This window comes from Helianthus annuus, chromosome 10 (genome assembly GCF_002127325.2).
Source record: "Helianthus annuus cultivar XRQ/B chromosome 10, HanXRQr2.0-SUNRISE, whole genome shotgun sequence".
Classification (NCBI taxonomy): Eukaryota; Viridiplantae; Streptophyta; class Magnoliopsida; order Asterales; family Asteraceae; genus Helianthus; species Helianthus annuus.
In genome coordinates, this window is record NC_035442.2 from 21,267,023 (window position 1) to 21,411,201 (window position 144,179).

General features: G+C 35.8%; 2 protein-coding genes and 2 long non-coding RNA genes across 5 annotated transcripts; 3 read left to right on the forward strand and 1 right to left on the reverse strand.

The window, feature by feature from the left end:
• The first annotated feature begins 11,255 nt into the window (after positions 1-11,255).
• On the forward strand, positions 11,256-25,371 carry LOC110884156 (serine/threonine-protein phosphatase BSL1). Of its 2 annotated transcripts, XM_022131838.2 has the most exons (21): positions 11,256-11,706; positions 11,798-11,858; positions 12,254-12,332; positions 12,448-12,527; positions 12,632-12,726; positions 13,635-13,734; positions 14,012-14,081; positions 14,807-14,908; positions 16,496-16,577; positions 16,675-16,842; positions 16,985-17,165; positions 18,627-18,822; positions 19,961-20,128; positions 20,625-20,863; positions 20,957-21,041; positions 21,153-21,251; positions 21,540-21,739; positions 21,842-21,917; positions 22,556-22,691; positions 23,609-23,748; positions 25,034-25,371. In XM_022131838.2, the coding sequence occupies exons 1-21, from the start codon at positions 11,502-11,504 to the stop codon at positions 25,112-25,114; spliced, it is 2,643 nt and encodes an 880-aa protein (XP_021987530.1). In that variant the 5' UTR covers positions 11,256-11,501; the 3' UTR covers positions 25,115-25,371. The 2 variants fall into 2 exon arrangements, 1 of the variants encoding a protein (XP_021987530.1); XR_004869495.1 differs by lacking the exons at positions 22,556-22,691; positions 23,609-23,748; positions 25,034-25,371 and having other exon boundaries at positions 21,649-21,739.
• A 1,374-nt stretch (positions 25,372-26,745) lies between these two features.
• On the reverse strand, positions 26,746-41,191 carry LOC110884155 (sister-chromatid cohesion protein 3). Its single transcript, XM_022131837.2, has 22 exons — positions 41,032-41,191; positions 40,715-40,895; positions 39,979-40,091; positions 39,756-39,848; positions 39,495-39,658; positions 39,145-39,381; positions 38,723-38,867; positions 38,080-38,258; positions 37,850-37,995; positions 37,640-37,767; positions 36,052-36,225; positions 35,029-35,190; positions 33,194-33,394; positions 32,513-32,650; positions 32,234-32,434; positions 31,054-31,198; positions 30,871-30,977; positions 30,408-30,545; positions 29,667-29,932; positions 29,466-29,581; positions 28,624-28,896; positions 26,746-27,030 (listed from the first exon to the last, which is right to left on the reverse strand). Exons 1-22 carry the CDS (start codon positions 41,071-41,073, stop codon positions 27,017-27,019), a joined length of 3,363 nt encoding a protein of 1,120 aa, XP_021987529.1. The 5' UTR covers positions 41,074-41,191; the 3' UTR covers positions 26,746-27,016.
• Positions 41,192-42,545: 1,354 nt separating this feature from the next.
• On the forward strand, positions 42,546-43,980 carry LOC118483039. The gene is made up of 3 exons (XR_004869497.1): positions 42,546-42,758; positions 42,845-42,924; positions 43,181-43,980. It is a non-coding gene; the product is annotated as an uncharacterized LOC118483039 (long non-coding RNA).
• Positions 43,981-53,195: 9,215 nt separating this feature from the next.
• LOC110880902 lies at positions 53,196-54,228 on the forward strand. Its single transcript, XR_002559501.2, has 2 exons — positions 53,196-53,959; positions 54,039-54,228. It is a non-coding gene; the product is annotated as an uncharacterized LOC110880902 (long non-coding RNA).
• Positions 54,229-144,179: the final 89,951 nt, after the last annotated feature.

Genomic DNA, 144,179 nt, shown 5'->3' on the forward strand with positions numbered 1-144,179 from the left:
TTCATACTTAACTTTAATGGAATGCGCTCATGGGTTCTTAGATATAAGAGCGTTAATGAGGATATAACAATTACTGATGGTTGGAAAACCATTCTTGATGACCTTGGTGTGAAGCATGGTTTTTTATTAGACTTTACACCGTTTGAGTCGTATGCTGAATTCATGTTAATTGCATTTAATGTTGATTTTGTTATTGTTTTCAAGTCACGGAAGAGGCATTTAATGTCTCAATTACTTCTTTTTAAATTTAGGGTCGGGTTCTTACGGTAGCCAGGATTACTATAGCTCTCTGCGCTGCACCATTTACTGCCTTCTTGAATTAAATCGCAATTGCTGTTTGGCTTACTTATGTAGCAATCACTATCTCAGAGATCGTTCGGAGGGTTTGTTTATCTATTTCCTTGAAGCTATAGATTTGTTTCCTTAACTTAATTTCTCAATATCGTTTCACAGGTGGTAACATATGTTGTAATTAGGCCAGGAAGAGAATTACTATTTACTGTCGTCTCACAGGATGAGACCGTTCGGAAGGTTATTTTATCTATTTCCTTGAAGCTCATACGATTCCTTCATATGTTGTTTTTTTACATAAATCGATCTATGATTATGCAAAGTCTGTTTGATTATAAGTTGTTATGGATCTTTGTTGCGTTGTCTATGATTTATTTTCATAATTTTACCAAAAAAGCTAATTTTTCATGCTTTCGGTTTAAATAGATATCATGTTTTCTTTTTAATAATTCATTATATATGGGTGTGACCAACATGGTTGTTTTGATATTCAAGTTAACGAGTTCTTTTATTGAATTAACCATCTGTTTTGATATTCATGTTATCTATTTCCTTGAAGATATAGATTCGTTTCCTTAACTTAATTTCTCGATATCGTTTCGCAGGTGGTAACATATGTTGTAACTAGGCCAGGAAGAGAATTACTATTTACTGTCGTCTCACAGGATTAGACCGTTCGGAAGGTTATTTTATATATTTCCTTGAAGCTCATATGGACTATTCCGTGTATTGGTTAACATTGTGGTCTAAACATTGCAGGTTTGCAAGGTTTGGAGATTCTTTAATGGATTATAACATCAAAAAATGCCTATAGTTCCAAAGGGACATACATGAAGCTCAAGTGCAATTTGCGCTGGAAAGAGGTCTTCTTGCCATGATTGGTGTTGTTGGCACATAGAGATTGCTCTACTTTTCAAGAAAATTCTACACGGCTATTTGCTCGCGTTTCCTTTTGCCATGGACAGAAAATAAAAAAGTGCAGAAGAAAGTAGCAGACTTGCAGCCGACTTATGGAGCGAGAGAGATTTCTTCGATAAAATAAAAGGTGAACATTTTGTTGACCATACCACGTTCATTTGGGATGAATTGAAATCTATTATGAAGCTGGAAAGGGTTTCTCCATTCGATATTAAGACTTTTGTCCACAATGCTTGCTTTGACAATTTAACTAAATCTGATTAATCTATTATGCAGGATCAGGCTTGCTATACGTGTCCAGGACTATATCGACATTGTCACTCTGATGAGGAAGCCGTCAATGTCGAACTATCCGATTCCAATCGTAATGTTTATTGTCCCGTTAAGGTTTACTATCAATTTAGTTAATATATGATTTAAGTTTTATTCATGATTTGTTAAATGTATATTTATAACTCATTCTTTTTTAATATTTTTTTAGGCTTCTATATCCAAAACGAGAGACGACGTAACCCCCTGATGTAATGTTTTTAAAATTTGCTTTACAACATCGTTTGATCAGAAGGATACTAATTCGGATACGATGTGCGAAGGTGACTTGAAGCGCAATTTTGGGTACCGTTTATGATGTTGATGACGTTTCTTTCCAGTCGTCATAAAAAATGCTTAAAGGCGATATTGGGCAAGAGGACAATGATGCTGTCGATGCATTGCTTCTAATTCCAAAGATCGAAGAGTAGTTCAACTTTACTACAAACTTTTGATATCATCGAATATTTTTTCCGTCTTTGGATATTTGTGTCTTTATTTTTAATTGACAATTGTTTTGACGTGTGTGGTTGCTTTATCCGAACATCTAGATTTTGTGTTTCAGTTTTTTATTCGGATAACAATTGTTATTTGCTATTTTGTTTTGTTTATTGAATTTTTGTTTCAAATATATATGTTATCATTCTTCTTTTTGTTAATTTTCACTTTTAAAATATATAATTTTATTATTTAAAATGTTACTAAAACTATAAGACATAATCTAACTTTGGAAACTCAAAATCATATAAAAATTAGTAACTAAAACACAATTTTTAGTTGATTTAAAAAATACAATTTAATTATAGATGTAATCGGTTTTACTATAATTATTGTTATGGAAATTATGTAATACATAATCAAATTTTATTTTATATATTTACTAACATTGTTTATAAATCTATCTATATATATATATATATATATATATATATATATATATATATATATATCAATCTATAACAAATATTAAATAGTATTTTTAAATAATTTTTAGCGTTTTCATTTTTAAAAAAATCATAAAAAAACACATTCCGTTTTTATTCTAACTTTAAATATACTCTTTTAATTTTGTCAATAAATGTCTTTATATTTTAAAACGTTAATAAAACTATAAGACATAATCTAACTTTGGAAACTCAAAATCATATAAAAATTAGTAACTAAAACACAATTTTTAGTTGATTTAAAAAACACAATTTAATTATAGATGTAATCGGTTTATTATAATTATTGTTATGGATATTATGAATACATAATCAAATTTTATTTTATATATTTACTAAGATTGTTTATAAATATATATATATATATATATATATATCAATCTATAGCAAATATTAAATAGTATTTTTAAATAATTATTAACGTTTTCATTTAAAAAAATAGAAAAAATAACACATTCTGTTTTTTTTTATTTCTAACTTTAAATATACTCTTTTAATTTTGTTAATAAATGTCTTTATATTTTAAAACGTTACTAAAAGTATAAGACATAATCTAACTTTGGAAACTCAAAATCATATAAAAATTAGTAACTAAAACACAAATTTTAGTTGATTTAAAAAACACAATTTAATTATAGATGTAATCGGTTTTACTATAATTATTGTTATGGAAATTATGTAATACATAATCAAATTTTATTGAATATATTTATTAAGATTGTTTATATATATATATATATATATATATATATATATATATATATATATATATATCAATCTAAAGCAAATATTAAATAGTATTTTTAAATAATTATTAACGTTTTCATTTTAAAAAAAATAGAAAAAATAACACATTTCGTTTTTTTTTATTTCTAACTTTAAATATACTCTTTTAATTTTGTCAATAAATAGACTATTACTATAATCTTAAATAACCTTATCTTATAAATATACATAATACATAATCATCTTCATCCTCTTCAAATTTCATATATCAATGGAGTTGCTAAATTGTTTTTTAGTTTATTTATCAGACAACAAGATGAAGTCTCGGGTAAGTTCATGTTATCTTCAAGTTTATTTTTTATAATATGTTGTTTTTATTTTTTAGTTTGTATACAGAGTTTACCAAGGAATTACCACAATTGGGTAGCTGATTTCAAGTTAGCTCCTGATGGCATGGTTAAAATCATTAACACTGGTCGAATAGTTTATACTGTCAGAGTTAGGAAAGCAGGCTCTTCATATTTTTTTCACGACGGATGGTTCAACATGATACAATCACTGCTATTACCAAATAAGTCATTGCTTTTATTTCAGTACGAAGGTCGTCTTAGTTTTCGCCTGATATACTTCTATCAAGATTTGGCACTTGCTCAAAATGATTTCTTATATTGCCAAACATCACAGTTATCTGAACATAAAGATCATTTGGTAATTCATTTTTTTATGTTTGTATTATATTAGTGTTTACTAAGTTTATAAAACTTTTTTTAAGATAATTTTTTTTACTTGCAGCTTATCGATAGAGTTTTTGTTCATCATAAGTTGAAGAACATAATACCTACCAACCATGTTACTATAACTGCTTATCCTAACCGTACATGGTTGGCTTTTATGGAGAAACATGGTCAAAATTTGTATATGACTACTGGATGGAATCAAATTAAAGAAGACATGAAAATTCAAGACGAACACTATATTATATTTGACATGATTTCGGAGTTAAAATTTGATATGATGGTTTTTAGAGGCACAGAAGATTTGACCCGTATTCCTGAAGGACGTCTTGCACGTGTTAAAGTAGAAGTTAAAGAAGAAGTTAATGAATAAGATGTTGCTTAAATTGTTTACCATTTTTTATCATATGATATAAAAAGAATAAAAAAAACTTTGTTTTTTCTTAGTATTACATTTTATCAATTTATACTCATACACACGTTCTTATCGTTTACTAATCCTCCTTATTCATCATGCAAAGTTAGATTATAAATATATATGTATATATTTTTTTCTATATAAAGATACATTAACAATCCCAAAGTATTCACGGTTGATAAGTTGGAAATCAGTTGAGATGTTACAGAAAACTTTGGGTTAATTAAAAAACATTTAACAGTTTACAACTTCTCTTAAATATGTATTTATAATTTCACACTTGGTTAAAATTATATAAAGATTTAGTAAATAGAATGGTGTTGTTGTAAGTGATGGTTAGATTATTCTCAATTTTGTGACATTTGAAATTAAAGGGGGTGTAGATGTAAAATTCTTAAATGACGGTTGATTCAATAGATTGTATTATTACATACATGCTATTATATCATATCATCTCTCAAATCATCATTCTAACTCTTCGAAGACAGTATCTAGGGCTCCAAAATTTCGCCGGAAGCTTTGTCGGAACAACAGTCGGCGCCGATTTTGTTGTTGGAATTGTCATTAACAGGTTTGCGATAGTCATCGTCCTTTACTTTTATCATGAATTTGGATTTAATCAGTTACAATCGTTGATGTTGAAATCCTTATTTGCAAGTAATAACAGTAATCTTCCTTTAGTTTTAACATTATATTTGAGTTAATCACTTCCAATCGTTGATTTAACACTACATTGATGTATTTGAGAGAGGATCCGGTTATACTAATGTGTTATTAATATTGACTGTTTAATGGTTAAAAATTTAGTCTTTTGAGTTTATTTTTCTTATGCTCTGTTCAACATGTGTGCATTTGCCGATCGTAATGTAGTCATAAACGGACAGTGACGATTTGATATTGAATGATTCAGTTAAAATTTGTTAAACACTGTTATAAGAACAATTAGATTCCGAACCATTAAAGTTAGTTATAATAACTGTACAATTATAGAAATTCTTGATTTCTGAACCATTTACGTTAGGTTTTTTCATGATGTCTCAAGACGAGATAGAAATAAGGTTGAGCAAGAAGGTTGAATCCGATGATGATGATGTGTTGGAGATCTCTAAGGCTGATTACTTGGAAACGCTTTTGAAGGTGCATATCTATTAACTATTACATTTTGTATCCATTTTACCCGTCTTTTATTTGTTTTCATAATGATGTTTTCCAGGACATAGAAGAGGATGATAACATTTATATTCCTGAAGAAAATCCATCTTTCAGTAAGGTAGTTAATTAATTATATCCAAACAATAGTGCTTTTTAAATTCCATTATTTTTTTTGATTTTTTAAATTCATGTTGTTAATGATTTTCTTACTTTGTATAAGAAATCAACAAGCCTACCAGCAGGAACAGTCCGGTCACCTACACCGAAGAAGGTTCATGTTCAAGAGACGTTGAAGAAAGGTGATGCTTCACATTTCAAGACAATGCAAGATGTAAGTTTGAAACCTGAGCTTGCATCTAGATCCTTAGTGTTATAGTCTCTTTTTGGTCGTTTGGTTCTACAAACACATTGTTAAATCAATGTGCTGGATACATAAGGTATATGAAATAGGTTCAATAATCACATTGGTTGTATTAGAGGTTTAACAACCAGACTGTTCATTTCGGAGGTTTACCAGTCAAATACTTTTTCAAGTACTGATGACATTATACAATAAATTTAATAAGTTTAGTATATTAGTTGTTTAAGTAAATATGCAGCTCGATAAGAACGTATTGAAAGTCGGTCTGGGTTGGTTTTTTGCCCTATGTTTCTTTGTGTTTTACTCTTGATTACTATTCCGATTATGTTCATTGCGATGTTTAAGTATGTAGTGGTTTTGTAACATCTTTGGTTTTTTGCTATTAATCTGAAAATATATGTGTTATTGATGAATAGATGCTACTTAATCGATTACCTTTTGTATATGAAATATAATGCGGTATTGTTTTATTTATAGATTTCTAAAAACATTTAAGATTAAAATAATGGATGTACTAATATTATTATTTCACAACAGGTTAAAGGAAAAGGAAAAGCTAAAGTTTTTGCTAACATATCCGAGACAGTCGAGAATTTGAAGAAAGAATGCCAAGGCCGACAATGTAGTAAAAAATCTGATTCGATTCCGTATCGTCCGTCTGCTGATTACGTCAAGGTATTAAATATTTAATATATTTTTATGAATGTCACTAATATTCGTTTTTTATTGTCATTGTCTGGTTAGTCATATTCATAAGGTTTGATGGAAATTTGATAATTCTTGGTGAATAACATGTTTAAAATTTAGAATCTTTCATAATTTATTTTTTGGTGGTCAAGTTGAATCTGTTGAGATTCATTTTCAAGTAGAATGAAACGAGTCTTAATTTAGTAAAAAGTGAATAGGTTTAGATTCAATGGTGTAAATTGTTTATAAGTCATACAAAGTCTAGATAGTATGCGTAAAATTCTTTAAGTGATTTTTTATTAAAGGATTTCATATTATTGATTATTAGTTAATATAAAATTGTTTCCCTAATATGATAGTCTATACATACATTAACATTAACAATAAAATTGAATTTAAGCCAAAGTAGTGTGTTAGTCAATTTCATAAATACTCTTTATACAAGAAAACTTTAATTGTACAGTATATACCATATTTGTTGTTAACCACCTCTATATATATTTTTTTCATAAACAAAGGAAAGAAACGGTTAAAGGATGTTCAAAAAGTGAAGCATTGCAAGAAGATTACAAGGAATGCACACAAAGTTTCTGGTGTTGGCATGGATCCTGAATTCTTCAACTTTAGTCGTAAAGGAGACTATAGGCTGGTATGTTTTTTACATGATTTACCATCATATTTATTTCATTTTTTCTATTGACTTATATTTGTTTTTCTTTAAACGCATTTAGCGTCTTCCTGTTGAAGTTGTAAACAGAGCAGGCCTGTCTGATAACTTGGAACCTTTATATGTTCAAAACATGACTGGGGATGTGGAGGTTTATGAAACGAAGACGAAGTTAAACGGTGGTACATTACGTTAACCAGTTGGAGTTTGGTCATATGTTACACTTCACTTATGTAACATCCCAAAAGAAGATTGTGTTGAATGATGTAACCTCGATCTAAACAAGACTGGTATGCATTTTGTTTATAACACCTATGGTTTGTTAAGTTGTTGGTTAGTATATTTGATATGTACATTTTGGATGTTGGGTTGATGGACATGAAAACTTTGCTTACTTTATTATGGTTTAGTTTATGTTGATGTTTTGTAATGGTACAAATAACTTAGTTAAATATGTGGTTGAATGGTGTTCCTATTTGATGTTATTATCATTGTCTTTATATATGTTTACAATACTTTATCAAGTACTTTTGTTTTTGTCATATGGCCATTTTTAACTTCCGGGTAGGTTAACGTTTTCTTATGTTTATAATGTTACATTCTTGATTTATACAATAGTTAGATGATATTCTTTTGTATAAATTAGGTATCGATTCTTCTAACCATTCACAATCTTCATATTTTCGCAATAAAATTTTGTTATTTTATTTGAAAGATGTGATCACTCTTAGGTAGTTTTGTAAGCATTGACAATCTTCATATGTAGTATACAAGGAAGTTTTTTCCGGGATTGAATAATTTTCTGTTTGTTTTTTCCAATGTATGCGTTTGTACAGAACATTTCATTTCAAACTAAATAATATTGTTTCGGTTGAAGCCCGCGTATTACGCGGGCATTAACCTAGTAACAAATAAAACAAAAGGATTATCTTTCTATATTTTGTTAAGTGAAATAATAAGGAAAAGTAAAATTAGTTGTAACCTCTCAACATTAAAAGTAAATTAAGAAGCATACTGACGGGTGGTTCGTTAGACAACCCTTAATCATGTTAAAAGACGAATTAATCATTCACTTAATCGCGTAATTATCTTGAATTAGATGACTACGGTTGCTTATGTTTCAGGTGCGATTCGGGAGCTAAAAAGGGACAAAACGCAGCTTTGGAAGGTTTAGAGATGAATGGGTCGTGCGTGGAAGGAACGAAGAAACAAAATACATGAATCAGGGCTTCACCGTAAATTACGGTGGCCACCGTAATTTACGGTGGCCCTGAATGCTGAATTGTTCCACCGTAACTTAGTCTCTTCTCACCGTAACACTTTGAAGACCACCGTAAGTTACGGTGGTACCGTAATTTACGGTGGATGCTGCGAGGAAATTCGTAACTGCCTCATTTAATCAGTTTTTGGGTGTCTTTTCACATTATCTCATGATTGGACGTTTCTCTGGCATCTTAGGGGCGATTTTGGCTGATTCTACTTGGTTGCAAACATTTCTAAACATTTGGTTGATGTTTTTGACTGGTATGAACATTAAACTTGTTGCTATGATGATTCACCAAGCTATGTGTGGCTAAACTTATGGTGATCATCCTAAATTGAAGGTTTGTCTATGACTTTTGTGTTTGGATTCGTATTTCTAGAATAATAGACTTGCAATGTTTGTTTGTTTATTATGGTGTGTGAATGTTTGTTTGTAAATTGTTGATTGATGTTATGATCATATTCTAAACCGTACGTTCTTGGTGTCGCTGACAATCGAGATATCACGGGAGGGATTAGGGTTGGATATTAGTCAATTGGTTATCGGGTAACAACCTCGCGTTTTCATAATCCGAGTACTTAGTTCCCTTTTATCACGAACAAACAATCATACATGAATCATGTCTATGTGATTCTTTCTAGTAAATTTAAACACAATTGTCAAAAGCAAACCGGAAGTTTAGGATGGTCGCTTTCTCCTAATCTGTTTTACAACCAACCTTTGATTTGAAATAATTTAGTTAATTTTAGTTTTAAAACCAAACAATCCAAATTATTGATCTTTACTTTCTGCAAATTAGTTTAATTTTAGTTAAAGTGCAAAGCTATAAAATCAACACATTTTCCACATACTCCTTGAGTTCGATACCCATTTACCACTATCTATAGTTGTTATTTGGATTAAATTTGCGTGTACCACGACAGCACGTCAAATGTCTTCCATTTTTGGGCCTCCGCAGCCTCGCTATTACTAGTCAGGTCGTGTTCCTTCCTTGTATATTTTGTGAATACTTGTTAGCTTGTTTTGTTTATGGTCGAGTGGTTGGGTGGTGTTATTGTGATGTTATGTTTGGGTTGGTGCGAGTTGGTGGTGTGATGTTGTTAAAAGAAAAAAAATATAAAAAAAACAAAAAAAAAATGAAAAAATCCAAAAACAAATTTGTGGTTTGAGTGTTGAGCTTTTGGGTGATGTGAAAGATGTTTAGTGATCAAGTCCTCCTAAAACCATACATTAGGGTCAATGTATCCCAAGTGTGGGGATGGGGGGAAATTTTTGAAGCTTTTGAAAAATTTTAAATCAAGCAAAACAATGTGAGAATTTGAACACCCTAGATTAACCCCAATTGATGCACCGGCAACCCTTGATACCCCTTTCATTCTTGGTGAGAGTTGAAGCCACACTTGTACATAAATAATGTTTGTCTTTGATGAGAGTGGCAACGGGTGAGGGTGCATTAGAACTTGTGCCTTGATACGGTTTGAGTCCTTAGTTGAATATGATTGCGAAAAGGATAAGGGCATCTAGGTAGCTTCGTCATTGGTGTGAGCGAGTGTGGGATTTGGGGGGTTGGACCTCATAAGTTATATATATGAGCATGGTAGTGAGAGGGGCGGGGGTTTGGACATTTAGTTGCCCAATTTTGTGCCTAAAAGACTATCGTTTGTTTCCCCCCTAGCTAGTTACCTAAAAGTTTACCCAATTTAACCTGGTCTTATAGTGTTAGTGGTTGTTTAGTAGTATGTAATTTTATTTAGTGTTATATAGTTTGTTGATAGCTTGTTAAAAAAAAAGAGAGAAAAAATTCAGAAAAAAGAAATGAAAAAAAAAAGCAATGAAAAAGAAAAAATTGATGTTGAGTTGGCTTGTATATAGAAGTTAAGTTTGGTAGTTGTTTGTTTGTTTCTTTGTGTAATAAAAGACCAGGTTAAATTTTCGCTACTTCATATATATTCCATTTCCTACCCGTACACCTAGCCACGTTACAACCTTAAAAGTCCCTTTGATTTGCATTCATGTTTGACACGCTTAAGGAGAAGGATCAATTTAGGTACAAGCTTATAATTGTTTGTAAGTGTCGTATTAGGGTGTAGATTGTCTATACGTGTCGTGTTATCGCGTATTATGGCGTAGTATGTCTCTACTTGTCGTATTGTTTCGTATTATGGCGTAGTATGTCTCTGATTGTTGTATTGTTCCGTATTATGGCGTATTATGTCTATACGGTGACGTATTTTGGCGTATATTGTCGGTTACTTTACGTGTTGTATCCATTAAAAAACACTTTAAATACATTATACAAACAAACTACTTTTAAAATTACAAATTAACTGATGCAATACATATACAAGACCTTTACTACACCTACATGTGCTCATACAACACCTATACCTCATCTATACTATACTACAATGTACATGATATTCATAAAAAAAATTAACGAAGTTTTTATTTAAAAAAATAAATATTTATTTAGAAAACTTTTTTTAACCATAAACAAATGTATAACAAATTGTAAAAAAACTTAACCAATACGACCCGTATAGACCATACGACCCGTATAGGTCCAGTCAAATAGCCAAAATCTGACACATGTTTTTATTGAAAATTGAAAAATTAATACGACCCGTATAGGTCTATCTATACGACCCTTATTAAGTGCCAATAATACGACTCGTTTTAAAAAAGTTATATTTTCTGGAAAGTCAAGACACCAAACCCCAATGAGGCCCAAACAAATTATTTAATAATAATAGTTCTTATATTCTTTCACTACTTTTTTTTGATGGCTTTCCAGATTGTTACCAACAGAAAGCAACTGCATCAGATACACCCACCCTCTCTCTCTCATACTGGCCCACCTTCTTCCCCCGTCTTTCTTTGATCTCCATTTTCAACATTCAATTCAACAAATCTCTCCTACAGTTCACGCATTCTACTCCTCCATCTCTCTCTCTATTCATTACAACTATCAACAACAACAACAACTTCTAACCGACTTTCTGATCGCCAAAACCTAGGGTTTAGGCTTTCATGGCTTCCAAGCCATGGCTACAACCAGCTCCAACTTACACCCCCTTCGACACGTTTTCCGACACTCAAGATGACGCTCCCGGCCCTCGCTGTGCTCACACACTAACCGCCGTTGCTCCCACCAAATCGCACGGTCCTCGCCTCATATTGTTCGGTGGCGCAACCGCTATCGAAGGCGGAGTCTCCTCCCCGGTCCCCGGGATCAGTAATTTGCCTATACTTGTCTTGCTTAATTGGATTGTTGCTTGATTGATGGTTTGTTGATTGATATTGTTTTGGTGTGTTTGTGGTTTTAGGGTTGGCTGGTGTGACTAATTCGGTTCATTCGTATGATGTTATAACCAGGAAATGGACCAGGTGAATTTAGTTTTTAAATTTATGATTTATATATAGTTTGTTGTTGTAGACTTGTAGTGAACTTTGTTGATTTGGTTAGAGATTAAATGCTGAGATTTAGTGTGAGGGTTTAATGATTAGTGACGACAAGTCACGCAAATTGGGCGTGAAACACGGGGCTTGATGGGCAATGGCGCGGGAGTATTTGCGGGCGGTGGGGATGTGAATGGAATTAATTTTTTAACTGATTAAAACGCTTCGACTCACCATTTAAATAAGTTAAAAGAAAGTGGAACTCTAGTGAAACCGTTACACGCTGTGAAAAGTGGAACCGCTTTGCCTACGTGTAGTGGATGTGACGTGGCACCACTTTTAGTGAACCTATTACGGATGGTCTAAATATTTTTTTTTTCTAGAATTCGACCGTCTGGAGAACCACCTTCACCCAGGGCTGCTCATGCGGCGGCTGCTGTTGGAACCATGGTTGTTTTTCAGGTAATTTAGGACTATATTTAATATTTATGAACTAGTCTAAAGTAGGAAAAAAATATGTTAGCTTTATATATTTGCTTATTTGTGATTTTTTGATAACTTGATGCTGCATCACTAGGGTGGCATAGGTCCAGCTGGGCATTCAACAGATGATCTTTATGTGCTTGACATGAGTAATGACAAATTTAAATGGCATAGGTAACATTTTGTTCAAGTTTCAATTTTGCTCTTTCACTTCGATCCTTGCTTTTTCCTCGAAGCGTCGACTTGATTGACGTCGACGTTCTGTTTCTGGAGTGCAGGCTTGTTGTCCAGGGACCGGGACCCGGCCCACGATATGGTCATGTTATGGACTTGGTTGCCCAACGATACCTTGTTACTGTTAGTGGCAATGACGGTAAGTGTGTTTCTAATATAGTTCATTATTTTGTCATTAGTAAAGATGAATAAAACACTAGTATATATTACTTTTTGTGGTTCGTTATATAAGATCATTCAATTAGGCTTGACTTGATTACTGATCTAGGGTTAAGACGCGACGAGAGAACCTAGCCTCTTGAAAGTAGGCAAATTCTGTATTTGGTTTGTATATCCTATGTTATCAATAAATATCATTCTCTGTGCTTGAAATCCATTATAATTAAGTTCCCGAGCAAAATGCCATTTCGTCCCTGAGGTTTGGCCAGTTTTGCGAATTTCGTCCAAAGGCTTGTTTTTTCGCATCCGGATCCAAAAGGTTTGAAATCATGCCATTTTCATCCGGCTCGTTAACTCCATTCATTTTTCTCCGTTAAGTCAGGGGTATTTTCGTACATAAAGTGAAAAATACCGAATTGCCCTTTAAGTGAATACTTGTACATTATGCTAAATGCTTGTACATAAAGTGAAAAAGACCGAATTGCCCTTTAAGTTAACAAAAAAAGACGGAAATACCCCTAAATTAACGGAGAAACATGGATGGAGTTAACGAGCCGGATGAAAAAGGCAAGCTTTCCAACCTTTTGGATCCAGTTGCAGAAAAACAAACCTTTGGACGAAACTCGCAAAACTAGCCAAACCTCAGGGACGAAAATGACATTTTACTCCTATATTTTTCTCATATTTTAGCAATGATTAGAACTACTTTTGATGTGGTAAAAATAGTTGATTTAACTAGTAGAGTATTAGAATAAAATCATTCATAAAAAGTGTTTTTCTATTACCTGAATCAATTATATTGAAAGTTGACTATTGGGGAACAATGTTTGTTTGACTATTTTTAGTTGTTACTGCTAGTGATAGCATCTGTGATTTCTTTTCCTACAGGAAAGAGAGTACTATCGGATGCTTGGGCTTTGGATACCGCTAAAAAACCGTATGCATGGCAGAAGCTGAATCCAGAAGGTGATAAACCTTCTGCTAGAATGTAAGTGAATTTTGCAACTGTGTGTGCATAATATATAGTTAATTACCTTCTAAATTTTATTGTATAGTTACTTACCTATTGTTAGATTACGCCAATCGTTTTATACCCTGTTACGTTAGGTCTTTTTGTTGTCTTCAGGAAATAGTTTTAACTTGTAATGTTAATACCATGAATAAAGTTTTCGGTTTAAATGACACTAGACCAGACCGAACTGAACTATGTGTGTTACCTTATATTTTATTAAGCGAGTTCTGTTTTTTTTTTTTTTTTTTTGCAGGTATGCAACAGCTAGTGCCCGATCGGATGGTATGTTTTTGCTTTGTGGTGGAAGAGACACCTCTGGCACGGTACGGGCTATCATAAAATATTCATACAACATAATAAACCAACAAAACCGAAGTACCCGATATGATCTCACTCATATAAGAGCTATTGGTATTGTCTGGTTCTAAGGATGAGATCGGACAGTACTGAACCGGTACGGGTATCGAAACCGAAAGAGTAAAAACTGAATACCGTACTGATTATGGCGATAAGTACTGCCATAAATGTAACATAATTTGTTCGTATTTTTGGTTTTGATCCATGTAAAGCATATCTCTTTCGGTTGGTATATCAGATGCTGGTATCGTTCGAAGCCGAACAGTTACCCCCCGAAAACCCGCTGTGGAGCGCGGGTAATCCCACTAGTATATATAATTAATATATTAAACAAAAATCGTTTAGGCTTGTGAGCCGGCTCGAGCTCGATATGTGAAGCCCAGGCTCGACCTCGTTTATTAAACGAGCCTCAATAAAAGCTCAGGCTCGAGCTTGTTTAAGCTCGGCTCGATTCAAAGATGTGGTTGCCACTTAATGTGCTGTAATTGATGTCTGCTGATTTACATAGTGCTTTTCTCTTTCATTTAATGACCTACACATGATATTTTCTGCATTTCATATTATATGTATCTATATATATGCAAGTATAGAAATAAAAGATCTGGGTAATGTAAGTGGTTGAAACAAAGACTATGAATTGTTCATGGTTACCAATATTGACAATTATTTCTGTGTTATATGTTAATTGCAGCCACTAGCAGACGCTTATGGACTGCTTATGCATAGGAATGGCCAATGGGAATGGACTCTTGCACCTGGAGTTGCCCCTTCATCTAGGTATCAACATGCCTCGGTAAGTATATACGATTATATTATTCTGTAATGTGCCTCACATCTTTTAAAACCAAGTTGGGTTGACTTAAGCTGTGTTTTATCTCAAATATGTTTTACGACTTGAGGCTGCCGCAAGATTATTATATACGTAATTGCATACAAGATCTTAAATCATTTTATTCAGCAGTGGCAGAGGATCCTGTAAAAAAGGCCTAAAGTGTGAGAAGGGTAAGAAAGAATCTCAGCCATTAGGTCTTTTGATCTAATGGTTGAGATCAATAGGGACCAAATTGTAAAATATTTTCATTAATTTGGACTGATTTGAAATATCTAGGGGCAATATAGTCTTTTAAACCCACTAGAAATTAGGTAATGCACATGTAACTTCCCCCCGTCTTTTTTAAACGTCAATAACTTTTTATACGTAACTTTTTTTTTAAAAAAAAATTACACCATAATAACGAGTGTTTTTTAATCTTTAATACGAGTACCATATTGCTATACTTATATAGAGAAAAAAATATGTTTCGATCAGATGTTTAGTCAATGAATGGTGTTATATACTTGCTGAATGGTGTTATATACTTGCTGAATGGTTTATATACTTACTGAATGGTGTTACATACTTGCTGAATGGTGTTATATACTTACTGAATGGTGTTATATACTTGCTGAATGCTGAATGGTGTTATATACTTGCTGAATTGTGTTATATACTTGTTGAATGGTGTTATATACTTACTGAATGGTGTTATATACTTGCTGAATGGTGTTATATACTTCCTATAATTAAGGTGGCGGTTATCGGAAGTTTTTAATTAATTGAATTAATGATAAAATTACTTTTTTACCCTTTTCAATTAATTTAGATCTAATGGCTGAGATTCTTTCTTACCTTTCTCACATTTTTGGTCTTTTTTACTATTGGGCCTAAATAAAAAACCCAAATCTGACCTGATTGGGCTGAAGCGTCGCTTCAAACCAATGGCGATTCGGGCTTAAAGCGCGCTTCAAAACGCTTCACGTGATTTGTCGCCTCAGAGCAAAAAAAGCGACATCCCTAGCGCTTCATCGCCTCACACTTTAAGCTAGCTTTTTTAAACCAAGTTAACATTGTTAGGCATAGATAAAAAATAATAATAATGTGTCGCAAGTTGCGGTGTAAAGTCGTAAAAATAATTTAAACAAGATGAAGTGTCAAGTTATCAAGTAGAAAAGTTTGGAGGGTCAAAGTTGTCAATTACCAAAAGCAAGAAGTGAACGTGTAACTTACTTAAAGAAGAGGGTTGTAGTTGTGAAAGTCTGAGGGTGGTTTGGTTCTATTGGGAAAGTTGGAGGTGTTTTGTTCCTATGTTGAAAGTTTGGGGGTGTATTTGGTCCTATGTTGAAAGGTTGGGGGGTGTTTTGGTCGGTGGCAAAAGCCACCGACCTTTTGTTTTAAGATAGAGTAAATTTTATTTGTTTTTTAACTAATATTAAACACATCAATTGTTTTAAGATAGAGTAAATATTATTTGTTTTTAACTAATAGTAAACACATCAACAATTTATATAAAACAGATAATGTTTGTGTTCCTACTTATCGGTTCATCTGCTGGTAATTCAGGTATTTGTTGGGGCACGATTGCATGTTACAGGAGGTGTTGTGAGGGGAGGTCGGGCAGTAGACGGTGAAGCAGCTGTTGCAGGTTAATTATACTTCATTTGGTAACTTTTTCACTATTAGTTATATTATATCTAACAGATAATAATATAATATTTACGTCTTACGATGTGAATATACAGTTTTGGACACTGCTGCTGGTGTTTGGTTAGATAGACATGGGTTAGTGACCGCACCACGTGGTAACAAGGGCCAAGCAGAAGATCCTTCTTTAGAGCTTATGCGTCGTTGTCGGCATGCTGCTGCATCTGTTGGTGTACGGTTATATGTCTATGGCGGTCTTAGGGGCGGTAAGGGTATTTTGGTAAATTATAATCCCTTTGTCCCAAAGTAGTTATCTGCTGTAATTTCATGAATTTATTCATCAGTTCTTTTTACTCAGGTGTGACTTAAGTTTTAAGAATAATATTTTGTTTATTATATGTGATGCAGAGGTATTGTTAGGTGATTTTCTTGTAGCGGAGAATTCACCCTTTCAGTCTGATGTCAATACTCCTGTACTAACAACCGAGAAGGGATCCAATGTAAGCAGTCCCAGGATAAGTAATTTGAACCCATTTGATCCTTTATCGTCAGATAACGGTCATCAAAGCCCCTCATCTACAGGCTTAAGGTTATCCTCCTTTTCCTTTCGATCCTACTAACTCTTCTTATCTGAAGCTAGAGGTGGCCTCTTGGACCCGTTTACTTATGAATGGGTCATTATAAGATATGTTTTATATAAATATTTAGGTTATTTTTGTTATCATAATAAGCACATTATTTGTTTATTGAAAGTGGACGAAAAGTGTTCGCAGGGCAACTTGAACCAGCCCCACTCGTTTCAACATGCTAAAAGTTAGGGGAAGCAATTCATGTACGGTTCGGGTTGGCGGATTTCTTGGTTCCTTTAACCCAACCGAACGTAACTTGATTAACTGATCAGGTCAACTAAACCCCGAAACTAATAACTAAAGTAGACCTGTTTATGACCTTGGTTTTAAAAAGCGCGCCTTAGGCGTGCCTAGGCGTGAGGCTCATCAAGGCTCAGGGTCCCTCGCTTTTTTGCTTAGCGCCTAGAGTAAACCCAAGAAGCGGGCTTGAGCGCTTTTTTTTGTTAGGCGATGAGGCACTGAAGCGTGCGCTTTAAGGACCTTATACGAAAATTACACGTTCTGTGTAGAAACAACCATACCTTTGAAGACGAATTAACGATTTGAAGTGCTTTTGAGAGAAGGAGATGTAAGAATGATGGCTAGATATCAAATAGAGAGTGACGGCTGAACTTTTTTAGGGTTTACACCCTTTTTTACTTTTTATCTTTTGTTTTCACAAAATTACAATTTTCTTCCTTAATGTTATACTATTTTAAATTTTTAACCCAAAACTTTTTCTAACTTGGTTTTTTTCCTTTTTTTTTTTTTGCTTTTTATGGAGTTTTATTGATTGTCATATAACTTCGTTAGTTGTATTTCGAGTGTATAGTAGAGATTTTGTGCTTCTTAGGTTGTATATATGGGTTATTTAAATATTAAAGCGTATATAGATGTTACTTGTGTCACAATTTTAGGTAAATGATACTAGAAACCTTTGGAAAATATATAAAAATATATATATATATAATTAGCTTGCGCCTCGGGTACGAAAAGCCCGTCGCTTTTGCGCTTTGCACTTCGCGCCTCGGTTTTAGACCTCGTCGCTTTTGTGTGCCTCTCGCTTTTTAAAACCAAGTTTATGACCCAAACCCGTTTAGCCCCAACCTTATATCATGTGGGATCGGAAATGTTTGCCCTTTGTAAAATTGACCTATTTTTAGTTTTTAACACGAACATGTTTTTGACTCCTAATATAATTGAAATCTAAACCGACCTAATTTCAATTCTGAAATAATTGAAGACTTACAGATGAAGCACGGGATTACTGGATAAGTGTCGAAGTTTTAGGAGTAGATATAATTGAAATTAATTAATTAAATTAGTTAATTGGTTTCTTTATTTGAGTCGTATTAGGAAGTTATTTGGATCATAATCTGAGTTCGTATCTGCTGGTTCTGAGTTTCCCAGTTTAACAGAAGTCGTTTATTTTTTGTTGCCAGTATGGACAAAGAGTCGATGGACAAGCTGGTTGAAGCTTCTGCTGCTGAAGCTGAAGCTGCAAACGCTGTCTGGCAAGCTGCACAGGCACAGGCTGCTAATGGTGATCCATCTGTAGCGGACGATAACTCACAGCCTGCAGAGAGCTGTTCAGATGGTAGTGATGGAGAGGGCGATGTTCGACTTCATCCAAGAGCTGTATGTTTTCTCATTTAGATTTTGTGTATTTAATTAAAATTAAAATTTATGCTTCTTTAGAGTTAACCAAAAGGAATAGTTAATATGTATAATAGGGTTACATCGGGCTCTGTATAGAGAGAGAATAATACTTCAATTGGATGCGTTTTAGATATCTTAACTTGTGTTTTTATGTTTGTTGACACTTATTTTGGGACCAGGAAGTACAATAATAATCTAATCTAAATTATTATATGTAACAAAAGAGGATGTCTTAGGAATAGTACCAAGACGCAACCTCTTTTATTTTATTGTTTTTCTTTGTTAAATTTACAAAAATGCCATCCAATGGTTTTCTTTTTTTTTTTGTGTATTCAACCCTTCAATTTTTAGTATTGCCACTTACATCCCCTCAGCTTTCTAAAAACTTTGTAAAATGTCATTTTGACCCCCTCAAGTTTTACGTGCTTATTCTTATGTACGTGGGTCAGATATAATATGTTTTCATGCTTATTTTTATGTACGTTTTTGGTTGGTCTATGTATTGTTCGGACACGAGTTGGGTCAAATATAATACGTTTTCACTAGGTGGTATAAATTTGAGTTACTTTATGTTTCGACCGCACCACAATGCGTGGTACCATTCTTTAACGTAAAAAACACTATTTTCTTATTTGCTTATTTTTAAGTACGTTTCGTTATAAATCCAAGTTGGTTTACGTTTCAACGTAAATTTTCTCAGTAATGAGTTTGAGCTATTTTAAATTTCAACATAGTTTGGAGACCATCACACTACATTTTCGTGCTTATTTTCATGTGCATTTTCAGTTGGCCTACGTTTTGACGCAAATTTTGTTCGAAAACGAGTTGGGTCAAATATTTGATGGTATAAGTTTGAGCTATTTTAAATTTCAACGCCACCACAACGCGTGGCGGGTCAAAATACTAGTTTGTGAATAAAGCGATAAAAGTGGTGGTATGCATTTTTAATCAAGTTTGGGAAAATTTAAACCTGCTTTATCCTTGGGTAATGGCTATAGTTTTTAATTAGACTGATATGTGATTAAACGTAATGCTAATAAATTTATTCATAAGTAAAAAGGTGTGCATATTGTCTTCTCTAAGCTGACGTTAGTATAATATAATATATACAATGCAGGTTGTGGTTGCCAAAGAGGCGGTAGGTAACCTTGGTGGATTGGTAAGACAGCTGTCATTGGATCAATTTGAAAACGAGAGTAGACGAATGATTCCATTGCAAAATGACACGTCGCCCTCTGCTAAAAAGTTTACAAGGCAAAAGTCACCACAAGGCTTGCATAAGAAGGTAAGATAAAATTTAGAGTACAATGCCATTTTCGTCCCCTGAGGTTTGGCCAGTTTTGCATCTTTCGTCCAAAGGTTTGTTTTTTCGCATCTGGATCATTAAGGTTTTAAATCTTGCCATTTTCATCCGGCTCGTTAACTCCATCCATTTTTGTCTGTTAACTCAGGGGTATTTTTGTCTTTTTTGTTAACTTAAAGGGCAATTTGGTCTTCTTCACTTTGTGTAAAAGCATTTCGCATAATGTACAAGTACTCAAAAGACTGAATTGCCATTTAAGTTAACAAAAAAGACGTTAATACCCCTGAGTTAACAGAGAAAAACGGATGGAGTTAACGAGCCAGATGAAAATGGCAAGATTTCAAACCTTTTGGATCCAGATGCGAAAAAACAAACTTTTGAAACCTCAGGGACAAAAATGACATTTTACTCTAAAATATATTATAGTGAAAGACAAGATTCTTGTGATGGTAGATAGTAATATTTGATCTATTTGCAGGTTATATCAACATTACTTAGGCCTAGAAACTGGAAACCTCCGGCTAACAGGCGGTTTTTTCTTGATTCTTATGAAGTTGGAGAGCTATGTTATGCTGCTGAACAGATATTTTTGCATGAGCCAACAGTACTTCAGTTAAAAGCTCCCATTAAAGTGTTTGGTGATCTACATGGTCAGTTCGGTGATTTGATGCGTTTGTTTGACGAATATGGATATCCTTCCACCGCTGGAGACATAACGTATGTCTTAAATCTCCATTATTAGTTTTGTTTTGCCGTTTCAATTGCTTTCTGAAAGATACATATATATAAAGCCCTTTTTTTGGCTTTTAGGTATATTGACTATTTATTCCTTGGAGATTATGTTGACCGAGGTCAACATAGTTTGGAGACCATCACTCTACTTCTTGCTCTAAAGGTGCCATTTTTTTCAGTCTTATTTTTTTTAAAGAAGTCTCATGAAGTCCGACTTTAGATGTAATGTAATATTAAAGCTACTCTTTTTTCTTTATTATATATTATTTATCAGATTCAGTACCCTGATAATATCCACTTGATACGTGGGAATCATGAGGCTGCTGATATAAACGCACTCTTTGGCTTCCGTCTTGAATGCATTGAAAGAATGGTACGCATCAACACTTCATTTCTTTTCTCTTATTTTTTTTTTGTAAATTTTTGTTAAGATGGCAATTTTGATCCATTTTACAAATGAGTCAATTCATCTTATATCTTTTTTAACGGGTAAAATTTAGAAAGTCAGCTTAAAAGGAAGCAGGTAAATGGTGTGTTAATAAGACCCCTCCTAAATCTTTTTATTCAAAAGTTTATTATTGAAATAACATGTTTGTATTCATATCCGAGACACCAATTATTAAATTAATTAGTGTTCAATAACTAACCATTATGGCATCAGGGAGAAAACGATGGGATCTGGGCGTGGACCCGGTTCAATCAACTGTTTAACCACCTTCCCCTCGCAGCACTCATCGAAAAAAAAATTATTTGCATGCATGGTGGCATAGGGCGGTCAATACATTTAGTCGAGCAAATAGAGAAAATAGAAAGACCCATAACTATGGATGCAGGATCTATCGTGTTGATGGATTTACTGTGGTAACTATAACTTCCGTTTGTTGTTACTTTTTTATTTACCAAGGTTTGATTTCTTTTCGAGACTTTCGACAGAAGTTTTATTTGGTTATTAATTTTTTGTAGGTCTGACCCCACGGAAAATGACAGCGTGGAAGGTTTGAGACCAAACGCTAGGGGACCTGGTCTTGTTACTTTTGGGGTATGCATGCGGTTTGTTTTATATAGCTATATGCAGAATTGATACTCCTTACGTCCCAAAATTATTATGTTTTTACTTAAGTGTGTTGTGAATTAGTTGTCCACTTTCAAAAATGGATATAATCTACTATTTTTTCCCATTTTACCCTTATTTCCTCTTTATCACTAAATCTTGCAAGTTGTCCAAAGCCAATTGTTTTAATAGTATAGTTTTAAACAATAATTTTATAAGTGATTACTGTGTTAAAACTAAATCTTGCAAGTTGTCCAAAGCCAATCGATTTAATAGTATAGTTTTAAAAAATTTTATAAGTAATTATTATGTTAAACATGATTACATAACTATATTATTGCAATAGTGATTAGCTTTTTGTTAATAAAGTGAACGTAAATTGTTAGTGTGAAATATGACTACAGAACTATTACTATAATAATGATCCGACTTCTAAAATAAATGTTTGTTTATAAGGTTTTGTGCATTTGAATACATCATATGACTAAAGCCATCTGACAAAATATTTCATTAGTTATTTTAGATTTACCATTTGTTAAATCGACCCATTTTGTATACAAACAGGTCATAGTTTTATCACTTTTAGATTTTACATTTCTTACTCATGAAATTTTAACTGCTTGCAGCCTGATAGGGTTTCAGATTTCTGTAAAAGGAATAAACTTCAGCTTATTATAAGAGCACATGAATGCGTAATGGATGGATTTGAAAGATTTGCTCAGGGACAATTAATTACCCTCTTTTCTGCAACCAACTATTGTGGTAAGGTTTTTAGCTTCACAATCTTTTTCTTTTAGGCAATTGTTGAGAAAAATCCTATGGACTTTTGGTGAATTTGCACGCAAGACCCTTGGCTTTATATCTGTTTGATTTATTTTTGGACTCTTTAAGACTTAACGGGAAAAAAAGTTACTTAAAGGGGGTCTATATAAAGTATAAATCGAAACCCCCCATTTTATTTGTGATTTGTTTATATTTTTCTTATAGGGTATCATGTTATATTGGATCGAGAAAGCTATCGGGCCATTAGTTACATGTATAAATTGAACCCTAAACAATTACTTTGCTCACTGTTGGGCGCTAGGGCCAAGAAACTGGTTAAAACATATTCTTTTGTGACAAATGACGGGATTATTCAAACTTAATTTAAAGCAATCATTATTTTTATATAGTCAATTTTATTTTGCTTTTAGGTTCAGTTTAGGGTCATAAATGACACAAAAAGGGTTTCCTTTTTTGTTTTCATCTTAAAAAGTAAAAGGTCAAGTACTTAATCGTCGTAGTGTTTAAAAGGTTATAGGATATAGTAATAGGGAGAGGATCATGAGAAAACTCTTTCTTCATGAGAAAACTCATCAAATGATTGATATTTGTGTTGAATTTTTTTCTAGGGTTTACGGTTTAAGGTTTATGACCTAATTTTTAGAGGTTAGGGTTCAGCTTTTAGCTTTTAGACGTTAGCCTTTAGGGTTTAGCTTTTAAGGTTTAGTTTTTGTGGGGTTTAGGGTTTATTTTTTTAGAGTTTAGGGTTTAGTAATGGTTAGATAGAGTTCTCTCACATATAGGAGTTTTTCATGATCCCGTAATACAAAAATAAAGTCCATAGGGTTTTTCCGACAACTGCCCTTCTGTTGTAGTATATTCTGTGGTCTAATTGTTGTGTAAAAACGTGAATTCAGGGACCGCCAACAATGCTGGTGCTATATTAGTGATTGGCAGAGGATTAATGATTGTTCCGAAACTAATTCATCCATTGCCGCCTCCACTCCAGTCACCAGAAACGTCTCCAGAACGTCCCCAAGATGACACCTGGATGCAGGTACCTTCCATTAGTGGTCATTTTCAGTACAGGTCGGGTGGGTTGGGTAACAGGTTAAAATGGGTTCTAGTTGAAACCGGTCGTGGTTTGGTATGTGGGTCAAAACAAGCTTGGTTGGGTTGACCAGCATAGACTTGTTCTTTTTTTAGTTGGTAACTAATGTGGATTGACAGTACAATATTCTTACTAAAAAAACCTTCAGAAAACCATTTTGAACCCGTTTTAGTTAATTTTTTTATTCAACCTGTTTGAGATCAACACAACCAGAACCGCCCATTCATAAGTAAATTTGATTGCAATTATCATCTCTATTATTTTTGAGTTCGTGAAATTTTACAATCCTGCCTTTCGAAAGTTTTAAATGCGTAAGGCTCGTTAGGACGCTAGATCGATTGTGAATCGAGTGATTCTGTAAAATGCATAATGATTGCTACATTATTCAAGAACTAGCAAACGTTTGGGTAAAATAAAATTATTTGTTGAGAATGGGTAAAAAAAGATATGAATTCTTTTCGTGATGTTTTTACTAATATGGTTTAAATTCTTGAAGTTTCACCATTTTTCTATTTAAACCTTGAACTTTTTCCCAAATGTTCTTATTTTAAAGTTCACTTTATAACAGATTTTTATATCACATTTTTTTATTACAATTTGTTTCTCTTTTCTTGTCTTTTTCCACATATCATCAACATGGATTGGTAGTGTTTATGTATTCCCACCAATAGCTAAGCTAAGGTAGGGTCTCAGGAGGGTAAGATGTAGATAGCCTTACCCCTACCCCGTAGGAATAGAGAGGCTGCTTCCAGTGAGACCCCGGCTCGATAGTAGTTTTGCATCAAGTCTTGGACATAAGGCACATAACACTTGGCAATTATCGGGACAAAGGCCGACTAGTGCATGTACCCCTTGTCTTTCGGCTATCAACGCTACCACATGATGCATGATTAACCATCCGCAGCTTTTAACGTTATTTTCACTAAATTAGTAAAATAACGTTTAAATTAGTTCAATCCCCCTCCCCCGGAGGGCCCACACATATACATTATATGTGCACACTGCAAGCGGGGCGAGAGTTTATAATTGGACTATGTTATTAGGTTTATCATTATGAGCCTACGGGCCCATTAGGTATCTAGGGTTTGCATTCGGTTATCTATATATTACATTATTCAAATAATATCAATTCAGTGTTTACCATCTTATACATTTATAACATATAGTCTAATATATTATTCTTAGTCTTTTTATTATTAGTAGTTATATTATTTTTAAATTTGTATCGTAGGAGCTTAATATTCAGAGACCGCCTACTCCCACAAGGGGCCGTCCGCAAGATCATGATAGGTCCTCGCTTGCATATATATGATCGATCGACCAGCTTTCAGCATTTTTTGCAGTTCAAAATTCAGAAACTTGCCAAATGGTAGCAGATTGATTTTGTAATTTATAGAGAATCTCATCATCACCGAGGAATTGTAATTTGATTTAGTGCAGAATGACAATGTCTTTGTACATGTAAATTCTTATGTCATATAGTATTTACATTGTTGGTCCAACAAGGAATTCAAACATTTTGCTCTTAGGTTAGAAGTGATCAACTTTTATAAACCAATTGTGATTGTAGTTTTGGTGTGTTGTGTCATGGTTAAAGCTTATTTGAGCCAGTCTCTAAAATCAAGTTTGATTTGAATTCTCTTTATTTGTGCATGGTTTCAAATCACTGTTATTGAGCGTTGCAATCTTTCCATGGTTGTCCTTGGTTAGGGTGAAAACCTCTTTTGGTCAGTTGGCTTGTCATGCAACAACGCTTTCTGACTCTCGTGCGGCAACTTAGATTTACTCGGTTAAGCCTTTTGCGGAGCGGGACAATGTGGACACATCCGCAAACATCTGTAGCTGAAGAGGTGGACCAAACCTCTCAGTCTGCAAAAAGAAAAAAAAGACTTTTTTAACTTCTTCAATCCATAACAAACACAAACTCTAATCAAACAATTTATCAAGATCAACAACAATTATAGTCAAACAAACAAAAACTCAGTTTGAAAAGTATACCAGAAAGTGTTGATGCAATTCATAAAATTAAACAAAAATAAACAACCACTAATTAACATAAATAAACAGCCCCAAACTATCAACAGTCAATTTAAAAAAAAAACAACAAAACTCAACAGGATGAAATCGAACAACTTGCAGTTTTTAATTAGCCTTTTGAAGTTGTTAAACCCTTAAAAAATACAAACATTTTGGTTCATAGGCAACCAAACATGCCTCTTGCAGACTTTCAAGAATTATAATACTTCTAAAATTCTTATAATCAATACATTATCAAACAATGGAAAGAAAAATTATGCCTTTAACACGCAACAACCGCACAATTAACATAACAAAGTGTACCAGGAGCAGCGGCGGCATGGCAGGGGAGGAGGGAAGCGACGGCAGAGGTTTCGACGGTGCATGAAGGGAAGGAGGGGAGCGACGCTGTGTGGAGGGGAGAAAGAGCTAGGGTTTTTTTGGGGGTGTTTATGTTTGTGGTATCTAGGCAAAAAGAAAGAATGGGGAAGATGTTTGAAGACTTGAGTCCACATCTGCCCCAAGAAGAGGACGCGCAAACCTTTTTAAATTAAAGGTCTTCGAGAAAACAGTCTCCAGACCCAAAGGTCTGTGCGTGATCTGCGCGACGCAGAAATAAGAGGTCTAGAAGCTATTCTTGAAAAAAACAAACAGCCCCTTAATAAAAGGATCGATACACAAGAAACGGATGTATAAAACCAAGGTTTATAACTTAGTAAACAATGCAAAGCAAACCAAACGTACCCCGCTAATAGCAGAGCTATTGGTACTTGGTAGGGCATATGAAGAGCGTGATCAGAACAAACGTCACTCCTATCACAAAAGATGGAAAGACTTCAAGACATAACGTACCTAACAAAGTGAATTGGCTTGAGCATAATTAATTGGCTTCTGAAGCGAAATTCAAACGAGCTTCAAGCAAATTACAAACCACAAGCGATTTGAACATCTTTAACTAAAAAACGATAATTTGTTCAACAAAGAGTTTATATGGAACAGTCGGTGATCAACATATGGTTCCTTCCTATTTAACAGGAAATAGATGATATTGTCTCTTGAAACCCACCACATTAGAGAGCAAATGTTAATACATGTTTGACCGAAACATTTAAAACCTAAAAACCTTAAGATATCATAATATTACAAGATGGACAACAAACTACATATCATTCTAATTCAACCCCTAACTTGACTGTCCTTAGCTTTCTACCCCTGCACAACCAAAATCCATCATTAAATTAAAATCATACAATTATTTTCATAATACATATCTGAAATCATATTTGATGCAAATAATTATGCGATAAAAATGACAACCCCGCACATCGCGACTCATCACCCATTCCGTCTGTACTGAATAATCCGGAAGTAATTTGTTATTATATGTATAACGTATGTACACCTATATGACACATTACTACCTAAGTATTTAAAAGTTTTCACTAAGGCCCCTCAAATATTAACAACTTTAGGGACCACCCGAGTATATGAAATATACCAGAATACTCCTAAATTTAATACTGCCATCTCCATAATTGTAGAATGACAGAAATACCCCTGAATCTACTCGAATATGTTTTCACAACCCATCTAGAATTGATTCTTACGAGTAGATAAATGGATGTTTTTGTCTTGTCATTTTTCTAGTTGTGTGGCCTAAATGAGAACTTTTGAGCGCATAAACACTACACACACACGTGTCTAGGCGTGGGTTCAAATAAGACCCACTAAATACTCGAGGAACTATTTGTGAAATCATAAGGAACTATGTACATGTATTTATGTACGTTTTATCAATATGTCTCTATCATAGTCATAGTTATCAAAAGCGTGCGCTTTTGGCGCCTAGGCGTTTTTTCTGGGCGATTCCCAGTAATTGCGCTTTTGCTTCCAAGCTAATTATAGCGCAGCCTAAATCCTATTGATATTTAATATTTTTCTTTATTAAGTCGTAATATCCCCTTTTTCTGCAGTATTTATAGGGATTTTACTAACAAATGATATCACTAAAGATCAAAATCTCGTTTAGTAATATTCAGTTTGTATTAATTCGTAAATTCCACTTTTTTCTGCAGTATTTATAGGGCTTTACTGCAGTATTTTTTTGCTTACTCTTTTATTACTTTAATGAACTATTTGTTTTCGAATATTAACATGTTGGTTTTGAGTATTTTGTTATCTAAGACTTTTTAAATGCGAGTATGAACATTTTTGTTTTGGTTTTGAGTACTTTATTGCTTTAATGAACTTTTTAATTTTTTTTTATTTAAGTGCGCTTTTTTTTTCTCAGGCCCACGCTTTTTTTGCGCCTATCGCCTAGGCCCTAAGCGGAGCCTAAGCGCCTTGAGTGCGCTTCGCGCCTTTGATAACTATGATCATAGTTGTTAATTGTGAAAAGCGACAAATAGCGATAAGGTATCTATTATCCTACATAGCGAATAGCGATAAATATAGGGCACTATTTTATCCACAGCGATACACTAGAAAAAAAATTAATTTTTTTTATATGTATATTATATCAAAATACCTAGTGTATATATGCTATTTTACATGTATATTTAACAAAAACCTAAAATCCAGCTATTTTATAAGCTATATTTAATCGCTATTTGTATTTAAAATAAAAAAATTAAAAAAATTAAAAAATAACGAAATTCCGCTATTTATGGCTATATACTCTGTAGCGACCTTCGACCTATACGCTACGCTTTTTGCTATAGCGACCGCTATTGACAACTATGGTCTCTATGTGAGCGTAAGCATGTGTGTGTGTATGCATATAAATAAATATGTATAAACACACACCTGGTGTCTTTGATGTCTGCTGTCTGTTCTCATCTCTTGAAACTCTTAGAGCCCTGAGTTTAGCAGAAGCTCGAATCGATTGTATTAAAGGCACCTGATCATCTTCATCCACTTGATTTTCTTCATCATCATCATGATCAGACGCGTTTATTTCATCCTCGTCTTCACTTGAACTTTTCTCATCAAACAATTTTTTCCCTTCAATCTTCGGATTCTTACGAGGCCGACCACGCCCCCTTTTAACCGTCGTCCCTTCTCTCACCTCCCTCTCATCTGGAAATCGTAAATAAAATAACAATTAACTCAAATCTTAAAATCAGAATTTGGTTGGGCAGGTTGACCAGTTATATAAAGGAGCAATTTCATATATACCCTTACAAACTTGCAAAATATCATATATACTATACCCCTGCACCATTATAAATATCATATATACACAATTCATCAAAAATAATTTAATAAAAGACAATTTTACCCTTATTTTTCTAAAACTTTGAAATATTATATTTACTCATTTCTAGCTTAAAATATTTAGCTTCAATATTATATATATGGAGAATACAATTGTTTATGGGTAAAAATAAATTTAAGCTTAAAAATGTGTTGTATAAAAATATGAAAGTAAAAGATGAGCATATATGAAAACTTTATAGATTGTTTTTAATAAATTGGGTATATTTGATATTTTAACTGTTTTGTAAAGGCATATATGATATTTTTAGTTTTGGTTGGGTATATATGAAAATTTTCAAGTTTGTAAGGGTATATATGAAATTAATCCTATAAACATAGCCAAAAATATCCACCTAAAGTCGAAAAGTGTTTAGAATAAACTAGCAAACCTTCATTTTTAGAATATTTCTCACGTAAGCTTTCTACAAAAGTTTTGTAGGGGCGCCAGCCACTTGGATCTTCATCCATGTTGACATTCCTTGTTACGCCTTGAAGATTTGTTAAACTGCTTATGAAAAAAATAATATTAGTACTTGAGCATAATGAATGCTTGAGAATATTGCCCCAAGATTAAAAGATACTGTACTTACATGCCATATATATCGTTCTTAGAAAGTTTGGATGCAAAAGTTATAACAGCGCATGTCAAAAAGGACAGACGAGCTGGTACATTCATGAAGGCGTAAGCAACTCCCTCGTTCACAATTTTTAAAATTATGTTTTGTGAATTTTGACGCGCAGCAATACTGACAAAGAAGCCAGAAAGCCGACTTGCCAAGTCTTTGCATTCCTTGAGTCTTCTGGCAGATAAGGATTCATCGTAAGTATCAAGTACGGTCAAGTAGCGTACATGTGCCTGGTCAAAAAACATTAACTAATTAGTATCAATAATGAAAAAACAACTAAATAAAAAATATAATAGTAATGAAAACTAACTGTGCCAATTTCAACCCGTGACTATTTTTCAATCCGAAACAAGTAAAAAATGAACTTACTTAAAAAAAGTAACAGGTCAAATGCAATAAATTTGTCTATTATTGTGAACTTTTATCTACAAATGGCCATTAAATAGAGAAGAACAAATGAAAAACATTAACTTAGCTTTTATTTAATCTAAAGGTAAAAAAGTACTTTAGTATTTACATTTTACATAGAACCTTTTTCTTTCCTTTTCTCCTCTTATAAAAAAAAAAAAAAAAAAAACTAAATCAAGCATTATATAATATCCTTGTGTCAGTGACGGACTCTAAAAGGCAATATTTACTAATAGTTAAGCTAATAAAAAATATAAAAGTATTATGTTTAGTAAGAGATGAGTGTTAGTGTGTTACATGTTTCAGTGCCTTCGAAAATATCTCAGAGACATCTTCGTCCTTTTTTCTAATGTTGACAATCAGAAATTTAACTACTTCAGCCACAGTTGGCCCATGCATGGTATAATGAGAAATAATCTCTGGGGCAAGATGCTCCTGCATTATAAGCCATAAAAAATGTCAGGAAAAAATTAAAAAAAAAATAGGGAGAGGATCGTGAGAAAACTCGAGAAAAAACGATCCATATGTGTATTGATTTTTTTTATGGGGTTTAGTTTTTAAGGTTTAATTTTTAGAGGTTAGGGTTTAGCTTTAGCATTTAGTTTTTAGAGTTTAGGGTTTAGCTTTTGGGGGTTTAGGGTTTAGGGATTAGAGTTTAGTAATGGTTAGATAGAGTTTTCTCACAAAGAGGAGTTTTCACATGATCCCTACCCTATATATATATATATATATATATAGATGTAGAAAACATGTCAGTAACCTTAGGAACAGCTCCAGTTGCAACTAATTTAGCAGCAGCAATCATTACGGCATCTCGATTTAACTCTTCTATGTATTCTTTATTAGCATCTTCATCTTCGGTCTCATCTGCAGGTTTGTTCAAGGATCCCTTCATACAAGTGGCAACTATAGTAACATAGAAAACTTCAAACGGTTATGTTACCTGAAATATCAAGTTGCTGCTCACAAAGCTTCCAAAATTTTTCAAGGGTAGAAATATCAGGACGGTATCCTAAGCTTGCCGCCTTTGTTGAATCGTAGTTTGATTTTCCAAACAAACACCACAACTCTGCAAGTATCACACAGACCTTGGAGAAATAAAAGATTTTAGAAAACCATTGTTGTTTTAAACGGTGCAAACAACCAATATTGATTAAGGGCAGTTTCACATATATCCTTGTAAAAATTCAGAATTTCATATATCCTGAAACTGCCTGCAAACGAACCGAACGTTCATGAACTGTTCGTGAACTTGTTCGGTGGGAAGTTTGTTTATTTAATAAACTAACGAACATGAACACAGTTTTATCTTCATTTATGTTCGTGAACGTCCGTTTATGTTCATTTATTTAAATGTGTTTACGTCTGTTCTTTTATGTCCGTTTCAATCTAAATACATAAGTAGTTATATTTATATAAATATTAAACATTAAAGGAACTTTCTAACTACTTAATAAATATAACTAATAGGTAAAATTAGGCTTTTTAGTCATAAAAATGGATTATCCAATGGAACTTATCGTAATTATATCACTAATTTATATAAAAAGATTACTTTATGTTCGTATGTTTAGTCATCTATGTTCACTTGTGTTCATTTATGTTTGATCAGTTACGTTCATTTGTGTTGTTTATTGTTTGTAAAATTATGTTTGTTATGTTCGTTTACGTTCGTGAACTGTTCGTTCAGGTTTTAAACAAACAAGCACGAACACGCCCATTTTCTTAATAAACGAACATGAAAAAAATGTGTTTGATTATATGTTCGTGTTCGTTCGGTTCATTTACAGGTCTAAAACTCATATATCATATTTACCTTGCAAAACACTAAATATATCGTATTTACCCCTACTCCAAACTTGATAAAACAAAACCAATGCTTATAACAACTTGTTTTATTGAACAAACGAATGGCCATTATGCACCAAGATGATTCGATGCAATAACACTGTTTTCCTATTTGTTTATTAAGCAAAACCAACTCTATAATGAGTAAATATGATATAATGAAATCTAGAAGAATATGTTGTAAATTTTCAACTATACAAGAATATATATTATATTATATTAATTAGTAAATCCTATAACTAATTTCAAATGATCTAAAACATATATATGCTTACCCTACACGCAAGGGTTCGAGAAATTCCCTTTCCTTGAGCTTCAAGTGGAATTTGTAAAAAGCGCTCGAGCTCTTCGAATAAAGCGTTCCGTTTGGATATAAGAGAAAATAAAGATGCCTCAGAGACAGTACTGCTGTTCATAATCGAGTCTAAGCCCCAGCTAACATGCAAATATATGTTGAGAAGCAGAAAACTAGCAACCTACAGAACAAGAAGATGAAGTATGGAACATAAATAAAAAAAAACGTCATTTTATCGTAAAACATATAAATTCCGCACCTCGTCATCTATGTTCTGGACATTTTTTAGAACCTTAATGATTTCATCATACAAGCTTTCAATTGGTACAGGCCTCGTTAACTGCAGCTCATACAGCCTTTTCATATTCACATGAAGTAAGTACTCATCACCACCGTCCTACAAAGAAAACCCATGCCAGATTAATTAAAGATATATAATTAAGAGTAAAATACCATTTTTGTCCCTGAGGTTTGGTCAATTTTGCGACTTTCGTCCAAAGGTTTCCGCATCTGGATCCAAAAGGTTTGAAATCTTGTCATTTTCATCCGGCTAGTTAACTCCATTTTTCTCCGTTAGTCGGGTATTTCCGTCTTTTTTTGTTAATTTAAAGGGCAATTCAGTCTTTTTCAGGGGTATTCTGTCTTTTTACATAAAGTGAAAAAGACCGAATTGCCTTGTAAGTTAATAAAAAAGACGGAAATACCCCTGACTTAAGGAGAAATATGGATGGAGTTAACTAGCCGGATGAAAATGACAAGATTTCAAACCTTTTGGATCCAGATGCGGAAACCTTTGGACGAAAGTCGCAAAAGCTGGCCAAATCTCAGGGACGAAAATGGCATTTTACTCTGTATTTAAACTAAAAAAGCCTCAAGCATTTAAGATATTGTGATAACAAAAACATGGATACTGTTACTTGAAGTTTTAATAATATCATACCTGTACTTCTTTTAAAGCAGTTTTCAGTTTACTAATAAGCTCGTCCTCAAGCTCCTTCAATTTATTTTGGGCATAATCTTGTAGCTCTCCCTGACTTCTAGTTGTACAATAATTAATCGCCTTAACACAGGATCTTAGAGCGTCTTTGTCACCGTGTTTAAAGAATGCCTCCTTCATCAGCTGAAGAAGCGTTTTAAATTTCTGAAAACAAAAATATACGTATTTAGATGTAAAGACTTTACAGATATACATATATAGTGAAAGTGTAATGTACAATGTGCCTTTTCGTACGAGCGTACGCGGTGTGAATTCCTCATGTTATAACCCCCATAACGAAACCCCGCATATTGTAAAATACAAAGTCCGCATGTTGAAAAAAAATCGCATGTTGTAAAAAAAACGCATGTTAAAAAAATCAGCATGTTATGAACAAAAAGCCGCATGTTGTAACTGCATCTCGTACGCATCGTAGGTTAAGACAAACTGTACGTTAACCAACCCCTATATCTATATATATATAGGGGTTGGTTAACGTACAATATTCCTTAACGTACGATGCGTACGAGATGAAATTGCGCACGTTATAAAGCTCAAAACCTTAATCACGCATGTACAAAATCAGAAATCACGCATGGGGTAAAAAGCTAATCACGCATGGGTTATAACATTAATTACGCACATTAAAATATCATCTCGTACGTATTGTACGTTAAGGGATATTGTATTTTACACTTTCACTATATATATATATTCTCCCCGTCGAAAAAATTATGGTCCACTATCTATCTTTTAGCCTGATCAATAAATGCAAGCTTTACAAGTCAATGGTGTCTTAAATGCAAGAGTAAAGTTGGCATGGGTGAGCATATGGAAACCGATAACCAAAAAAACCGAAAATAACCAAAACCGACTTCACCAATCGGTTACGGTTAAGATATGGCTAAAACCGTTGAAAAAATTATGGTCCACTATCTATCTTTTAGCCTGATCAATAAATGCAAGCTTTACATGTCAATGGTTTCTTAAATGCAAGAGTAAAGTTGGCATGGGTGAGCATACGGAAACCGATAACCAAAAAAACCGAAACCGACTTCACCAATCGGTTACGGTTAAGATATGGCCAAAACCGTCGAAAAAATTATGGTCCACTATCTATCTTTTAGCCTGATCAATAAATGCAAGCTTTACATGTCAATGGTGTCTTAAATGCAAGAGTAAAGTTGGCATGGGTGAGCATACGGAAACCGATAACCAAAAAAACCGAAAATAACCGAAACCGACTTCACCAATCGGTTAAGGTTAAGATATGGCCAAAACCGAATCGTTCGGTTACGATTACGGTTTCCCCTTCTTCCATACCAAAACCGAACCGATAGTATATTTATGTGTTTTTTAAGTATATCCATGTACTTGAAACATATTTCCATGTATTTCCTGGGTATTTCATGTATTTTTCATGTGTTTTCATGTATTTGTATGCTTGAAAATGGTTCAAAATACTTGACTAACCATTTTAAGTTTATAATTCTGCACAAGTTTTGTTTTTGGTAATTAACCGAACATAACCGAAAACTGACATATTAACCGAATTAACCGAACCGACTTAACCGATCGGTTTCGGTTATGGTTTTTCCTAAAACCGAACTTCGGTTATCGGTTTCAGTTATGTGTAAGAACCGAACCAAACCAACATTTGCTCACTCCTACATTATACTAACCAAAAACTGCATTAATTGCACACATCTTAAAATGAGTTGATATTGTTGTTTGTGGATAATAATTTTGGGACGCAGAGAATATGAATATATGATAGTTGAAATTCTAAACCTAAATACCTGTTCTTGACTCTTTAGGGAGTAGAGCTCTAGGTCCATGTGAGAAATAATTTCGAGAAGTGACGGGACTTTTGTTTTGTCAGCCATATATTTGCGCATAAGTTGTGGGTAATTCTTCATCATTGTAACAGTTATTTCCTTCCTGCTGTTTTGAATTACCTCCTGACAATTGAAAAAAAAAATGGTTGGCATCAGGATTGTTTTAATATCTAACTAGATTGTTTTATTATTTAATCATTTTAACAGCTTATCCATAAGTAATAACTCTTATACATATTAAATAAATATATAAATCATATTCAAACAGTACCCATTTAAAGGGCTCAAAGAGATTGTTTTAGTAATGTACTTTAAAAAAATAACTATTGTGTAATTGTTTTTATGTTGAGGGTCAAATTATTCTACAAAGGCTTCTAATTGTAAGAAGGATTTATAGAGTGACAAGTGTCCAATAACCTAAAATTAAACCCACTACATCACCACCCAAAACCTAAACACCCACCCCCACCCAAAAACCTACCCCCCCCAAAAAAAAAAAAAGAAAAAACTATATCTCACCAAAAAAAACCCCCAAAAAACCTACCCCCCCCCAAAACCTAAAAAAAAAACTAAATACCCACCGTCACCCAAAAACCTAAACCCCCACCCCCTTGGCAAAAAAAAAAAAAAAAAAAAAAAAAAAAAAAAAATTGGAGGGGGGGGGGGGGGGGTGATGGGGGAGGGGGGTGGGGGTTTAGCTTTTTGGTGGTGGTGGATGTTTAAGTTTTTTTTTTTGTGTTGTGGGTTTTTTTAGGTTATTGGACACTTGTCACTTTATAAATCCTTCTTACACTTCTTACAATTAGGATCCTTTGTATTTGATCCTAATCCTTTATGTTGAATATATCTATGAAAAATGTGTGTGACAAATATAGTTACACCATTATGATGTACACATTAAATATGGTCCGACAAACCAAACATAAGCATGCAACATGAAAACACATGTTCATTCAAATGTAACAATGAAAACAGCATAATTACCCGCTGAGCTTTAGTGTGGCTCTGCTTCCTGTGGTCGGCAGCAGGAACAATTTTCTCCCCAACAGCTTTTTTCACAGATGCACAAAACAATCGAGCCAAATTTGTAGCATCGTCGTCTGTAAGCTCAATTGAGGGGTTTTCATCCAGAAGCATAGAGGTTATACGCTTCCAGTCCTGAAAAACACAAATAAAATAGATCTTTTATTTCTGTAAATTAATTTTTGCTATATTTTATTAAACTAGGCATTAACTATAACCAAAACTAAAACAAACAATCAATATATTTGAATGGTCACTCCATTCCTTTGCAATGCCAATCACTTTTGAAAAATGTCATTTTTAACCTTTGCTATCCAACTATACTTTTGGAAAATATTACTTTTAACCCCTACTCTTCTTAACAAGTTTTTTTGCTACCCATCTACTTTGGAAAATGTCACTTCTAACCCCTACTCTATTTTATGCTCCCCACTCAACTTAGGCAAATGTCACTTTTAACCCCTACTCTATTTTACAAGTTTTACAAACTAACCCCACCAGCTTCTAATGTTTCTACTTTACTTCTACGTTTTTAACCTATTAAGTTTTTTAATTTCTTTTTAATAAACTAATTTGTCGTTGTGTTTAAAAACTATCGGGTTTTACGGGTAATTTCACCGTCGTGCCTACGGGCGGGTGGGTTACCGGGTTTTCCCCGGAATTGGTGGTGGACTCGGGTTACTCTCGGAGTACTCCGTTTGTCCAGTGGGTGCCCCGAGAGTGCTCGGGATTGAGTTTGTTGGCCGTTCAAATAAAATATCATCGTAACCCCTCTAGTTTCTAAAGTTTCGAGTTTACCCCTTTTGTTCCTTACTTTAAAAAGTAAGTTTTTATGTGCAAATCTAAGCAGTCAATAGCTGTGCTATAGCGGTTAGCGGTTAGCGGAGCTCACGGTGTGTAGCGGTCCAAATAGCGGTGGCCTATAGCGGTTCCGCTATTAGCGGCGCTAAATACCACTATAGCGGTACCATAGCGGTGCTATAGCGGTGGCCTATAGCGGTTGTAGCAGTAATGGTGTTTGATTGTGTTAATTCTTAAATTAAATACTTCAAAGTTACTATAAGTATTTGATTTGCAACAGGTTTTTGATAATGGAATGATATTACTATGAATTTTGATATTACTATTAATATTTTTCAAAGATATATTTATATATATATAAAAATACATAAATTATGCATGGTATAAAAATTACCGCTATATCACCGCTATACCACTGCTATAACCTATATATCATATAGCGGACTTTGACCGCTATTCGACTTTGGACCGCTTTAACTGCATAGGTGCAAATTTTATGTGCGTGAGGGTATATATTTGAGTTGGTGTCTACGTCTCGGCGTAGAGTTTTTTTGGGAAACGGGTCAGGTCAAATATAATACGTTTTTTCGTGCTTATTTTATGCATGTTTCCAGTTGGTCTACATTTCGACGTAAATTTTGCTCCGAATCGAGTGTGGTCAAATATAATAGATTTTCATTCAAATGTATAAATTAAGTTTCTAATTACACAGATCCTAAGAGAATTAAAGATGAGATATACAACTTACTTTCATGGCGTCCATAAACTCCCAAATGTCATCAATGACATACTGGCTCAGTACTTGATCCGTTGAGAACTCTCTTAGTATTTGCAGCATCCTAAGAAGATGAATCTGTGATGTATCTCCTTCATCGCCTGCAAGAATCAATCTCAAAAGTGTAAATCCAAATCCGCATTGTCAAAAAATAGAAATAAAAACTGCTGTCAACAGGTAGACCTGATGAACGAGGCTGTGAGCTATTAAACTTCTGAGCAATCACATGATCATACACAAGTGCCCCAATGGCACTTCTAATTTCGGGCGGATCGTCAATTAATAAATCATATAATGAGCCTAAGTCATCATCAGGAACCAACTGGTGTCTGCAATGGGCCATAAAATAAGACGTGTTGTTCACATTCAACTAATTAAGAATAATCAGAAAAAACTATGTGTGAAACAATTACCTTAATAGTTGTTTAACAAGACTGATGGCACATACTGCAACAGAGATGTCAACATCATCAGCAAGATCCAGCATCCTTTTATAAAATCTTTCAGTAAATAGTCCAAGAGATGGCACATTGTCATCCACATCATATAGATTTTGCAATGCAAGTACTGAAGCTTTTCTTACACCAGCATTCTATAAAAATAAATAAATATAAATATTAACATGCATACATACAAATATGTAGAGAAAGGATAATAAAAAAACCCACTTGAGTTGAGAAAACTCTAAAAACCCTACGTGACAAACTTTTTTCCTAAAAAATAACGTATTCAGCCAAAAAAAAAACGCCCACAAGATTTTTTTTAAAAGTTGAATATTTGTATGTTACACTTTTTTAGCATATGTAACATGTTACACAGAATTTTAAACAGGCGCTTTTTTGTTTTTTGACTCAAAACGTTCGAAAACATGTATATACATGCCCTAATTTTTTTATAAAGAAAGTTTGTTACATAAAGTTTTTACAAAGGTTTCCTAAGTTTTTTCAACTAAAGTGGTTTTCTCTCTATAATTGCTCTATATATATACATATATACATAAGAACCATCACAGCATCACTAACAAGTAACAATACTCACTGAATAGATAAAACTTACTTTGTCATTCAATGTCCATCCAAGATACTTCAAATACAGGTCTTGCAAGAATAGGGATGGATATGAAACAATCCAAGCCCCAAGTGATTGTATGCATGACATGCGAATGTCAGGATCTATGTCTCGATAACGATGCATAAACAACCTTGAAAAGAATGAGAGAAGCTATAAAGCATATGACAAACATTAAAGGTAATGTAAACGATATCTCTCCTCACACTACTAGCCAAAATCAAAACCACCAGTTGCACAAGCATAATTAAATCCTTGAACTTCAAAAATGTAAAGGAATGTAACTCTACAACAGTTATGGCATGAATGAATTCTTTAACTTGTTAGCTTAAGTATTGCACACCCCGTAATTTCTTAACAATGACTTTTCTTTAATTTTGGTAATGCAAAAACAAAGTTTAGGGACTTACCCTGTAAATATTTTTCGCATCATCTCCTCAATCATTGTGATCTTTTCATGAAACTCTGATAACCTTTTATTAAGTGATTCAACATGAGGCCCTTCAGCGTTTTTCTTCTTTTCCGCAGTTAACTGCCTTTGGGTAGTCTGCCTTTGGGCACCAAGGATCTTGGCAACTCCTATGAAGGAAGTGACCAGCTGGAGGCCAACCAAAGAAGCAACCTGTCGATAAACTCTCGGTGGTGTACTACAAAAAAGAAAGAGAAAAATACATGTATACTAAGTTGATTAGCAAAATTAAACCATCTTGAGCCCTATGCGTAGTTTGGAAAATGTGAGATAACACATAGGAGTACCCACCATGACAAAGCAATAACGTAGTCCATGCACTTGTCGAACAGGACTTGGTCAAACAAAGGTCCATTCTGGCACTCTGATACCAAATTGTCCCAAAAAGACACAAGGTTCTCCTTAAAACTTCTGAATTCCTTCTTTTTTGAACTTTGATAGTCTTCAATTTTACCCTAATTCACATCATGTTAAGTGAAAAGCATAGAAACGGACGACGTATAAACATGAAAATTGAAACAAACACAAAAATTAAACAACAGCAAAGGATACTTGTGCAGCCAGATTTACAAGAGCAACCACTACATCATCAACATTAGTTTCATCCAGAAATTCTCCTTGGATGCGATAAGTAGCTCCACACGCCTGTATAATTGCAAGGTTAATCACTAGTATGCTCAAGTTAATAGATGTTTCTTTTTACTACTAGAGCTTGAAAGCATATAAAAATGTACCTACGAAACTGGAAAGGAAAAAAGTACAGTTACTGAGTTACCTCAAACAGCATTGTTAAGAGTTCAACAATTGCGGGTTTCGGATCCTTCTCATATTGTTCAACCCACGCTTTCACTGCTTGTGGAATATGTTTCCCGTTCATTTTAACCACCTCTAAGGAAAACAACAAATAGAAAAATAAAATATATAAAAAACATCAGACGTGAGATAAAAAAACAATCAGTTTCCTTGCATCTGCTAATGCACTTCTAATGCCGGTAAATTGCACTTGTAAATGAATATCAGTACGAAACAATCTTAATATTACAAAGTCTAACAACTAAGTTACCGAAAAACATACTAAACAGTCATTAACGAACCCTTAATAACACTTACAAAAAATCAGGTCTACCTCTTTTCAAATTTACAAAGAAACTCTGCAACCTAAACCGTACAAAAAGAAACAGTCTTGGCATGAAACTTTGCACCACGAAACAACAAAAAGTGAAACAGATATAGTTCTTATGCAGTACAAACTAATGCATCACTGGACTGCAGCAACCAATAAGCCAATAACAACCCATAAACTAGTGACAACTGACTACCTTATAAACTCACACCAAATTAAAGGCTCAAAGTACGAAACTAAAGTATCATTAACCTAATTCACCAATCACCTCTTAAGTTATTCATCGTAAATCGAACGGTAAATCGAATAGTCCGAAAACTACAATAACTGATATACTAAACCTAATTCCAATTCCACAATCATGTTAACTAATAACAAAGCTACTCACCGATCAAATTCTCAAAACCTATCGGCACCGTAGCAGCCGGAACCGCTTCACCGGTCCGATTCTTATTAGGTTTCCGCCGCCGTACGTCAAATTCATCACCGGAATCCTCCTCCGACTCAAACACGTCTCTAATCCTACTCGGTTGACCATCATACGCCTTCGTCGGAACCCTAGCTCGTTTCTGTTAATCATATACACATCAATTACACATATACGTACACAATTATACGTAATCGTACAGAAAACGGAATTTCAAAACCCTAAGTATCAAATCTCGGTGAAAATAAAATAATTTATGAACGGATTTGGAGACTAACCGATCGACGAACTAGGTCTGGAACTTCAGGTTCGTCTTCCATGGAGTCGCTGTGTGTGTGTGTCGTGTGTGTCGTGTGTGAGTGAAGATTTGGGGTTCCCGCCAGTAACTGATTTGGGGATTTTTGGAGATGTGATATGATTATTATGTAGAAAGGGACCGAGTGTGTACACCCTATGTTTTTGTAAGGTATTATCTACAAATTTACACGCGTACGTCTAGGATTAGTTCGCACAATTCGAAATACACTAGTGTTACTCTTGAAGCTAATCCAATATGTTCAATGATTTTATTTATGAAGTTTATGGCAAGTGATTTATACCATAAAAGTGGAGTTGTTTATATCGCCTAGTGAGTAGTTTTTTCTTTTGAAGATTATAACGGTAGTGAATGTGGTTTTTTTAAGGTTATAACGAGAAAAAGTTTAAATGGTCGGTATTTATCAGGTAAGGCGGGACAAATGTATATTAGGAACAAGGTAAGGCGGGACGAGCGTAAATTAAAAATAGTGTGGCAGTTAACGTTTGCGGAGTTTGGTGTATTTAACTTTTTACAAGTTTACCTTGTCGTAGAACAATGAATTGAAGACCTGGCATGGTCACGAGTTAAATAATCTTTGAATTCAAATTTATCTATATTTATACTAGAGTAAATTACAAATTTTTCGATTTATGTTTATACTCAATTTCACTCCATTTACTTTGACGTTAAAATTGATAGGATTTGTACTTTATAAGAAAATTGTGTTAACGAAACTCCATATATTATTAAGCTTTCACACATCTACCATGCAAGGAAATGTAAAAAAGATCAAAGGCTCAAATTCGTTTTTCTGTAGAAAAAAAACCTATCAACACCGATACATTAAATTGTAAGTTGTTTATTATCCACGAGTTTAATTTTTAAAGTATAATGTAACACACTTAAAATAACAAAAATACAACATAATTAATTATTTGTAGGTGACAAGGAAAGAGCTTTTTATCTAACATTTCAGATGGTATGATATATATTACCTTATATATGTATAAATTATTAGTGTGTTTCCAGACAATGCTTATACCAACACGGTCGAGAGGCCTAAATTTAAAAAGTGGTTGTTAGATTATCATAGATACAATATCATACCTAAAACAACATATTCTAACAAGATATCGTCATCAAAATAGAACACGAATAACGCCATTTACCAATAAAACAACATTGACAAATTTATGAATTCTTTGTATATTTTCTTAATGCATTTATTCACTCAGTTTGTGTCTTAATTCTAGTAAATTTTATGTATATCAGTTATTTAAATTTTTGTGTAATCACAGTTACTTATATTTTGAAGTTATACAAGTTTGATTTGTTACACCCGTGTATTACACGGGAGATAACTAGTTTAAAAAATAAAACTAAGTATTTAAAAAAATATCTATTATATATAATAAATGAAAGTGATTTGGGCCACGTGTCAGTAAATTAGGGCATCGTTTTTCTCATTTTCCCGCCCAACAGTAACCACTGCCACTGCCCTTTATTCTCACATTTTCACAAACCCTATTTCATTCTTCTTCTTCACCTTTCCATACAAGATCCCCTTTCTCTCTGTTGTTCATCCTTCTCCTTCTTCACATTTTCATCTCATCAACAACGTCTGGAAGAGGTTACATCTATTGGATACATCTGCGTTTGAAACCCTAAATCATGTGCCGTCGAGTAGTTGAAGAACAGAATAATCATGTAAGATCTATTTTCTCATTCAGAAATTTTATTTGGTTTTATCTATTTTCTTATACTGAACACGATGATCCCTTTTGTACCTTCAGAAGAAGAAGAAGCTCTCCTAGAGTTTCTTATCGTATACAATGATCCCTTTTGTACAAGCTCCTGTTAATCGGTGACCCTGGTATGTTGTAATATTGTTTTTATTATTGTTTATATGAATAACTTTTTTGTAGCTTTTGATTTTTGTCTTTTATTTTTTATTGTTTATTCAGATGCTTGCTTTGTCGTATCATGTGATTACCAGTAGATTGATTTTGATATGTTTGTAGTTTTTGTTTTTCACAATATGTTTTGTTGATTTATTCACCCATGTTAGTAATGTTGGATGCACCTATGTTTCTTGATCCTCTGTTTTTCACGATCTGTTTGTTGATTAGAAGTAACCTCTGCCGGATGGTTGTTGAGGAGTTGGAAATGTGAAAGAGAAGGAGAATGACAGTAAATTCATTGTTGGATTGTTTATGTAGTTAACTAAATTGGTATTTGTAACATTTTGATTTACTATTTATTGATGCATTGATTCATTTGTAATCACTTGCAGATCACAAGTCATCTTAATTTGAGTAATTAAACGGAGTTTTCTTAAATAGCACGATAACTTTCGTTCATTAATCCATGCATTTGTTAATTCCTCATGTTTTTTTATTCTTAATTCTTGATTCTGTTTTAGGTACACTTTTTGTTGTTAGTTCCATGTGTTTATTTCAGATTAATTGTTGCTATATATATATATATATTGGTTTTGTTTTGATGAAAAGGGAAAACGTTCGAGCCGTTTCATCCAAGAACCGAAGAAAAGATATCGGATATTGCTAAAGGAGATTAAGATGATGTTGATCTGGCTGTTGAAGCCGCACGTTGATCCACAATAAGCACTGCCCATCTAAGTTTCCTCCAATGACAGTGGTTATAACAGGTTAATAAGGCAAAACACTGATCTGCCTAACAACTGTTGAATATAAAGACTGTTGTACACAAAGACTGATGAGGATTATCCACTGTTGAAGACCAAAGCACGCATGAAGACCAAAGCTCTGTTGAAGACAAGCACTGATGAACCAAAGGTCTGATCACCCAAAGGTGAACCACTGCCCAACAACAACAGTGGTTCAGCATCAACAATAGTTATTCTACCTTTGTTTATGTTAACAGTGTTTGTATGTAACAGTATTTATCACATCAGTGTTTTATCATCTGTTAGGTTGTTAGATGTCATCACCTCAGTGATTATATGTAACAGTATATATGACATCAGTGTTTATATGTAACAAGTGTTTATCACAACAATGTTTATATGTAACAGTATTTATCACATTACCTCGGTGGTTTGATCTATACTATAAATTGAACAATTGTCTGATCTTTATACTAATAAAAAAAATGATGTACACTTGGAAACTGATGTATTCTTTAGTATAGTATTCTTGAATTTTTTTTCTTTTGCAAACTGATGTTTATGGCCAAACATCTGTTTAAGGTCAAACTTCTGTTTAACTCCAGACAACTGATATATAAGGCCAAACATATTTTTAAGCCCCAACATCTGTTTTAGTCTAAAGAGTTGTTTAACCAGATCCACTGTCTTCTCATCTTTTAACACTATTCAAAATACTTAAAAATGATAGTTTTAATTAATCCTTAAAAGTATGTTATAACCACTGTGTTGGTTCAAACATTTGATTGTTGAAAGTTATCCACTGCTGAAAGACAACCTCTGTTTCTTCATTCTTCATGTTGACCACTGACTGACTAAACATCAGTGTTTCAATCACTGTTGGCTATCCACTGATAGTCAAAAAACAGTCACTGCTCACATTTTTATTGTTGACATCCACTTATATTGACCATCAGTGGTTTCCCTAAAGAACAACCACTGCTCACATTTCTTATTGATGTGGTTAATTAGTGATAGAATGAAATTATCAAGAGAATATTAGAATTACAATGAAATTACCATTTTACCTAATCGTTACATTCCAATGAGATAAGAGTTCCTCCAACATTGTTTTCATGATAAAAATTAAAGTTAAAATAAAAATAAATAAAATATTGTTGATGGCAATTTGTTGCAAATCAAATCAGTAATTAATGTTAATTTCTTGAGATTTGGACATTGAAAATTTGCAAAATGTGAATTTGAAATTGACGGTTATTATCTCTTAATTAAAATAAAAATTAGAAAAGTCATCATGACAATTGCTTTCAAATCAAATCAGTAATTACTGATAATATCAGTAATTTTGAAATTCAAAATATGCAAAATGGTAATTTAAAATTGATGTTCTCTCTCTTTTTTTTCCTACTTTGCATGTCATTTCTAATATTTAATTACTTTAATAAAGCAAGATATAAGGATATACACTACTTACGTTTCAAATTATATTTGCCACTGCATTCAATTAAAATTTTGAATGGAGAATCGGTAAGCTTGAATTCTAACCTTGATATTTTTGTTAAGAACATCCACGCTTATTGTATTTTCGTATTACTTTTAGCAATAGATATATTTTGCTTATTCTTTTTTTATCTACAGACTTCAAATGGAGGTTGCAAAGGTTAACATGCTTAATGATCTTAATACATTCTCAAACAACTATGCGATTAGAGTGAAGATTGTTAGCATGTCCAAGAAGATGAAGAATGAAAACAAAAATGAAATATATTGTCTTGATATGATCTTCATGGATGAGATGGTACCGTATATATTTGTCTTATAATTATTTTGGACATATGAATACCCAAATGTTATATAACACGTTTTTTATTTAATCGGATGTTTCATATTCTTAGGGAACTATGATACAAGCCAGCTGTCTGCATAAGATGCTAGGAAAATTCAAAGACTTCCTTCAGTTGGATGAATGTCTTCTTATTACCAAACCGTCTCTTGCTGCTAATAAGTCCTCTGCTAAGTATACCAAGAGAAATGACAAAATATCACTGTATTTCTATACTTCTGTTGACAAATGCCTTGACTGGTCTGGACCGAAATACCGTTTTAATTTCGTTAACCTCAAGGATGTTGTGCAAAATAAAACTGAATTTAATACAGTTATTGGTATGTAAATCACTATATAATATATATATGTACTGTTTTGTCTTATTGTTTTTTTTTCATGTTATCGCTTCTTAATGCTGTTTTCTTTTAACAATATTTTTGTTTATAGATTGGATTGGTTATGTGGAAGTTTGTTTCAATCTAGAGGATACATCAAAGAAGGATGGGAGCAAGGGCAAGAGACTTAATCTTAGAGTTGAAGACCTTGAGTGAGTTCTTTTTATTAAGTTGTTGCATTTTGACGTTTAAATCATTACAAGGTTGCTTGATGTTATTATTTTTTATGTTAATATTTTAGAGGGCAAAAGTGTACGGTTACTTTGTGGGATGCTTTTGCTATTGACATGTTTGTTTTCATGAATGATAAGAAACGAGAGAAATATGTTGTTATCCTTTTTCATTTTGGTATGGTCAACCTTTACAAAAGTACAATTTAAACTTAATTAGTTTAATTTTTTTTATTTAGTAATTTATATTTATATTTATATTTATTTATATGTTTTAAATTTGACATTGTTTATATTGATCTACATTTGGTTTTATTTTTTAATTCAGGCAAGCGTGGAGTTGCAAACGGGTTTGATCTTAACAGACTTTTTATCGACACTGACATTGAAAAGATATCCTCTTTTAGGAAGAGGTATAGTTAGTAATATGCATACAAACATTAAACAGTATTATTTTGTACCTACATTTACTTTTTATGTTTTAATCTAATCACATGAATCTGTTTAGGTATGTAGAGAAAATTTCTGCTTCATCTTCATCAAATGAGCATGTTGGTTCATATGTTATCTCAAGTGTTGAAGATGAGTTTCTTAATAACCCTGATTTCATGCTTATTGGTTTCCTTGGAACCATATCAACGATGTGTATTTTCTTATAAGTACTTTACATGCTGAGTTTATTTATAGTATTTTCTAAGTATTATTATTTTTATTTGATGTTGATAGACAAAGAAGGTTTTGGTTATTGGCACAATCACATCTATATGCACTGATAAACTTTGGTATTACAATGGTTGTAACCACTGTAAGTCGAGTGTGGAGGAAAGATTTGTAACGAAAGAAAATGTGTATGGTTCATTTGATGTTGATCATGCAAAATCTTTGGTGTGTACAAATGATAAACGTGTCAACACTTACTCTCATAAGTTACATATTTCACGTATAGTATTAATTATTTTTAATTTTATGCAGGTAATCGAAGATTGCTTCATTAAACAATTTTACGTAAACAGCCCACCAAGTGGCAAATTTCAAATCTGTTATAAGGGTTCCTATTGGAATGTTGAGGCGTCTAAGGTTGATACCAACTTTGTATTTGCTAGAGGATGGCCGGAAATGTGCAATGATGTTGGGATACTAGAGGATGATTTGCTTGTGTTTAGCAGAATTGATGATGTTGTTTTTGAGGTAGTAGTTTATAGAGATGAAACTGAGATTTGCTTTTTGAAGAAACCTGAATCTGACGATGATAGTGTACTTGAGATATCGAAGGCTGATTATGTTGAGAATGCATTCAAGGTACATAAGTATTTAGCATTAGCAGTAAAAGTTTTAACTTTTAGCATTATATTAATTATTTCATTAATGTTGATTAGGACATCTATGAGGATGAAGAAGTTGTGTCTGTAGGCGAAGGTAGAACCGTTACTCAGGTACTTACTAAATTATTAAAATTATTTATTTTTAATTTAACACGTATAAGAATTTAATGTTTTTACAACTATTAGTAATGCTGTTTACTGATGTTATATTTATCCAATAATGTATTATTTAGAAGAAATTACCAACCAATGCTGAATGCACGTCGAAGAGACGCATGTCTTCACGATTGAACAAAACCCAAGATGTAAGTTTACCATCTTAAAGATTGTTATATTACTATTGTTATTAAAGTTACTCTATGACAACAGGTTAAGAAGAAAGGTAAAGTTACTTCTGAGAGAAAGGAGATGGTCAAGAATAGGACTAAGGGAAATGTTGCGTTACCTGTCGACACAAGTGATCATATTGGATGTTCTTCATCTGCTCATAAAGTTAAGGTATCTATACTTGCCAGTTAATTAGTATATGTTATATAAACTGTTTTTTTTGGGTGCATATATTCAACATTCCTTTAATTCACATGTATATGTTTACTTTTTCATCAAGGGGAAGAGAGCCGCCAATGTTCATAAAAAGCTTAACCGTAGAAATAAGATTGCAAAGACTGCAAAAGAACATTCTGGACATCTTCTCGACCCTGAGTTCTTTCATTTTGATCGCAAAGGATACTATAGGCTGGTATACCATTTTTTATAACATACTAATGATTTATGTTTATTTGTCTTACTAGTATTTTTTTCCACACGATACATGTAGCGTCTTCCTGCTAAAGTTGCCAGGTGAGCAGGTCTTTCTCTTGATCTTCATCCTTTGAAAGTTCAAAACATGGTTGGAGTTGTGGAGGTTTATGATGTTAAGTCGGAGTTAAATGAATTGAACCCACATTATGCGTTGAATGGTTGGCGAAAGTTTATGACTGACAATAACTTGAAGTTTGGTGATATGTTGCACTTCACATACGTGTCTTCGCAACAGAAGATCGTATTAAATCAAGTTACGTCAGTTTAACAAAAACATTTAAGTATGTTCTGATATCGGATATTATAACTATGAATTTTTTGATGGTGATGTTGTATGTTTTTTTTTAAATTATTAACTTGATGGTTTGTTGCTATGTATCTCTAACATTATAAAACACTATTATTAGCACTTTTTGTTTTATATATAGATAATATGATATTTCTTTTTGCTAATAGTAACTGCAATTAGTAGAAACTTGGTTTATTAATTGCAAATGTGACATTCTTCTGCATTTATGGGTTTATGAATTCAGAATAATGGATGGATATATATGACTGTATTTGGCATGCTGATGTTGTGTTTCATATTGTAAAAACCACAGAATTGTCAGATAATAGATTGCTTTGGCCGATTAGATTATGTGTTAAATTATACTTCTTTAAGTCATTGTTCCATTTTCTTGAATTTTATGTAATTTTGTAAAGATGTACAATAACAAACATTGGTTTGAACATCTGTTTGTCTTTTAGTCAATAGTTAATGGAAACCCATGTTAGGTTGAACAGTGCTTTGAAGAGGAAAACAGTGTGAGAAGACAGTAAATCTTATTATATTAAACATCTATTCAGGATTAAACAGATGTTTGGCCTTAACAAATGTTTGGCCTTAACAGATGTTTGGCCTTTTATATCAGAGGTTTGGACTTAAACAGTTGTTTGACCTTAAAGAGATGTTTGGCCATAAACAGATGTTTGACCTTAAATAGATATTTCGCCTTCTATATCAGATATTTGGACTTAAACATATGTTTGACCTTAAACAGATGTTTGGCCATAAATAAATGTTTGGCCTTAAACCAAACATTTGTTTAAGGTCAACATCTGTTTGACTATTGGTCAACATCTGATTGACTTTTGGTCAACATCTGTTTGAATTTTGGTCAACATCTTATTTTGTAAAGAAGTACAAAAACAAACATTTTTACAAAATCCCAAATCACCCTATCATGTAAGTGCATTGAAGTAAAAGTGGAAATGATATTATTCATGTGGTCCTGCTGTGCTTTTGTTTTACCTTTAATATGGGTTCATGATCTAATCCGGTGATTTGAAGACATTGTTGTTGAATCCAATGAGATGGTTGATGTAATGTGTTCGTATTAATAACAAATAGTAATTAATATAACTAAGTTTCCCAAGTCCGGGAAGCAATCCCGGGTAAAACCTAGTTATCATTATATATAATCTCTATCTATAATAAAGCAAAGTTTGACAATCCCATTTGTCAAAAATCTAGCCCCTCCACGTTAGTATAATCTTATGTGTAATTTTGTGAGATTTTTCATTTTTTATGTTTAACTAAAGCTGAATTCTAAAAAAACGAAAGGTCAAAATTTGATAATAACTCTTTCAAACCTGTCTCACAGTAATATCTCTTTCTCTCTCTACTCTATAGTACACGAAATGTCAAAACCCTACACGCCCCCATACCATCTTTCCCTTTCACTTTCCCTTTCCTCTTCCTCCTTTTCTCCTCTCTGCTTCTTCTCTGTTCAATACCATTTCAAACCATGGTTGAAAACTGAAAACAACCCTCTGTATATTACTTTCTCTTTGAAACACATATCATACAGAACCCATATTTGCAAAAAAAATCCAAATCTTATTCAATAAACACAAATCCTACGGTGATGCTCAATTTCTAAACCTAATCTGACAGTATATAGAAGCATTCACACGGATCGCACTTTGAATTTGGCTTCCTCCCACCACCGTGAGGGAATACGCTACCTTCCGTCTTCGTTTGCATCGAGAAGCTATGGAACCGTTTTTTTCTCTCATATCTCTTTTCAAATATCCCCTCTATTTCTATATACTCCACCGCCTGAGGTAGAACACGTCTCCACCGTCTTACAAATTCCATCTATTGCAGGACTTTTTACTTGTATTGCAGTCATCACAACGACAAATAAACCACCATCACCCTTTCCTTTCTTTCTTTAAAAAACTCATACCCATTTCTTTGGATTCTGAGGTCGGCATCATCAGTTAGGGTTAATTGTCCAAATGAGACCAACCTAAAACGACAATCGGGAGCTTCCGTCTATCGTGGATAGCCAAAATTTAGGGCTCAATTGATCGATCCCTGGAGTTCCTATGCTTGCTTCTTCGCTGGTACGGTTTCTTCACTCCAATTCTAGGTACGGTTGATGTTTTTTGGCTAAGATTAGGTATGTTTACAATGTTTACCAAAAAGAATTTATGTTTTTCTCTGTTTAACCATTACTTGGTGACAATTGCAGACTGTTTAATGTTATTATACATACATGATTCAGTGAAAGGTGTGCAATGTGATGCATCATTGACTAGAAATATTTATCTTTCAGCCCAGCCTCTACGGCAAGCGGTCCCAGCCTTTTGATGGGGCTTCGAGCCATTCAAACTGCAAGCCGCATCAAACACATTCCAGCGACGCCTAGGGTCTCTCAGAATATGACCCAATTTCCTGGAGGTTAGGGTTTGTGACTTCATGTGGAGATTATGTTATGTGTTTAATCGGGTCATACAAAGTTAGTGCTTGATTTGTTGCTTGAATATGTTAACCATTATTGCAATTCATTTTTGTTTGGTATGGAAGAATTTGTTTTTCGATCTAGGTTCGCTTTGTTAGATTTAGCTATTAAATTTGCCTCTTATTACTGGACAACCGATTGCAAGGGATGGTTTTTGTAGGGCTTGGGGCGACCATCAGTTGCCATTCACTCCTCCTTGGTGTTCATCGTTTTGTCAGTAATGTCGACTACCTTTTGGAAGAGTAAAATCCAATTATATAAACATCATATCATCATACTTCACAACCTTCATTCATCAATATATTAAAGGTAAGAGTAAAAAATCTTACACAACATGTGTACTCCTTGATTATCAGTTATGTCGTTCACCTTAACATGATATATGTATTGGATTATTTTGCAGACCAGTCTTGCCAACTCGGAATTTACCTAAAAGACGAAAAAAGTGAGCTCTTGGTTTTGGTAGATAGATCCGTTGGTGGAACCAACATTGTTGATGGGCAATTGAAGTTAGTGCTCCATGTGTACATCTTTCTTTAATGATGTTAATAGTTTTCACAAGTTACATTTAAAAAAGTTTGAATTCGCCACAAGCTATATGCATAAAATACGAATAATCTTTTTTGAAGTAGATTGATTTATGATGATGGAAATGGTGTTGTAGAAGCTCTAGACGAAACAAGTTATGATGGTGATGACCATAGAGGATTAGTTGTAAGCGTTTTCTATATGTTTATTGATTTATTACTCGATTCTTATTATATTTTCTTGACCGTGGTGAGTGTAATTGTTCTTTGAACAGTTCCTGGCTGTCGGATCAAGTCAGGGTGTAAAACATGTTTCTTTATAGTTTTACTATCTTGAAGAAGCCAATGGATGAATGGGACATGGTGGATGAAGCTTTATGATGACCATGTAATCCATCAGTCACATCTTACATCTATAACATCAACATCATCGGTATTTATTGTCAATATTGTGTTTAAATTTGTATAATTTTCATATGTTGGATCTCATATTAAGTAGTTGTACTTCGTTTAATAAACGAGCTTTGATACGTGTTTAAGGATGTTAACTAAAATTTTTTGTTATGTTTCTAACAAATCCAATGCAAAGTGTTGCAATCTTCGCTATTTGTTTAAGAATTTGTTTGTTGGTGAAACCATAGTATGACAATCATGTGCCAGCTCGTCCAAAAGATCAAGTTATGTCATCTGTTCACCACTAAATTGAGCGTACAATCTTTGCTATTTTTGCTTCGTGGTGGATTTGTATTAAAGGAATATATATTACTTATACAATTATACGAGAATATTTTGTTTTTGTAAATGAAGCTTTAAATTTCTGTATCTTATACCTTCCTTATTTTTATGTTACAAGTTTAAATGTTATTATCCAGCTAAAGGTTAACAGATTTTTCATTACTTTAACTTTTGCAACTAGAAGATGGCGTTGAAAGATGACTTTTTGTTGGCAATATGATTTGGTATAGTGCTCACATTATGACGTGAACTACAACCTACCCATGCTTTTGCTTAGAGAGGTATATTTAGTGATGTATTTGGTTTATGATTTTGAGGTTCAATTTTTTATGCCGTATGATTTTGCATGTTCAGGATAAGCGTTAGCGGTTTATATCAAACTAACAGTTATAGCAAAACTTTATTTGAGCTTTGTGATCATTATAATAGTTACTTGCTCAGAAGCAATGTCTTCCTCTCAAGCTTTTGCTGGTCCTTCTCGAGTTGTTGCTTTAGCAGGCAAGTTTAAGGTGGTTTGTCATTTTTTACGTGCGGCAGGGTTTCATTTTGTTTTAAATATTGAAACACTTGCTTTTAGGTAGGAATTTGTCATCTTTATGTTTTTTAGTCAGAATTCCTAAATGTATAATATGTTAATTTGGTGTTTTTTCAATCATTAGCTTCTCAGGTAAAGGAAGTGGCACCAGAAGATAGAAGAAGAGATTCTTTGTTGTAATTTTCTTTTATATATCCTACTAAACTGGCCATTTTACTGTCCAAGAGGTAAGCTCCTTTTATTTTTTGTATACTTTGAATCAAGTTCTATGCTTGAAACTCATTTATATTTAAACAATCTGAAACACATGATGGATGCAACACTGCTAAATTGTACCTTAGTACAGTAAAGCATCCTTATAATATATCCTCAATTTTTGTTTTTGTAGGTTTGATAATTTCCACCAATAAATTATATACCATATTGACGCAAATGAGTCTAACCGTTTTTTTCGAAAGATCTCAGCCATTGAAAGTCCTCAAGATCAAAAATCATGGCCATATAAAGTCTATGATCTTTCTTTTTCATTTATACTTTCTATGGAGGTCAGCCATTGTGACACGATTTCAACCTGGATAAATTGAGCTCCTAATACCGGTACCGAAAATCCCCAAAAATGGGTACCGGTAATCGGTACCGATACCGAACATACTCGGTACGATATGGTTTGGTGCCGGTTCGGTATGGGTATGGTATTTGAGGGTAAAAACCGCTAAATACTGGTACCAAAATTGTCAAAAATCTGTATTGAATCGGTACCGGTACCATTTGCTCATCCCTAATTTGCAATGAAGGACTTTAATGGTGGGATCTGTATCATGTCAAGCCTTCCATCACTTACCAAAAGGGCTCATGTTCTATCCTGCCATGCCTTCTATTTCTGAATACATGTTATCTTAATGGTGAAGCATACTTATCACTTGAGAAATGGGTTTAATGTTACACAGTTCCATCATGATTTACATGATCTTTCAAGGCCTCTCTACATATTTACAGGGATTGTAACTTTATTTAGTGATGGAAGAGAAACGTTGTTTAGATGCATGTCACTTGTGCAATCTTATAAATGAACTTATTTCATATTTCATTTCAACACCTTACTATTTTCTTCTTGCAGTATATGCAATCTTATAAAAGCTTTGGAGTGTACAAACATGAGGTTTGTGCTAATTTTGCTTTCTTACTATTTTGATGTAAGCTCTCAAAGAAGACTGACTGTATTTTTGGTTTGGTTACAGTAAAATATTGAATCGGGTCGTATGAGGAGAGTATGCTCTAAGGGATACAGTGAGAGAGGATATTGTACAAATTACTCACCTTTGGCGTAGGAATTTTTAAACAAATAGTCTTTTGTTTAGAGTACAAAGAATAGTTTTTTTGTCATTATACCATTAATATACCCGTCCATTGGACGGGTATTAAACTAGTTACCTATATCTTTCTCTTCCACATACTCTCTATACAACTCTCTCTGCCACTATCAACCACACCATTGGGCACTCCAGTCAAAGATAATATTTATAAGTCCATTGGACGAGTATATTAATGGTTATATTAGGGGTAGCCCGGGCTATGACTCCAAAATTTGATCGGAGTGTCGCACTCCAGTCAAAGATAATATTTATAAGCCAAAATTACCCTTAACTACGAGTTAGCGGTAGTACAGGGTCGATCCATGAAGAGTATGTGGTTTATGTATTGTCACACCCCGATTTTCCACACGTTTCACCGGTGGGCCCGGTGGGGGATTACCGTGACATAGTTGGCAACAATATAGTCAAACCACACAATATTTAAATGCACAGCGGAAGCATAAAGATAGATATATTTCAACCAACAAAATGTAATATCCAAGTATCACAAGTAGTCGAAATAATCCACAGGGGATCAAAAATAAAATAGGAAATAATGTTCAACAGATAGTGGCATCCAGGCTTGCGAGACTCTAACGATGCTAAGGAGTGGCCAGCCTATTTCGTGTAGAACCTGCATTTAATCATTTTGAGAAAAATACGTCAGTTTACACTGGTAAATACATTCAACCGACACTTTTAAAAAGTTTAATAAAATTGATTTGAATGCACGAGGCACAAACTTTTATAACTTGGGATAATTAATCAAATCTAATCTTGTAAAAGAATTACATGTTCGTTATGCGTTCAGTTGCCCGGTTCGTGCCGGGTTTAAGGTTATTTGACGCACCACATAGTATAGAACCGCGGCGGGAAAACCAACGGTTATACCTTTATAAGTATGGACACATTGTCGGGTGTACGCCTACACCCGCGTGTCAAGGTCGTGGTCATTTCGTAAAATGATGCCAAGGATATCCGGGACATGGTCCTTAAACTCCCAAAGGCGTAAAACAAACAAAACCAACTTTCAAGCAGGTCACATTGATAATACCCAACTACTAATGAGTTAGGGTCAATTGCCCGACCAAGCGGTATTTTATATACCGTACCCCAAGCCCGTATAAGGGAAAATAAGTTAAAAATATTTACCTGAGCAAGTAATAACCACAACAAGCAAATGCAAGTATCTTTTACTGGTCTCCTATGCTGGAACGAAGGTTTATAATAACCTATTAGAATCCTAACGGGTCTTTAATTTAGCCTAAGCTTAGACCGGTCAGTTTCAAAGGATAAAATCGCATGAAAGGTGAAAATCGGGAATGGAATGTGGTTTGGACCCAACAAGTTCGGAGACTTGTACATTATGGGTAAACTACACACATTCTGGATTTTGAGGTAAAAACGACAAGGCTGGACCCGTTTCGGCTAATTTATGCAAACTAGTTACATAAACCAGACCCAACGCGTAAATGGCGTAACGGGTAACCGTAAGAGTCTTACACAGGTTTCCTAAGTTAATATGCTTAAAAGAGGTTGTGATATCAGTAGGATACCTTCCATTATGCCCATAGCGAGTTTAATCCCAATATACGCCCCGTAGGGGTAATTTGGTCATTTTAAAGATTATAAAGGAGATTTCTGAGTTCTACAGGAAATCTGAGTTTTCCGAACAGGTTATAAAGTTCAAAATACTCTATTATTTATTTAAAATTAGTAGCAACTGGATTCGGGTCAAAATACCATGTAGAACTCATTTTATGTTCGAAAAGGGTATATTCGGTATCTACCGAATCAAGGCCCTAACCGCAGGTTATGAGCAGGTTAAAAATAATTAAAAATATTTAAAAATCCCAAAATATTATTTTACATCAGTGTGTAAAAGGTTTGGTGTCGAAATTTGGGTTTAGATAGGCTTTATGCTTTGCGCCGTTTAATTACAAAAGTTTTCTTAATTGCGCTATCTAGCATAACTCCTATTCTAGACCTCGGATTGACATGAAATTTTAGGGACATGTTTAGAAATCAGTAACTAAGGTTATTGTTCTTTCACATATCCAAAATTCTCGTTTTAAAGTCAAAAGGGCATTATGGTCAACATTTAAGCATATAACGGAAATGTGCAAACGACTCGGAAAAACAACGGACCAGCCACAGAGGGTCATACCATCATGTAACCTGGTCCTAAGAGAGTCCTAAGGCATATCTAAATCATACCAAAGTGGGTCAGAACTGAAGTCAAAGCAAAAGTCAAAGTTTTGCGACTTTCGGTTCTGAACCGGGTCAAAACAGTAAATGGTTGGATCAAACAAGCTTAGACCAGTTATATTACTTATTATCAAGTTATATGAGTGATAAAATAGGTTACATGCCATCTACATTGTTAATTATGCGTTAAATCGAAAATTAGCATTCTGTTGACTTTTCCTAAGCAACTTTAACCCGTCATTTGGACTAGTTAGAATGGGAATCAGAGGGTGCCCTTTTAAGGGTTTAATGCCCACATAATTACCAACATATAACTACCTTTGATTCGACTAATCACTGGACCATTTGTGATTAATCGTTAAGTCAATCGTTAATTACGACGGATTGACTTTTATGAAATAACTAAGCAAAAACTTAACTAAGAAGGGTGGAGCACACTTACTGAAGTCCTATGCACAATTTGTGAAGCTTAGAGAGAAGTCTTTAGCTCTAGAAATGCTCCAATATGCAGATGGAAGGTGTGAAGAACTTGTTGCAACTTAGTGGCCTTTTATAGTGCTCATAAGCTCTTAGATCATTGACAACAAGGTCTACAAGAGTTCCTAGATCACCAACAAGTGTCCCTGAGTGCTAGGGGTCGTTTAGGGGACGCCCATGCTCTTGCAATAATGATCTAAGTCCGTTAAAACACCAAACAGTGCTTCTGTCCGCTTTTTCTGTATTTGGGCCATTGACGCGGCCCGCGTAAGGGTCCTCTTAACCTTTACGCGGCCCGTCTGAATCCTTTTGTCAGAACCCATATCTTTCACTGTCAGCGCGGCCCGCGTAAAGCCCTTTGCAACCTTTACGCGGCCCGCCTGAGACCTGCTGTAAGATTTTCAAATCTTTTTCAATTATTACCGTCGGCTCTTGGCGTTTCGAAGGGGTAACTTTGCATTTTGGGCCTTTCTTATTTACGTATAAGGTCCTCGGGACTTTTACCCAACTTATTAATCCTCGGTTAATTTATTATTACCCGAAAAGTCATAACTTTCAATGTCGACGCTTTTAACCCCTCGCGTACGAATACGATCATAACTTTCTCATTCTATAACGGAACTTGATGAAATTTATATCATGCATTCTAGTGAGCATATTTTACCGTTACAAAGCCTCGGGTTTGTTAAAGGGTCACTCAGAGGAATAACTTAAACATGTTGACACATTTAACCCCTGTAGTTTGTAATCTCTCACTTTCTTCCACATTTCGTTCCGTATGATCCATGATTCATTCGTTTGAAGGTACGAGCATCATTTAGGGTTACTGTGAAGTATATTTATCCCTTGTTGACATCTTGAACTCTTGAATTCACATACTTTCTATGTTTGTCAACTTTAGTCCCTCTATAGTAATTATTGCCACGTGCAAACATATGACACGTGTCATTACTTTATAGGACGCAAAATTTTCGAGGTGTTACATGTATGGACGTGATTGATTATAAAGGATGTCACACAATTTGAAGCTTGCAAATTGGTTAATTTGTTTGTTTGATTGAAAAGAGTGTCAGATTGAACCAACGAGTGGATGCTATTGATGCGTGTGTGGTGGTATATATTTTTATGTATATTTTTAGCCCCTTTTAACACATTAGTCAAGTTTTAAATTTATAAAACACGATATTTATTAACACCAAACACACATATGGGGAAGTGCACCCATCGTGAGCGTAGTATAGTGTTGTTAAGATACCAAGGTCGTCCAAGGACACAAGAGCTTTTAATACCGATTTATCCTCAACGTCTAATCAAATAAAAAGTTTAGAAAAAGGGTTTAAACTAGAAAATAAAAACTAAAAATGCTGAAAATAAAAATAAAAAATAAAAACAGATAGACAAGATGAATAACTTGGATCCGACTCGCCTTTAGTGTAACCTTTGATTAATTCCGCACTTTTGCACTTTTTAAGAGATTATCTTAGTTATAGTAGTAGGCCCCTCTTTTGAAGGTGACGTTACCCTCAACTCAATAGTTTGAGTCAGCAAGGATACAATCCTAAAGGGTTGGATTATTGAAAGATAATTAATTAAGTTATTAATGCGTAATGTGGTAGGCCCCTCTTTTAAAGGTGATGTTACCCTCGGCTAAATAGTTTGAGTCAGCAGGGATACAATCCTAAATAGCCGGGTTAAAGTTTTAATAGTAGTTTACATATGACGGGGTCAAGGAGTTTGGACCCTCGCCATCCAATACCAGAGGGTATTGAAGGAGGTCTTACTAAACTTGACCCAGGTCATTGCAGAATCTATACACTGAACAAGGCAAGACTCTTACCAAGCCATTCCCTTAACCCCCGACCAGGTAGCCAACATATCTCCATACAGACCGTGGAGATATGAATGGTGAAAATCTTTTATTTTATATAGACAGTAAAATAACGCCAAGACACCACGGACAAATGACAAGGAAGATTCACCTTCAACATAAGAAACTAGTTATTAAAGTCATTAATACATAACCAAATAAAAAGTGCGAAAAGATTAAAAATAAAAAGTATTACACTAACTGCTCGTCTTCACCAAGTGATGTAAGAGACTTAGGCAAATATGGCCTTTGATTGTCAAGAACTCTTAAGATCAATCTTGGATCCCGAGACTACTCACACACTCTATGATGGATGATGGATGATGGATGATGGTGGTGGATGTGGGTTGTGATGGTGGTGGTGGGTGGGTGAAGTGTGAGAGAGGTGGTTTGCCAAGGGATGAGTTGCAATGAGCAAAGAACCCCTGTTTTTAACCTGCACAGAAGCCCGGACACGGCCCCGTGTCCATCCCTCTTCTCTTTCTTCATTAAATGCAGTTTGTCTGCATTAGTTGACTACGCCCCCGTGTCCGCTGAGCACGACCCCGTGTGCAGAAGCGTATCTGTACTATCAAGATTTGCCTAGATTCTGCGAATCTTAGAGTTGACCATGGCCCCGTGTCCGCTGGACACGCCCCCGTGGTGGGTGATAGAAGCTTCTACAACTTTGTCTTTTCTGCAGACACTTGGGCACGCCCCCATGCTCATTGAGCACGGGGCGTGTTCAGCCTTCTGTTCTCTTGTTTTTGCTTGGGAAGATGCTGTCGAGGGGTCGGGTATACCACGTTTATTCCTTTTCTTGTATTTATGTTAGATTTAGCTACCTTTTTGCTTCTTTTGTTCATTTGAGCTCATTTAATCCTGAAAATACAAAAGGAAGACAAAAGCACACTTTTTCCAACATTAGTACTAAAAAGGGTTAGTTTTATGCCTTATTTGATGTAATTTATATGTTGCATTTTACACACATCAAATACCCCCACATTTGAATCTTTGCTTGTCCTCAAGCAAAACTCTTTATAATGTGGCTTACACTCCCAAATGGAATGGGTAGAAGAGAAGGTTTTTGGGCTTGTCATAGAGTATCGGGATTCCAAGATTTTTATTAGGTTTTATTTTTATTTTATTTACACTCCTATTCGTCATGATTTATTTAGAACACTACATAAGAGAAATTATTTATTTGGGCATAACATGCCTCTTTAAAATTTCATTTATATACAAGTTCACATACCTCACGTGGGATCACTCAACACTCGGCCGAAGATGTATTTTTGTGAAGCACTCGAGAGCGGCATGGAACTTACTCCTACCATAAGCTTGCCAAGCAATCAATCCTCCTCCTTTTTAAGTATAAACCTTTGTAAATATCAAGAGGACTTTTGGGGGAAGGGTTAGGCTTGGGTTAAAGGTAGGTGGTTTTGGGTTAGTGGTTAGTAAAAATGGCTAAAAGCGTAAAAAGCGTCGGTTGTCGTGAATTTTTTTTTTGACATTCATTCAAACTAAGCATATTCAAACAAGATTTTGAGGAACTTGTTTGGTTATTGCAAAATTCTTTCTCTATTTTTTTTTTGAACAAGATAACCGAGCTTTTTACTAAAACAAAATGAGTTTGAAAAGAAAAAGGTTTTGGTGGGTAAAGGGTGTTTGTTTTGTGGGTTTTGAAACGAAAAGGTTTAGGTTCAAAGGGGTTAACTAGGGGGATTTTGGGTAGGTGGTAAAAAAAAGAAAAATAATGGTGTTGAAAAGAAAAAGGGTTAGTCCTAATGCCTCCATCATTTACTTACTTGGGTTTATGTTGGTAAGGACCTGGAATGTATCGTCATGGCAAGTTCTAGAGTCGTAAGAAACCAAGCGGCTAGTCACACAAGAAACGAAAGATGAGCATTTAGTTTAAAGATGTGTATTTATATGCTCAATTAAAGGCTCAAAACTCACTTTTTATGGGAATGAGTTTTTAATGTGATCAAGTATATATAATCAAATTTTAACTAGATTTATCATGCCGTTTCATAATTTTCTTATGTTGGTTCTTTTTATCACGACGCTATCGGTTGTAAATTCGTAAAAATATAACCTTTTTAGAATTTGTTACTCCCAAATTAAACCAAGACAAGTAAAAAAAATGAAAAGTTTTTGAAAAAAATTGGGGTGATTAGCGGTTCCAATAGAGTTTTGTGTAAGGCTTGTTATTAGGACTTGCAAAATTTAAGGTTTTAGCATCCCCCCACACTTAAACTACACATTGTCCTCAATGTATCCCAAAAATAAGTTTTTCGGTTGATTAAAATGTGTAAAAGTGGGTTAAAACAAGATTTTATGTTACTGGGTAGCTGAACACGGGGTGTGTTGGGCTGAGCACGACCCCGTGGTCAGACTGCCAGTATCAAACTTAAACAGAAGGCTGGGCACGGGTGCGTGTTCGGTGAGCACGGCCCCGTGTCCAGTTACCTGAACTGGGCATTTTCTGCAGAACCTCGGGCACGGAGCGTGTTGGGTTGAGCACGGCCCCGTGCTGAACTTGCTGTAATGAAGAAAAATTATCGGGAGGCTCTGTTTTTGTGCATGGGGTGTGGGTTCAAGTTTCCCTTAGTAACCTTCACCATTTCGAGTGTGCTTTATTCCTGAAAATTAAAACTAAACTAGAAAACATAAAAGTTAAACTAATCTAAAACTAAGTATAGTTCCGCGGAATGCCTCCGTGGTGCGCCACGTTTATATGGGTCCTTGGCTAGACCCTCCTTATCGGGTGGTTCTGGCTCAACTTGAATTAGGGGGTCGTCATTGCTGATTGGATATTTCATTGATCGTTCAAGATCGACACACCTTTTGAAAGCCCCTAATTGAATGGGTAAGTTGTTCTTCTTCCGATTAATTAAAGCTTTGTGGGTTTTCACAAAAGGTCGTCCCAACACTAGTGGAGCGTCATCAAGGATGACGAAGTCGGTTGGGATTACCAATTGGTTGGACTGGACCAACACATCCTCAACTATCCCTATTGATTTTATTGTTTTTCGATTAGATAGAAAAATGGGTATTTGAAGTGGAGAAAAATCACCAATACTTAATTTTTCGAAAATGTAGTTTGGCATTATATTAACACAAAGATCTTTATCAATTGTAATATTACTAATAAAGGAGTTTTAAAAAAAACATAGAACCGGTGTAATGTTAATTTCAAATGGGTCTTCTTTTATTAGCGCAGTTTGATCATTTGTTAACTTAATGCTTACCGTTTCGTCAATTTTAGTGTTAGTGTTTAACTCTTTTAAAAACTTAGCATGAATGAGTACTAAACAATGGTTTTCGAAAGAATGTGACAAGAGATTAATTTCTTTAAAATTAGACTCTTCTTTGGTTATAACGTTGTCGAACTCACCTTTTTCGTTGTTTAGCTCATGTGTCGGTTTTTCACTTAATTGTTCTTCCATTTTCACGTTTTCAACTATCTCTTCTTTATTACAAGTTAATTCTTCCCTTGCGCGGGACTCCTCTTCCCTTGCGCGGGATTCTTTTATGCAACGTTCGATATTTTTAATGTGTTCTATTATCTTATCGGCTATGTGGGTTATAGAATAAGGATCGGGATCCTGAAAGCTTGAATCCGGATGTTCGATCCTTTGTCCTCATAATACTCATAGGAAGTAGATGGTTCACACCATTGTTCTTCATTGTAAGTATATGATGGATAAGGGTCGTAACTTTGTTCTTCATAGTACTCATATGAGGTGGGTTGTTCACGCCATGGTTCCTCATAATAAGCATATGAAGGTGGAGGCTCATATCTTGGTTCCTCAAAGTATGAGTATGAAGGCTCATACCTTGGTTCATCAAAATATGAGTATGAGGGAGAAGGTTCATACCTTGGGTCTTCATAGGATGTGTATGAAGTTGATGGCTCGTACATGGGCTCCTCATAATAGGTGTATGAAGTGGATGGTTGAAATAAGTCACAATATTGTACCGAGTGCGGGTTACCACAAATGGTGCAATAGTCTTCCCTATAATCATCCTCCTCATAGGTGTAACTGTAATCTCCTGAGTATTGATCCATAAGAACCACTCAGCAGACCACAACAGAGTCTCGAGACCAGAAAACAAAAATAAAAACGGAGCCAGAGGCTGGACACGACCCCGTGTTCAATGGACTCGGCCCGTGTTCAGGATCTGTATCTGGGCGTTTAAATAAAAGTGACTGGTTTTGTGCAGCACGGGGGTGTGTTCAGTGAGCACGTCTCCGTGTTCAGACTCTGTATCTGGGTGTTTTATGAAAAAATGCAGCACAGCCCCGTGTTCAGGCTACTGTAAATGCAAAAACTAACTAAAATGCAGAAAAAATGTGCGCGCGTTTTAAAAAGGTTTTGAAAACCCTATTAGGCCGTCGATTTTAAGCTTTCTTAAAATCCTTGTATCCCCGGCAACGGCGCCAAAAACTTGATGCGTGTGTGGTGGTATATATTTTTATGTATATTTTTAGCCCTTTTTAACACATTAGTCAAGTTTTAAATTTATAAAATACGATATTTACTAACACCAAACACACATATGGGGAAGTGCACCCATCGTGAGCGTAGTATAGTGTTGGAAAGATACCGAGGTCCTCCAAGGACACAAGAGCTTTTAATACCGGTTTATCCTCAACGTCTAATCAAATTAAAAGTTTAGAAAAAGGTTTTAAATTAGAAAATAAAAACTAAAAATGCTGAAAATAAAAATAAAAATAAAAAATAAAAACAGATAGACAAGATGAATCACTTGGATCCGACTCGCCTTTAGTGTAACCTTTGATTAATTCCACACTTTCGCACTTTTTAAGAGATTATCTTAGTTATAGTAGTAGGCCCCTCTTTTGAAGGTGACGTTACCCTCAACCTAGTAGTTTGAGTCAGCAAGGATACAATCCTAAAGGGTTGGATTATTGAAAGATAATTAATTAAGTTATTAATGCGTAATGTGGTAGGCCCCTCTTTTGAAGGTGACGTTACCCTCGGCTAAGTAGTTTGAGTCAGCAGGGATACAATTCTAAATAGCCAGGTTAAAGTTTTAATAGTAGTTTACATATGAGGGGGTCAAGGAGTTCGGACCCCCGCCATCCAATACCAGTGGGTATTGAAGGAGGTCCTACTAAACTTGACCCAGGTCATTGCAGGATCTATACACTGAACAAGGCAAGACTCTTACCAAACCATTCCCTTAACCCCCGACCAGGTAGTCAACATATCTCCATATAGACCGTGGAGATATGAATGGTGAAAATCTTTTATTTTATATAGACAATAAAATAACACCAAGACACCATGGACAAATGATAAGAAAGATTCACCTTCAACATAAGAAACTAGTTATTAAAGTCATTAACACATAACCAAATAAAAAGTGCGAAAAGATTAAAAATAAAAAGTATTACAATAAATGCTTGTCTTCACCAAGTGATGTAAGAGACTTAGGCAAACATGGCCTTTGATTGTCAAGAAATCTTACGATCAATCTTGGATCCCGAGACTACTCACACACTCTATGATGGATGATGGATGATGGTGGTGGATGTGGGGTGTGATGGTGGTGGTGGGTAGGTGAAGTGTGAGAGATGTGGTTTGCCAAGGGATGAGTTGCAAGTGAGCCAAGCACCCCTATTTATAGCCTGCACAGAAGCCCAGACACGGCCCAGTGTCCATACCTCTTCTCTTTCTTCATTAAATGCAGTTTGTCTGCATTAGTTGACCACACCCCCGTGTCCGCTGGGCACGACCCCGTGTGCAGAAGCGTATCTGTACTATCAAGATTTGCCTAGATTCTGCGAATCTTAGAGTTGACCACGGCCACGTGTCCGCTGGACACGCCCCCGTGGTGGGTGATAGAAGCTTCTACAACTTTGTCTTTTCTGCAGACACTTGGGCACGCCCCCTTGCTCATTGAGCACGAGGCGTGTTCAGCCTTCTGTTCTCTTGTTTTTGCTTGGGAAGATGCTGTCGAGGGGTCGGGCATGCCACGTTTATTCATTTTCTTGTATTTATGTTAGATTTAGCTACCTTTTTGCTTCTTTTGTTCATTTGAGCTCATTTAATCCTGAAAATACAAAAGAAAGACAAAAGCACACTTTTTCCAACATTAGTGCTAAAAAAGGGTTAGTTTTATGCCTTATTTGATGTAACTTATATGTTGCATTTTACACACATCAAATACCCCCACACTTGAATCTTTGCTTGTCCTCATGTAAAACTCTTTATAATGTAGCTTACACTCCCAAATGGAATGGGTAGAAGAGAAGGTTTTTGGGCTTGTCGTAGAGTGTCGGGATTCCAAGATTTTTATTAGGTTTTATTTTTATTTTATTTACACTTCTATTCGTCATGATTTATTTAGAACATTACATAAGAGAAATTATTTATTTGGGCATAACATGCCTCTTTAAAATTTCATTTATATACAAGTTCACATACCTCACGGGGGATCACTCAACACTCGGCCGAAGATGTATTTTTGTGAAGCACTCGAGAGCGGCATGGAACTTACTCCTACCATAAGCTTGCCAAGCAATCAATCCTCCTCCTTTTTAACTATAAACCTTTGTAAATATCAAGATGACTTTTTGGGGAAGGGTTAGGCTTGGGTTAAAGGTAGGTGGTTTTGGGTTAGTGGCTAGTAAAAATGGCTAAAAGCGTAAAAAGCGTCGGTTGTCGTGAATCCTTTTTTTTACATTCATTCAAACTAAGCATATTCAAACAAGATTTTAAGGAACTTGTTTGGTTATTGCAAAATTCTTTCTTTTTTTGCACAAGATAACCGAGCTTTTTACTAAAACAAAATGGGTTTGAAAAGAAAAAGGTTTTGTGGTGGGTAAAGGGTGTTTGTTTTGTGGGTTTTGAAACGAAACGGTTTAGGCTCAAAGGGGTTAACTAGGGGGATTTTGGGTAGGTGGTAAAAAAAAAGAAAAATAATGGTGTTGAAAAGAAAAATGGTTAGTCCTAATGCCTCCATCATTTACTTACTTGGGTTTAAGTTGGTAAGGACCGGGAATGTATCGTCATGGCAAGTTCTAGAGTCGTAAGAAACCAAGCGGCTAGTCACACAAGAAACGAAAGATGAGCATTTAGTTTAAAGATGTGTATTTATATGCTCAATTTAAGGCTCAAAACTCACTTTTTGTGTGAATGGGTTTTTAATATGATCAAATATATATAATCAAATTTTAACTAGATTTGTCATGCCATTTCATAATTTTCTTATGTTGGTTCTTTTTATCACGATGTTATCGGTTGTAAATTCGTAAAAATATAACCTTTTTAGAATTTGTTACTCCCAAATTAAATCAAGACAAGTAAAAAAATGAAAAGTTTTTGAAAAAATTTGGGGTGATTAGCGGTTTCAATAGAGTTGTTTGTAAGGCTTTGTATTAGGACTTGCAAAATTCAAGGTTTTAGCATACCCCCCACATTTAAATTACACATTGTCCTCAATGTGTTCCAAAAATAAGTTTTTTCGGTTGATTAAAATGTGTAAAAGTGGGTTAAAAACAAGATTTTATGTTACTGGGTAGCTGAACACGGGGTGTGTTGGGCTGAGCACGGCCCCGTGGTCAGATTGCCCGTATCAAATTTAAACAAAAGGCTGGGCACGGGGGCGTGTTCAGTGAGCACGAGGTGTGTTGGGCTGAGCACGGCCCCGTGTAGTAGTCTCGGGATCCAAGATCGATCCTAAGAGTTGTTGTCAAACAAAGGCCATGCTTGGCTGAATCTCTTACATCACTTGGTGAAGACAAATCTTTTATGTATTACTTTTGATTTCCAATCTTTGGAAACTTTTTATTTGGGTATGTATTAATGACTTTAATAACTAGTTTTTTTATATTGAAGGTGAACTTTACTTAATCATTTCTTCATATTTTGTTGATTCACTCATTCGTGTCTTTACGGTCTATATAATGCGCGTTAACTGCCTGGAAGGGGGTTAGAAGGGTGTTTGGGTAAAGTTCTTGCCTCGTTCAGTGTATAGGTCCTGCGAGTACCTGATTCAAGATTAGTGGGACTTCCCTTGAGGCAGATAGCATCAAAATGGGGGAAGTAAGAACAATTGTAATCCCTTATCTATAAACTACTATTAAAACATTAACCCGACCTTGCGGGACTATATCGCTGCTGACTCAGGCCAATAGGTTGAGGGTAACGTCGCCTTCCCAAGAGGGGCCTAGCACTTTTCGCATTAATAACTTACTTAATTGTCTTTCAATAATCCGACCTTGCAGGACTGTATCTTTGCTGACTCCGACCAATAGGTTGAGGGTAACGTTGCCTAGAAGGGGGCCTACCACTATAACTAAGATAATCTCTTAAAAAGCCCAAAGTGCGAAAATCATCAATGGATACATAAAAGAGGAGTTGGAACCAAGTGATTTCTTCTTGTCTATTTGTTTTCCTTATATTTTTTTTCTAGTTTATCTTTTAAAACTTTCAAAACTTTTATCAAAAGTTGGTTAGATTAGACGTTAACGATAAGCCGGTATTAAAAGCTCTTGTGTCCTTGGACAACCTCGGTATTTTGCCATCACTATACTACGTCTATGATGGGTGCACTTGCCCTAACGTGTGTAGAGTGATAGTACTATATCGTGTTTTATAAATTTAAAGCTTGATTCATGAATAAAAAGTGCTTAAAATATATCTAAAAATTTATACACACCCGCACACACGCCAGAATACCTCTAAATTTTTGGGCTAGATCCGCCACTTTTCAGATCCACACCCATCCAGACGTCATCGTTCGCCAAAATTCGTTCACCACAGACGTCGAAGTTCACCGCATAAATCAAACCAAAATTACTAAATCCCAACTCAAAGTTTAACCGTAAAAGCAATAAAGTGACCATATTTCTTCAAATTAAATGAGATTAGCTAAATAATGAAGGAAATGAATATGATTTGGTCAAAATTAGAGATTTGGAAAATAATTTGGATGTGAAATTTGGGGAATCAGATGTTGTTTGTAGGATGATGAATTGAAGACGGGGAAACAATTGGTGAAAGGTCTAAGATGATTTGGATGTGAAATTGGGGGAATTAGATGTAATTTGGGGTTTGTTTTTTCAAAGTTGGGTGGATTACACTCTTAGGGTTGATGTTTTTTAGACATATGATGTTGGTAGGGGTGGTGGTTGCTTATAGCGGTGGTAGTGGTGGTGGTGGTGGTGGTGGTAACATTGGTGGAGTTTGGTGATGGGTAAAAGGACTAAAATACCCTTGGGTGACCAAATTTAACAAGAAAAATTAGCTTGGTTACGGCCAATGGATGTAGCGTTCAAGATTTTGAAACATAAATTACAAATCCCATCAATTTTAACACCAAAGACACCACCTGAAATTGGCTATATAAATAAAGGACAAAATTTGTAATTTACTCTTTATATTACTATATAATACAACTCTATCTATCAGATAACAATGTAAATTTAATATAATTGTAATACACTTAAAAACAATGTTATTGTATTTAGTACGAGTGTTGGTGCATAAAAACTCACCCTTTACTTTTGTCCCTTGCATTTAGAAAGTGCTAAATCTATTATATATCTATTATCTATTATCTATACTTTCTATAAACGGAGAAATCACAGTGACATAAGAAAAGCTGAGGTGGCAGCCGTAAAGGTTGCCCAACAATGTTTTTCTTATGTCATTATAGCATCATAAAGCTTAATTTAAAATACATTTTAAATTCAAACCTCTGCCCTTCAATTAAAAGTCAAACCTCTACACTTCATTCAAAATTAAAACCTCTGCTCTTTATTCATAATTCAAACCTCTGCTCTTCATAAGAAAAGCAAACCTCTGGCCAGATTCAAAATTCTGGCTCCAGATTCAAAATTCAAACCATATATTCGAACAATATAAATAACATATATGAATCTAGCTCCACATTCAAATTTCAACTCATCTCTCTTACTCATATGTAACACCTCGTAAAATTGTACCCAATAAAATAAAGACACGTGTCAATTAATACAATCGTGTTATGAACCCAGATCCAGATAAAGATGTACGGTAGGATTTAAAAGCGTCGACATGTTAATTTATACCTCTGAGCGACCTATTAATAAATCCCTAACCATGATATACTTAATCAACATCTAAATTGTGTAAATAAATCTGGTTATCCTAAATAATAAAGTGGATATAACCAAAGACATGGATCCAATGTGAATTTTCGATAATTTTGACATCTAAAACCTCCCACAAGAATCCAAAGTTATAAGTGCATGCAAAGGCTGAAAACTTGGTCCCCTCTACTGAAAAGAAGCACAAGATTCGGACTAGAAAAGTTGCATGGTCAAAACCTTAAAGTTTGCAAGTTTTTGTTTTCTGGTCATCGGATACGGACCGTATGGCCTTAGGCTTACGGTTCGCAAGCTCTGCAACTGGGCGATATAAGCCAGGGTCGGTTACGGACCGCATCCGTTTGAGCATACGGTCCGCAAGAGATGTATACGGACCGCAAGGGCTTTTGCTTACGGTCCGTAAGCCAGTCGCTGGCAGCAGAAATTGGACAGCTGCCTGTTCAGCAGGTTGCACCGCCTTATATGGGTGGTTTTCGAAAACAGGGACCTTGCAACTGGTATTTAGCAACATAGGGACACCTGGGAACATCCCATAACATCAGTAGAGTGGCTTGGCATGATCTTGTGCATTTGGGGTTCCTATATAAAGAAGTGAAGTTGCAACCATTTTTCACATTCATTCAAACTCACTTCAAGCTGGTCTCTGGAGTTCTCTGGTCACCAACCAACTTCTCTTAGGCTCCATAATCATAATTAGGACTCTTGTAAGTGTCCTTAACCCTTCTTAATTCAGTTTAGCTTAGTTAATTAGCTAAAAGTCAAACCATCGTAATTAAGGTTTGACTTCGAGATTAATCAATAATTACCCAGTCAAATCTCGAATTAAAAATACCTATGAGTAGGTAATTATGTGGATAACAAACCCTTAAAAGGGTACCCTCTGATTCCCACTCTAACTAGGTCAATTGTCGGGTCAAACTTGATCTTAAAAAGTCAACAGAAAGCTTAATTTCAAATAAATGCATAATTAGCAATGTAGAAGCTATGCAACCTGTTTTATCATTAATATAACTTGGTAACTAATGTAAGAACATGTCTAAACATGTTCACCCCGACAATTTTCAGTTAGGCTCGGTTTGGAACCGAAAGTCGCATAGTTTGACTTCTGCTTTGACTTTCAGTTCTGACCCATTTGAGCATAGTTTAGAAATGCCTTAGAGCTTATTTAGGACTAGGTTTCATATAAGTATATCTCTCTGAGATTATACAACTTGGTTCATTAGTTATCCGATTCACATGCATGTTTCCGTTAAATGCTTAAATGTTGACTATTATGCCCTTTTCACCTTAAAATGTGATTTTTGATAAAGTAAAAGAGTAGACACCTTAGTTACTGATTTATAAACTTGTACCTAAAATTTGACATCAGTTTGAGGTCTATATTAGGAGGTATGCTCATTAGCGTAATTAGAAATCTTTTTGTGAATTAAATGGCATAATTAGCATATAGCATATCTAAATCCAATTTTTGATACCAAACTTTATACTTACTGATATAAAATAATATTTTGGGATTTTTATTTATTTTTAGGCTGAGCATAACTTAGAGTTCTAAGCTTATTTCGGTTATTGCCGGTTTTGCCCTTTCGGGCTACAAAATGAGTTTTACAAATCCTTTTGATACCAAACCTTTTTCTACTGATCTAATATGATAAATAAATTATTTTGAGCCTTCTGGAATTATAAAAATATAACTTGATAAATTAAGTATATTTACTGAATAAATCAAAACTATTTTAAACATATAAGGATTAATGCCTACTAATATATTCAATAAATTTTTATACTGTAGTAGTAAGCAAAAGTTTTAAACTCAGATTTCCAGTTTTGACCTTTTAGGCTTATGTGAAATTACCAAAATGCCCCTACGGTGCATAGTATGGTTATAATTAATAAACTTCACATATAGATGATACCCTACTATTATAACTTGATAAATTAAGTATATTTACTGAATAAATCAGACCTGTAACTCAGATTGCTGATTAAACTCTTTTATAACCTTTTAAATGACCAAAATGCCCTTACGAGGCATAGTTTGTGTTTAAAATCACTTTGGGCATAATAGAAGATATCTTACTGATGTTACAACAAATTTAAGGCATATTAACTTAGGAAACTTGTATATGATTCATATGGTTACTCGTTACGCACTTTGCGCGTTTGGATTGGCTTATGTAACTAGTTTGCATATATTAGCCGAAATGGGTCAAACCATATCATTTTTGTCTCAAATCCAGAATGTGTATAAGATACCCATAGTAAACAAGCATACAAGCGTGTCGGGTCAAAATCACATTCTAAAACGGTCTTCGCTTTGTCATGCGTTTGAACCGTATCTTCCTTTATAACTAACCGGTCTAAGCTTAGGCTAAATGAAAGACCCGTTAGAAATCTAATAGGTTATTATAAACCTTCGTTCTAGAATAAGATACCCGGTAAAAGCTACGTGCACTTGCTTATTGTGATTATTACTTGCAAAGGTAAATACTTTTAACTTATTTTCCCTATACGGGCTTCGGGTACGGTATATAAAATACTGCTTGGTCGGGCATTGAATCTTTAATCAAATGAAGGTTAAATTATTGAAATGACCCGTTAAAATTTTATCGTTTGCTTAAAGCCTTTGGGGGGTTAATGACCATGTCCCAGATATCCTTGGCATCATTTTAAGAAATGGCCATGACCAAAGCACGCGGGTGTAGGCGTACACCCGCTAGTGCATAAATAAATAGTAAGGTATAACCGCCGGTTTCGGGATTAACTGCTGCGGGACTATATCATGTGGTGTGTCTATTGATCTCTAACCCGGTGTAAACCCGGGCTACTGAACGCATAAGAAACATGTAATTCTTTTACAAGTTTATATTCAAATAATTATCCCAAGTTATAAAAATCTTTTGTGCCGTGTGCATTCAAATCAATTTTAAACCTTTTCAAAATGAGTCAGTTAAATTGTATTTACCAGTGTAAACTGACGTATTTTCTCAAAAAGACTAAGTGCAGATACTACTCGTAATAGGCTGGCCTCTCCTTAACATCAATAAGAGTCTCGCAAGCTTGGATGCATTTAAGTCTGTTGAACAAGTTTCCTCTTTGTTTTTGATCCTCCTGTGGATATTATTTGACCATGATGTGATACTTAATATTACACTTTTATTTGGTTGAAATAAAATCTATCTTTTGCTTCCGCTGTGCATTTAAATTGTGTTGTTTGACTATGATGATATCAACTACGTCACGATAATCCCCATCGGGCCCACCGGTAATACGTGGAAATTTAGGGGTGTGACAGGTTGGTATCAGAGCCAACACTGAGTGAATTAAACACTGGCCTTTTGTGGTTAATCTCAGTACACGAATTGCACATTCCTCGATCCTCGAGTCTAGACAAATAACATAGGACAAATTCCGTTTTGTTTTATTTTTGTCTTTTATTTTATATATTCTTGTCGTTATCTTTGTTTATAATTGACAGGTTTGACAATGCCGCCACGATTCAGAAGGGGTAGAGGCAAGGCCCCAATGACGGGCCATGATCACGAGGCCGGTCCTTCTCACCGGCGCACACCATCCATTACCATGAGCACTAGTCCCCAAGAACCTTGGAGGACATATATTGAACCCGGGAGGCGATCTGTCTCCCTAAGCTCCTCACCGTCCTACCTTCATTCTTTTGGGCCTCAGTCAGAAAATGAGCCCAACAACCCCCAACCTTCCTTCATACCTCTACAGCGATCAAATTCGCACCATTCTTTCGGCGACCCCACTCCCGCCTTTCAGAGCCGGTTCAACCCGGCTAACTACATCCAAGAACCCGTGGGTTTTAACCCACTAGGACCCGAAGATCACTTTTCGGGTGACAACAACATGGATGAGGACACGAATCCCGTCGAGCCTGCAACCGGGACCCCAAACCATCTCATCGAGATCTCTGATGGGTCCTCGTTTCATGGATCGCCTTACCGCGGTCCGGATACCTATCAGGCGAGGTTCAACCAGTTTGAATGGTATTTTACCCCATCTGAACACTCGTCTCCCTACCAGCGGCAGCAGCAGGATCCTTCCGAGGATTCACGCTTTGTGGCAGTTACTCCACCGCCACCACCACCAGTTCAGCAGCCGCCTCCGGAGCCACCGAGGCGACGTAGATCAAACGCATGGATGTCCGTGCGAGGAGGAGTGTATATCAACACCCCTCAACCATCAAGTGGCAGTCACTACCCGCCACTCCAAGAAGAAGACCCACAGATGAGGGACCATCAAACCCCGTCTCGGAGGTAAACTCTGCGCCTGTGGCGCCACCATTGGGTTTTGATAACCCAATCCCTGCATACGCCGGTTCAGCGGCGTATAACCCATTCGAGCTACCGGGCCACAACAACTACAACTATGCCAATGTGGACCCGTACCAGGAGGCATGGGACTACAACGCTCGCCACCCTGAAGGACCCTATGGTAGTCCTTGGACCACTAGGTACCCACCTTATGTGTACCAGCAACCGCCATCTCCTCAACCTCTGTATCAGCCATCGCTGCGGCCGCACCTGATCCCGCCAGAACGCCAACAAGAGGTTCTCGATAGATTGGACCAAGTTGAGCGGGAAGTTCAAGAAGACCGCAAGGAACGTCATGGCTTCTTCAAGGGTTTGGCAGGCCTACTCAAGGGAAATCCAAGAGAAGGGATTATTGAAGACCCTTGTTATTTATTTTATTTAATTGTAATCAAGTCCCTGCGTGGACTTTTGTTTCAGTACTCAGCCCCTGCGTGGGCTTGTCTTTTTGTATTCTGCCCCTGCGTGGGCATGTCTTTCTGCTGACCCCTGCGTGGGTATGTTTGTTTATTTCGCCCCTGCGTGGGCATGTTATTTCTTAGAAGTCCCGTTTAGGGCAAAATTTGTACTTGTTTGAAATTAGTAATGGAATGGTTTAGTTTAAATTTTCATATTTGTTGCTAATTATATGCATAAACATAAAACATAAAATAAATGAAAATAACCTTTCTATTAAAAAGATCTACCATTATAATAAGATGGCAAAATCTAAAAAGGGACAAGACCTAGCCATGTGTCATCTTAAGACAGGGCCAAGATGGTACTTCCATAATTAGATTCAGATCTATATTAACATCTCAATTTAGGATTGTTCTGCGTTAAATATTAAAAGAATCTTAAAGGTAAAACCTAGTCTATATGTCATTGTAAGACATGACCAAGATGGTAAAACCTACACAAAAGATTCCAATTCTTGTTAACATCTGAAAGCATGTTAACATTTTGACAAACTTAAAATCACATAGGTCATCTTTAAATTGGGATATTTCAAATCCCTTATATATGTAACCATCCCTTAAGGATGAAGTACCTACGGGCTATAATTAACGTCCTTTGAGACTAAAGACAGTGGTAGCCTACAACTCCCTGTCAAGAAAAGGTAATGAACTTTGATTCAAACCTTAATGCCCCGATTCCATAAAATCTGGGCTTACAAATTAAATCTGTCTGTGTGACTAGGCTTTTTGTGCTATTATTAAATTATGATATAGGATTGTAATAAAGGTCACGAGAATATATAAATAATTAACAAATTAACCAAAATGGTTATTAAGACCATGGTTAATGAATCATAAAATACTGTAAAAGCTTCTAAATAAACCTTGCCCATTTTTTTCTTATATGTAGCAATTAAAGCTACATGGCTGGGTCGGATGAGGTAAACAGTCATCCGGTGGAAAACCACGAAAATGCTAAGATACATGTGACCGGAGCAGAACTGCGAGCATTAGTAGATAATGCTGTTGCAAAAGCTATGGAGCAGCAGTATAGTGAATCTAGTGGGACTCGAAGTAGGACCCTATCCACTCCGCATTCCAAGCCTAAGACTCATTCTGAGGCTCACAGCAAGCCACCCTCTAAGAAAAATGAGTCAAAGAAAAATGATGATCGACATTCCTTAAACCAAAACAGTGTTCCATCCAAGAGGATAGTGTTTGATAATGAACCACGTGCTAAGTGCTGTACTTATAAATATTTTGTTTCTTGCAAACCCCAAGATTTCACTGGGGAGAAAGGGGCAGTGGATTGCATGACCTGGTTGGATGAGATGGACACTGTGGTAGATATTAGCGGGTGTGCTGACAGGGATGTTGTAAAATTTGTATCTCAATCGTTCAAAGGTGAGGCCTTAGCCTGGTGGAGATCGTTGATTCAAGCTACTGGGAAGATTCCACTGTGCAATATAACATGGAATCAATTTGTTACCCTCATCAAGGAGAACTACTGTCCTCAGCATGAGGTTGAAAAGATTGTGTCGGATTTTCTGTCATTGGTGATGAAAAACCTAGATTGCCAAGCTTACCTTACCTTACGAGCTTTAATACAATGTCAAGGTTGGTTCCTTATCTTGTGACCCCGGAACCCAAAAGAATAGCTCGTTTCATTGGGGGTTTAGCCCCAGAGATTAAGGCAAGCGTGAAGGCCTCTCGGCCAGCTACATTCAGGTCTGCAGCTGATATATCTCTGTCCCTCACACTGGATGCGGTCAGGCAGAGATCGCTGAGGAACACTGATGCAGAGAAAATGAAGCGTGAGGATGACAACTCACGGCGGTCAGATAAGAAGCACAAGGGAAACAATGACCACAAGAAGGGTTCTGGAAATAAGAAGGATGGTCAACAGTCGGGTGATAAACCCAAGTGCAAGGTCTGTAAGAAGCACCATTTCGGGAGGTGCAGGTATGAGTCAAAGTCCCAGTCACAGCCAAGGCCATGTGGGATTTGCAAGTCAAGTGAACATAAGACTCTGGATTGCAAGAAACTGAAGGATGCAACGTGCTACAGTTGCAACGAAAAAGGGCACATTAAGACAAATTGCCCAAAAGCTGCAAAGAAAGCTGATGAAGGGAAGAAGACCAATGCCAGGGTCTTTCAGATGAACGCGCACGAGGCTATCCAGAACGACAACGTGATAACAGGTACCTTCCTAATAAATGATGTTTACGCAAGAGTGTTGTTTTATTCTGAAGCAGATAAATCTTGTGTAGATAATAAGTTTTGTGAGTTGTTGAAATTGCCTGTTAAAGCCTTAAGTGTAAAGTATGAGGTTGAATTAGCTGATGGCACCTTAGAGACAGCCTCAACCGTGTTAGATGGATGTTCCATATCCATTAGGAACCACTCTTTTCCTTTGTCCCTACTTCCCTTTAAGCTAGCCGGATTTGATATAGTGATAGGCATGGATTGGTTATCGCAGAACCAAGCCCAGATTGTATGCAACAAGAAGCAAGTAGTAGTCAAAACCCCGTCTGGTGAGCCACTTACCATTCAGGGAGATACCCAGTATGGACTGCCTGAGCAAGTGTCTATGCTCAAAGCATCTAGATGCTTGAAGAAGGGTTGTGTCATTTATATGGCACAAGTGACCATTGATGAGTAGAAGCCCAAGATTGAAGATATCCCAGTCATTTCTGAATACCCTGAAGTTTTCCCTGAAGAACTACCTGGTTTACCACCAGATAGGCAAGTAGAATTCAGAATTGACATCATCCCCGGAGCACCACCTGTTGCAAGAGCGCCTTATAGGTTGGCACCAACAGAGATGAAGGAATTGAGAACGCAGTGAGATGATTTGCTAGCCAAAGGTTTCATTAGGCCTAGTTCGTCTCCTTGGGGAGCGCCAATCTTGTTTGTCAAGAAAAAGGATGGATCAATGCGTCTTTGCATTGATTCCCGTGAACTTAACAAGGTCACTATCAAGAATAGGTATCCTTTGCCCTGGATCGATGATCTGTTCGATCAGTTACAAGGGGCAAGCTACTTCTCTAAGATCGATTTGAGGTCAGGCTACCATCAACTGAAGGTTAAAGATGAAGATGTACACAAGACTGCATTTAGGACTCGTTATGGTCATTACGAGTTCCTAGTGATGCCTTTTGGGCTCACTAATGCACCTGCCGCATTCATGGATCTCATGAATCGCGTCTGCAAGCCTTATCTGGATAAATTTGTCATCGTCTTCATTGATGACATTCTCATCTACTCAAAGAGCCAAGCTGACCACGAGAAGCATCTCCGTTGCATTCTCAAACTGCTTCATCAAGAAAAGCTCTATGCCAAATATTCAAAGTGTGAATTCTGGCTTCGTGAAGTCCAATTCCTTGGACATGTTGTTAGTGAGCATGGTATCCAAGTGGATCCCGCTAAGATTGAAGCTATAATGAACTGGCAAGAGCCGAAGACGCCTACGGAGATTCGCAGCTTCCTAGGACTGGTAGGATACTACAGACGATTTATCGAAAACTTCTCAAGAATTGCAGCACCCCTGACCTTACTCACTCGCAAGAATATCAAGTTTGATTGGGGGCCTAAGCAGCAAGAATCCTTCGATATTTTGAAGCAGAAGTTGAGCAACGCTCCAGTGCTGACGTTACCTGAAGGAATTGATGAGTTTGTAGTGTATTGTGATGTATCACACACCGGGATGGGATGTGTGCTTATGCAAAAAGGCAAGGTCATTGCCTATGCTTCGCGCCAGTTAAAATTGCACAAGAAGAACTACACCACCCATGACTTGGAGCTGGGTGCCATTGTATTTGCACTAAAACTATGGAGGCATTACTTGTATGGAACCAAGTGTGTGATCTACTCTGATCACAAAAGCCTTCAACACTTGTTCAATCAGAAGGACTTAAACATGAGGCAGCGACGCTCGATGGAAACTTTGAATGATTATGATTGTGAAATAAGATACCATCCAGGCAAGGCAAATGTGGCTGCTGATGCCTTAAGTAGAAAGGAAAGAGTGAAGCCGATAAGAATCAATGCCAAGAGCATTGAGATAAAGAACATTTTGAACGAAAGGTTGTTAGCTGCGCAGAAGGAAGCTGTTTTGGAAGCTAACTATCCTGATGAAAGGCTAGGAGTAACTGAAGAACAGTTATCCTATGGAAAGGACGGAATCCTAAGGTTAAATGGACGAATATGGGTTCTAGTTTATGGAGGACTTCGGGAAGTTATAATATTCCGTTCATCCTGGAGTTGATAATATGTACCAGGATTTGAAGGCAAACTATTGGTGGATAGGCTTGAAGAAGTCTATAGCTGCCTATGTAGCTAAATGTTTGACATGTGCACAAGTCAAAGCGGAACATCTGAAGCCGTCAGGTTTGCTACAACAGCCTGAAATTCCCACTTGGAAATGGGAAATGGTGACAATGGATTTCATTACCAAGTTGCCAAAGAGAAAGAAAGGGAATGATACTATATGGGTGATAGTAGATAGACTGACTAAGTCAACACATTTCCTAGCCATTAAGGAGACTTATAGCTCCGAGTGTTAGCCCAATTGTATGTAGACAAGATTGTATCTTTGCATGGCGTACTAATGGCTATTATCTCTGACAGGGATACTAGGTACACATCGCATTTTTGGAAAAGTTTCCAACAGTCTTTGTGCACGCGCTTAAATTTCAGTACTGCTTACCATCCTCAGACGGACGGGCAGAGTGAGCGTACCATTCAAACTCTGGAAGACATGCTACGTGCATGTGTGATTGATTTAGGTGGTAGTTGGGATAACCACCTGCCGTTGGTCGAGTTCTTCTACAACAATAGCTACCATACAAGCATTCAGGCTGCGCCTTTTGAGGCATTATATGGTAGGAAATGCAGAACGCCTATTTGTTGGGCAGAAGTAGGAGAAGCTCAGTTATCAGGTCCTGACATAGTATTTGAGACGACGGACAAGATTTTCCAGATTCGTGATCGCCTGAAAGCTGCCAGACATAGGCAGAAGAGTTATGCTGATAAAAGGCGAAAACCTCTAAAGGTTGAGGTTGGTGACAAAGTTTTGCTTAAAGTATCACCCTGGAAGGGGGTGATGCGATTTGGTAAGAAAGGTAAGTTGAGCCCAAGGTACATAGGACCATTCGAGGTCATCGAATGTGTCGGATCAGTGGCCTACAAGTTGAACTTGCCTGAAGAGCTCAGTGGTATTCACAATATATTCCACATCTGCAATCTGAAGAAATGTCTAGCTGATGAATCACTAGTCAAACCACATACGAATGTGCACATAGATGAGAGCTTGAAATTTGTGGAAAAACCTTTGTCGAATTAGGATCGACAGGTTAAGAAGATTCGAAGGAAGCATGTGCCTATTGTAAAGGTAAAATGGGATGCCCGCAGAGGTCCCGAATATACGTGGGAGTTAGAGTCCACAATGAAGGAAAAATACCCTCATTTGTTTTAGCAAATCTCGAGGTCAAGATTTCTTTTAAGGGGGTGAGGATGTAACACCTCGTAAAATCGTACCCAATAAAATAAAGACACGTGTCAAGTAATACAATCGTGTTATGAACCCAGATCCAGATAAAGATGTACGGTAGGATTTAAAAGCGTCAACATGTTAATTTATACCTCTGAGCGACCAATTAATAAATCCCTAACCATGATATACTTAATCAACATCTAAATTGTGTAAATAAATCTGGTTATCCTAAATGTTAAAGTGGTTATAACCAAAGACATGGATCCAATGTGAATTTTCAATAATTTTGACATCTAAAACCTCCCACAAGAATCCAAAGTTATGTAAGTACATGCAAGGCATGCAAAGGCTGAAAACTTGGTCCCCTCTACGGAAAAGAAGCACAAGATTCAGACTAGAAAAGTTGCATGGTCAAAACCTTAAAGTTTGCAAGTTTTTGTTTTCTGGTCATCGGATACGGACCGTATGATTTTGATTTTGAAAAGTTCGTTGACGATGCTACCACCACCACTACAGAAAATATCTTTGAGTCTGATGTTCATACTCAAAGAGATGATATAGCTACAATGGAGGTTGAAGTTCAAAATGAAGCTAGGCCCAATGTTGAAGTTCACAATGAAGCTGGGCCCTCTGAAATTGTTAGTGCTGGACCTTCAGGTATTGTTCGTGAAGAACCGGGCAGTTCAAGTGGAAAAAGGCCTGTAGAACCACTTAGAATGCCATTTGATAGTGACTCTAGTGATGAAGATGAGTTTATAAGCATGAGGGAGATGAAGAAACGATTGGTTGTGCTTGAGCAAGATTCGATTCATAAAGATGCAAAGATTATTCAGCTTGAAGACACAATTGTGAAGAAAGATCAACAAATTGAGCAACTCCAAGGAGACGTTAGCTTGTTATTCAACATTGTTTATGATCTACGAGGAAAGCTTGAAAAGAAGTTTGGCCAGGAATTTTCTGATCCAACAGATGTTGAAAACAGAAAGAAAGCCTTTGAAAAGGATAATGCTGAAAAGAATGCTGCAATGGAGAAATACTTTGAAAGAGTTACTGATCCAGAAGCAGATAGAGCAAAGGCAGAAAGGTTGAAAAAGAAAAGGGAGTTGGTGATTTTGAAGAACAAGAATGTGAATCCAGACGATGAAGATGCTCATGCGACTCATCACTTAATGGATGTTGGTGAAACCCTTTACGATAAAGTTGGAAATCGTTCTGGTGTAGTCAGCTGGGGGTATGATCATGATCGCAAGAGATGGTGGATTCGAAGAAAAGTTGGACCAGTCGAATGGTATAAGCATTCAGGACAGTTTCAGTCGTTCACTAAGGTAGATTTGACAGACTTGTCTAATAAACCTTATGTGGATGATAAGCCTAATGGTCCTGGATATGCATTCTTTGAGAGATTGAAAAGGGAGGTTGCTAAAGGATTTCCCTCGATGCGTACGGCAGATTCTATTGTTAGACCAGCAAAAGGTATTAGAGATCCTTATACAAACAAACGCATGAAGATTGTGCATTGGCCAGCTACTGATAAAGAGAAGACAATTCCGTTGGTGAGAAAGATTCCCAAAGGAGCACTGAAAACATTGCACTTTTGGGCATATGATGAACGTCTTGGACAAGCGGTGATTGTTTGTGATGGAGATGCAAGTTACTGTTTGGTAGATCAGGTTGACTTGTTGAATCTTGCGGTTGAAGATCTGGAAGTGTTGGCAAGCAATCAAATCAGAGCTACAGAAAAATATGAAGAAATTGCTAAGGGTTGGACGTCTGCTGTAGCGTCTGTCATGCATATCCATAAGAAGGGTTTTGGTGGTTATAAAGACAGTGTGAGTGGTGGTAATCAAGGCAACTGAAGTCAGAAGAACCTTCATGCATAAACCTAGGGGGAGATTGTTGGAACCCGAAGGTTTATTCATGTAGGTTAGCAATGTTTAGGGATTGATCTTGTAATTATCTAGTTCTTTATGTTTTGGGTTAATTATTGTGGTTTGGGCTAGATATAGATGTCGCATGGGCCTAAGGGTTTCGGTCCTATATGTTTAGTATATAAACAACCTTAATCACTTGATTAAGGGTTGTTGATGTGGTTCAAGTTAGGGGCGACACAAGCATAGGAACCGAGTTCCTCTCGAATACTTGTATCAGTCTTTGGTAAACATTGAATGCAAGTTTCGGTTTGTTTATTGTTATTGTTTATAGTTTGATCTTTATATTTATTCTTGAATCAACTTGTGTTTGATTTCCGCGCTTACACAAGTCAAGATTGATATCATTGAGAGATCCTCACGGGTTTTACAATTGGTATCAGAGCCATTGAAGCCATTCAAGGGCTCGGTTTTGATATCATTCGGATTCAAGAATTTTCATATGCTACTGATCCAGTTTTGTTGAGTGTTTTGCAGAAATATTTACCATCTGTTCTTGACAGAATCATCGAAAAAAACACTGATTTTGGTTTGTTGATTTCAGTCTTTGGTGTTTGCTGAATTTTCGGGAAATCGGTGGTCAACAGATTCAAAGATTACAACATCTTTGAATTTTGGAAATTGCTGAAAAGTCGGGATTGCGAGTAAACAGTTCTTATCACTTATTGTTTTGCAGGTTACGACTCGCAATCACTCAGTTGCGGCTCATCACGTTCCAGTTACGACTCGCAACCATCGCTGGTTTCGGTTCATCCTGCTCCAGTTACGACTCGCAACCATTGCTGGTTTCGGTTCATCCTGCCTCAGTTACGACTCGCAACCATTCCAGTTACGACTCGCAACCACAGCAAACTTGACTCGCAACCTTATCAGTTTCGACTCGCAACCTCAGGAAATTGACTCGCAACCCCGTTTGTTTCGACTCGCAACGACATTGTGTTACGGACATTTGGACTGTTGACTTTGGACTTAATAAAATCAATTAATTAATTAACTGATTAATTAACCATGTCATCGAACAACAGTGAACTGTCTGCCCTAACTCAACAACAAGAACTGGACTCAAAGCTTGGAACCACAACACGTATACCAAGGTTAACTGATGCTAATGACTTTCCCGAGTGGAAGTGGCTCTTTGAACAGCATCTGAAGGTTAAGGATTACAAGTTATGGCGCAGCATCTTGAGAGGACCTAGGGAGATTATGATGGAAAGCCCCACAGAACCAGATGTCAAAATAAAGAAGCCTCGAGATCAATACACTGAAGAAGATGTGCTCATCGTTGAAGAAGATGATCGAGCTCTTTCCTACTTAACCATGGGTTTGGGTCCTAATATTGCTATTGGTTTTCGCACCTGCAAATCTGCCAAAGAATTATGGGATTCTCTAGTCGAAGTGTATGAAGGAAACGAAGATATGAAAGAGAGCCGAAGGAATTTGCTGCAACAAAATTTCAATAATTTCAACCATATTTATGGTGAAACGGTAGACAATCAGATTCAGAGGTTTGTCAAGCTGGTGACTCAAATGCAAATGGAAGAAATTCATACCACAAACGCATCCACCAACAGACAACTCCTTAATGCACTGCCCAAGAGTTGGGATCATCATGTAGCCATGATCAAGAAAACCAAAGATCTTGCAAGATGTACCCTGTCAGAGATGATCTCACATATCAAAGCTTGTGAATTGGATGATAAGCAGAGAGAGACTAACTACAAGAATAGCATGCTGGCTGCAGGTTTCTCAATTGCTCCCACCACATCTAGCGACAGTAACACAGCTCTTCTGTCACAAGGAGGTTTTCAGATGTTTCGCAATACTTCCTCCGTCTCTCAAACTTCAGGAAAGGTGCACGCATCTGGATCCTCAAATCAAATCGTCTCTCCAGCTTCTCCTGCTTCAGTTCAAAATGCTGGAAATGTCTCTACTGTTGCTCCTGCTTCCGCCCACTCTACAAACAATGAAATGATGGCTTTCTTCGCAAATCAGTCAAAGGAAAAGCTAGACATAGCAGCTTCAGTGATCAACTGTTTGAATGCTTTTATTGCAGGGAAGCTTGATCCACCAAAGTGGAGTCCTGATGATCTGTCACAGATTCATCCAGACGATGTTGAAGAAATGGACATTACCTGGCAGATGGCAATGGCGGCATTCAGAGCCCAAAAGTTTGTGAAGAGAACAGGTAAAAACAGGTGGGGTAATGCTTGGAATGGAGCTGCTAAAGTGCCCTTCAATCTTCGATGTTTCAACTGTCATGAGGAAGGACACTATGCTCGAAACTGCCCGAAGCCACTTGTGAACAGAGATCAAACTCCTGCAACTCCTGCTCAACCAGCTACTCCTAATCGAGAAAGGGCTCTTGTGACCACTACAAGTATAGCAGATGCTGCCGCTTCTGGAAGTCCACAGCCGCAAGGATTAGCACAAGCACTGGTGGTGCAGCCCAACATCAACTTTGATTGGTCTTCGGAAATTGAGCGTCTGAACATATCAGCTCCAGAGAATCAAACTGCTACTTCTAACATTGCTTTCATGACCTCAAGCGAGCATGACCCTAAGCCAGAGGAAGAGACTGCAGCTGACAATTTTGCTTTCATGACTCAAATCCTGTCAGCACCTGTCAAAGGTCTCACCAAAGAAGAGGTAATTTCAGTTTTCTGCACTCCTGAATGTAGGGAACGAGTTGAGGCTTATAGAATTCACAACGCTGAGCTAATCGAAGATTATAATGAAATTAAACGAAAAAATTTCACTTTAACTAAAAATGAAAAACTTTTCAAAGAGAAAATCGAAGCTCAGCGTAAGGACATTGTTCAACTCAAGGACGATGTCAGTGTAGCTACAGCCCAACTCATAATAGTCAAAGAAAAATTGTGTGAGGTGACTAAAGAACTGGAGAATGTAAGAGATAAATACCAAATAAATCAATTAAACATTAAGAAATTCGATTCCTCCAGTAAATTAGTCAAAAATCTGTATGATCAACAATTGGCTTACTCTAAAAAGAAAGGGTCGGGATTGGGTTATAATCAGACTCCTCCTCCATACAATAACAATTACACTTATTTACCAATGACTGAGGAGGAGATATTGAACGAAAGCAAAATGACTTATGGCTCACCTAGCAAATCGTCTGTTCATAACAAACATGTTGAGCCACAAAAGTCCTCACCTTTAAATTTCGTTCCTAAAGGCTCAATTGATCCTAACGCTTCATTGTCATGTGCAGATAATAGCTCTGAAGTAAAGTGTGATGATGTTCATGGGAGTGAACCAGTTGTTATTTCAAACGTTTCTGAACCTTATTTTGAACATTATTCTGAACCAACTGAGTCTGACATTGCTTTTACTAGTTCTTTGTTTGCGTCGTTTTCTGCGTATGTTTCGTCTTGTGAGCCTGTCGTTTTGGGCAAAACTGAAAATGTTTGTGTGGATGATTTGAACAATACGTGTGGTGATGATTGTTTTTCAGCTAATGCTTGTGATACTAACATATCAAATGTTTCAGCTTGTGATAATGTTACAGGTGAGGTCCCTCAGGATGCATTCAGTGAAACCACTGAAACGACTTCTCAAGAAAATCAAGTGTATCCTGATTCTTCTTCTGAATCTGTCTCAGTGGGTGTCCCTAATGTTGAATCTAGTGGGACCCCATTGGAAACTGTGTTAAACAATGAATCAGAATCTGTGTCACAAGATAAATGCTCTGAGGAAATGCATGTTGATGAAACTTCTTCAGGATCAGAAATGGAACCTGAATCAGTTTCACACGACAAATGCATTGAGGAAGAGCATATTGTTGAGACTTCTTCTTGCTTGGGAAGTGAACCTGAATCAGTTTCAGAGGATAAATGTGTTGATAAAACGCATTTGGATGAAACTCATACATGTTCAAATTCGGAATCAAGATTAAGTGAAAATGAAAAGGATGTTGGTCAAAACGAGAAATCATCAGAAGAAAATCAGTTAAAAGAAAAACCACAAGTCAAACATAGTCAGAAAACTAAAACGTTGAATCACACAAAATCAAGCAAACAGAGTCCAAATGTCAAAAATATTCAAAGTGTGAAACGTCAAACATGTTTTAACTGTGGCATTGCCGGTCACATTGCCAGAAATTGTGGTAAACTCCCAAGGACACCGAACAAGAAACCATCAGGGCGAAATCAGAAGGTCACGTCTAATCGATATCACTGTTCGGAGTCCATGAAGTCTGCAAGGACTAAGACGATGAAGAACAACAATCATCATAGGACTAGACCTTCTGATCAGGATTGGAATGCAGCCAAACGCCATAATCAATATCAGAATAGACAAACAAATTTTCAGCGTAATCGAAGTAATTCTTTTGGTAACGCATTTGAAAGTTTAAATTCTAACTGGTCGAGAAAGTTTTGGAAACCTAAAGTCAATGGCATGCAATCCAATCCAATGAAATCATATCATCAAAAAGTCGCCAACAAAAATGTTTCAAAATTTCTGAATAAAGATAATTTAGTTTGGCAGAGGGTAACGTATTTCGATGCTCAAGGAAAACCCAGATCCACTATGGGCTGGGTTCCTAAATCTAACTAATCCCGCTACTCGTGCAGGAACAGCTGTGGAGGACTACCGTGCGCCTGTGGTACATGGATAGTGGCTGTTCCAGGCACATGACAGGAGACTTATCCCAACTTGTGAATGTCAAAGAATTTAATGGCGGATATGTCTCATTTGCGGGAGGTGAATCTGGCAGAATCACTTTGAAAGGAACTGTTCAAAACGGTGTTCTCAGCTTTGAAAATGTCAATTATGTTCCAGAACTGAAACACAATCTGTTAAGTATTTCGCAGATTTGTGATCGAGGGAATTCAGTTCATTTTACGAAGAAGGGATGTCATGTTCTTAAGCCTGGGATTGTTATTCCAGAAGACTGGTTCTTGATGACAGCTGAAAGAAAGGGAAATGCTTACGTCATTGATATGAACAAGAAACCGTGTGAAGAGATCACTTGTTTATTTTCAAAGATTTCAGAGCATGATGGTCTACTGTGGCATCGTCGACTTGGGCACGTGAATATGAAAAATCTGAACCGTCTAGCTAAAGGTCAATTGGTACGAGATCTTCCGATCAAGGATTTCATGTTGGTGGAGAAATGTGTTGCTTGTGCGAAAGGGAAAGCTCATCGAAAACCTCATAAGACTAAACCAGTACCCTCGACAAAAGCTGTACTCGAACTACTTCGCATGGATCTTTTTGGTCCAGTGAATGTGCTGAGTATTGGGAAGAAAGCTTACTGTCTGGTAATCGTCGATGATTACTCTCGCTACACTTGGGTGTATTTTCTCAGTCACAAAAATGAAACTGCTGTCTTGGTGAAACAATTCATTACTTTGGCTGAAAATCAAGCGAGTACTAAGGTGAAGGTTATTCGATCAGACAATGGGACAGAATTCAAGAATGTTACTTTGGATACTTTCTGCATGGATAAGGGAATCGATCGACAGTTCAGTGCGCCTCGCACTCCACAACAAAATGGAGTGGCTGAAAGGAGAAATCGCACTCTAATTGAGGTGGCACGTACTATGCTGGCAGATTCAAAGCTTCCTAGCTTCTTTTGGGCCGAGGCTGTTAGCACGGCTTGTTATATCCAGAATCATGCTTTAGTAAATAAACGTCACATGAAAACCCCTTATGAGATTCTGGAAGGACATAAACCTTCGGTTTCACACTTTCGTATTTTTGGTTGTCCATGTGTGTTATTACTAATGGACTCAAATGGAAAGTTTGAAGTCAAAGGTGATGAATGTTACTTTGTTGGATATGCTAAAGGCTCTGCTTATAGGGTATACAACAAAGTAACTAAAAAGGTTGTTGAGTCGTGCAACATCGAATGGCTTGAAGAGAATGCTACGGACGCTAGAGTCGGTCCAGATTGGCTATATGATTATTCTGCTCTGTTTAAATCATTTAACATTTTGTCAAGTGATGTTTCAGTTGCAGGTGAGTCGATTCCCAAACAACCATTGTCATTTGAAGATACGGAAGACGAAGCACAGATGCAAGACAACGTGAGGCATCATACTGTTGATCCACCGGGAATGGTGTTTACGCAACATCCTACACCGACTCCGATGGTCAATCGATCCCCTGAGGGTGCATCAGCCAGTGACTCTGCATCGTTTCCTGATCCAATTCCTGAGGATTGTACTGTCACTTCTCCTGTAGTTCACACTACAACCGCACCTAATGAGGGGGAGTCAAGCAACACCACCACTGAAGAGGAGACTGTACCTGATTTGGCCATACCGACGAGCGTTCAACGCAATCACCCAATCGAGAATGTGATTGGTCCTGTAAATGCAGGAATTTTGACCAGGAGTCAATCAGGAACCATTAACACTTGCTTATATTCTTGTTATCTTTCTCAAATCGAACCTAAAACCCTTGATATAGCTTTGCAGGAACCTGGCTGGGTAGATGCTATGCACGAAGAGCTGAACCAGTTTGAAAAACTTGGAGTATGGAAGCTTGTCAAGTTGCCAGCAGGAAAGCGTAAGCTTGGAACTAGATGGGTATTTCGAAACAAGCAGGATTCTGCGGGTGTCATCGTTCGAAACAAAGCAAGGCTGGTGGTTCAGGGATTTAGACAAATCGAAGGTCTGGATTATGATGAAGTATATGCTCCGGTTGCGCGACTTGAAGCCATCCGGATCTTTTTGGCTTACGCGTCGTACATGGGATTCACTGTTTATCAGATGGATGTCAAGACCGCGTTTCTCTATGGAGATGTGAAGGAGGAAATTTTTGTCGAGCAACCGCCAGGGTTTGTGCATCCAGATCATCCTGAGTACGCCTACAAGTTAGACAAGGCGTTGTACGGGTTACATCAGGCTCCTCGAGCTTGGTATGCCACACTAACAGAGCATCTGTTGGCTCATGGATATACGCGTGGCACCATAGACCAGACTCTGTTTATCAAGAGGGTAGGACGTGATCAAATTTTGGTTCAAATCTACGTTGATGATATCATTTTCGGATCTACAAGCGAGGATCTGTGCAAGGAGTTCGAGAGAGTTATGAAGAAAAAGTTTGAAATGAGTGCTCTGGGGGAGATGACACTGCTTTTGGGTCTACAAGTCAAGCAGAGTTCACAAGGAATTCTGATTCATCAAGGGAAGTATGTGGATGATGTGCTGGCAAAGTTCAAATTCACGGACGCAAAGCCTGCTGAAACACCTATGGCTGAGAGACCATTATTGACTGAAGATGAAGAAGGAGAGTCTTTAAATCAACGTCAATATAGGTCCATGATCGGGTCATTGATGTATCTCACAGCTAGCCGTCCGGACATCATGTTCGCTGTTTGCAACTGTGCACGCTATCAGGCTAATCCTAAAACTTCTCATCTTATTGCTGTTAAACGGATCTTTCGGTATCTTAAAGGCCGACCTCGGTTTGGCCTGTGGTATCCGAGAGATTCCAATTTTGACTTGTTTGCTTTCTCTGACAGCAATTTTGGAGGTACTGACAGTGACAGGAAATCCACTTCTGCGGGATGTCAATTTTTGGGTGATCGGCTCATTTCTTGGCAGTGCAAGAAACAACAAACAGTGGCGATATCCACAGCTGAAGCTGAGTATGTTGCTGCTTCTGCTTCTTGCTCTCAAGTGGTGTGGATGCAACATCAATTGCAGGATTATGGTTTGACTTATCTTAACACTACTATTTACTGCGATAATGATGCTGCAATACAAATTGTTCGAAATCCTGTTTTTCACTCCAAAACCAAGCACATTGATATTAAAGTTCATTTCATTCGAGACTGTTTTGACAGAGGTCTGATTACTCTTGAACAAATCGACACAGATGCAAATGCTGCCGATTTGTTCACCAAACCTGTCAACAGCTCGAAATTCAGAGTGCTTGTGGATTTTCTAAAAATGATCCGTTTTACTGATTGAGCATGTTTTGTTTTTCGTAGGTAAATTTGTTCATAAAGTTTTCTGTTCTTAGGAAGTTTTTATTTATGCACAAATTTAGGGGGAGAAAAATCGAAAAATACAAAAACATTAAAAAATCGAAAAATACAAAAACATTGAAAAATTGAAAAATACAAAAAGAGGTTCAAAAGGAAGTGTGGCTGGACTGGGAAATGAAATGAATTTTCACATTATGGTCGAGGGCTGACTCATGAAAGACCAGTATCGAAATAGTTTGACTCTAGTATGATGTGTTGGTAGGCTCTATCCTTAAGATTGGAAACAATAGCTGTTTCTGTTCAGAACTAAACTAGTTCATGACCTCAGAAAAGAAAATCACTTGGAATTAGCTCATGTCTATTTGAATGTTTGTATGTTTTTCCCGATACACACAATTTTGATCTGATTCTGAAATCTTATCTGAAAAAGTCGTGTACCTCCTCTGCTGCATCCAGATACATGCTGACCTGGAGGTGCTAGGCAACGTCAGCTTCTGCTGCATCCAGATACATGCTGACCTAGCTGTACGTTGTCGATCTGTAGATCAATAAACACCCGAAAGAGGCCCTCTAGTGCCCAAAAGAAACCCAATAAACCTATATCAAATTGAGAAAACTCATTTGATCTGTATATTATATCATCTCAATCTAAGATCTATTCTGTTCTCTTCTCAACCTATTCCCAGTTAAGATTTCAGAAATTTGGATTGGACTTGTGAAATATGTGGTAGGGAAACTGCTTGCATGATAGAGTGAGCTGTGCATAATTCCAGGATTTGATTAGTATTTGTTTGGGTGCTCATTATTAAAAATATCAAAACATGATAAAAAGAGATACATGCAGTTATATGGAAAAGATCTAGGGAGATGAGTTTAAGAGGACAAATATACTGGCAATCGTCTAGATCATCCTCTAGTAGATCAGTGTTGATAAGTGAAGTCAAGCTCGAAACCTTGTGATTTGATCCCTGAATATCTATGCAAATTTCCTGATTTTATTTTTGTAAATAATATTTTATTATTTAATTTTGTTTTAGGTTTTTATTTTGCAAACAAATGCTCAAAAGGTTTAATGGGTAATTTTTGTTAAATCAGATTTTTGAATTGGGTTTGTTTAAAATATCTTTTAAAAATCATTTTTGAACCCAAGTCCATAAGGCCCAAGCCCAAAAGATTTGGGCCCATGAGAAACTGTTGAAGTATAAAAGGGTGATTACGACTCGCATTCCTCATTCACTCGCAATCAGATCTCAATTCTCTCTCAATATTCCGGCATCTATCAACGGTTCCGACTGACTTCCGATTGCGACTCGCAATCTGATTTGATATTCATCAGGTACAATGACGTCATTGTTCAAGTTTTTGCAGGAGTTATGAATTTTTGTTGAAGATTCCGGCGTATGTTTGAAGATTCCGATGAAGATTTGATGATTTCGATGATGTTTCCGATGATGTTTTGAAGTTTCCGATGAAGTGTTGACTCGCAACCAAGAACAATTAAGACTCGAAACCAGTGGTTACGAGTCGCAATCTCAAGATTGCGACTCATGGTTGCGACTCATCTTGGCTTGTTGCGACTCATGATTGCGACTCGCAATCTGCTGGTTGCGACTCAGTTTTGCTGGTTGCGACTCATGGTTTTGACTCGAGATCTTTGGGTTGCGACTCATGGTTTCGAGTGAACAGTGACAGTGTTTGTTTTGTTTTTAATTTTTATCACTGTTATATATGTAATTGGAAACTTATATGATTTGTTTTTGTGTGCAGAAAAATGGATTTAAAGTTTATCGCGTCTCATAATCAAGTAGCATATTTGGCACCTCCGCCAGTGAAGCACAAGCAGCTGTTTACATCATTGATAAAAGGCCTAAGTACATGCCGTATTGTTCATGCTCTTCGTGAAAATCCGGTCGTTTATGAAAGCCTTATTCAAGACTTTTGGAAGACAGCTAAAGTTGAAATCATTGAAGGAAAAGGAGCTATAGTTGCTGAGATTGACGGGACAAAGATTGTAGTGACTGAGCAGATTATCAGAGATGTGTTGAAGTTTAATGATCAGGAAACAGATCCAATCGAGCTTGCTGCTGGAACCATTGAAGCAATTTTGCCACGTTTGAGTTATGAAGGAAAGTTTCCTCCCTTGGTTAAGAAGTTTGTTCATCCGTACTGGCGTTTATTACTGCACATGTTTCTTTTGTGCATGACAGAAAATAGAGGGGGAATTGATCAGTTAAACACCACACAGACTGCTGCATTGATTTGTGTGATTACAAACGAGCCGTTCAACTATTCAAGATATGTTCTGGAAGCGATGAAGAGAAATGCTATTGGGCTTCGAAAGGATAAGTTTCTTATGTATCCAAGATTTGTACAGATGATCTTGAATGAATGTTATCCTGAATTGAAGAGATCTGGTAATACGTTGGAGTTAAAACCCATGGGTCCTTCATGCTTTGGTGCTCTCACTACGAAGAAAGGAACGGAGAAAAAGTTTGAGGGTTTGATCGAGTTGGAGAAATTTGGTCAGTTTGCAGAGACCGAAGATATTGGTGAGAATCCAGTGACTGTACCTGCACGTGCTATTGTTGCTGAAGAACATGATATTCCAAGGGGAGTTGAAGATGAGCCTGAGCCAGAGCGTATTACAATTAACTCTGACGATGAAGGTGTTGAGATAATGTGTAATTCTGATGATGATGACATAGAACTTCCTCCTGAAGTTAATGCTGATGCTGTGTCTACGGTTAATCCAGTGATTTCTGCTGAAAATTTGGCTATGCTGATAAAGTCAGTAACTGACAAGATGGGAAATCCTCCTTCCAATCTGTCAGTATCAACTGAAGAGCCTGTTGAAAGCCCAAGGGATTCTGATTCTATTCCGTTGAAAAGGAAAAGGAGGGATCCTAGACCTGGAATGTTTATTGAACAAGTAAAAGATCAATCAGTGAGCGTTGCTGATGATAGCGAAGGTTTGTATGATTTTGATTTTGAAAAGTTCGTTGACGATGCTACCACCACCACTACAGAAAATATCTTTGAGTCTGATGTTCATACTCAAAGAGATGATATAGCTACAATGGAGGTTGAAGTTCAAAATGAAGCTAGGCCCAATGTTGAAGTTCACAATGAAGCTGGGCCCTCTGAAATTGTTAGTGCTGGACCTTCAGGTATTGTTCGTGAAGAACCGGGCAGTTCAAGTGGAAAAAGGCCTGTAGAACCACTTAGAATGCCATTTGATAGTGACTCTAGTGATGAAGATGAGTTTATAAGCATGAGGGAGATGAAGAAACGATTGGTTGTGCTTGAGCAAGATTCGATTCATAAAGATGCAAAGATTATTCAGCTTGAAGACACAATTGTGAAGAAAGATCAACAAATTGAGCAACTCCAAGGAGACGTTAGCTTGTTATTCAACATTGTTTATGATCTACGAGGAAAGCTTGAAAAGAAGTTTGGCCAGGAATTTTCTGATCCAACAGATGTTGAAAACAGAAAGAAAGCCTTTGAAAAGGATAATGCTGAAAAGAATGCTGCAATGGAGAAATACTTTGAAAGAGTTACTGATCCAGAAGCAGATAGAGCAAAGGCAGAAAGGTTGAAAAAGAAAAGGGAGTTGGTGATTTTGAAGAACAAGAATGTGAATCCAGACGATGAAGATGCTCATGCGACTCATCACTTAATGGATGTTGGTGAAACCCTTTACGATAAAGTTGGAAATCGTTCTGGTGTAGTCAGCTGGGGGTATGATCATGATCGCAAGAGATGGTGGATTCGAAGAAAAGTTGGACCAGTCGAATGGTATAAGCATTCAGGACAGTTTCAGTCGTTCACTAAGGTAGATTTGACAGACTTGTCTAATAAACCTTATGTGGATGATAAGCCTAATGGTCCTGGATATGCATTCTTTGAGAGATTGAAAAGGGAGGTTGCTAAAGGATTTCCCTCGATGCGTACGGCAGATTCTATTGTTAGACCAGCAAAAGGTATTAGAGATCCTTATACAAACAAACGCATGAAGATTGTGCATTGGCCAGCTACTGATAAAGAGAAGACAATTCCGTTGGTGAGAAAGATTCCCAAAGGAGCACTGAAAACATTGCACTTTTGGGCATATGATGAACGTCTTGGACAAGCGGTGATTGTTTGTGATGGAGATGCAAGTTACTGTTTGGTAGATCAGGTTGACTTGTTGAATCTTGCGGTTGAAGATCTGGAAGTGTTGGCAAGCAATCAAATCAGAGCTACAGAAAAATATGAAGAAATTGCTAAGGGTTGGACGTCTGCTGTAGCGTCTGTCATGCATATCCATAAGAAGGGTTTTGGTGGTTATAAAGACAGTGTGAGTGGTGGTAATCAAGGCAACTGAAGTCAGAAGAACCTTCATGCATAAACCTAGGGGGAGATTGTTGGAACCCGAAGGTTTATTCATGTAGGTTAGCAATGTTTAGGGATTGATCTTGTAATTATCTAGTTCTTTATGTTTTGGGTTAATTATTGTGGTTTGGGCTAGATATAGATGTCGCATGGGCCTAAGGGTTTCGGTCCTATATGTTTAGTATATAAACAACCTTAATCACTTGATTAAGGGTTGTTGATGTGGTTCAAGTTAGGGGCGACACAAGCATAGGAACCGAGTTCCTCTCGAATACTTGTATCAGTCTTTGGTAAACATTGAATGCAAGTTTCGGTTTGTTTATTGTTATTGTTTATAGTTTGATCTTTATATTTATTCTTGAATCAACTTGTGTTTGATTTCCGCGCTTACACAAGTCAAGATTGATATCATTGAGAGATCCTCACGGGTTTTACAGTTTGACTTCGAGATTAATCAATAATTACCCAGTCAAATCTCGAATTAAAAATACCTATGAGTAGGTAATTATGTGGGTAACAAACCCTTAAAAGGGTACCCTCTGATTCCCACTCTAACTAGGTCAGTTGTCGGGTCAAACTTGATCTTAAAAAGTCAACAGAAAGCTTAATTTCAAATAAATGCATAATTAGCAATGTAGAATCTATGCAACCTGTTTTATCATTAATATAACTTGGTAACTAATGTAAGAACATGTCTAAACATGTTCACCCCGACAATTTTCAGTTAGGCACGGTTTGGAACCGAAAGTCGCATAGTTTGACTTCTTCTTTGACTTTCAGTTCTGACCCATTTGAGCATAGTTTAGAAATGCCTTAGAGCTTATTTAGGACCAGGTTTCATATAAGTATATCTCTCTGAGATTATACAACTTGGTTCATTAGTTATCCGATTCACATGCATGTTTCCGTTAAATGCTTAAATGTTGACTATTATGCCCTTTTCACCTTAAAATGTGATTTTTGATAAAGTAAAAGAGTAGACACCTTAGTTACTGATTTATAAACTTGTACCTAAAATTTGACATCAGTTTGAGGTCTATATTAGGAGTTATGCTCATTAGCGTAATTAGAAAGCTTTTTGTGAATTAAATGGCATAATTAGCATATAGCATATCTAAACCCAATTTTTGATACCAAACTTTATACCTACTGATATAAAATAATATTTTGGGATTTTTATTTATTTTTAGGCTGAGCATAACTTAGAGTTCTAAGCTTATTTCGATTATTGCCGGTTTTGCCCTTTCGGGCAATAAAATGAGTTTTACAAATCCTTTTGATACCAAACCTTTTTCTACTGATCTAATTTGATAAATAAATTATTTTGAGCCTTCTGGAATTATAAAAATATCAGATTTCCTTTGAAACCCCGGAAATGGCTCCAAATAGCCTTTTTAAGCGTTTTTAACGCATAGTATGGATCAAAACTATTTTAAACATATAAGGATTAATGACTACTAATATATTCAATAAATTTTTATGCTTTAGCAATAAGCAAAAGTTTTAAACTCAGATTTCCAGTTTTGACCTTTTAGGCTTATGTGAAATTTCCAAAATGCCCCTACGGTGCATAGTATGGTTATAATTAATAAACTTCACATATAGATGATACCCTACTGTTCTAACTTGATAAATTAAGTATATTTACTGAATAAATCAGACCTGTAACTCAGATTGCTAATTAAACTCTTTTATAACCTTTTAAATGACCAAAATGCCCTTACGAGGCATAGTTTGTGTTTAAAATCACTTTGGGCATAATAGAAGATATCTTACTGATGTCACAACATATTTAAGGCATATTAACTTAGGAAACTTGTATATGATTCATATGGTTACTCGTTACGCACTTTGCGCGTTCGGATTGGCTTATGTAACTAGTTTGCATATATTAGCCGAAACGGGTCAAACCATATCATTTTTGTCAAAAATCCAGAACGTGTATAAGATACCCATAGTAAACAAGCATACAAGCTTGTTGGGTCAAAATCACATTCTAAAACGGTCTTCGCTTTGTCATGCGTTTGAACCGTATCTTCCTTTATAACTAACCGGTCTAAGCTTAGGCTAAATGAAAGACCCGTTAGAAATCTAATAGGTTATTATAAACCTTCGTTCCAGAATAGGAGACCCGGTAAAAGCTACGTGCACTTGCTTATTGTGATTATTACTTGCAAAGGTAAATACTTTTAACTTATTTTCCCTATACGGGCTTGGGGTACGGTATATAAAATACCGCTTGGTCGGGCATTGAATCTTTAATCAAATGAAGGTTAAATCATTGAAATGACCCGTTAAAATTGTTTTGTTTGCTTAAAGCCTTTGGGGGGTTAATGACCATGTCCCGGATATCCTTGGCATCATTTTAAGAAATGGCCACGACCAAAGCACGCGGGTGTAGGCGTACACCCGTTAGTGCATAAATAAATAGTAAGGTATAACCGCCGGTTTCGGGATTAACTGCTGCGGGACTATATCATGTGGTGTGTCTATTGATCTCTAACCCGGTGTAAACCCGGGCTACTGAACGCATAAGAAACATGTAATTCTTTTACAAGTTTATATTCAAATAATTATCCCAAGTTATAAAAATCTTTTGTGCCATGTGCATTCAAATTAATTTTAAACCTTTTCAAAATGAGTCAGTTAAATTGTATTTACCAGTGTAAACTGACGTATTTTCCCAAGAAGACTAAGTGAAGGTACTACTCGTAATAGGCTGGCCTCTCCTTAGCATCAATAAGAGTCTCTTAAGCTTGGATGCATTTAAGTCTGTTGAAAAAGTTTCCTCTTTATTTTTGATCCTCCTGTGGATATTATTCGACCATGATGTGATACTTAATATTACACTTTTATTTGGTTAAAATAAAATATATCTTTTGCTTCCGCTGTGCATTTAAATTGTGTTGTTTGACTATGATGATATCAACTACGTCACGATACTCCCCACCGGGCCCACCGGTAATACGTGGAAATTTAGGGGTGTGACATCATATCCGCGAGCATATCTCTCTCTCTCTCAAATGCATAACTCTCATGATTCAGCCGGTTAATCTCTGATTACAGTTCTTTGTTCGAACATTTGTTGATTCTGTTTACACTTTATCGTTCCAATATCATTGTTCTAACATTGTTGTTCCAATGAAGTTTCCCATCACACATCAACGTTTCAACATCGATGTTGCAATATCATTGTTGCAACATCGTGAAAAGTTGCATGTGCTACCTTCTTTGATGGGAGAGTTGCATTGTTCCAACATCGTTAAATGCCAATGAAGCTTTTCTTATGTCAGTCAGATTTCTCCTTTTATAGAAAGTATAGATTGTTGCAACATCGTGAAAAGTTATATGTGCTACCTTCTTTGATGGGAGAGTTGCATTTTAGGTTTGTGGCTTATTTTTATTAACTGTAGTTATACTAATTTAATTTGATTATGAAGAAACTAGTGTTGATAGTGTTGATAGTTTTTATTAACAGTCACATTTTAGAATATGTTAATATGCATATTGATAGTATTAAATTAAATACATATACATAGAAAGATAAAAATTTACTGAAATATGCATAAACTATTACACACTACAGTTAACACTTGCTAGGATTTCCTAGACTCTCGCCTTTCTCTATGTGATTTCATTCTCTCTTTTGTTTTTCAGATCTGTTAGCATGTCGCAGATTTTCTGATCCTGTTTTAGTAGTTGTGTCAGAAACTCTTCTGCATTCTTCTGGAAATCTAATGGAGGAGAGTGAAGGACTTCATCAAGCAATGCTTTGTTGTTCTAGGTTTTATTGTAATTATTGTCACTGACTATGTCGACTTTTCTATTTAGTTCTTCATCTGATCTTTTTTCATTGAGTGACCACATCGAGAATTGTGTTTTAACATCGCTGGTGTCTGACCAGTGGTAGAAGCATCTGTTTGCCATCTAGATTTTGTTGGATTTGCTGATTTTGATTTGTTTTTGACAGATAGTGATTTGTAAGATAATTTGTTGATGTTTTGAATCAAACCAATCATCGGTCTTTTATAGTGTTTAAAACGCGTCTATATGGTAAATGAAAAGGTTAATTGTAATTATGATAACCTGCTTTTTTCTTTGAATTTTTAAAATTTGTCCCTTGGGTTTCTTGATATTTAATTTTATAGTTTTCTCATAAAAGCTGGGGTTTGAAAAGGTTTTTGCATTAAAAGGCTGTTGTTTTGAAATATAATTTTTTATGTTTGTATTAAATCTACACGTTTTGCTTGATTAGATTATTAAATGTACAATGAGTTTAAATCTGACCTCTTGGGCTGTCAGATATTTCACTATATAAACTCATCGCCACTTCACCTGTTTTTCATCACGTTTTGCTATGAAGAAATCATTCTTTCACATCACTTGAGTAATATATAAGTTAAAATGGCGTCATACACTTCTGTCTAGTCTGATGATTTAAAGCAGCGCTTTATCAGGCAAATTGAGGAACAAATGTATGAAGATAGGGCTACTCTTCAAGAGCTAAAGAGATGTTTTGATGGACTGCATGGTCTGTTCACGAGAGAGCAGGTTTCCAGAAACCTGATGTGGATGCCTTCAACTTCCGTTCCTGACCTTTGTGTTGTCAGTAATATAGAGTGCGGTGATAGAGATGTGGAGTTCATGGCGATGCTCAAGAATATACATCGAGAGGTTCAGCAATCAATGGAGTTGAAGCTAAAATTTCTTAATTCTTGCTATTATTGTTAGATTTGAAAGTTTCGTTGTTCAGTATGTTATGTAATTGTTGATCTTTTAATGTCATGAATAAATGAATAAATTTTAATCCCATTGATCTTTGTTGTCGCATTTTACTTTTACTTATTTAGTGTCTGAGTTTGATTTAGATTATGTTGATGTTGAATTGTGTGTGAACAGATGTTTGGTAAGTCAGCAGAGGTTTAATAGTATTAAAGGTTGGTTTAAGGGTGAACAGATGAGTGCAAAGACAAAACAATTTACAAAATTTGATCATCAATAACATTTTTTTGAAGAATTTCAAAGACTCAATATTTGCTGCTGCAAAAGGTCTGTTGTAGCTAAAGTCTGGTAAAAGAGAACATTTGCTGATGAAGAAAGTCTGAAGAAGCAAAAGTCTGATATGGGCCAACAGATGTTAATGAACAACAGATGATATTCAAAATATGCTGCTCAACAGAGGTTTTTATAGTAACAGTGGTTAGGCTAATAGCAGAGTTGGGAGTTTGTTAGGCTATTAGATGTTGCTCACTAGGTGAACACTATAATTGCAATCTTTGTATAAGCATGCTGCTGACATCATTCTTCTCATTCTTATGAAACAATTGTTTATCCTAACGACTGTTGATTTACCATTGCTGAATAAATGATTAAATTTTAATCCTATTAATCTTTGTTGTCACATTTTACTTTTACTTATTTTAGGAAGCATAAGTATTATTATATAGTTTTGAATATCATCTGAGAATTGCAGACCGATATTGATATAGATGTGTAATTGTGTCTGAGTTTGATTTAGATTATGTTGATGTTGAATTGTGTCTGAACATATGTTTGGTAAGTCAACAGAGGTTTAATAGGATTAAAGGTTGGTTTAAGGGTGAACAGATGATTGCAAAGACAAAATAATCTAGAATATTTGATCATCAATAACAATTTTTGAAGAATTTGCTCCTCCAAATTACAAAGAGTCAATATTTGCTGTTGTAAAAGGTCTGTTGTAGCTAAAGTCTGGCAAAAGAGAGCATCTGCTGATGAAGAATGTTTGAAGAAGCAAAGGTCTGTTATGGGCCAACAGATGTTAAAGAACAACAGATGATATTCAAAATATGCTGCTCAACAGAGGTTTTCATAGTAACAGTGGTTAGGCTAATAGCAGATGTTGGGAGTTTGTTAGGCTATTACATGTTGCTCACTAGGTGACCATTTGTAATTACAATCTTTATATAAGCATGCTGCTGACATCATTCTTCTCATTCTTATGAAACAACTGTTTATCCTAACGACTATTGATTTACCACTGCTGAAAACAACTGTTTTTGAAACCTCTGCTTGGCTAAAAATTCATCCACTGCTGAAAGGTATCGTCTGTTTATCCTAATGACTGTTGATTTACTACTGTTTCCAACTTCTGTTGTTGCCCAACAGAGGTTTCCAAACAATTTGTCATCCATTATTAGAAGTGCTTAGGTTAATAGCATGATGATGAAAGCACTTCTCATTCTTATGAGAAAAAAGTTTGTTATTCTGCTGCATATATTTCTATTTCTATGTTATCTTCTTCCATTGTGATCATCTTAACTGTCACAACAATCGTAACTTCTGTTTATGCTAACAAATGTTGACTTACGCTGTTCCTAACCTCTGTTATTGGCCAACTGAGGTTTCCAAACAACTATCATCCATTATCACAAGAGAGGTTCTGACGTGGACAGATGTTACTAAAAATTTATCCACTGCTGAAAGGTATCATCTGTTCTTATAACTTCTGTTTATGCTAACGATTGTTGACTTACACTGTTCCCAACCTCGGTCGCTAGCCAACAGAGGTTTCCAAACAACTGTCATCCATTATCACAAGAGAGGTTCTTACGTGGACAGATGTTAGCCATCAAATATTTGTAACTACTGCCACATCAGCATCCGCTTTTTCACTCTATATAAACACTGTTTCACCCCCAAATCGAGCTTCTACCACTGCCGTCTCGAATTCAAAATTATCAAAAGTAGTTTCCAACATATTAAAACCCTCCAGCATAAACCCTGTTTCATCCCCAAATCACCTTCTTCTCCGATCATGGCTCTGAACATCAAAAACCCTCACAACTACCTCCCCATCTTCGAGAAAACCAACAAAAATACCAGCTTTCACTCAATAATTAACTTTTTAACGTCATCCAAATACAAATCAATCCTTACTGCTGATGCTCTGGTTCATACGAAAACACTCCGACAATTTTGGTTTAATGCTGAAATAGAGTCTGAAGATAATAAGCCGGTTTCCATCACATCTAAAGTCGGAAAAAGTCTGGTTCGAATTTCTCCATCTACAATTTCCACTACATTTGCATTGGACGACTTGGGAGGTAGGACCAACTTTGAAAAATGTGAACTTCATATAGAGTTCATTGAAAGAGGGTATGATGCACAATTAAAGGAAGTTACTATGTACAAACCAAACTTCCTTCCACCAATGAGATTTTTGTTCCATACACTTTTAACTTGTCTCTCAGCCAAGACCACCGCATTTAATGAGATACCTTTAAACATTCAGTATTTGGGATATGCTATTTTAACAAAATCTAATTACAATTTATCACAAGCACTGTTTTCTGATTTGCTGACTAATGTGAAAAATGTGAAAAAATTGAAAAAATGTGCTCGTAATAATGCTTTTCTGTTGTATCCAATACTTCTAAGCTACTACCTACGAAAACAAGTGTCACAAACAAATTTTGAACAAGGTGTAGCTTTTCAAATAAATAGTCTTACAAGTAAAACTTTTACCAGAATTATGGATAAAGAGTCAAAAGTTTCAAAAACAGAAACAAAAGGGGATGAGCCTGTTTTAGATGCATCCACATATGTTGCTCAAACCTCTGTTGTTGAGCCAACTGCTCCTGGTGATCATGACACCACAACTGGTGTTGTGAAACTCACACCAGCAAAAAGCAAAAAGAAACCTGCCACATCCAAAAAACCCACCAAAACCAAACAAAATAAAAAGGGTCCCCTGGAAGATGAGATCCCATAGGTTAACCCAGTGACAACACAAATGTCACTTGAAACCACTGCTGCTACTTCCTCACAGTTGTTGGAAAGATCTCAACCATCCAAACTCCTCATGTATCCTCACAAAAGGATTATGTTGTAAGCACAGGGACACCACAATATGAAGTAGACTTTCCATATGAAAGTATGTTTAAAAGCCTCTCTCCCAGGGCAATATCGCTTTCTACACCACAACCCTCTTCTTAAGTTCCATCTACAATATTACCTCTGTTTGAAGCAATTAAAATTCATAATCAAAACAGTCCCCCTCTCCACATATTACTGAGAGTATAACCCAACAAATGACTTTTCTGAACCAATTCAATATGCTATCCTACAAACAGTTGAGGAGGTTATGCCCGTTGAGTTTTACGAAACTCTTGGTGGTAGTTCAAGTGGAGAAGCCACTACAACTGTTGAACCCATTGGTTATCGGTTGGACAGTGGTTACATCATTAAGACTCCCTTTAAGGCAACCACTTTTGAGGTTACAACTATAATCTCTGCTCCAGTGGAAAGTCCACAGAACCAAGAAAAAGAGGCATTTGTTTCTGATGATATGGAGTCTTCTCCTATTATCAAAACAGATACAACCACTATAGGTGGGAATTCAGATGATCCTATTAAAGTAGGTGATGAATTAAGTTATAAGGATTTGATGGTTAGAATGTCTACCATTGAAACATCTGTTGCTGAAATGAAAGAAATGATGAAGCAGATGATTGAGCTTTCTAAAAGTCAACCTAGCACTTAGCAAATTGCCAATGAGCTTTGGAATTTTGTGCAACCCATCCTTCAAGCTCAGAGGAATTTGGCTGAAAGGAACCACAATTCCCATTTGGAATTTATCAGAAATATGGTTGATGCTAGGTATAAAGACACACAAGCAGACGTTAAGAACAATAAGGAACATCTGTTCAAACTTACTGGCTCTACCCCTATATCAAAATTTGAGAAAGATGATGATGATGATGCCAAAAAGGGGGAGAAAGATTCATTAAGAAAGTTGCCACCTGATTCAAAAGCTAAACCAAAACCAAAGGTGCAACAACAGCCAGAGTCAGCTGAACAAAAATCTTCTGCAAAAGCTTCAGAAGCTGGAAAGGAAAAAAGGATTGATGAGATCCTAAACAAGAAAGGTGAAGAGATAACTTTGGAAAAGCAGAAGAAGCAAGATATAAAGGAAAGCACTGCTACTCCTACAGAAATTGTATCATATGCTAAACCTAAATCCAAACCTTCTCTAGAAAAACCACCACAAAAGAAGGAGAAAATAGCTTCAACACCATCATCACCAATTCACCCAATAGATGCTCACCATCATCACCAATTCACCCAATAGATGCTGATATAACAAAAGTATCACCAGATGTTAGCCAAACAACTACTGAGACACCAGTGGTTTCAGCAGAAGTTTGTCAAACATCTGCCATGATCATTTTCACCACACCAACAACATTCTAACTACCTCCAACATCACAAAGATTTCCCACACATTCACCAAAATGTTCTCCTTCACCAGAAAAACCTAAACCCAAACCTTCTCCAAAAAAATCACCACAAAAGAAGGAGAAAATAGCTTCAACACCATCATCACCAATTCACCCAATAGATGCTGATACAACAAAAGTATCAGCAGATGTTAGCCAAACAGTTGCTGAGACACCAATTGTTTCAGCAGAAGTTTGTCAAACATCTGCCATGATCATTTTCATTACACCAACAACAATCCAACCACCTCCAACATCACAAAGATTTCCCATACATTCATCACCACCAAAATGTTCTCCTTCACCAGAAATCATGTCCACACGTAAGAGAAAAACTCATGTTGTGTTAGAAGATGATAAGGAGATTAAATCACCAACCTCGTATCATCTGCCCCCATTCAAAACAGTCTATCCTCATCATTTCCACCCATAAAACTCACTTCATCACTTCCAATTGCTACACTACCATCAGTCATTCCCCTGGAAGCTCAATATCCTCTGGAGTTAGTCATTGTTAAAGGTGAAATTGAATCATTCTTCACAATAGAGGATCCATCTAAAAGATCTTTCCTATCTCTTTATGGCTATAAGAAGCCTCAAAACTTAGATAAGTATCTGAAATTAAAAGTAACACAGGCTGAGGTTATAGCAAGAGAGAATAGCATATGGATGGATGACTGGGAATACTAGAGGTTCTTATCATTTCAACTTAACAAAGTCAGAAAACTTGAAGACTTTGCTAGGGACCTGAGTAAATCCATGTCTGAAAGGCTAATAATTCCTGAGCTTCAGATGCGACTGAGGAATGATTATGTCGGACACATTATGAAGTACAAACCATATAATGCAACCAGAGATCAATTCAAAGACTGGTCATCAGATGCTCTTAGAGAAGAAATCAATAGAATCACAAAAATGCGTAATGATCCTCTGGTAAAGCCAACTCCACCTAATTGGAAGAAAGTGAAAGCAGTGGATTCAGATGAGGCATTGAAGTTTAAAAGAACGAGAGCAGAGCTTGTGGCTGCTGGTTATGGTTCAGCTAGATCCATTGCCAGATGGTCTAAATTGAAGATAGTTGAGACCTACAAAAGGCTAGAAGAACTTAGAGCTGAAGATCCAAATGTTCCTGAAAAGCCAGTCCATACTACAAGTGCTACTCTGTCTCAAAAGACCCATACTCCCAAAAAGCTTCTCTCACCATCCGCTTTATCTGAAACCATTGCAAATTTAGTTAGTAGACCACAATCACCAAACTCATCTTCAATAAGTCTTTTCCCAAGAAAACCAGCTGATCCAAAAATAGTAAAGTGAAAGTCATGCTCAAAAACCCAAGTATTGACTTTGACCAGATCAGATGGTAGTGTTGAAGAGATTAAAATGGATAACGCATATAATCTGAATGCATACGATCTCCAAGATTTGTTGGACCTTCAACTTGAAAGGGATGATGAAGAAGACATGTTCTCCCTGGACTTTGAACTACAATTCAAAGGACAAATCAGGGAGATGTTGATGAGAAATAAAGATCAGTAATAAAGAAGGGTTTTGGTATTATACAACGTTGTATAGGGAGATTGTTGGATCAGCAGCTGTGACATTGTCTCCATTAGCATATTTAACCAGGACACAACATGTAGCAAAGGAGATGTTGCTGTGTAACACGCTCTTAATTGAGCTTTGATGAAAGTTGTTGAGGCAGGTGATCGTGTGTTCGTAGTTAATGTTTGTTGAAACTTAAGTTGTATTCAAATTCCATTAAGTTTGTTAGACATCTTTTATATGTACTCATGTCTATAAACAGTTTACATTGTCAATGGGTGGATACTCCTTTTTTTGGATAGGAGAATGGAAATAGTCGTATGTAACTGATATATTAACCGATGATCTATGTTTATAGTTGTCTATTAGCTATAATAGATAACATGTTTTGGTACAATATCTATATATCTATCTATACATTCTATTAAAATGTGTTATGCATGGTTTTCTAAAAACCACCCGTGTTTGCACACGGGTCTTACTACTAGTTATATATAATAAATGAAAATAAGCGTGGGACATATGTCACGTATTTAGGGCCTCTATATTTGGTTTTTGGCGGGAAAATAATGAGACATTATATTAAGAAACTAATTGCATACTTATTTTTTTCAAATTTAAAAGTCGCCAATTTTTAGAATAGTTTCTTTTTTTTAATTTTCGTTTACAATACAATTATTTCTTTTTTTTTTTAATTTTCTTTTACAACTTTTACCTATATGATTTTTTTATTTATGGTATAACTCATTTGTATCTTTGAAATTTAGATTGTGACCGATTTTTTTAATCAGTTTCACAATTATACTTTTTTTTTATTCCTATACAATCGATTACACACTAATTGAGCAGTATGTCTATATAATAGATTCAAAACTAAAACCAAAATTGTCAATCAATATTCAGTTTATGTTTACGTAAACTTTTTTAAATATTTCAAAATTCTAATACTTATAAACTTTAAAATGATATATGCAATTGTTTTGGTAGATATCTAGCCATAACCAACTCTAAAAAAATTATTTAAATAATAAAGCAATTACGCATTTGGCTTTATAGCCTAGTGGCATTTTGGGGGCGAGATAAGGTTTTGGGACCAATAGGTCCTGGGTTCGATTCTCACAAGAGGGTTTTTCCCATATTTATTGGGTTTCCTCCTGAATTGGTGTATAGACATTGCCTAGTGGAGATGTATATGATCGGGTGGTCCTGCTGGTGGCACGATGATACTCCAGTGATCCGTCAGTGATCCAAATTTGCCGTTCAAATAATAATAATAATAATAATAATAATAATAATAATAATAATAATAAAGCAATGATCACATTCCAAAAATAAATATAATTTGAAAGGTAACCACAGTAATTTAAGTTCTTCGTTTCTGATTTTTTACATGATTTCTTGCATTTATCATTTTTAGTATCTATGAATAACTCTATTTTAATAATACAAATTGTTTGTTTATATAACATGTTTTTAAGTACTCTTTTTAGGGGACCGTTTTCTATGTCACTAATTATTGTAGTACTTGTCTTTTTTACGTATTTCGTAACCCATTTTAATGAAAAATTAAATGATAAGTTATTGTATAAATGATTCTATGTATCTAATATCATAAGTAATTAAATAAAATTTAAAAAAATAAGTGTGTAAACATTAATAAAGATTTATATCATACCAAATTTAAAACAAATTAAGTGTGGCAATTACTTTTGTTTCACATATGGCTAGAGTAATTTTGTGTATGAACTTAGGTTGGCCTCAGGTGATACTCTCTGTTTCCAAATGCATAATAAGACATTTTTTTAAAAGAGTAAACTGCCATTTTGGTCCCTGTGGTTTGAGCACTTTGCCACTTTAGTCCAAATTTGAAACTTTTTAAATCTGGGTCCATGTGTTTCGTTTTTGTTGCCATTTTGGTCCAAAACTCAAATCAGGTCAGATTAAAAAAACCCCCGCTGTTTTGTCCTTTCTTGAAGGGCATTTTGGTCATTTTGCCTGCCCCAACCACCTTATACTTTATAAATCTATTCTCTCTCTACAGATCATCTCTCCCCCTTCAACCATCCACCACAAAAAACCTGTCTTCACCGATCTTCTCTCTCTCACCAAAAAACCTTAGTATTCACTGATCTTCAACCATCCACCACAACCACCTCCACCTCCAATCTTGCCGATCTTCACCTCCACCTTCACACTTGCCGATCTTCACCTCCATCTTGCCGATCTTCACCTCCACCTTCTCTCTCTAGCTGTTCACCGGAGCCTCCGGTAATGTTAAAGACGGTGCCGCCGTACCACCGCTAACACCGCCGTTGCTGCTGCCAAAGCCTCTAACTGTTTCTCTCTCTAACTGTTCACCGGAGCCTCTGTTTCTCTCTTTCAATTGATTGCATATCAAATAAAGTTGCAGGTAAAAAGATTGATTCTATCAATTAGAGTTTTAGAAGGTTGTTAATTTGTGATAAGTGTTAACCCTAATTAGGGTTTGGATTAGGGTTTTCTGGTGAAATTGGGTGAAATGAGGAAGACAAGGGTGGTGGTGGTGCAGTGGTGGTCCGGTGGGGGTGCTGGGGGTGCTGGGGGTGCTGGTCGTGGTGCAGTGGTGGTGTTAATGGAGGGGGGGGGGAGGAGGTGGCGCTGGTGAGAAGGGGGGAGAGAGAGAAGAGAGAGAAAGGGGGTGTGGTGTTTTACCGACGCTGATGGTGGTTGTGGTGTTTTACCAGCGTCTCCGGCATCATCGCACCAGCACCAGTGGGATGGTGGTGGTGGCGATGATACAGTGGTGGTGGTGGTGTGGTGGTAGTTCAGAGAGAGAGAGAGCAGAGTTGTGTAGGATCGTTTTACCGACCAAATGAGTCAATCAGAGGCAATACACAACTGTTTGAGTGGCGGAAACAAACAAACAACTTAGAATCAGTAAGAATTGAGTAGAAACAGAGTTAATTCACTTTAAAACTATCTTCTCATTCAAATTAAACTTGATTACATGGCAGAAATTCAGCAGCACTTCGTGACAGTTCACATAATTCCGTTTCAAATGAGAAGACTACAATCCTATTTATAGGCAATCTAATTCCGTTTGAAATGACCACATGTCATTTCAAGCGAAATTAACAATTTACGGTTCACGCGAAATAACAAGTTCACATACTTTCACGCGAAATTAAAATTTGTTTCGTGTGTGTGTCTATTTCGTGTGATGTTGCAATGATGATGTCATACTGTGATGTCACTTGTATGATGTCATAATCAAGAATGATGACATCATTCTTGTTCAGATCCACAACGAATCCAAGACTCGATATAAGACGAAGTCAACAGACATATGCACCAACAGTCTCCCCCTTGGATGTTGACAGAGTCTTCAATACGAGACTTTAGTACGTCAAAACTTCAGTCTTTATCAGTCTTCTTACTTTCTCCAAAATATTTGACGCTGAAGCATCCTTCAAACTCTCTCTTTTTCTTCAAACACCATTATCAGCTATTCTTCCAGAATCTGAGTCTAGCTCTTTCACTCTTCAAACTCCCCTTTGCTAACAGACCCCCCTTAAGTTGTTCCGGGATCGCAGTCTGGAATTTGCTATCGCCTTGAGAACGAATCCTGACTCAAACCTGTACACATCTCTACCAATTGTAAGATATACAAATTTGACGTTAATAAACTCTACTTAACCTCTTGAATTCGTAACACTCAAAAAATTTTGACTCAAAATAATGAACCATTTAAAAATTTCAAAATCATTTCTCATCTCAAATAAACTCTACCAACCCACTGTCGTTCATCCTGTTTAGCACTTAGAATTTTGAAAATCAGCCTTTCAACACCAGTTGTCGAAAATAAGATGAAGTAAAATCTTTTTGATTTTTCAAAAATTTATGCTAAAAACATTCTTTTTGGATTTTTGTGTTTAAAGAAAAGCAGTAAAGAAATATTTACAGATAATATTTTTGTGAGTTTGTGTAAGAGGATCATATCAGTTTTTGAGACAAATCACCAACACCGTTGATCTGGATTTAACTTTAAATCTTAAACAAATTCACTTTTGATTGTCAGTATTGTTATCCACTTAAACTTCTACACAAGGTTCAATTGATTCGAGATACGGAATTAATGTTTTAAGCACTTGAACTTATTCGAGTGTCCCACCTCTGAATATACTCCCGTATCCAGATCCCAATATTCAGTCTTACAGGTGAGTATACCTAGATGATATCTGTAAAGGGTTAAATGCGAAACCATGAGAGCTTAGGCTATTGCTTCCGCAAAATCAGAGAGATCCCTTTAGAGAATCTTTTCTTCAACAGCACATGATTAGCATTTTGCAATGTTTCATCATTTTTATGCTGAGGGTGGTGCTTTTATTTCAAGCAAGCGAAAAGTATTATACGGGGACTAGGCCATTGCTTTCGCAAAATCAGAAGTCCCGGAATAATACCCCAGATATCACTAAGCATAAAGACCTAGTATCTCAGAAAGAGGGATCTTTCAAACAAGATTTCAGGGGTTACCCATATATCCGAGAGATGTTCCCCACGAGATAAGTAAGTTTTGATATTTATGTTTATATCTCGAATACAATCTACTATTTGTGTGAAGCCTACTGGCAAATCATTAGTGAGACTTGATTAAAATCATTTGATTTTCCATTTCTCTAGCATGTTGTGATAGTCCACTGATGTACTATCATTTCCTCTTTTTCTCAACAAAACTCGTTTTGAATTTTCCAATGTTTATGAATTTTTCAAATTTTCAAAATTTTTAAAATTTTTTCTCCCCCTAAAATCAAAATTATATTTCAAATTTTGATTTTCTGGGAAAATTTGAAAAATAAAGCAGTAAACTATACAAACAAAGTGACAAATTGATGAGAATTGCCTCAATTCGCCATCCACTTGGCTTAAACAATCAGAACTCCCTGACAACAAACTATTTTCCCATTATGATTTCAAAACACTTAAGTTTGTTTTAATCAAAATGGTTTTTCCGGAAAATTAGTTTATCTGACTTTTCACAAACATGGGGTTTAATTCATCACACTATTTTCAACCACTTGTAGGTTTATCACAAAAACAATTTCCAATAATCAAACCACTTGTAAGATAGTTAAATCAAGTACAACTTAATGTCCTTGATTAACCACTTGTAAGTCGAAATATCACAGTTACCAACCTGTGAATTTCTCAAGAAAGATGCCGATTCCTACTCCCCAATTACCAACCTGGGAGTTTCGGCAAGTCAGGATTTCATACAGAGAATGGTGACACCCAAGCCTGACTAGTCTTGGGTGCATCCGAGTTATTTTTACTCGGTGTATCGGTATTCCTCTTTGATTCATAAAATTCCTTTACCCCTTTGACTTTTCCGTCAACCATTTTTCCAAAAATGTTTGGAACATTGGGGTTAAAGGCTTTTTCAACATCAAATTCTTTCTTTTCAGAAAAAAGTTGATTTGAAATCTCAACTTTGTCAACTTTTTGTTTAAAATTTTCAGCTCGCAATGGTGGACAGTTTATGTCATCCATTGGCGGAACTGAATTTTCACTTTTGAGCTCAAGCTTGTGGCTCCTCTGATTTTGATGAATCAGAATCATCGCCAGAACGTGGCTCCTTTGTTTCCGAAGAAACAAATTCATCGCCAACCATTACTGGAACCGTTTGATTAACCAATTTTTCCTTTACTTTCCCTTTTGTCCTCAGATTTGTATCTGATGAGTTCGTTTTCCTTGATTTTGCAATCGAGTGAAGCGATTCATCAGCACTCTTATTAGAACCAACAGGTGTACCCGAGGACAATATCTTTTCAAAATACTCTCTTGCTTTCTTTCTTTTCTTTCTCAGTCGATCTTTCTGCCCTTGTGAAAGTTTCACTTTCTGTTCTTTGGGCTTTTCTTCGACTTTTGACTGATTTTTTCACCGTTCCATGAGATTCAGCCCTCAATCTTCTCTTAGATTTCATTGGACAATCTCTGGCAATGTGACCTTTGATATGGCATTCATAGCATCTCCTAGTCTCAAAACTTTGACTCTGGCAGTTAACAGCAATGTGACCTTGAAAACCACAGTTGTAACACACCCTGTTATCGTACCAATCTCCACCATCAATCCAAACACTCAAATCATAACACTGATTTGATTTGTAGTACTCATGACTTCTCCTATAAGCTTGATTTGACGCTTGAGCACTATGGTCAAACCTGCACCACTTATTACCAACTTTTTGTGAGTTTTGATTTTCAAATTTTTGTGATTTTTTATAATGATTGGATGACTGAACTGCTGAGCTTTTATTGTAATTTTGAATATTTTTCGGCTTTTTAACATTTTGTTTTTGTTCCACATTCTTCTTTACAGGTTTTTGCGTTGAGCATTCACCTTTTTCAGTAGAATGTAAAACTGTTTCTTGAAATTTTTCTTTTAATTCCAAAAATATTTTCTTTTTCTCTTTTTCATCATCAGCTTTATCATCACAATCTTCAATTATGACTTTGTCACAATTTGTGACATTGTCACTTATTGGAATTTCATTGATCGGTTTTGGACATATATGATCTAGTAATGCAAATGAGGTCACAAAACCTTTCAATGTCTTTTCTAACTCAGCAATTTTATTTCTAGCACACTCAACTTCACTTTCAAGTTGAGTGACTTTCTCAAGATGAGAATTTATTGCTTTTTTATTTTCAATTTTATTCTTTTCTAGAACTTATTTTTCATTTTCTAAAACTTTTATTTGACTTAGAAATTCTGTTTCTTTTTCTTTTAAATTTTTGTTTTCTAATTTTATCCAAAAATCTTCATTTTCTGAAGATTTTATTTTTTTTCAAAATCTTTTTCAATTTTTAACTTTTCATTTTCCAAAAAATGTTATTTTATCTTGAAAATCTTTTTCTTTTTCTTTTTCTTTCAAATTTTTGTTTTCCAATGTCAAACTCTCCACATTTTTCAAGTGTTTGACATTGTCTGCTTCAGATATGTCACAGTTTAAGCACTTCTCGGTCATCTTTACAGCTTCAGCCTTCTTCTCAACCTTGATAGCTGAAATTTCGTCAACTTGCTTCTCTACCACTTGAACATTTTCATCAGATTTGACTTTTTCTTCAGTAGTTGCTGCTTCATGATTCTTTTCTCCTGAATCAGACTTCAATTTTCTAATCATTTGGAACTCAAGTTCTTGAGCTTGAATCTTCTCGACGAACGTGCTCAAATTGAATCCAAAATATTCCAAGCTATTTTTCCAAGCCGACAAATATGTGCCCCACTCATCACGCGGTAAAGCATTTGCCAACTTATCAACCCACGTCTCATCCATTTTGTTAATGTTCAAACGCCTCATCTCTACATATAACTTGCAATACCTTTAGATCAACTCTTTTGTAGACTCTCCCTTGATACCCGTAAAACTATCAAACTTCTTCTGTGCAATATTTGCTGGAGTCTGAACAAGCATACCATATCCGAAATATGAGTTATAAAACTCAGAATCCATGTTTCAGTATTGAAAGATTCACAAGACAGATTTTCAAACGATACGAAAATTCACACTATCTAAGATTAATTCAATCACTTTATCAAGCCACTGAATCAGATGAATATCCGATTGAGTGACAAAAATCCGGTGACAACGGATCGGGTGGGAATTCGCTCGGGCGAGTATCCGATGCTTGACAAGTCACTTGAAACACAGACAAATAAAACTGATTAGGATCGGGTAGGAATCCGCTGCTATGACCTTGAATCACAACAACAAATGAAATGATTAGGGTCGGGTGGCAACTCGTTCGGATTGCCACTCGATTTGATGCTCTTTAAACTTGAACAAAAATACGATCCCTTGAAACAAATTGTGACCCGAACAGGCAGGGTTTTCACTTTTCTTTTGAACAAATGAACTTTTATTTTTCAACAATAAACTCATATGCAATTTCTTAGTGGCCGATAACAACAATTACAAATCAAATCTCATTGGGCCGATATATCGATTACAACAAATTCACATGGGCTGCACTATTGATTTTCAAACTAATTATGATTGGGCCGGTGTATAAGACTTATCACATGCACACCTGACAACTTTAAATTTGAAGACAATTTTAATTGTTTCACTCAAATCTGATTGGGCCAATATGTATAGTGGGCTGATAACAAATAATGGTTTCACAAGGACTTTTGATATCTTCAATTAAATGGCCCGACAATGTATTCACGAGATCTGATATGCTTAACACATGATTGGGCCGCTATTTATACAAAGTTACATGGAGCGGCAAATTTTATTGGACCAAGATAACAGAATTCACGAGATATTTCTTGATTTGATCGAAACTTACATGCAGACAATAAATGGCCGACAATCTTTTAGAAATATTGATGTTATCAAGACTATGAGTTATCTACAATCACATGTATATCTGAACATTGTTTCACACAAATTGATGCACTATCCACGCGAAATAGACTTTTTCACGCGAAACATATCATACGAAATACACTTTTTCAAACGGAATTATTAATTCCGTGCGGAATTAGCCAAACGGAATAAGGTTTTCAAACGAAATTAGTAATTCCGTGCGGAATTACTGTAACTTTTCAAACGGAATTTGTAATTCCGTGTGAAAGTACCTCAGTTTTTCAAACGAAATTAACTTGTTCATTCAAATGGAATTACTGTTTGGCCCATTTTTTGTCACTTTTACTTTGAATTTTGATCTGATTCTCTCAAGGGTTTGTTAAAACAGTGTTTTACACACAATATCAGAAAATCAGTCCATTTTGTCCATTAAATTGTCCAAAAGTCCAAGAAAGTGTAGAAAAAGGCACTGATTCAAGTGTATTGACTATTAACTGGCTCTGATACCAATTGTAGGATCGTTTTACCGACCAAATGAGCCAATCAGAGGCAATACACAACTGTTTGAGTGGCGGAAACAAACAAACAACTTAGAATCAGTAAGAATTGAGTAGAAACAGAGTTAATTCACTTTAAAACTATCTTCTCATTCAAATTAAACTTGATTACACGGCAGAAATTCAGCAGCACTTCGTGACAGTTCACCTAATTCCGTTTCAAATGAGAAAACTACAAGCCTATTTATAGGCAATCTAATTCCGTTTGAAATGACCACATGTCATTTCAAGCGAAATTAACAATTTACGGTTCACACGGAATAACAAGTTCACACGAAATTACAACATACTTTCACGCAAAATTAAATTTTGTTTCGTGTGTGTGTCTATTTCGTGTGATGTTGCAATGATGATGTCATATTGTGATGTCACTTGTATGATGTCATCATCAAGAATGATGACATCATTCTTGTTCAGATCCGCAATGAATCCAAGACTAGATATAAGACGAAGTCAACAGACATATGCACCAACAAGTTGTATGTGTGTATATATATATATATTAATTGTTTTAGGGTATTATATAGATGAGTAGGGTTCGCACGAAAAGTGTGTTTTTCCTAGAAAGTCTAGGAAGCGATCTGGTCCATCCGATTGGTGTGTTTAAGGGTTGAGATTAAATTAATGGCAATCTTGTAATATTTGAGTTTAATTAATTGATTGTTTTAAATGAGTAGGGGCAATTTTGTCAATGGCCGTGTTTTAAATCAATTAGATAACCGCCCAGTTCCTAAATTCAAGCGACTTTCCCTCTCTCTCTCTCTCTCCAAACCCATCTTGGAAACCCCAATCCCTACAAAAAATAACTACAATTATGGAAGAAGATAACTTTAAAAACGATGGAGAGCACCGGATCAAATTAAAACACTTCTCCATCTCCACCATATCCGAGTTCATCATCACCATTCAAATATTGTTCTTATCATCTCCGTTTTCTTGACGATGTGTTTTAACAGCAAGCAAATTAATACAGTTGTGTTTTAGCAACAAGCAGATTCATACAGTTGTGGTTTAGCATCCAGATTCATACAGATGTGTTTTAACAGCAAGCAGATTCATACAGTTGTGTTTTAGCATTCAGATTCATACAGATGTGTTTTAACAGCAAACAGATTTATACAGTTGTGTTTTAACAGCAAGCAGATTCATACAGATGTGTTTTAACAGCAAGCAGATTCATACAGTTGTGTTTTAGCATTTAGATTCATACAGTTATGTTTTAGCATCCGGATTCATACAAATGTGTTTTAACAGCAAGCAGATTCATACAGTTGTGTTTTAGCATCCGGATTCATACAAATGTGTTTTAACAGCAAGCAGATTCATACAGTTGTGTTTTAGCATTCAGATTCATACAGTTGTGTTTTAACAGCAAACGGATTCATACAGTTGTGTTTTAACAGCAAGCAGATTCATACACTTGTGTTTTAGCATTCAGATTCATACAGTTGTGTTTTAACAGCGATCAGATTCATACAATTATGTTTTAGCATTCAGATTCATACAGTTGTGTTTTAACAACAATCAGATTCATACACTGTGTTTTACCATCTTTATATTGTGGGATCTATAAAAAATGACTTTAGCCCTGTAAACTGTTAAAACACAGCACCAAGAACATGCTGATAAATTCCAGTAATCTTCTGAACAATGGAATATGCGATGTAATGTGACATGGAATTTTAGTTAATGAACACATTGACTTCCAGATTTGAATTCGAAAATAATAAAAATTCCGAAAATCATGGAATTTTAGTTAATGAAGATACATTCCAAAAATAAAATTAAAATGTGAAATTACATGATAGCCCTTCTACTTAAAATCCCTCAATGACACATGTCCAATTCTTATTCCTTCCTAGACTTTCTAGGAAAAATAGACCTTCCACCCAACTCCTACTCTATATAGATAATTGAGTTATAATAATTCCAAGATGACGAAAATACCCCTGAGCAAAAGGACAAAACAGGGGGGGTTTAAATTGGGGAATCTTGCCAAATTTGAAATTTGGACTAAAATGGCAACAAAATTGAAACCACAGGGACCCAGATTTAAAAAGTTTGAGATTTGGACTAAAATGACAAAAGTGCCTAAACCACAAGGACCAAAATGACAGTTTACACTTTTTAAAACTACAATTTTTAATAAAGATGGTTGTGAAGTATTATTGAGGAAATCAATATCAGATTTCATTGATCTTGAAGACACCTATAACCCCACTTTTTTGAGCTTCCTAATGATTCAAAGTATCATGTTTTAAAAAGTTGTATAGTCGATACCTTGGTAAATGACTCTATTGCATTAATAGTTTTTTGTATTGTTTTATTAACTTTTTTATCAATTTACATTCTAATATTACTAACAATTTGTTCTTATTTTGTAGTGGCTACTTGAACACATCGGAATTTTCGCAGGTTTACACAATAATTCCAAAATAATTATAAAGATTATTAATGGATCTGAATAGGAATTGAAAATATCAACAAAAGAAGGGTTTTTTAAAACTACAAAGTAATCTATTTATGATAATCTACAGTTTGCAATCTATTTATAATATACCACATTTGTTTTTTATTTTCATATCTACATTTATTAATTGTTTTTTGTTACAGGTATAATGTTGTTGGTTGGAATGATTTGACAAAATCCGAGGGAGTTCCATGGGGTAAGATGGGTATTTTCAAATGGTCAACGAGCCAAGGAAAGATTTTGTTTGCAATAGTTCAAGACCTTATATTTCATAAAATCGTGTTTATCAAAATCATCTTCGCATAACATTGTTTTTTATATTCAGTATTGTGTGTTTATTTGTTGGTTGAAATATTCGAACATTATCTTTTGTCTTTTATTAATAAAAGTCATTAGTACGATTTTAACATTGTGTTATATGTTCAAAAACCCATATTTAATTATACCAAAAACTTTAAAATTTGTTTATAGATAATTTATTGTATTATTTTAAATACGATGTTACTCATAAAATTAGAATATAAAAAACTTTCTCAAGTCCCGAAAACAGTACCAGGTGATAACCTAGTATTTTTATATTTATTAATCCATATTTAATCAATAAATTTATTTATTAAACCATATTTAACGACATGAGTTTTATTTATTCTTAACTAGGTTAGTTCCCCGTGTGTTACACAGGTTGAACAATCTAAACTATATAATAAATATTTCTTGTAAATGCAAACCAAAGATGGAGACGTTTATATACCAAATTGACATAAATGAGTTAATATGTATGTTACTATTATAAAATTCATCAAAGAAACATGTAATCTTTGAAAATGATACAAAAATAAATATATTAGTTGTAATAATAATATGACAAACAGATTAAGGACCTAAGTACGAACAATCAAATTATATAATTAATTTAATAATAATAATATGACAAAACAAATATTTTTTTTTTTTTGGGTAAAGGGGTTACCCCGGTGATTCTATATATTCACAACCAAAACAAAACAAGTAGTGTAGTGAACCTACACTAGTTCAATCATGGGACAAGCCCCCATGAAAGTAAACCAACAATCCCACAATTCAAACAAAAGAAACACAACTAGACTACAATCTAGACATTGGAAATCAAAAATCAAAAAACAAGCACCTACTTAATCGCCATCACCATTTGTATTCGCATCTGGAATCCCCCATTCTCCTAAGAGTCTTCGCACTCTATCATTCCGCTTCAACTTGACTCCCATAATCTTATACCGAACAGTCTCGATAATTAAATCATAGATCTTTTCCGGCGGTCGCATTTGATTCTTGAAAATCCTTGCATTACGTTCCTGCCAAATAAGATAAGCAGAGGCTGCCACTACAAGTCTACTCACATAATCATTTACCGACTTCGAGTGGCTGTTGAGCTGAAGCCGTGCAACGATATCCTCCCACTTTGACCCAATGTTATCCATGCCAGCTTTTACTCGGACCATATTCCACACCTGCGTAGAGTATTTGCATTCAAAGAATAAATGTTTATGCGAGTCATGGTTCTGATAACATAGCAAGCAGCATAACATATTCATGTTCTTCCTCCTCGATATATCCCATTGAAGGATAATATCTTGTGTAAGTAACTTGTTTCGCATGATTAACCACATCAGAAAAGAGTGTTTTGGGATGCACTGCGCAAACCAAACAATTTCCGTCCAATTGACCTCCGTAACACTATACCGAAGAGACTCCCAAATGCACGAGGCGGAGACATCTCGCATCGCATCTCCATCACGCCATTTGACATTATCCTTCTTAGAAACAATCGGCTGAATAGGATCCAACTGGTTAAGGACGGGATAAAGATCCCTCCAAGCCGTGGGCCATTGCCAAACACCCTCAATATTAATCTCGGCCACAGAACTATCCAACCGGAATCCCGCATTTGTTATCGTTCTAGGAGACAGAAAATTACCTAAAGGCCCTAACGCACTCCAGGTGTCATACCAAGCTGATGTTGAACTTCCATCCCCAAGAGACGTCCAAATATAATTCCTTATTATTGGCCGAAGTTGGAGAATTTTACGCCAACTCCAGCAGCAATTCGTAGGAACTCTTACCATCCAGAAACTTTTACCTTTTAACTTGTAGTCATGCACCCATTCCACCCAGAGAGATTTACGTTTAGTGAGGATACCCCAAACATGATTTGCCATAAGAGCTTTATTAAAATCACCAATACGCCTAATACCCAATCCCCCTTCATACTTCGGAGTGCAAACCGATTTCCAAGACACCTTTGCCCTTCCTTTTCTAAACGAATTATCTTGACTCCACAGAAAATTCCTCATTCTAGCTTCTAAGTCATGAATCACCCGAGTCGGTAAGATAAAAACCGAAGACCAATAAACATGCATAGAGGAAAGAACCGACACAATAAGCTGTAACCGGCCAGCAAAAGACAGAAGCCTGTTCTTCCAGTTGGAGATACGCTTATCTAATTTTTCAACCAGCACACTACAATCTTTATAAAGCAATCTAGTGGAAATGAGCGGAACCCCCAAATACCTTACTGGAAGAGATCCCTCCACAAAAGGCATGACATTTAGAATAGCAGTTTTCACATGTTGAGGGACATTGCAAAAGAAAATCGTGCTCTTTTGAATACTAGGGACCAAACCTGACATATTCGTGAATTTAGAGAGAGACGACATAATACATCTTGCAGAGCTAACATCTCCTCTAGCAAATAAGAAAAGATCATCCGCGAAACACAGGTTAACAATCTGCTGTTTCTCACACCTGTTGTGAAACCGAAACGAGGAATCCAACCGTGTTTCATGATGCAGAACACCCGTTAAAATCTCCATGACAAGCGTAAACAGGTAGGGGGAGAGTGGATCCCCTTGCCTTAGCCCACGTTCACCTCGAAAATAGCCATGAATATCACCATTAACACAAACCGAGAAGGTTGGTGTAGAAACACAGGTCATAATCCAACTAACCATCTTTTCATGAAACCCAAACCCTAGCAGCACAGCTCTCAGAAATCTCCAATCAACAGTATCATAGGCTTTTTGTATGTCTACCTTAAATGCACATCTCGGAGGCCCGACATTCCTGTGATAATTATGCATGAGCTCCTGAGTAAGTAAAATGTTATCCGAGATTTTCCGACCCGGAACAAAAGCTGATTGATTGATATTGACAATCGTATCAAGAGCTCCCTTAATACGATCAGCAAGAATTTTACTAATTCATTTGTATAAAACATTGCAGCACGCTATTGGACGGTAATCTGTAACATTGGAAGGGGTGGCAACTTTCGGCACTAGCACAATAACTGTATGATTTAATTCCCGTAACAACTTACCAGTAGAAAAGAAATCAATAATAGCGTTTGACACGTCTTCTCCTATAACCGTCCAAGCACCTTTGTAAAACGCTGATGTATAACCATCCGGACCTGGGGCTTTGTTAATACCAATGGAAAACATAGCCTTACGAACCTCATCCGCCGTAACCTGACGCACCATATGATTCGCAATATCCGAATTCAGGGTAGCCGAGAACATGTCAGCCGTTGGCGACGAGCCAATGTCACCCCGACAACCCAAAAACTTTTCATAATGCTGGACAAGAGCTTTAGGAACATCCTCACCTTCAAACACGTCACCACTCGAATCCTTGATAGCATTAATACGGCTAATATGGTTTCTAGCTTTCAACGAGGAGTGAAAAAATGCCGTGTTCATATCCCCTGCATGTAACCAATCCACCTTTGATTTTTGTTTAAGAAACCGTTCCTCATCCAGACACGCAGCTTGATAATCACGGTTAATAGCAGCCTCCTCGGTCCGTAACTCGACATTCAACGGGTCCATATCAATGCGACTTTGAACATCATCCAGCTTAGTTCGAATCATGCTAACGTTCCGATGTAAGTTTCCTTGTTTGAAAAGAAGAGCTCTAAGAGGAGCTTTCATCAACCGGAGCTTCTTGGCCACCCGAAACTGTTGAACACCATCAATACCTATCTCCCAAACCCGTTTCACAATCTCCAAAAATTCCGGTTTGTGGGTAAGAAAATTTGCAAATTTAAACGAACGCCTTTTAGACACCTCACCCTTCGGAATTTTAAGGATACAAGGGCAATGATCGGACAACCTGTATGGATGGAAAATTGCATTTGAACTCGGGTATTCAGCCACAAAAGGAGTATTGCCCAAAACTCTATCAATTTTCTTCAGCAAGCCCACACCCTCCTTTGGTTTTTGATTCCATGTAAAGTGTAACCCAGACCGATTGATATCAAAAACTTCAATATCCTCAAGACATTTTTGGAAATCTTTCATACCAGCCGAAACAGTAGAAGATCCCAGCGAATTATCTTCAATATTGAGAGCTGAATTGAAATCGCCCATAATAACCCACGGTTGGTTGCCTACCAGCACTTTGTGAACCAAAAGCTGGTGCCATAACTCCCTTCTCTGAATGTAATAATTAGCGGCATATACAATGGAGCAAAACATCATTTTGTTGTCAACTCTAAACCGAACCTGAACATGCATGACCTGCGGAGACTGATTCAAAACCATAATATCGAAAACATCCGGGTTCCAGCCAATAATTATTCTAGCACCTTTATCACATTGTCCACCATTAGACGTCCAATCCCAATTACGAAACACAGATTTACAAACCTTCTGAAGGTTACCCACGTCAACATGAGACTCCAAGATCGCACAGAAACTCAGATTGTAATCTTTCACTATATGCCGAACCTCCTTTTGTTTCAGGGGGCGGTTCAACCCCCTTATGTTCCATGCAGCAAGACTAATCATCAGAAACCATCTGATTAGGAGTGCTTGCCCCTTTAGTAGAAGACGGCTTCTGAGTCCCCCGAAGCATAAACTCACAAGTTTCATCATCCTCAACGGTACACACATCATTCTGATCCGCATCCTGACCTCCACTATCACCACCCTTCGTATTTCCAGCACTATTATCCAGCTCCTCCTCATTCAGCACTTCAAACGGGTTAGAAGAAACAACCTTTTCCACGGGATTCGCACCCCTGTTTGTACCCTTCGGCTTAGGACCTACAGGCCTGTACTCAAATTTCTGCTTCGGTTTATTCACATTAAAACCAACCTTCTTTGCTGCCTTCTTGCCTTGCACAGTTGTATACCCATCATCATCCACAATCGGTTGCCGCTTTGATGGTCCAGCCTCCTGAACAGGTTGCTTCATCTTCTTGTTATAACTCTGAAATTTGCTCTGTTGAGATTTATCTTTATACGCTCTAGAAGGTTGCATAGGGCAATAATTAAAATCCTCATAATAAATAAATAAGATATTTGAGTGTGTTCCCTTTTCATCAAACGAATTTTAAAATTTATGGTTAGATAATTTATTAAAAAATATGTTTCGTTAATAAATAATTATGATTTTTTTCTAGTAGAGATTAAATTAAAATTAAACTAAATAATAATTATCTATAAGAGATTAAACTAAATAATTTAATAGGATGATTATCTATAATTAATTAAAAGAGATTAATTAAACTAAATAATAATTATCTATAACACAAGGCCTAATATGATGACAAGTGTCCCGAAAATGGTTTCTTTTATTATATGTATAGATCACAACAAAGGTTTAATTTTAAGTTTCTTTTATTCATTTTTTAACCTACGTTTTTATAATGGCACTTATAACATAATTTTAATTTTAATTTTTTTATTCATTTTTCTTAACCTACGTTTTTACAATGATGTAGCATTTTCTAAACGTTTAGATTTTAACGACAACCAGCTGCAATGTTAAAAAAGGGTGTTATTTCACTGCGTAGGTCAGGCATACCTGCTATAATATATGATTGTATAACATAACATTAACCATCTTCTTTTTTTTAATTTAAAATCTAAATATGTAAATTGTATATTTTAATCATATTCATTCCAGGTTTTCTTCGTCATCGTCAATATACTTAAAAATTATATTAATATAAAATGTCTTTGATAAAATCTATTGGTTAGTTATATTGTTTTTTTTAATTATGCTCACAATCTATTTAGAGGATACATTATAATCCTATAGGGCGTGTAGGTTGACTCGCTTGTGTTCCTTGAATAGAGCGACTACTAGTCAATTACGGTTTACTAACTAGGTGGGTTCGACGTTTGTAAGAACGAGGATGAATCTATAAGAATCACACTTATATGAGAAAAGAATTGCGATTTTGTTTAAAACAAGGTGACCTTTGAATAATGGAGTAACGCATGTGATTACTAGTGATTGGATTAATTACGAAAGTTTGTGGCAAGAATTCACTAGGTCAAGGAGATTTATAGGTAGCATATTATAAAATTGAGAAAAGGCTTGTAAATGAAAGTAGTTAAGGCATGGGAGGGATTAACACACGTCGTGTTATATAGCGTATTGGAGTTAAAAGAAAAGAATAGGGTCAGATCGAGGACTTTCGAGAAATTAATGAGATCTTGGATTAAATTCAAATCATTGACATATTCAAGATAGGGTGTAATCGTAATTGTGTAGACAACTGATCGATGTCGTTTGGTCTGTCAAAAATATACAAGTAAGTAGCAAGTGGAAAGTCGAGTCGTCTACAGGAGGAATTGGTGATCAGTTCATTTTTGATTAAATTGCTAATTATTAAAAGAAACAAATTGATTTATTTGGTCGAGTTGGTTTGAAAGCAACAAACTTGAACTTTTTATTCAAAACAGTTGTGAGAAAACAATCTTCTCCAAGTTTCGGGTTTGGTGAAAATAATTATGTCAATTAACTAGTGGGAAGTTATTAAGCATGACTATGTGCGTGATTAATCCAATGACAATTGAAGATTTAAACTTAAAGGGTTCGATGCAACAATTATCAATCTTTCTATACTAATAAACAAAAATCCTTTTCGGACACGTGTCATTCTCTGGTAATTTCTCACCCTTATTTTCTTATTTATCTCTTTTATTAAATAATAATAATAATATTAAACATCAATTTAACTAAATCTATTTATCTCTTTTGTTTAATTAATTTCTTTTTTAACTCTAAAGTTTCAATCTTTGGCAATTTAAGTCAAAAGTTTCAATCTTTGGTATTTTAACCCCTTTGATTAATTTGATTTTTCACTTCTAATTCAAAAGTTTTCATCTTTGCAATTTAACCTCTTTAATTTTTTTACTTTCAATCCAAAACTTTTCATCTTTTGCAATTTAATCTCTTGTATACTTTTCATCTTTCATAAATTCTCCGTTTAACGTGTCATTCTAAATTTCCGACTTAACATGCCGCAACGTGCGTGTGGGGTTCAACGTTTTTTCATCTATTTTTTTCCTGTTTGACATGTCCATCGTAGCGCATCTATTTTTCCCCATTTGATAGGTTTGTCGCAATGTGCGAGTCTGAGATCGACTTAGTTATTTTTTTCTCGGTTTTACACACAGGCCCGTGGTCATGTGAGAAACATTTTCCTTTCATCTAACATGATATATAACTATTGAATCACCCGCCGCATTGCGGCGGGTGGTAAATCTAGTTCAATAATATGAGTAAATCAACAAAATCAAATCTTTAACATGAAAAACCACAAATGGATTTTATATGACTTAACAGGTTAACAAATTCACTCCTAAAATCTAATCAAAATAGAATATAAAAGTTCTCTATAATAGACCCTACATTCGGAGAAGATCACATATGAATTAGCCACGCATGGTTGTCATCTTTGTTACTGATGAAACAATGGTTAACCGGGCAGGGTTAATGTAACACCCCGTGTTTTCGAATGTCAAAGTCAAAGTCAAAGTCCAAGTCAACTTTGACTTTCTTTGACTATAGATAGTCTATATTATGTTTTAGTTGTCTTCTGTGGAGTAAGTGTTGTAACCAGAAAGAATCGAAGTAATCGAATGTTTAATCAATGCGACCGATTTACGACTGTGAATAGTAGGAAGTAACAATGCGATAAAGTTAATCAATCAATAATCAAGTTAATCGATTCATCAATCAAACTCGAGACTCAAATTATGTGAACTCCGGTATTGTTATACGTGTGTGTGTGTGCCTTATGTGTTACTTGTGCGTGTTTACTTATATGTCTGGTGTGGTATTCAAGTGAATCAATCGAAAATCGAATCGAAACTCGAAAAGCAATCAAACTCAATCGAAACCGACATCGAAACGTGACTTATAGATGATTGTATGCTAGATATAGTCCCAACTACTGAAAATAATTTGGCTAGGAACTCTATCTTATTCGTATCATCGTCCATCGAAATCGAAACATCGAAAATCGTCGCGAAATACTCAAAGTGGGTCGTGGATCGAACAAGAGGCATCCTGATCGAACAGGCCAACCGATCGGCTAGCATCTTCCTAGCCGATCGAGCAGCCCATTCGATCGGAGCTCCTGGCCGATCGGCTGCCACTTTCCTCTTTTGGAGCCTATAAATAGGGCTGTCATTGTCACACTTTCTATTTTTGGAAAGCTCTGACCGAACCAGCCTTCTTCTTCACTTTTTCTCAGATTTCTCTCAACTCCGGTAAGTTTTCACTCTAATTCTTGTACGTTTTTGATCATTGCATGATTCTACACCTTTCTATCTTTCAAAACTTAATTTCTAACTGTGAAATCACTAAGATCTAAGTGTTCTTGGGTGATGTCATCATGGTGTTCTTGAAGAACACCAAACTTTGGCCTCATTCAACCATGAATAGCTTAGATCTGACCGGTTTCCACATAAACGAACTAAGATTTGTAAGAATCTTAACATTTTTATGAATAATTTCCAACTTTCTTCAACCTTTTACACTCGAAACCTTAAAACCGGTAGAAACGGAGCTTGAATCAGCTAACTAATCATTCTAACAGTTAAGAGGTTCAAGATTCGGATTCTATATACAAGGTTCACCGATGATGGGTTAAACTCTAAACCGACGTTCCGAACCGTTCACCGGCCGGACTTGGGTGATTCCTGTCCAAGCCGAAGAAACGAGTAGGAACGAAGGATATCATAGTTCAACTCGTTATCAAACTACCTCGATATGATGACAAGTAATTAAACAGCTAAGAGTTAGACGGAAGGCCGACCAGGTCAGACTTGCTGGCCGAACGGCTAGGCTGTTCGAACAGCCCAGCCGATCGGACATGCCAGCCGATCGACCGGGCCAGCCGATCGGCTAGCACATAGCGTCTCACTTTTCAAACTTCCTGAGGTATGGTATTGACGAAGTGGTGTTCGATCGAATATGTTATTCGATTGGTGAACATTACTGTTCGGATCATGAGATACTATGCTTCAACACTTGATCGATTTTACAGCTCGTTCGTAGTAGGGAATGCCAGCCGATCGAGCAGTCTGTTCGATCGAGCGACATCCTGTTGAGAACCACTTCAAAAGTTCCCAGCCGATCGGTTAAGCCGGCCGATCGAACGGACCGTTCGATCGACCGACCTGAAAGGTAAGAACACTTTGGTGTTCTCATATACTACAACGAAAACTTCAAATGTTCAAATCCTCAAACACAAACACACCAGAGGAAGAAACAATCCACTCGAATGGTCCAGCCGATCGAGCCTACCGGCCGATCGAACATGACTGTCCAACGGATACACCAGCCGATCAAACAACCCGTTCAATCGAACCTGCCGTTCGATCGACCAGCCTATTCGATCGATCCACACTTAATTACATTTCCACGTTACTCATTGTTGTGCTATCGAACTATTCAGGCTAACCCTACCCTCAGCGCTCCCTTCAATCCATAATCAATCACTGTGAGTATACTCGATCCCTTTTTGCTTATAACACTTTTGGATGTTACATACGTTGCTTATATCAAAACACAATCGATCACACTACCCAAACTATTTGAACGCTAACCAATATGCATGTATTACGTGACTTAATGAATGCTTGTTGATTGTGTTTACACGTGGAATGCTGTCTACCTGCCTTAACGACGTAGTACTATAGTTTGGACTCAGCACCCGTTCACACGGGGTTGTTAAGGACAATTACTTGCATGGATTACAGTGGTAATCATGTATTGTGAACCGTCTCGGACTGTCAACCCGCAGTCATTGGTATCGATAGGTCCATGTCGATAATTAACATGCTTCGTTTTCCTCTGTGTATTTAGGATGCTTATTTGCTAGGAAAGCGAGGCTAGAATAAGTTTCTAGAAGCCCCCAACAAATGGTTGTCTGCCAAGAACAAGCGTCTGGGGCATAGTTGTCTGTAGATCTTGTCCTCTGGCATTACAGCCAGAAAGTCAACAGAATAGGGGTCTAGAAGCAGATAAACAATTGCTGTAATAATATTTGAATTTGAGTTGTCGGAACGGAATTTCTTGTTTGGATGATTATCTGTAATGACATGTTTGTTTATTCGGGATACGGTATGGGACGTATTTTTAACTGGATATATATAAATAGTTGTTATGGAAACTTCTGAACAATCTGTTTTGCTCAGTGCCATGCCCCGATGATTCCGCCATCGGTTGGGGTGTGACAGTTAACTCACTGGTCTCGTCAAGAAGGGTTAATCTCTTCCTCTCGAGGATCGCTGGCTGGATCGTCCGCCGGTTGATCTCCTGCACAAGGAAACAAGCCGTGACTCGTAACAAGGAGGATGGGTGGGGGTGCTCCTTGTTACCACTCTCCGTTCGTGAGAATCAGTAGTTTGCGTGGGAAGCAAAGTGTGATAGTAGTAGTAGTGAGAGAGTTGTGAAGAGATACCTCAAACCTGGTTTGGGGTTGCTATTTATAGCCGAGGAGTGAATGAGGAGTTGAATGGACGGACTGACGACATGCTGCCCTTATGCAGGTGTGTCAGGCTTGTCGGTTATGGAGGTGAAGCCACGTCCTACTGCAGTGTCAGTCTGTCGCTTACATATGGCCTGACAGGCGACTGTCATTGATGCCATTTGCTTTGTGGTGTCAGTCCCACTTGCCTCATGGGCAGGATGCGGTGTTGCGCCGCATCGCTGCCTGCGGTAACTACCGTTGTTTCCGCGTTCTTACTCTGGCTAAGTTTGCGGGATGCGGTGCCAGGCCACATCACCACTTATGGTGACTGTTGCTGTTGTCCAGATCCCTTGTATTGATGAAAACGCTCACAAGATGTGGTTCGAGGCCGCATCGCTGTGCACCCATTTTCATACACTAGGTAAGGAGACACATATAGGATGCGGTGTCAGGCCACATCGCTTATGCTTCTTATTTTCCTATCTCTTGACCGATTGGATTCGACCGCTGTGTTCGCGCGTGCCCGCACGGACACAGATAAGTTCTTACTGGTGGGGGTTTTTGATAAGGGTAATGGTCACTCGCGGTCATGCTGACGCGTGATCTGGGACCATACCCCTTCAGTTACCTTGATTTTTGTGTCGCAGCAGCCAAACAACGCAGCCAAAAAATTCTTGTTGTGCGTCCAATGCCTCTCCTTTTAATAATGTTGACTTCCCTTTGGTGCTATAGGCCCAAGATGGCAGCCCAATAGTCCTCATCATTAGACGACCGACCCGTGATGGCTTCTTTTACTTATAGTTGCAGCCCAATTAATCTTTTAATAACCAATCATGCCTCCATTTAATTTAATTATTTTGAAATAAAGAGGCTGTTTGGCAACATCTGAATGGTTAAGTGCTGAACCAGTAAGAGACCTGAACCATTAAGTGATGAACCGGTTATAGGTCTGAACCATTAAGAGCCTGTATAATGCTTAACCGTTGAGAGGTAAATGTATGACCAATTCAGATTAGAGGTCTTAACCATTCAGACTTTGTATAAATCTTAACCATTCAGAGCCAAATGTCTGAACCATTCAGACATCTGCTCGTAAAACAAACAGTCTGAAGCATTAAGTGCTGAACCAATAAGAGGTCTGAACCATTAAGAGCCTCATTAAAAAGTAAACAAACAGCCCGAAATGTAGTTAATTTTGCCCGACACCAATTTTCTATTTGTGGTTCCTAGAACAATCAGATAGCAAATGAATATAGATCACAATTAAATTCGTTTTAATTCCAACCATTTATAAATTGTTATGAACTAGTTGGATGCCCTGCCCGCGTTGCGGGGCGTTAAGCCGAATATTTCTTAGTTTCATAACATGTACGCATGTATTTTAGTTACTTGTGCATATTACTCATAACATGATCTCAAAAAAATTACACCGAGTCAACCAATTAAACCAAAACACTGCCATAGTTTTGCAAAAAAAAAAAAAAAACGATGGCAAGCCTGAGCTGGGGGCAAAATAGTAAATTGTCAGAAACAATGAGCGAATGTTAGACACCTGGTTGACAAAAAAGTTAGATTGAGTCAACTAAGTAAAATAAAAACTACTATAGTTTTGTAAAAAAAACCTAAAACGATGGGAAGACTACAGATTTTAATTGGGGCAAAATCAGAAGCTTTTAAAAGATGGCAAAACCAAAATTTTGTTTTGAACTGGGGCAAAATCATAGTTTTGAACGAAGGGCAAAATTGTAATTTTTAGCTGGGGATAAAAGCATAATTTTATTTTGAACTGAGGGTAAAACTGTAATTTTAAACTTAGGGCGAAATCGTAATTTTTGAAAAGGGGGCAAAATCATATTTTTCAACTGAGTGCGAAATCGTTATTTTGAGCTAGGGAAAAAACTAAAACGATGGAAAGACTACAAAGTTTAACTGGGGCAAAATTGTAATTTTTTAAAAGAGAGCAAACTCATAATTTTAAACCGAGGGCAAATTTGTAATTTTACGTTGGGGTAAAAGCATAATTTTATTTTAAGAGAAAAATGCAATGTGCGTCCCTGTGGTATGTCCCAAACATCAACCTGAGCCCCTAAATTAAATTTTTGGTTTTTTGAGCCCCTGACCTTATGAATTCATAACAGTTTGAGTCCCTGCCGCCGGTGTTCCGTCAGTTTTACCATTTGACAGTTGTGAAAAGTCCATAATACCCCCCACCCTTAATATCTACACTTAATAGCAGACCACCAGTTTCATTATCATCATCAACAGCTCTCCTAACTCCCAATATCTCTCCCAACTCCCAAGATCATCATCATCATCTTCATCGAACAGATCAACAGATCATCTTCATCATCTTCATCGAAGATCTTCATCATCGAACATCTTCATCATCGAACAGATCAGGTTCATCTTCATCCTTATATTGATTTTTGGTTTGATTCGATGATTTGAATGTGTTTATATTGTGAAAAAACAGAGGGTTGATTCTGGGTTCCATTCGTTGATTTTGGGTTCCATTCGATGATTTTGGGTTGATTTTGAAAAAAACAGAGGGTTGATTTTGGGTTCCATTCGATGATTTTGGGTTCCATTCGATGATTTTGGGTTGATTTTGAAAAAACAGAGGGTTGATTTTGGGTTCCATTCGATGATTTTGGGTTGATTTTGAAAAAAACAGAGGGTTGATTTTGGGTTTGATGTATCAACTGGGTATATTGTTCAAAATGCATCAAAATAGAGGTTTTGAATGTGTTTTGGTTTTGATTCTTGTGGGTTTAGGGTTTAGGGTATCAAAACAGAGGTTTTCAATGTGTTTTGGTTTTGATTCTTGTGGGTTTAGGGTTTAGGGTATCACAACAGAGGTTTTCAATGTGTTTTGGTTTTGATTCTTGTGGGTTTAGGGTTTAGGGTATCAAAACAGAGGTTTTCAATGTGTTTTGGTTTTGATTCTTGTGGGTTTAGGGTTTAGGGTATCAAAACAGAGGTTTTCAATGTGTTTTGGTTTTGATTCTTGTGTGTTCATCATATTGATTTTTGGTTTGATTCCATGATTTGGGTTCCTCATATTAAGAACTGATCCAATCAGTTTCGGATTGATGTGTTCCTCATATTGATTTTTGGTTTGATTCGAATGTGTTCCTCATTTGAATGTGTTTTGTTGTACAGAATGGCTGCGGATGTAAAGATACGCAAAACACCAACTACGAAGGCGAGAACACTTGACAACCTCCTAGAAGATGGTGCGGTGCACATAAGGAAGTGATTAATATGAATGAATATAACCCCAGTGTAGCTCTTCGATTTTCCTTAAAATTCCAGAGCTCACTAATTACATATCTACCACTTGGGTTATATTCATTCATATGAATGAATATAACCCTAGTGGCAGATATGTAATTACCTACACTGAGGTTATATTCATTCATATCTGCTACATTCCGAAGTGCTCCCGTCAGTAAAGATCCACAATTGCTTGTGGAACTTTGACGTTTTGTCTCTGTATTGTATGTTACGGTCTTTTGTTATCGAATCTGTAAGTTCCGTCAAATCTACGAAGTTGGTATGACGTTTTGTCTCTGTATTGTATGTATTAAAAGTTTACATTTAATATACAGTTTAGGCTTTAATAATTTGTTATATATAGTATACATTTAATTATTAGATTGCATTTATTTAAAAAGAGTTAATTATTAGATTGCATTTATTTAAAAATAAAAGAGAATTTAGGCTTTAATAATTTGTTATATATAGTATACATTTAATTATTAGATTGCATTTATTTAAAAAGAGTTAATTATTAGATTGCATTTATTGAAAAATAAAAGAGTTAATTTGAATTATTAGATTTCTTAAGAAAAAAGCAAAAGATGAATTTAGGGGCTCATGTTGATATTTCACTCATACCATAGGGACGCAAAGTGTTATTAATATATGCCAAAAGACGGTCTTACCCCTGCCTCAAACAGTCAAACTGACGGCAGGGACTCAAAGTGTTATGAATTCATAAGGTCAGGGGCTCAAAAAACCAAAAATTTAATTTAGGGGCTCAGGTTGATGTTTGGGACATACCACAGGGACGCAAATTGCATTTTTCTCTTATTTTAAATCAGGGCAAAATCATATTAAAAATGAAAAAAAAAAAATGGACAGCCGCCGATTTTCCACCAATGGAGGGGGAAAACTATTGTCGCCATCTTGTTTTTGTGTATGTAGTAAATGTATATTAACTAACAATAAGACCTGCGCACGTTGTGGCACGGGTACATCATAAACATCGAATAAATTAATTCAAATGTTATGTGATGCGTTAACCATATGAAAATGTGTGTTTCGACGTATCCGATTGAACTTAATGTAACTTATATAAGCATTGCGATTGGATCAAAATGTAAAGTAAATCGAGTTTATATCGTACAATCATAACGTATTATATGTGATCCGACTCATACATAGAAAACATAAGTATAAGGGAAAAACTGACACGTGTAATCAAAATGGATTAATTAAAGCTTTACCACAATTTGAGTCCACTCGGTTGGAAACAAAATTTACCAAACATCCATAAAATAAGAACGACAACATATCATATTTGACCTAACTCATTTCCCAAAAAAATTAACGTCCAGTCGTAGACCAACTCGAATTTATACCAAAACATACATAAAATATGCACGTAACAATGTTTTTTTTAAATGAAAATACATTGTATTTGACCTGACTCGTTTCCAGAAAAAGTTACGTCGAAACGTCGAACAAATTGAATTTATACCGACACATACATTAATATATGCACGTAAACAATTAGTTTTTTTTAATAAAGGAAGTACAGGGGTAAACTCAAAAACTATTAGTAAAAAACTTAATACGTTAAAAACGTTTGTAAAACCATGCCAAGTTGCACCAGTGCCACACACTGCTAGCGACCACCAAAAGCGTAAAAGCTTGTAAAAATAAAATAATAAAAAAAGCAAAGTAAAACCAGACAAAAAAACGTTGAACCCCACACGCACGTTATGGCGTGTTAACTCGCAAAATTTAAAACGAAAAACTTGCGAAAGATGAAAAGTGTGAGAGGACCAAAGTTGAAAATAAAAAGTGTTGGGGTTAAAATTAATAAGATGACAAACTTTGTGTTAAAAGTAAAAATCAATGGGTTAACATACAAAAATGAAAACCTTTCGGTTAGAAATGTAAAAACATTAACTAGGATTGAAGGTATACTATCCACTTAAACCCAACCGCCGATTTCCAAGCCCTTATTCATAATCTGTTAAGTTCAAGTGAATTATTCATCTATGGGTCTCACACTCAAAAACCACAACGCTACCTAATCCCGCTTCAAGTTTATGGGGTTAAAAGATTATTATCTACCGTCTAATATAGAAAACCTTTTCATAATTATGATTAAATTTGGACGAATGATGGATGATGGTTATGAGCTTTAACATGCTTTTGTTTATGTTTAACTTAGATGGTATATGCCACCCGAGTCACCATCCCAATGGCAATACCATAAGCTTCAACATTTTTTCTTTCTAACTTGACCTAGAGGGTATATGCCACCCGAGTCACCATCCAAGTGGCAATACCATAGGCTTTTGTTATTACACATCTAGCTCAATGAATAGATGAATGAAATTTTTTTTTTGTCGGGCGCCACCAGTTTCAGATTTATTTTCATAAAAAGAAAAAGGTGTGTCATTTAACCAGAATACTTATACTTTTATATTTATATTGATACCCCTTATACTCTCAACAGTTTCGGTTTTACTATAGCTCCTAAAGCGAAAACCCACAGGACTCATAATAATTAAGTGGATTATACCAACATTCTCGCCTTAAATGTTTGACCCTGGAAAGTCAAACAACCCTTATACATTGACTTGGCAAAGTCAAAACTGGTAATTCATGCACATTTACCAATTCGAATGTAGGATTTCATAAATAAATCGTTGCAATTAACAAAACATAAGTTAGATAAATAAGTTCAATAACTAAAAATGATTCATTACACATAAATTATAAATTATATGATCTTAGTAAATATTAATTACCTAACATCAAGATCACCGAAAATTCCCCTAAGCATTATATAATAAGATAATAATTATGCTAGTGTTGATGCAAATGCCATCCTGTTCCAAGTTGAACGTCTAGCAATGGCACGTTAAGAATCAGGTTATCAAACACAGTGATAAACAAGTGAACGACCATCCTTGGGTAGGTAGCAGTGACCCTAAATTCAACTACAAAACAAGTTTTAACAATTTACAATGATTTTGATTAGAATCAAAACAAGGTTGAACAATTTACATGTGACAAAGATCTTGATTAACAGTTTACACTTAAAGAGTTTAACAATTTTCAGTTTACCCTAAATTAGTATACAATGTTGTTGACTAACACCAAAACAAGGTATAATAGTTTAATAGTTTGCAACAATGATCTTGATTAACAGTTTTGTTTAAAAAATGATCTTGATTAACAATGTTCTGTTTAACTACTTCACTACTTCACCATGTTCTGTTTAAGGTGAGAATGTTCTGTTTAACACATCAGTTTGACAAGTTCACAATGATCAACTTAAAAGTTCAGAGATCAGTTCACATTGATCACCTTAAACAGAGTTTAAATATCAGTTCACATTGATCTATTTACCCATCCACCTCCTCTGTTTACCCCAGTGACCAGTTCTGTTTAAAAAATGATATTGATTAACAGATCGATGAAATGCCCTAAATAATTCAAGCATAAACAGTAAACCCTAACTTTATTTAAGTACCATGTTCATAATCGACTAATGATCATCATTTTGTTGTTCATTATGCTAACCCCTAAAGACTAACACACACAATAATCGAACACACATACATTAGCTAAACTACTTATGCAATCTAAGTGATTTACCATGAACAGATCGTAAAAGTGTGCGAAGCATTGTCGGGATCGACATCGACATCTATTTCACTGGAGATGGAAGCTTGAGAAGGTGGGAACGATGTGGTGTAAGAATGATTCGGGCGCTATTTACTAGGGTCTTTTATTGACCTTGCTAAGTCATAAAGAGTGAAGTTACCATACTACTCAGCCATAAACCTTGCTAAGTTATTGAGCGTTGCTTTAAAGTCATTGACTCTAACGACGTTGGGACCCAGGGTCCAACATTGAGGCAAATTAACATACGCGGGGTGTGAAATAGCAAAAATTTTGAAATAGGGTGTAAAGTTGCCAACTGTAACACCTCGTAAAATCGCGTCCAATAATGTATTGACACGTGTTCTTATTTCTAATTATGCCTAATGTTGGCTAGGGGAGACTATTTTTGTCAAATGTGGAAAGTATGAATGTGGAGGGACTAAAAGTGTCAACATGCTGAAACTACGCCTCTGAGTGACCTTATACGGTGTTCGTATTCTCAATTGAGCCACTTGTTAGATGAGAGGAACCGTTTGTGAGTTTAGTTGAAAGTTTGATAGTCGGAGGATTAAAGGCGTCAACATGTTAATTTATACCTCTGAGTGACCCTTTAACGAAGCGGGAGCTTTATGGTGTTCGGTCATACTCTCGGGTGTGCCTAACATTGGCCAAGAAGGGCTTTTTATGCCATTTATGATGATACATAAGTGTATGGAAGTATAGGGGCCAAATGTGTCAGTTTTAAAATTAATTTGAGGGCCGAAGCCCTTTACGGACCGTATACAAGGATCCCTTACGGTCCATAAAACTCGCCCAACTGCGAGTTTTTGCTTGGAGGCCGCACAAACTGCCAAAACTCATTCCATTCGATACCATGGGCTATGTTCTGGTTTGAGACACGTATGAGGACACTTGTAGGCACCTCATGACCCTCCATTACACTTGGTATCACCTCCAACGTCCTCCTCTAACTATAAATAGGTGCATTGTGCATCAAAACAACTTGCACCTTCTTTATTTTCAAATTCCTCTCATCTTCTGGAGATTCCCAGCTAAAGGGAGCTTCCTCTTGAGTTCTTTTTCGTGCAAGGATCACTGGTAAGTGATCTCATTCCTTGCATTTTCGTTTATAGGCTTTATAAAGCGAAAAGTCAAACGTTTTCGATAAACACTTTGACTTTCGGTTTAGACTTTAATGGTCCAGCCATTGTTCGACGTAATTAGGTAGGTATTAATCCCTCAAAAGGGCACCTCTTGAAAATCATGTTTGCTTGGTCAATTGACGGGTCAAAGTTTTAATATTAAAAAGTCAAACTGGATAGATTTTGAAATTATTATTATCTGAGTTTATAGGTGTTCTAAATTATGTTTTAACACTTAAACAACTTGGTAATAATTATTAGAACATGTGTAAACATGTTTGGCTCGTCAATTCCAGTCTTAAGGTCGGTTCGCAACCGAAAGTCGCAAAGTTTGACTTCTGCTTTGACTTTCGATTCTGAGCCAAATTAGATTAGTTTGCTACTGATTTAAGGTTCCATTATGATCGTAATTTAATATAGCATAACCCTCTGAGGTTATATGACATGATCATAATAGTAATCGGAGTTTTATGCAAGTTCCGTTATTATCCCATACTTTGACTAAATTGCCCCTTTTGCAAAAAAAAAGGTTTAATCACTAATGAAATTGCAAATGATTTATGTACTAATACGTTAATATATTTAACATATTTTGATGTTATTAAACTGATCATAAACTGAATTTTATAAGAAATCGTAAATTATGTTTTAAGTTGACCAAAATGCCCTTTCGACACCTAAAATGGCTTTAAACATAATTTATCTTGTCAAACTCATTACCTACTGATATAATATCATAAATAAAATATTTTAGGATATCAAATCAGTTTATAATATGAGTTTATGTAGAAGTTCTTGTATTATGACCTTAAATGACGAAAATGCCCTTTTTGCACTTAATATGATTTTAAATCATAAATGTGATACAAAACTAATTACCTACTGTTATGATATTATAAATAACATATTTTGACACTAAGATTCTGTTCATAACATCCGTTTTGATAAAAGATAGCAAACATCGTCATTTAACGGCTTAAACACTCTTTTGGCGCATAGTATGTTTGTAAACCATATTTATCAATCAAGACTTGTTACATACTGATTTTATAACTTATTTAAAATATTTTTACAGTAGGTACTTGTTTATAACTCAGATTCCCAAATAAGCTTTCAAACTATATGTGAAATTACAAAAATGCCCCTACGGTGCATGGTTTGGTCTTAAACTATAAAACACACATATGTTTGATATCCTAATAATATTATATCATAAATAAAGTATTTTTACATAATGATAATGTTTATAACATCATTTTATATGCAAGTTGTAACACCCCGAAATCGGGAATTTGGTAATTAAACCATGTTAATAATAATGAACGGGTAAAATACTGTTAGTGGTAAAAGTAAACTCGGTGAATATTAGGAATTTAATAAATAAACCTAATATTAAATAAAAAGTGAATAAAAGCTTTTGAGGAAATAAAGATTACAAGAGGCCCGATTTAACAGGACTTAAAACAAAACAAAGTAGTATCTCCCCCGAACCCGCTAAGTAAACTAGGAATGTTTAACCTAGTTAAAAAGGGGTAAATATTATTGAAAATAAGTAGTTGTGGCCTACTTAATAACTAACTAAACATAAGGGTCCAAAATGGAAAACTTGGAAGTTTAGTTATTAAAAAAAAGAAACAAAACAAAACACACACTAAGTGTGTGTTCTGGAATGAACGACCAGGAGAAGCAAAGGGTGCCAAACCCTAGTTCATCGAATAACATCAAATTGAAGGGCTAATCGGGGCTCAAATTCATGAATGAACGCGGATTAACGATCACTCAAGCTAGGGGATCATAAGGTATGTCGAATTCTTGACATTCGTGAAGTTGAAAAATTTGAAGAAACATCATAATCTGCGAATTTTGTGTTAATCATAGAAGTTATGGCTGAACTATCATGTAAACTTGCTTAGGAACAAAACCCTAAGTGTAAATTATACATGTGTTGTCAAGATTTGAATGTCTAGATGATTTACCACACTTAGATAAGTGGGGTTCAAAATTTTGATGATGATGATGATATATGTATGCTTAGAATCATCATATTGAATAGTAGAAGCAAGATACTTGAACAAATTATTAGTTGAGTGTATGTTCATACAAGAATTGAAATGGGTTATGTATGTTATGATGAAATCGGTAATTTCAAATCATGTAAATAGATGAATGAAATCGTGTTATGCACTAGTTTATATGAAGAATTTGAATATATTAGGTGTTCGGATGAATGCTAGTGATATGATGAAACGGGTCTCACTTATAGATGAGAACCCTTAGTTCTTGCAAGATGAGTGAATAAATTAGTTTTGATAATCGTTTGAACTAGTTGAAGTGTTGAAAATGCAATGGACTTGGTTAGAACTTTAGTTAAAACGGTGGCCTGAAAATAATGCCTACCGGATAATTAATGAAATGCCTAAACTAGTTGTCGAGCTTGAATGTGCATTTATATGCTAATGGGCGTTTGACTTTTAAAAGTCAAACTGACCTCCAATACGATGAATGATAATGTGATATGAAATGTGTAAGGTGGAATAATCGTATTAAATTATGGTTAATCTAACCACCTTGTGAATATTGAATAATAGTTTGGCGCTTAACAAGCTAGGTGGAAGCCAGGGGAGAAAGCGGGTCAAACGAATCAAGTATGAGAAGGAAAAGAGCATAACCGGATGCAAGGTAAGTAAATCTTACACCTTCTAGAATAGAATACTTACTTGTATAATGGATAGCATTGTGAATAATAAAATGGACATGGTTTTCGCGGATGTTTTGGCAGCAAAATAGTTGTTGACATCAAGCAGGTCCGTATTTGCAGAAATTGTTTCGAGGTCTTAAACACTTAGTTTTGACTCAATATTTGGTCAGAAGTGGTATAACAATATAAATGAGTATTGATAATTTTTATAAACTTTTCAAAAGTTGTTTAACGTGGTTTTCGCGGACGTTTTGTCAACAAAATAGTTGTTGACAGCAAGCAGGTCCGTATTTGCAGAAATTGTTTCGAGGTCTTAAACACTTAGTTTTGACTCAATATTTGGTCAGAATTGGTATAACAATATAAATGATGATTGGTAATTTTTGTAAACTTTTCGGAATTTGTTTAACGTGGTTTTCGCGGAAGTTTTGTCAACAAAATAGTTGTTGACAGCAAGCAGGTCCGTATTTGCAGAAATTGTTTCGAGGTCTTAAACACTTAGTTTTGACTCAATATTTGGTCAAAATTGGTATAACAATATAAATGATGATTGGTAATTTTTGTAAACTTTTCGGAAGTTGTTTAACGTGGTTTTCGCGGATGTTTTGTCAACAAAATAGTTGTTGACAGCAAGCATGTCAATATTTGCAGAAATTGTTTCGAGGCCTTAAACACTTAGTTTTGACTCAATATTTGGTCAGAAGTGGTATAACAATATAAATGATGATTGGTAATTTTTATAAACTTTTCGGAAGTTGTTTAACGTGGTTTTTGCGGATGTTTTGTCAACAAAATAGTTGTTGACAGCAAGCAGGTCCGTACTTGTAGAGATTGTTTCGGGGTCTTAAACACTTAGTTTTGACTCAATACTTGGTCAGAAGTTGTATAATAATATAAATGATGATTGGTAGTATTATGTATTGTTAAGTGTTACAAATACAGGCAAGCGGAATGTATGAGCATGTTTTGCCAAGGTTGGCGAAAGGTAATGCAATGTATTAAAAACGAGTCAATGTTGACCCGTGCCAGGTACGCACAAGGAATGATACTCTCGTGAAGGGTACATGTACCAACCATAATATGAATTATGGTTGGAGGAAATACGAGTTTTTTTAGAGTTGATAAAATTATAGTTTTGACATAAATACCCATAACGGGTCAAATAATTCGGTTTAAGAACCGGAAATTTGAATTCGAAGGAAACAAGAATTTTGAATTGGATGGAAACATGTTTATAACTTGTTGTGAAACTGTCAAAACTAACTTTTATGTTGGTTTTGATTTTAGGAATGTCTTATGGAACTCCGGAAGAGGATCAAGCAAGAAAGGAGAACCGAACACATGTCTTGAAGCTTCCGCAACGATCTTATTTTGTTCTAGCTTAAAAAGTGGATATTGTAAAAACTTGAAACTATATTTTGGAATGTTTTTAAAATATGTAAGAAGTTTAACTATGAAAAGTTTTTGTAAGCTTGCATTTTCGTATAAAATGCGTGTTTAATATTATAATATTGACTAATAGAGACGGGTCTTACACAAGTTCCTTTTATACGTCGCTAAATGACTAAAACGCCTTTATGAGGCATATCTTGCTTTTAATACCTTAACGGGCATACAAGTTGATATCCTACTGATACTATAACTTGCTTAAAGTATGTTGGCATATAGAACTTGTCCATGACTCATCCGGTTACCCGTTATCGCTTATACGCGTACAGTTAGGCTTGTGTAACTAGTTTGCATAGGTTTACCGAAACGGGTTTAACCTTATCATTTTTTATCTCAATTTACAGAATGCAATTTGTTTACCTATATTATACAAGTATTAGTACTTTTTGGGTTTAAACTACATTCTATTCCGGTCATCGCTTAGTCAAGCGTAACGTACCGTTTTCGATATTATAAGCTAGCCGGTCTAAGTCTATGACTTGAATAAGACCCGTTAGCATTCTAATTGGTTATTTATACCATCATTCCAGACTAGAGCCTTCCAGTAAATTGCTACCTACTCTTACTTAATTGAATACGGTTGAGTTATTTATAAATCTTGCATTATAAAACAAGTATTAACTCAGGTAAATACTCTTAACCTATTTTCCCTATACGGGCTTGGGATACGGTAAATTATTACCGCTTGGTCGGGTATGGGATCATATGCCGGATTGTGGCTACAAAATCTTCATAACCGTTTTAATATGTTTTGTCTGATAACTTAAACATTGGGGGTTAACGCGATCGTGTCTTGGATATCCATGGCTCATTTAAGTTAATAATGGCCACGACTGAGCACAGGGTGTAGGCATACACCCGTCAGATGCTAATGCTTATACAAAATGTTTTCTTACCCGTTGATCAGGGGATACCCCTTTGTGGGTTTAAGTGGTGTGTCGGTTAATCATGTCTCGGTGTTTAGTACTGGGCCCATATGTATTGACAGACATGTAAAATTATATACAAGATTATTTTGAATTGTCCCAAGTTACTTATAAAACATGTGCATTGTGCACTTAAATCAATTTTGAAAATGGTTTCAAAATGTGTCGGTTGATGGTATTTACCGGTGAAAACTGACGTATTTCAAAAGATTAAGTTACAGGTACAAATACGTAAATAGACTAGAAGCTGCTCGGTAATTCTAGAAGAGGAATTTGCAAATCATTTGCATAAGCCTATTAGTCTGTTGATCTCCCTTTTATACATCTGTTTGATCCGCCTGTGGATTTTATTACAAACAAGTCTGTATTAATATTTGAACTGTTGGATGCTTACGTTTGTAATAATATTTTATACTCCAATACTTCCACTGTGTTATCTATGTTCATTTGACTATGACGATATCAATCTTACGTCATGATACTCCCCACCTTGGCCCACCGGGATTGTGTTGGAAATTTGGGGTGTGACACAAACCGCCCCAAACCATAGTGTGTAATATTGCAATTTACTCTTATAATTTTTATGTAATTAGGTTAATTGAATAGATTCAATAAATTTATTTAAAGAACCCCAAACCATAGTGTGTAATATTGCAATTTACTCTTATAAATTTTATGTAATTAGGTTAATTGAATAGATTCAATAAATTTATTTAAAGAAAAGTGGCATTTAAAGATATAGTTTATAAAAGTTATCAGTCTAAAATAACTTCTATAAAAAAAGATTTGAAATGTATAAAAAGCTTATAAAAATTAATTAATAAACTTTATACATTTTAGATCTAAACTTTTGTTTTATTTATTTATAAAATAAAACAGATTTTAAATAATATTAGTTATAAACTTTAAATAAGAGTAAATTACAAGTTTTGTCCTTTATTTATATACCAAATCGCAAGTGATGTTCTTTGACGAAAAACTTAACGAGTTCTGTGCTTAATATTTCAAAATCCTGCACGTTATGTCCTTTGGCCCTAACCTAATTATTATTTTTTGTTAAATCTGGTCATGTGCCTTGTACATGAGGGTATCATTGTCATTTCATATCCTTAAGGACTAATGTGTAAAATAACATATATTTAGGGTGTATTCTATAAAAATAAAAAGATTATCTAAACATCTGCCCTCTCTCTATCTGAACATTTTCCCTTATGAAACATCATTACCTAAGCATCAGCACCAACAAATTCATTCAATAAACTATTCGATTTCATCAAACTACGAAATCCAAACTGGTATGCACAAACCTCATCCAATTCCCCTCCTCATTCAAGACCTTAAACAAAAACGGTACCGCATCGGGACAATGATTCGCATCAATCAACGAAACCTCACATCCATCGATCGAAACCGGCTCAGAAATCGGCAATGGCACAACGAATGAATATGAAACGTTGAGTACTTGAAGCTGAATCGACAACACACAACGAACAAATGAATCAGAAATAAATCTCTTTTATTTCTTTTTCTATCTCTATCTCTTTAAAACCCCATTTGTATATTTTTGTTCTGATTTGCACAAATCTTTCAATCCTTAAAGCTGCCGACATTGAAACGATTGGGAATTTGTGGATTTTTGGTTGTTGAGTTGATTGGGGGACTTGGGGATTTATGGTTGTTTGAGTTGTTATTTGGGGATTTTGCTTGTTGATTTGGAGATGACAGTGGCGAGATAGTGACGGGATCGATGATGGTAGTGGATTAGATTGAATGTGGGTGGTTGATGGTGGTTGTTAGCGGCGATGGATATGGGTGGTTGGTGGCGGGTGGGTGGTTGATGGTGGTGGTTGTTTGATTTTTTTAAATAATAATACGTAAATGGGTAAAAAGACTTAAATACCTTTGGTTGATCAGATTTAACAAAAAAAATTAACTAGGTTAGGGACAAAGGACATAACGTGCATGATTTTGAAACATTAAGTACAAAACTCGTTAAGTTTTGCGCCAAAGGACACCGCCTGCAATTTGGTGTATAGATAAAGGACAAAACTTGTAATTTACTCCTTTAAATAATATATAATAGTTTAAAAATCTTGTTAACTTTATTTAATGAATATTAAGTTAGAAGATATATATATATATATATATATATATATATATATATATATATATATATATAGGGTAGGGATCCTAAGAGAAGTCCACCCTATTTGAGAAACTTGAGAAGCAATCTGTACCATACATTTTCCCTAAGCAAAAAATGCAAAAAAGGTGAAAAAATGCATTTTTTTGGAAAAATCGCAGCTTTTTCTTTAAGGATTAAATTTTTTATTTAAAAAAAAAACATTTTTGAGATTTATACACATGTGTATATTGTTAATCTTTTAACTGTACATATATGTATATTGTCCATTATACATATATGTATATACATGTTTAAAATTGAAAAAATATGTGTTATAAATCCTAAACCTTATACCATAAACACTAAAGCTAAACCTTAATGCTAAATCCTAAACCTTAAACCCTAAAGCTAAACCCTAATTCTAAGCCCTAATGCTAAACCCTAATGCAAACCCTAAAGATAAAGCTAAACCGAAAAGTTAAAGCTAAACCCTAATGCTAAACCCTAATGCTAAACCCTAATGTTAAACCCTAAATACTATTACTAAACCCTAATGCTAAACCCTAAAGCTAAACCCTAAACCATAAAGCTAAACCCTAAACCCTAATGCTAAACCCTAAATACTAATGCTAAACCCTAAATAACGCTTATTTTTCAATTTTAAACATGTATATACATATTTGTATATTTGACAATATACATATACGTATAGTTAAAAGATTAACAATATACACATGTGTATAAATCCCCAATTTTTTGTTTAAAAAAAATAAAAATAAAAAATTAAATCCTTAAAGAAAAAGCTGCGATTTTTCAAAAAAAAAATTGCATTTTTTTTTACATTTTTTTTGCATTTTTTTGCTTAGGGAAAATGTGTGGTCCAGAATGCTTCTCAAGTTTCTCAAATAGCCTATTACTTCTCACATGATCCTTATCCTATATATATATATATATATAAACAATTTTTAATAGTTTGTATTTTATATATAAAATTTGCATTAAATTGGTTTAAAAAATGCAAAAAGTGGCCTAGTGAGACTTGAACCCAAGTCTCCCAAGGTTCTAAGACTTTACACACACTTCATACAAGTGAGCCAGGCTTATAATTTCAAACAAGGTAGGATTCGTTTTAAATTTAAAGACAAACTGTGATTACCAAATTCTTCTAATTTCACCGAGAAACCCTAGATCCATAATTCCACAAAATTGCAAATTTTATTCCATATACTATCTATATACTTTTACTAAGAGAACTGGGTTTTTTTTTGCCCTTTTGGTAATTTGTCACACATACAAATTTTAAAGCATTGTGTACAAGAGAAAGAAGCTATGTTAGAGGGGTGAAATGAGAAATTATTCAAAGTTTTAAGACGCCTAAAGGGCAATCTAGGGATTTCACCTCTGCGTCCTTTCCCCTCATCATTCAATGGGCTTCATTGCCAGTAATTGAAGGAGGCAATTGATCCTACCATCATCGAGACCCCTCTCATTCTCTTCCGGTACACACGTCCACATCTTAAGAGAACAAGCTCTGTTCTCATAAATCCCCCAATCTGGTTCCCAAAACATCACCAACAATCATTTAAGACTGTTAATGATCGGAGCCAGTGGTCACCTCAATTTGTAAGTATCTGTTGATGTTATTGTATGATTGATGATTGATTTGTTTGTAAGTATCTGTTTATAGATAGTTTCAATTGGTGATTTTAGGCAGGGGTTTCTTGACCTAACAATGAAGCCATCTCTGAACCAATTTCAACCAATATTCTACATACAATATTCACAATTTTGCTTTTCAAATTTTAATTCTGTGTCTTACAATCTGTCACAATTTCCTCTTCATCGAGTCCAAATCAATTCCTTTAAGTTTTGCTTCAATTTTAGCACACGCAAAAGTAAGTTTTCTTAGGGTTTCGTTTTGCTTCAGAGGTACGTTTCATTTGAAATGTCGAGATTGAATTCGTTTGTAAAATAATGTTTGTGTTTCCTCCATTAATTGTAATGGATCATGTTTCGATTTGTTCGATATTCGTGTTGACCTGTATCGTTGATGATAGAAAAGTATATTTTGATCATATGCTTTATCAGGTGATATTGTATCTAACTTTTTGCTATTTTCGGAATTGTGTACAATGGTGGAGTCTTATGGTTGGTGGGAGGCCGGTGGCTGACTAAACAGGTCACTATTTCGTAGTGACACATTTGAGATTAGATAGAGCTAGGTATAGACTATTTTGCTGGTAGAAAATGAATGATTATATTGGTATTATATCATACATTAAGTTAGGTGTTTATATTGTTGCTTTTGTGATTTTACTCAATTTCACTAAAACAATGTGATCGCGATTCCAGATGCTAATTTTCATTCTCTCCCTTCCACTCAGCACAGACAACAGTATGTTTCCTTCCAATTGTATTGCGATTATATGCATATAATATGTAGCATGTTCCTTATTAACGTCCAAGTAATGACAATAGATAACATGACTACTAGAACTCAGGAGGCGAGAGTATGTGATGGATTGCAAGTAAGATTATTACGTGATATGCTGGGAAAAGGAATAAGTCAACCCCGGTAAACAATATAAATTCAAATATTGGACATATTACATGTCGGACAGTAAACATGGTCATATAGGTATGTATGTGTTT

Bases quoted from the DNA above. Each gene is read 5' to 3' on its own strand.
- LOC110884156 (XM_022131838.2), top strand. From the start codon at position 11,502: ATGGCTTCCAAGCCATGGCTACAACCAGCTCCAACTTACACCCCCTTC. The intron at 12,727-13,634 runs GTAAGTGTGTTT...CTTTTCCTACAG, and splicing joins TACTGTTAGTGGCAATGACG to GAAAGAGAGTACTATCGGAT. The intron at 21,042-21,152 runs GTGCCATTTTTT...ATTATTTATCAG, and splicing joins CTCTACTTCTTGCTCTAAAG to ATTCAGTACCCTGATAATAT.
- LOC110884155 (XM_022131837.2), bottom strand. From the start codon at position 41,073: ATGGAAGACGAACCTGAAGTTCCAGACCTAGTTCGTCGATCG. The intron at 37,996-38,079 runs GTAATTGTTTCA...GGCCCATTGCAG, and splicing joins CTTGTTAAACAACTATTAAG to ACACCAGTTGGTTCCTGATG. The intron at 32,435-32,512 runs GTGCGGAATTTA...CTTGTTCTGTAG, and splicing joins TCCAGAACATAGATGACGAG to GTTGCTAGTTTTCTGCTTCT.